Source organism: Myotis yumanensis, unplaced genomic scaffold (assembly GCF_028538775.1).
Source record: "Myotis yumanensis isolate MYYU_CA2020_CCGP unplaced genomic scaffold, mMyoYum1.0.hap1 SCAF_1, whole genome shotgun sequence".
NCBI classification, from domain to species: domain Eukaryota; kingdom Metazoa; phylum Chordata; class Mammalia; order Chiroptera; family Vespertilionidae; genus Myotis; species Myotis yumanensis.
In genome coordinates, this window is record NW_027223752.1 from 115,065,119 (window position 1) to 115,178,355 (window position 113,237).

The window sequence follows — 113,237 nt, forward strand, 5'->3', positions numbered from 1 at the left end:
GGGGTTATTTAGGTCTCCCTCTCTGCTTACCCAGCCTGTCCAAGCCCTTCTGGCTCTGGCTGGGGTTAGGTCACTTTGGCTGTGCCTCTCATTTCCTTGGACCTGTCCCTGTCTGGCTCCTGTAGGCTCTGCAGTAACAGGATTCAGCTTCCTCCATACTTGAGACCCAGTCACTGCCCTACCCTACCTTGGCAAAAATGGCTAACAGCAATGCGGTACAATAGTGCTCATTTATCAAGTACCCTCTCTGTGCCAGCCATTGAGCTAAGCACTCACATATGCCATCTCAGTTGATCCTGAGAAGTAGATATTCTTTCCATTTACAGATAAGTGCTTCCTGTTAATGGGACGTGACTGTGCTGGGAAACTGGCCTTTCCAGAGCTTGGGTGGGATTGTATCAGCGCAGTCCCATCGATGCACCCACCTGGGGCCTTGTGCCTGGCAGTCCTGGTAGCCACTCAAAGGGTGAAGGGTCTGCTCACCACTCATCCATCCTGGAAATACAGCTGGAATTTTGGAGGGGAATCAGGCTTCTAAGTCAGACCCACTGAGGTTATGATCTCTTCCACAGACACTCTAATCTCTTGGAGCCTCAGTTGTGTCCTGTTTTACAGTTTCCTCAATTTATATGAATGGATATTGACCATTTTTATATCAGTGATGTCAGGACACTCAGCTGGACAGGTGAATAGGTGACTAACAGAATCAGGATCCTAATAACGAGGCAATCCTAACAAGAGGGACAGGAACAAGAACAGTCTAGGGTCCTGTGATGGGGACTAGAAAACCAATTGCTCTCATGGAGGATGGGGTCTCATTTCTTCTCCTGGGCTCAGATTCAAACTCAATCTTTTGCACCGTGTTCCAGAAAGCTACTACTGGATGGGCGTTGGCCCAAGGATGACCCTGGGCTAAAATCAACAGGATTTAACAGCCTGGTATCTCAGCTCAATAAGGCAATGCCTTTGTAATCAGGAGGGATGAGGTCAGTCTTTCCAGCCTTCTTACTGCCCAGTCTCCTCTAGCTGTGGCATTCTGGTCCAACACTATGTCTTTGAAGGAGGTGGACACAAATTGGGCTGCTTAGCACCTAGGAGGGTCTCAGTGGAAGTTTTTGTTAAATGACTGACTGATATCTTAGGAATCAAGCAGGATTAGAGAGACCTAGCAAAGCCCCATGAAGGACATAGTTGGAACGGGGATTATTTACCCTGAAAAAGTAGATTTAGAAGGATATGGCTTCTGTGTTAAAATCCCCAAAGGGCTCTATTCCAGGAAGACAGATTAGACATGGTCTGTGTGGCCTTGGAGGGCAGATTTAGGACCACTGCGAGAAGGAGGTATCTTCCTCTGGGGGAGAAGGCTTTGTGTCAGAGCTAAACAAGATGGGCCAGGCTGCCGTGGGGATAAGCTCATTGTCAATGGAGGTATGAAAGCAGTGGCTGCATGACCACCATAAAGGCTGTTGTAAGGCACTCCCAGTTTGGACTGGATGATAGCTGAGAATTCTAATCTCAAGAATTGGGTTTCTTAGATCACTGTATTTATGAAAGAAAGTGAACTGTTTGTGGGAGATCACATGTCTGCATGCATTTCTTTTCCTCGCTCAGGTGGCCCCAGCAGGCCCAAGTATCACATCAGAGCTGGGAGTGTTTTTGGGATACCTTCTGTGTTGCAGGGATAGTTTAAAAAGCATATTTATTTCAACCTACAAACCAGAAGAAGTGCAGAAGATAGAATGAGAAAGCTTTGTCTATCTCTGGTTTAGATAAGAGATAGCCCGGAGGAAGAACTGCTATTTTAGCTCCTCTTTCTCTGTTTGTAAACAAAGAAATGGAGGCCTGGGCTAGGGCAGGGCCTTGCTTAACTTGGGTCAGTGGCCAAGCTGGGACTTTGTTTTTGGCCTCCCAGCCATATCTAAGTGTCAGGAGACTTTGTTTTCCTAGATAGTTTCCACATGGTTCCCACGAGATCCTGTTCTGCCTCAGGTCTTGGGCACTGAGAAGGGAGGCTCAGAGATGGATTGTGGGGTGGAGGGAGGAGTTTTGTCTCCAGAAAGACTTGGGAATATACACAAGGTATGTCTGTCTACACTCTGCTAAATTGCCGCTCTGTATGGGGTGGCCACCAGATGGCGCGCCTGCCACAAGCTCAATGCCATGTGGGCTGGCACTGAGTAGCAACTGACCTGTAGACAGGGCATGTGCCCTCTCAGGGTTCCCAGCCTCACCTGACCTGCTTCACTATTTTCAGGATCTCCCTGGTCTCTGCCCCCTGCAGTGAGTGGGGTGGGGGGCAGTAAGAGTTGCTGTTGATAGTAGTAGCCAGAAGGCGTAGGTGGGCACCAAGCTCTGAGGCCTCATAGCAGGGATGGATCTAGCAGGAAGGGGTCTGTGGGCCTGAGTTCCTTATATCTCCATTTTTAACCTCCCACATGCCTCTTGTTAGGGGTGGGTTACTCCTTTGAAACCAAGTGTAGCCATGGAATTAGGGATGAGGAGGGGGTCAGAGGAAGCTTGGAGAATGGAGGAATACTCTGAATAGGGCTCTGGAAGGCTTTGCTTGGAAGGCTGAGGAAGGCTCCCAGGGCCTCTGCTGCTTCAGGCTTGTGAACCTCAGGGCTGTGTGTGTCCATTTCTCTGATTCCCCGAGGAGCCTTCTTGGATTTGACTGTGCCTTAGCTGCCCTTCAGGGAAGACCCTGTCAAGGTATTTTTTTTCCTAGAGAGGAACCCCCACATCATTTCTTATCTTGGCTTCCTTTCTGCGATCCCTCATATTTGGAGTCATGGGGAAGAGGAGGACAGGAATGGCCTCTTCCTCAGACCTGTCAGCATCCACATCTGTTGCTTCCTTTGCTGATCCATTTCCCATCACTGTCTGGGAGTGTGGGTTGTGGCCCTGTTCTTGTTTAAGGTTCCTGTCACCACCTGTTCCATTCTTATTTTATTTCCCTATGCTGCCTCAGGCAGGGAGGCCACACACAAACACTGGTCCTGTGCTCTCCCCACCCCATAGAGGGGTACCTGCTCTCCTCTATGTCCATAGTCTAGCTGCCCTCTCTTTCTGTGGGCCTGGTTCTCACCTCCCCTGGCTGTCTGTAGTGAAGTAGGAGTGGGCTGCCATCTGGCCCTGGCCCTTTGCCCCTAGATTGGCTGGCTCAGGGATGCCTGCTGGTGGTAAAGCAGGTGCTGAGCTGGCCATGCAGGAGCCCAGCCAGAGGCCCACCCTGGGACATGAGGTGGGATGATCTTTAGCACTACCCACTCACCCCCACCCCAGCCTAGAAAAAAAAAAATCCCTGGCATCTGCCCCTGTTTCCATCTGCTGCCTTGTTGCTTGGAGGGCTGAACCTAGACCCTAGCCTACCCTCCTGCCTAGCACCTAGTAATCTGGGACCTTGTCTGGGTTTTTCCAAGGGTCATTCAGATCCAGAATCCAGCCTAATACGAGGCAGCAGCAAAAGGGTGCATTGCTTTAAGAGCTTTATGATGTAGAAGAGTGTCGGCCCCAGAGATTGCCTGAGCATTAATCTCAGCCCTTCTCTAACTGTGACCTTGGGGACATCACATTCTCTCTCTTTTCCTTGGTTTACTTGCTTGCAAAAGGAGGCAAATACTGGCACCCATCTCATAAGACTGTGAAGATGAAATAAGTTAAAATGAGACTAAGAAACGTGCACAGAATATAGTAACCTCAGTGTTAGCTATTGCCACTGGAGTCAGAAAACCCAGGTTCCCATCTTGGCTCCACTAGCTGACCTTGAGCAGGTCCCTCTCCCTCTCTGTGCCTCAGTTTCCTTCTCTAGCATGGAATTATGCTCTCTCACTGAGGGGAGAATATAGGATTGCAGGGAGAATGTAGGTGGAAATGGGTTGTGTGTTGTGAGTTGCTGTGCACATGAGTAGTGTTATCATTAATTCTGAATTTGCTTACCTTTACAGAGAGGGCAGACACTGTGGACCATACAGCTCAGCAGATGAGGCCCTGGGCTGGAAACAAAAGTCAGTCTTGAAGGCTAGCCTGGGCCAGGACATGCTGCTGGCTTCTGGGCCTGGGGAGGGGCTCTTGAACCATCCTCTCTATGGGGCAGTGTGAAGCCCACCCAGTCTACCAGGAACCTAGTCCTGCACTATCTGTGGAGGCATCTTGATTTACCCTTTTGGCCTGTTGGGTTATCTTGGGGCTCTTAAGGAAGATGGAGGTGATAGCTGAAAACAAAATTTGGAATGTTAAAGCAAAACTTGCTGGTAACAGTACTTTCCTGGCTGGAGATCAGATCAGAGAGCTGGAGCTGAGGCTGGGATGAGGGTATCTTGCTCCCTGTCTTAGCCGGTGTCTGCAGTGTGTGAATCAAGTCCAGGTAGGTGTGTGGGTCCTGGAAGCTCACATGCATCTCTGCTATCTCCTCACATCTCTTAAGCAATGGATAAGTGGGTTTCCCATCCATGGCTCCTTCAGGCACAAGCCAAGGTAAAGGGTCTGGTCCTCTTTGGGCAGAATTGATGGGAGAGTTCCTTGGCTGCTCAGGTGACTGCAGAGGGACTGGGCCTAGATCCTGCAGGGGATCACCAGGTAGCCTTCAGTAGCTCAACCCTATGTAGCTGGTGAGCAGAGAAACCCTATAGCTTGTCTGACTCTGCCTCCTCACAGTGAGTCCTAAGCATGCAGGATGTTCCCTCTCTTTCTGCTTGGGTAAGGGGCCGTGTTGATTATATCCCCCTGCACACACATGGAAATGAGTTTGGATTTTCTGAGCACACACCAGCTGGCTGGGGGGAGGCAGCCCAGAAGGCTGCTGGCTAGGGAAAGGGGAGAAGAGAGAAGGGAGGAGAGGGAGCCAGGCCAAGATTAAAATTCCACCTTCTCACAGCAGAGCAATGATGGGGTGCTGAGTGCGCCCCACAGCTCATCAATACCCCCCTCCCCCCACCACTTACCTACCTTTGGTGCTTATAGGCTCAGAGGGAGCCATGTCCACTCAGGCCAGCCTATCCTATGAGAACTATAGTCTTCAGGGTGCAAAACACTGAGCTGGCCATTAGCGAGGTTGCCTGGTAGTAGACTTGTCTGTACCCTCAGAGAGTTCCTCCCCCTCTTCTAGGCCAACCCTTTCATGCGGGGGGTGGGGGGGGGGGGGTGGATCTGAGGCCCTAAGAGGGAACCAGGACTACCTCGGATCACAGAAGACAACAAGTCTGTCTTGTTCCGGTCCACTCAGGTTCTCCTGTGAAACTGCCTGGGAGGGAATGACTAAGGTTCCACTGGCGGTGGGCACTGCGCCCCACTTGGGTAGCCCAGAGGCGAGAAAGGCTCCGAGGGGCGGGGGAGGGGTGGGGTGGGGTCAGGCGTTTGACTCCGCCTCTTCGTGCTGGTATCGGTCTGTGCTCGGGTGCTGGCTCAGTCTCCGCAGCTCTCTGCTGTCGCTCCCGGTCCACGAGATGACACCGCCTCCGCCCAGATGCACCTCCCTCGGCGTCCCGCGCTACCGCATTTCTGGCCCACAGGCTCGGTCCGGACTCCCGCTGCAGTTGCTACTGCTGCTGCTCTGGACGGCCGCCGACACCCAAGGCCACCCGAAGAGCGGACCCCGCATCTCCGCTGTCTGGAAAGGTAGGTGGCACGCGGGGGGGCGGAGCGCGGGATCCGATGCCTCCCGGGTGGGTGCAGAGTGTGCGGCACCGGAGGGGGTGCGTGCGCGAGGCTCTGTGGGTCCCGGGTGCTACTCGGGGAGAGTATGGGTCTGGATGAGGGTGAGTGTGCGCGCTGGCACACTGGAGCCGCTGGAACACTGAGGGGAAGCGGGTGGTGGGGCCGGAACCCAGGCTAAGTCGCTCTAAGTCCGCCCGCAGCTGGGAGCCGCAGCGCCGGGGCACCAGGGAAGGGAGCCGGCACCTCTCTCCGCCCAGAGGCGCTCTCTGTCCTCCAGCACAGGGCCTCTGTGCAAGACTCTCTCGGGCTGGGACCTCCACCCAAGTCCTTCCTGAGCTGCGGACTCCGCTGTTGCAAGGAGCCCTGGCTGGGCCAGAGACGGGGGCGCGGACTCCTTGCTGCCGCTGCTCCGCTCTGGCTGTGGGAACAAAGACCCTGCTGCCTTCCCTCGCCCCGGGCCCAGGACCCAGACCGGTAAAGGGGTGGGCACCCTGTGGTGTGCTGGGACTTGGTGTGGTGCTGCGGAGGCTTGGGGCACCTGGGCGCTACCTCTGCAATGCCGGCACTGGCCCCGGCCCCGGCCGATCCCCCCACCCTACCGGTCCGCACGTGGCAGTTGTTACCAGGAATAGGTGCCAGCGTTGTGGGCACAGCATTGGGTGGGGTGCGGCTGTTGGGACCCCACGCAGCGGGTCTGGGGTGTAGCTTTTAGGATGCGGTGGATATGCGAGTCTGAAGAACAGGGGTCTCCCTCAGGGGTGTCTTAGTTAAACAATGGGTCCGAAAGCCGGTTAGGTGGGGTCTGAGGCTTTATGCCATGAGGGATTGAGCTCCCCTCCCCTGCATTGCACGCTAATGCTTCCCACTCCCAGGACAACTGGGTTCTGCCCCCAAATTTGGTGGTGCTGTGGCCCCCTGTGGTGGAGGTGGACTCAGGGTGGGGGTTGGAGAAGCTGCCTGGTCTGGCCCTGACAGGGCCCTTTGATGACTGAGGCGGTTTGCAGGGATTGCCAGAGCCTGAACATTATCTGGGGCAGGTATTCTTAGCAGAGAGAAAGAAAATCCCCCACACACAACCAATGGCATGAACTGCAGCTGCAGCAGAGAGAATGTGACTCGCCCAAGGTCACTGGACAAAGTGCAGACAGGGCTCGGATCTGGCACAGGTCCAGTGCCAGCACTGGGTTAGGGAGGGGAGAAGGATTTAGGCAACTTCTTGGCCACAAAGGAGGGACTCTGGGGGCCAGCTCTGTAACCCAGCCCCAGATATTCTGTTGGGAGTGCAGCAGAGTAGGTGGACCTCTGGCGTCTACTCATGATAGACACCTCCAGCCCAGGCTTCCTCTGCCTTCCCAACATCTTGGCCTTGAGTCAAACCTCTTGGCTGTCCTGGACAGCCCCGAATTTGGGCCCTCTCAAGGGGATAAATGGCCCTGTCTAAGTGTTCTAGCATCTCCCCCTGTGCCCACCCCCTTGCATTCGGCTCTGCTTGCCTCCACTCCCCCAGACTTCTGAAGATCCTTCCCCCCACATATTTAATGCACACCCATTTCTTAGTACTTAATGTGTACCTCCCCATCGCAGGCACTTAGTCTTTCCACCCTGAGGCTATTTGAAGCTGCTTTCAGTTCTTTTGCCCACTTTTCAAAGCTCCCAACCCAGCTCCACCTCTCTTTTCCCTCCATGCAGTTCACTATAATAGCCACTCTGGCTGTGCCCTCTGCTTGGTAATACACTAATATCCCCCACTGGGGTCTGCCCACCCCTCACTTGTCTCCTTCTAGGGCAGCCTGTAGTCTCCTCCATCAGTGCCAGGCACCCCACTGGCCAGACAGACCCTGCCATTTGCCTGTCCCTCAGGACCACCAGCTGGTGATGGTATGCCTGGCTGACAGCTGCTTTCCATTTCCTGTGGGGTGACACATGGACAAAAGTGGGCTTGGGCAGGGCAACCCCAGAAGTGGGGTGAGAGGAGGATCCCCTTGGCCTTGCTGTAGTATAAGCCTAGGTTCCTGTCTACCAGTGGGTGGTTGTGGGTGGGTGGTAGCCTCCAGTAACAACCAGATCTAGGATAATGGTGATTCTGGAGCCACTTCTCTATGAGGCATAGGTTGGCGTTAAGTTTTAAGCCAAGACAGGTGTGGGACTAGGTATGGAGCTCCGGCTCTTCTTCGTAATTTATTTTTTGCTCCATGGACCCCTACACCCTAGGGCAGTGGTCGGCAAACTGCGGCTCGCGAGCCACATGCGGCTCTTTGGCCCCTTGAGTGTGGCTCTTCCACAAAATACCGACTTCTGCGCATGGGACACGAAGTTTCAATCGCAGTGTATGTGCGTGCCCACACGTGGTATTTTGTGGAAGAGCCACACTCAAGGGGCCAAAGAGCCGCATGTGGCTCGAGAGCCGCAGTTTGCCGACCACTGCCCTAGGGAAAGATTAGATTAGGGAGTTCTGGGAGGGTCCTAGCTTGCACTTGTCAGAGGTTGAGAACTCTCCAACATATTGAGTCCGGGCCCAGCAGTTCTGGGCAGAGAGGGATGTGCTAGCACTAACCTGCTGGGTGCCCTTGAGCTCCACACTGTGTCTGACTCTCAGAGCTCACCAGAGCAGGAAGGGCTCTGAGATTGTCCCCTGAGGGCTGTCACTGACACATGGGCCAGTCAGAGATATGACTGTTTGGGCCTGCCCTTCCTGCAAGCAGGGGCTGGAGAGGAGTGGGTCATAGGTGAAGGCAGGAGATTGGCATGCCCGTGGAAGCTATGCACCCCTCTCTCATTTCATCCCCAGTTAGAGGAGATGGAGAAGCTCAGGAAGGTCCTGACCCCCAAGGTCAGAGATGAGCCAACCTGCCCCCAAGGAGAAACAGAGCTACTTGCCCAGCCGGTTCTGCCTCTGCCTTGTCCAATTAAACAACAGGATGTTATTGTTGACTTGAGGCTGCTTGGGGGAGCCATTATGGAGCTACTCCCCAGGGCAGGGGATGAGGTCACAGCTGGGGCTCCCTAAGCATCAGCATTTTCAGTGGAAATCCTTGCCCCCTTGGGGACTTAGATGTGCTCCTCACCTTCAGGGTGAGCCCCCTGCAGAACAGAGAGGGGGCAATTCCCAGGAGGAGATGGGGGATGGTCCTAGGCTGGGAGAGAGATGCTCTGTGATGCCTCTAAGAGCTTCCTGCCAAGCTCTGTGACCTCTCTGTCCTGAATAGTGAAGGTTCTGAGAGCAGGCTGGATGGAGTGAGTGCAGGCACAGGCTCAAGATGACCGTGGTGTCAGGGAAAGAGATCCCAGCTCTGGCCTGATTTTATGTGTGACTCTAGGCAAAGGTTTGCTTTTTTCTGAGCCTCAGTTTCCTCAAATGTCCAAAGTGAATGGAGGGAGGAGTTATACTTATCAGAGCACTAATCTCCTGCGATCCCTACCTTTCTGGGATGAGCAGAGTCTGTGGTGGCCCATTCAGATCTTAGCTGTGAGGAGAAATTGAAACCTGGGAAATCAGGGGAAATCCTTGAGTTTCGTGTTCTTTTCTTTTTCTCTCATGAGCTGAGGATCAGCTGGAGGAAGTGGCGTATTGGTTTGTGGCCTGAAAGGTAGACAGTATTTCAGCATTTTTGACATTTGACATTTGCTGGGGCCAACCTGTGATGGTCCTGGGGCTGTGCTTGGGGATCGATCCAGGGATGAGAAACTAGACAAGTCTAGACTTCTCAGTGTAGGTGGAGAAATAGGAAGTCAACTTGCAGTTACAATGAAATGTGGCAGAGGGCAGCTGTGGGGGTTGAGGAGGTACATAATCCAGTATCCCCAATTAGGGAAGGCTTCCTGAAAGAGGTGGTATGCCATGATGGCAGGAGGAGCAGGAGACAGCTGGGGGATGGGAGGGACAGGAGGAAGCACCTGGCATGACAAGATTTCTGACCCTAAAACTTACAACTAGGACCAGGGGGAGGAGGAGGCAATGAGTGGGAGACATTGAGTCGGCCTTGGCCTCCGGGTTTTGGGAAGGTTTCTTGCAGGAGGTCACATGTGAGCTCAGTCACCTGACTTCCATACTGGCCCTGTGTGGGGAGGAAGGACCATGGCTGTCAGGAAAGTCCTCCCAGGAGTCACAGCTTGCTGATGGGAAGCTGGGGCTGCGTCCTGGGAGACCAATGCTTCCCCCCACCCCCAGCCCTCCTGATTGTGGGGGACAGTTGAGGCCTGAGGCCCACCCCTCGGCAGAGACTTTTCATGGAAGGGAGGGAGCTCCCCCAGCACCAGCCAGGCCCTGTGGGGGGAGGAGGGGCAGACAGATGCCCTTCCTCTGACCTTCCAGGAACCTTCACCTTCTTAAGGAGGTTGGGGGAGGAGGGTGTAGGTCACTCCCCGGGGTGGGAGACAGGGAGAGCTGGACACTCTTCTATGAGGAAGGCCAGGCTCAGCCCAGGGAATAGGGTCCCGTTGCCTGCAGGGGGTAGTGGTGGGAGTGGGTGGCCCTTATGAAAGCTGGGGCCCCATCTGATATCCTGTCCTCCTCCCCCAGCTCCATGTCACTCATTTCAGCCACTATAGGGCCTGTGTCACAGGAGACTGACCACACTTCCCCTGCTTTAGTTGGCAGTTCTGGGGCTAGATACTTCCTCTTCTCTTGGTTTCCTTTTTTGGCAAGGCCTGGCTGCCCCGGAAACCTCCTCTCTCTCAGGGCAGGGGAGGAAGGGGTCCTCCTACAGCATGGAGGACTCATTGGTTCCGGCAAAATGGGCTTCCACCTTCTCTAGCCAGCCTAAGCCACGAGAGACCTGGAGATCCATCCCCTCCCTGCCCCCTATGGTATGAGGGAGGGGAGTGGTTCTCCCCCTCCAAGACCTTTATTCCCCAGCCTTGGCCTAGGACCCACTGTGTCTCCAGGACTATGCCCTGGCCTCTGTGAGGCCCCTCCATCCCTCTGCGTCATTGTGTTGAGAGCTTCTCCTGGGACACACAGAGACAGAGCTGCCACTTCCCCAGTCCTACATGGTAGCCTGGCCCCACTCCCACCTTATCTTCCACACTTCTTCCCTCCCCACTCCCCAGTTCCCCACCTTTTCTTGCCTCAGGGCTGTTGCCCTGCACCCCATTCACCCTCTTTTTCCTTTCTGCCAGTGCTATCTCACTTCCTCCAAGGAGCCTTCTTGGATAACTTCAGCCCACACAACCTGACTGGACAGAGTTTAGGATGTCAGAAATAAAATCAGATCAGCTGAGCTAACCACAAGTTCCACAGATGGGAAAATTGAGGACAATGACGACAGGGACTTGCCCAAGGTCACCCAGTGAGACTGGCATAGCTGGGACCAGGGCTGTGTCTTCTGCTTCTGGCCTCAGTTCTTGGCTTCCCTCCATTTGCCTGTCTGCCTTCATGCTCTGTCCCAGGCTTAGGGTTCCATGAGCCCCTTTCCTCCTTGGCTGGCTCAGCTTGAGCCCAGCTCTTACTGCCCCAGCACTGTCTGCTGACATGAGCCCCACTGTCATGACCTTCCTCCATTGGGATCTTAGATTTGGGCCGGCTCAATGCACCTCTTCTGCTTTTTTTTCCTCAGGGCAGCTGGGCCTCGGAGGGTCTCTGCCAGGGCAGGTTGAACTGTGTCATGACTTGGGCTAATCTGGGTTTAACCTTCACAGCATCCTGGGATTAGGCTGATCTTGAGTATCTCCTGCACACCCTGCTTCCAATTAGGGGTTCGGGCTCTGTGCCAGCAGCCCCAAGCAGTCCTTATCGTGGAGGGCAGCTAACCCCTGCCCCATGCCTAGGTCTGTGTTCTGCCCATCTGAGGAGGAGGAGAAGCCCTGGGCAGCATCCAGGTGCCCAGAGAGCAAGGCCTGCTGCCAATGACTAGGGAGGGCACCTGGAGAGATCAGGAAGGACCAGTAGATACAGCCAAGGACTGTGACAGCAAGAAAGGTCACTGTGGAGTGTTACAACTGGGGAAGACTTCCTGGGGAAGGGGGAAGAACCAAGTGAGGGCCAGGGACAGGGTGTGGGGTGGGGGCAGAGAGCTGCTCATGTTGTTTGTCTTCTGGGCCTGAAGGAGAAAGGAAGGTCACCATGATAAGGTCAGCACCCTGTCAGTGGCCTGGGAACCTATTTTAAGATGTCTCCTCATCTGACATGGGGTTTAACCTACCCCAGTCCTGGCTCTCCCTACTATCTCATCTGCCCCCACTTGCCCAGCCCTAGCCTTGGCTTGGCCTGGGAATGACAGGGACTTGCCCAAGGCTACTCAGTGAGACAGGCATGTCTGGGACCATGCCTACCCCTGGCCTCAGCTCTTGGCCTCCCTCTACTTGTCTGTCTGGCCTTGCCTACAGGACTCCACACCAGACAGTGTGATCTGAAAGAAGATGATGTGCCAGCATAAGGTCAGAGGGAAGACTGAGCAGTGAGGACTGGAGCAGTCTGAACACTTCCTGGAGCCACGGGGGTTGAGACTAGATCTTCAAGGACAGATAAGACCACGTGCACAGAGAAAGGGGAGGACAGATAAGACCATGTGCACAGAGAAAGGGGAGGGAGAGGACAGTCAGAGGAGGGAAGAGAACCCGAAAAGGTGTGGCGATGAGAAGGAGCCATGGCAGAAGTGGGTAGGCCTTGTCTGCCAGCTAGAAGTATTGGGCCCTGCTGGGATGGGCAGTGGGGAGACATGGTGGGTTCTTGAACTGAGGAGCCAGGGGTAGAGGTGAGTATTTTTATAATTTATTTTAAAAATATTTTCAATTACAGTTGTCATTCAATATTATATTAATTTCAGGTGTACAGCATAGTGATTAGACATTTATATTTCTTATTAAGTGATCACCTTAGTCTAGTACCCACCTGGCACCATACATAGTTATTACAATATATTGACTATATTCCCTATGTTGTACTTCATAGCCCTTGACTGTTTTGTAACTACCAATTCGTCCTTAATCCTTCACCTTTTTCACCCAGACCCCCAAACCTCTTCCCCTTGGTAATCATCAGTTTGTTCTCTATACCTATGAATTTGTTTCTGTTTTGTTTGTTCATTTATTTATTTTTCTTTAGTTTATACATATAAGTGAAATAATATATTTGTCTTCCTCTGTCTGACTTATTTCACCTAGCATAATACTCTCTAGATCCATCCATGTTGTGGCAAATGTTAAGATTTCATTCTTTTTTATGGCCGAGTAATAGTCCAATGTGTATATGTACCACATCCTCTTTATTTAATGGTCCACTGATGGGCACTTAGGGTGCTTCCATATTTTGGCTAATGTAAATAATGCTGCAGTGAACATAGAGGTGCATGTATCTTTTTGAAATAGTGATTTGTGTTTCTTCGGATAAATACCCACAGGTGGAATTGCTGGGTCATATGGTAGTTATATTTTTAAGTTTTTGAGGAACCTCCATACTGTTTTTCATGGTGGCTGCACCAATCTGCATTCCAACCAACAGTGCATGAGGGTTTCCTTTTCTCTATACCCCAGAGGGGAGTGTTTTTGGCCAGTGCTGGCTGGTGGGAACCTTGCTGGGCATGTGTTAAAGAAGGGTTTGTGAGTATACCCTGCACTTTGCTGTGGTCTTCCCAAGACCACAGAATATGTTCTATTTCTGGGCAGAGATCTCAGAAAACTTATCTTCTCAGTTAGTCATGCTGGTCATCACTCAGTGCTGTGCTGCACCCCTAGATCCACCCACACCACCGCATCAGGCCTGTATACCCATGCTCACTTAAACACACTCTCCTTAGGGCATCGTGATGGAGGTCAGGGCTTCATTGGCCAAGAGGCATCTGAGCAGGTTGTACCCTCTCTGGGCCTTAGTCTCCTCATCTGTATGGAAGGGGCTGGCCTGGAAGCTTCGAAAAGCCCATCTATGAAGCACAGAGTCATAAGCACAGATTCCAGAGTCAGTCTGCCTGAGTGTCAACCTTCTCTCCACCTTAATAGCTGTGTGATCCTGGGCAAGTTACTCAACTTTTTTGTGTCTCGGTGCCCTCATCTGTAAAATGGGGATAATAAGAGAACCCACCTCGTAAGAGTTCAGTGATTATTTTTTTTTTTTAATTAAATCGTTATTGTTCAGATTATTACATTTGTTCCTCTTTTTTCCCCCCATAACTCCCCTCCTTCCAGCTCCCACCCCACCCTCCACCCTCACTCCCCACCCACTGTCCTCATCCATAGGTGCATGATTTTTGTCCAGTCACTTCCCGCATCTCCCACACCCCTTTTTCCCCCAAGAATAGTCAGTCTATTCCCTTTCTATGTCCCTGATTCTATTATAATCACCAGTTCATTCTGTACATCAGGTTATTTATTCACTTGATTCTTAGATTCATTTGTTGATAGATGCATGTTTGTTGTTCATAATTTGTATCTTTACCTTTTTCTTCTTCTTCCTCTTCTTAAAGGATACCTTTCAGCATTTCATATAATACTGGTTTGGCAGTGATGAACTCCTTTAGCTTTTCCTTATCTGTGAAGCTCTTTATCTGACCTTCAATTCTGAATGATAGCTTTGCTGGATAAAGTAATCTTGGTTGTAGGTTCTTGGTATTCAGCACTTTGAATATTTCTTGCCATTCCCTTCTGGCCTGCAAAGTTTCTGTTGAGAAATCAGCTGACAGTCGTATGGGTATTCCCTTGTAGGTAATTGAGCCTCTTTCTCTTGCTGCTTTTAAGATTTTCTCTTTGTCTTTTGCTCTTGGCATTTTAATGATGATGTGTCTTGGTGTGGTCCTCTTTGGATTCCTTTTGTTTGGGGTTCTCTGCGCTTCTTGGACCTGTAAGTCCATTTCTTTCACCAGGTGGGGGAAGTTTTCTGCCATTATTTCTTGAAATAGGTTTTCAATATCTTGCTGTCTCTCATCTTCTGGCACTCCAATGACTCTGATATTAGACCGCTTAAAGCTGTCCCAGAGGCTCCTTACACTATCTTCACACTTTCGGATTCTTTTTTCATTTTGCTTTTCCAATTGGGTGTTTTTTGTCGAATCTTTGGTTTGATTATTGTACTCCTCTGGTCTGCTATTGGGTATAATATTCTTTATTTCAGTCCATGTATGCTTACTTTCTAATTTCTTTATCGTAGCATCGAGGGTCTCATTAGTTTTCGTGAGGCTCTGCACAAATTTATGGCAAGCCCTCAAAATTGCGATTCTTAGCTCCATATCCTCCATTTCTGTCATGTTTTTTTGTCTCCGCATCTTTTATGCTTTCTTGGTGCACCCCCTTGTGGTCTCTGTGCGCAGTCTTGTTCTAGCCAAGCCTTAATTGTTGTAGTTAACACTAGAGGGATTTGACCCCCAGGCCGACTGGCTATAGGAATCAGCTGTATGGAAAACGTCTGCCTTCTGGGGAGGCGCTAATCCAGCCTTTGCCTGAGGCGATCGGCAAATGGCTGTGCCAGAGTTTGGGCGGGGCGGGATCAACAGGGCGGGCGGAGGGAGCAGTTATGGCCACGCTCAGTCCCGTTCCCAGAGGCTCTGCTTCTCAGAACCCCGGCAGCCGCTGCAAACCTCGGAGAGAAAGCTGCCCTCAGGTTCCAACTGATGCCAGATAATCCCGCTTCTCCCGTTTGAGTCTGGGTCCCTAGAGACTCGCCCGGATCTGGAGCCCAGAGTCTGAGACTCACTCCCGACAGAAAACGACAACCGCGCCCTCAGCCACCAGCCGGCTTTGCGCGCGCACCTCGGTACCTTTGTATTTTCCACACTGCGCCGCCTCTGAGCCTCGATTTGCTGTTCTCTTTCCTTCTAGTTGTAGAGTCTCTCTTCAGCCAGCCTTCCTGTGGTTCTGGGTGATGTCCGTTCAGTCTTTTAGTTGTATTTTTGAAATGGTTGTTTGCGGCAGCGGTCTCCGGTGTTTACCTACGCCGCCATCTTCGAGTTCAGTGATTATTAAATGAATTAATATACCCCCAAATCACGCAGAATAGTGCCTGGCACATGGTGAATGCTATGGAGTGGTTAGGTGGTAGGTAGGGGTATCACTGTCATCATTGTCATCCTCTTCCTCCTTTGGCATCTCCCCTTTGGTTTCTGATGAAATAAAGCTCTGGCAGCCCAGCCCCCACCAGCTCTCCCTAACTGCTGCCCTTCTATTGCTTCCCCCACGCACCCATTGCTGGCCCAGGCTATGCTCACCTGGGAACCTTCTTTTTCTCAACAGTCTTCCCATCCTGCTTCCCTGCCTCCACTAACCATCTTTTGCCCTCTCTGCCACCTTTGCCCTGGCTCTGGGCCCAAGGGCAGGCCCTGCAGCTCTACTCATTGTTTCCTTTGAAGGAGCCACCAGCTGACCTTGGCCTCACTTTGGGGCTTTTAGAACCTGCTGGGCTGAAGAATAGGTGAAGGTAAATGGGACATAGTGTTCATCCTGGGCTTCCTGCCTTCCCTGGGTGTGTTGCTTCCTCTCTGCTCCAGTTGGGTCTCAGTGCCAACCTTCTCTCCCTGAGCCCCTGAATCTGGCTCAGCTTAGCTTCCCCACAGCTTGCTTTTCAACTGCCCCATTCCCTCCAAAGCTTTGCCCCCGCTGGTCTCCTCACCAGCCAAGCCTCCTGTCCTTTGAGCACAGTGGCTCAGAGCTGGCTTGGAAGGGCCTTCGTTTTCCTGTCTATAAGATGGGCATGCACCCCTTGTCCTGCCTTTTCTGCAGGGTGGTTGGGGAATTTGGTGGGGTAGTCAGTGGAGGCAGATGAGGATGTGGCTTCTTTCTTCTGCTGCCTCTACCTCCAGAAAGTTGTCTCTCACTTTGCCAAAAGTGACCCATGAATCTAACCCTGATTTCTTTGTGATTTTTCCAAGATTGATGGTGGGTCATAAAACCTAGACCTTAGCAAGTACTAGCTGTTCCAATCCACAGAGGAGGAAACTGAAGTCAGGAAGGCCCAGCCCCTGGTCATGGTCATACCCAGCCAGCCGCCTGGCTGCCAAAGGGAGAACATTACTTCTTGCTGATAAAGACGAGGCAGACCTCTCACTTCCCATGACTAAGAACCATATCAAGAGCCTGCTACCTGTCTAGTGCATGGCTCTGACCCTGCCAGGCAGCTGGCTGGAACCTTGTCCTGCCAAATGTCAAATGTCACCAGCACCCCAGTAACAACCACAGCTCCTCCTTAGCATGAGCCAGTGCCACCCTGGAAACTGGGCTTCTGGGTATGAAGAGTAGCTTCTCACACCCTCATCCCGGGCCATATCAGGAGAGACAAAATCAATGCAACATTTGTCCCTTTGACTCCATTCATCCCAGTAGAAAGGTTTCCCTCCACTGCTCTGACACAGTGCTGCATTCCACCTTTAGTCACTTCTTAGAGTTTAAGGCTTTGGTTGCTAAAAGTCCCTGGAGATCAGGACCCCATCTGGAAGGTAGGTGTGTGGGTGATTCCTGTCAGTCATCAGGTTAGTGCCTTCTCAACTAATAGGGAGGGGGACGGTGGAGAGCAGGAGATGACTCAGGGAAGGGGAGAGAAGATGATTTACAGCTTTTTTGCAAATCCAGAGGCTCTCAAGAAAGCCCAGGATGTGGTTCCAGAGGGCTAAGCTGGGTGCTGGGTACCAGAAACCCTGGGCTGTGACTTTGCCCTGCCCCTGTCTCCTTTGCTGTGTGCCTTGGGCCATTGACACAGCCTCTCTGGTCTCTATGCCCCCTCAGCTCAATGTTGTTCAGATCTCCTCCCTTCCACCTTGACCCATAGGGTGTGGGTTCCAAAGGGTGGAGAGGCTGCCGGCTAATTCCTGGGCTCCACGTGGGCCTTTCCTCTTCTCTCTGCCAGCTGTGTGGTAGGCAAGTGTGTGAGGTGGGTGGGGGTGGGGCGTAGCTCCTGTCACCTGTGGCTGGAGTCCCAACTGGAGGCTGGCCTGGCTTCTGCTGGGTGTCTGAATTCCTACCATTCTCAGAGCCAACCTCAATACCCACTTTCAAAGGACTCCTTGAGGTTAGCATTCAAGACCTGTTGGGTCAGTGGGTCAGGTTGAAAGGCTGTCCCTCCCCAGACCAGACTGTGGGGCCTGTCCCTTGTTGCTCCCTTCAGGGACAACAGTATCCCCTCCCCATTCCAGCTCTTACTTTGCCCTCCCCTTGGGCTATCCTCTTTCACAAGCAAAGAGGAAATGGGGACAGCACCCAGAGAGTATGAGAGAAGGAATGGTGTTCCACCCGGCAGGCCTGCTTTACAGAAGTCCAGACTTACCCTGGCTAACTGGCTGCTGGGACAGTGGTGGGAAGGTGGCGAGTATGAGAGGAATCAGCTCTGACTGGTTTCAACAGGATCAGGCTTTAGGGACAACTCGACTTGTGGGGGCTATGGCTGAGGGAGATTGCCTCCCACACCCAGCCATCTTCTTGACCTTTGTTTCAGTTTGGGCTGGGCCTGGGCCTTGCCAGTCCTGACACTGTGAGGAGGGTGGGGACTCAGTGAGGGCCATGGTGCCCTGGCAGCCTGAGTGTGCTCTTCCTTGATCCAGAAGGAGTAAGGGTTGGAATCACATGGGGTAGGAGGAGGGGGTCTTGTACCAGGCTGCCTCTGGGGCTATGCCTACCCTGTGTTCCCCTAGCCCCCTCCCCTGCCTGAACTCCTGGTTATTCTGGGAGCTTTTAGCTACCACTTAGTCAGCCACTAATGCATCAGGCTGGAGAGTGAGGGGGGAGACACGGTGGTGCCAGACGGTGCTCCTTTTAGATATCCAGGATGGAAAGCAGAGGGGGCTGGGCAGGCAAGGAAGCCCGGAGGTGGGGTGCTAGAGGAGGGATGGCTTTCGGGACACTGGCCCTGCTCTAGGAAGGAGGGGAAGCACCAGAGACTGCTGGGCAGTGGGTTGGTGTATCTTTGGGGGGCTGCAGCACCTCCTCTCCCCATCACACAGGTCCTTAGCCCGCCTTCCTGATCTTCTCTGGTTAGTTCTCTGCACTCACCATCCAGTCAGCTTCCCTGCTTTGCTCAGCCTGTTTCCCCTGCGAAGTTAATTCTCTTTCTGCCTGTTCCTGATCCATCTAGCTTGAATCTGCCTTTTCCATCTCTTCGATTTCATAAGGAAGCAAAAAGACGTGTTTAAGGATGTGACAATTGTTCCCTTGGCTGGGCCTTTTTAGGGGCAGTCCCAGCCTTGCTTTGCATGGGCAGAGCCTTGAAGGCTGACCCTTCCCTGGCCCATGTTGGTGCCATGGGGCTACGGATCCTGGCCCCAAAGGCCTGGTGCTGCCTTCACTTCCAGGCAGCCCTCCTGCCCCTGAGCCCCCAGCCCCTGCTCCTGCCAACCTGAACAAAGCTTCCTTTCATGTATTCATCGAGCTCAGACACTTCCCAGGCACAATCAGGCCCTTTGAGGGCTTTGGGCTGTGCAGGAGCAGGGGTGGGGCTGGGGTGGAGAATGGGCCAAGTCCAGGTCCTGGTGCCGGACTGGTGCCATCCCCTCCAACATATCACCAGGCGCAGAGCAGTGAGGGGTGAGAGCCTGGGGTTCAGTGGAGGCAATGCTTCTGGGCTCCTGTTTGATCTTCTGCAAAATGGGGCCAGTAGTCCCTGCCTCCCCTGCAGCCCAGGGGCTGCAGCCAGGGTTTGAGAGGAATAGGGCTCAGGCTTGCAAATCTGTCCTGGCCCTGATGCTGCAGTCCCCTCACAGGGAGCTGCAGCAGCTCTCACCCGCCCTCTGTGTCCTCAGAAATTCTTTGTGCGCAGCCCTGGGGGCTGCACCTAGACAGTTTTGCTTGAGCATTGTGGAGGCTTGCTTTGATGTGGCTGACTCCCCTGCAACTGAATTCCAGGGTAGGGCCAGTTTCCCTTCAGACCTTGCTCTTCAGGACCAGGCTACTGCCTCTCCCATCAGACTAGACTTCCCTGGGCAGGACTTCAGACGCCCAGACAAGGGCTCCTTCAGGGACCCCTCTGGTGCTTCTTTCCAGAGGTGAGAGCTGTGCCTTGGTTGTGGCCTTGTTGCTGGTGCAGGCTGAGGTGACTGGTAGAGATGGCCAGCATGGCCCAAGGGTTGGGGCTCCTCCCCTTTAGCCTTGGGGTGGGGGTTTCAGAGCTTCTGCCCCAGTCCAACATCTCTAGATGCAGACACACAGCTTTTCCTGGCCCCTGGCTGACTGGGGATGTGGGAGGGGAGCTGCGGCTGCTGACTGTCTGGATCCCAGGCTGGGCTCTGGGCTCTGGGCTGTGGGGTGGTGGCTGCTGCTCAGACTGCAGGTGCAAGGGGAGCTGTGGAAGCTGAGTCAGGAAGGCCTTGTATCTTCCGGCTGCTGACCCCAGCACTCTAATTTTATCCCAGCTGGAAAGGAGGCCCTGCACAGCTGGGACTGATGGGGAGTGGGCCTCACGGTGCAGGGAGGCTGCTTGGGCTGTTTGTGGAGCGCCCAGGGAAAGCCAGGTGAACCAGAGGCAGTGAGTTCAGCACTTCTCTGTGGCCCACAGTGCTGCATCTTCCTAAATGCTCCTGAGAACCAATACTCAGTTATGGACAAGGCAGTCTGTCCTGCCGCCTAGTGTATCCTTGGGTTGGCGTGTCCCCAAGGAGCCCTCAGTTTCCACTTCTGCAGTGAGCCAGGCTACAGCTGAGGTGGAGAGTGTGTTACCCCACCTCCAGAGTGACTTGGCCACACAGGGATGTATCTTAAGGAAAGGGAGTGAAGGTGTGTTGCGCTCCTTGCCCTGTTGAATGCAGAATCAGTAGGAATGTCTCAGATGGCAGCAAGAAGGATTTGGGGTAGACTCCGGAAAGGGGAGTTCTTTTCTCTCTGGGCTGGAGTGTGTCTTCCTTGGTATCACTGCTAAGCTGGCTAGCCCGGAGTTTGCTGTAGCTGAATAAACAGTGGTCAGGCCAAGTTCCTGCATGAGGCCTCAGGATGGTCGGAGGTGGGAAGATGTGAGCTGTCCCATCCCTGGAATTTAGTTCTGCAACCAGGACGAGCTCAGCAATGTCACTGGAGATGAGACATCTCCCCAGAGGCAGTATCTGCAGAGAGTTTCCTTTTTGGGCAAAATTGCCCAGATCAGCCCTCCTGTTTAAAGGCCCAGGCTGTGCTCTGTGAAGGACGTCCTATCCCAGAGTTGCTGGGGAGGGAGGGTGGAACTTTACTCCTGGGGTGAGCTGGCACCTCCATGAAACCAGGCCATAGTGGGCCAGGCCAGAGTCTAGCTGTGGGCAGGAGCTTGGTTCTCGTTAAGGGACTGCTACTGACTTTACAACCTTGTGCTATACCCGCTCTGGGCCTCTGTTTTTCCATTTGTGAAATGGGAGGGAATGGACATTTAGATTCCTTTCCATCTCTGATCTGAGCTGACCTACTCACCGAAGGCCTGGGATGGGCCAGGAGGAGTTGGAGAAGGCTTCTTGAAGGAGGGGATAGGGTGCTGAACAAAGTGATTCCAGGGAACCTGGACTCTAAGTGGGGTGCTTAGAACCCTGCTACCTGTAGGGGGTGGAGAAGGCTGCTTGCTGTGTTGTGGGTTGCAGAGAGCCTCAAACAGCACCGCCGGAGGTCCTGGTCCCTCTTGCCTAAGTCCAGCCTCTTGGAAATAGCCAAGTGTGTGGGAGGATGGGGAGTGGGGGAGGAAGCCTGCTCACCTAGGGGTCCTTACTCTGAGGTCACATATTATAGGGTAGGGGCCATGGCTTTGGGGTGAGGACAGCTGTTTGCTAGACCCTACCAGGGTACCCCTCACTTCTTCCACTTGTGGCTCCGAGTCCTGGTTGCTGCCCAGACCCAAGCACTAGTTGCCAGGCAGGTGCTGGTGTGCCTGAGAGGGAGGATAGGATCTCCCTGCCCATGGCCCAGCCTCAAGTTTTTGCCAATTGCCTCCTCCTCAGGCCGCGCAGGGAAGGACCGGGTGGATTTTGGCTCGGCAGAGCCACACACCGTGCTTTTCCATGAGCCAGGCAGCGATTCTGTGTGGGTGGGTGGACGTGGCAAGGTCTACCTCTTCAACTTCCCCGAGGGCAAGAACGCCTCTGTGCACACGGTGAGCCTGGGGCCCTTACTGCCCCTTACCCCCATTTCTCCCCTTATTTCCCTTCTGGCCTTGGTGAGGGGCCTCAGGGAATTAGGGGATGGGAGCTGGCATCTCCTCCTAAACTGGTCTACCTCCCGCTTTATCCCATAAACGGTCCCTGGGGGAGGCTCCCTAAAGGTAGTCCAGATGGGCGTGGGTGTTGGTCAGTGTGGAGAAAAGCCTGGAGCTTACCCACCTGGCCAGGTGGGCTGCACTGATGGGGGAGGCCTGGGCTGGAAGCTGAGCTCCAGAACCCCATCGCCCCGGCCTCTGAGATCTCTGGCCTAGTGCTCTGGGCTTGGCTCTGGGTATCAGGCCAAGCAGCCTGTGTGACCTTGGTGAATCACTCACCTTCTCAGAGCCCTGGTTGCTCACCTATGCTGTAAAATGAGCTTGTCCTGAGGGCACATGGACAGTGCTTGCAGGGCATCTGACCCCTGGCAGGTGGACTAATGCTTCCTCTCCTCTCCCCCAGGTGAACATTGGCTCCACCAAGGGATCCTGCCTGGGCAAGCAGGTGAGTGGAGGAGAGGGAGTGTAGAGGGGAGGCTGGCGCCTTGGAAAAGGGATGGGAGTCCCTGGGAGTCTGAGGAAGGAGGCATGGCCCTGCCTTGGGAGCCCCAGTCTGGGAGGAAAGAGGCAGCCCTGCCTGAGGGTTCCCAGTCTGAGTGGGAGACATAGTCCTTCTCCAAGGTCCCTGTGTTCTTCCTCTGCTCTGAGGGGAGTTGGGATCAGCTGCATCCCCTCTAGGCTCTCCTTGGAGACTGCCTCCATGCTCAGCCTTCTGATTCTGTCTTCCCCAAGACTAAGGGTTCTGGTTCGAGTCCTGCCAGGGCCTTTGACCAACCTCTCTTCTTCCCCTTCTGGGCAGGACTGTGAGAACTACATAACACTCCTGGAGAGACAGGGCGAGGGGTTGCTGGCCTGCGGCACCAATGCCCGGCACCCCAGCTGCTGGAGCCTGGTGAGAAGGCCCCTTCCCATATGCCTCGTCAGCTTACCCTTGCATGGGTGGGCTTCTGCCTCCCAAGGTGGGAAGAAGGTGGGAGACTCAGAGGCTGGCTCACCTTGTATAGAATGCTTGGGAGGAGGGGAAGCTGGAACCCATGGGAAGCAGTAGTCATGGGATTATGGGGCTGTCTAACCCCCTTTGCCTCCCCAGGTGAATGGCACTGTGGAGTCACTTGGTGAGAGGAGAGGTTATGCCCCCTTCAGCCCGGATGAGAACTCCCTGGTTCTGTTTGACGGTAGGGCTGCTGCCCTTGTCTGGGGGAGGGTGATCAAATCAGTGCCCAGGCCCAGGGAAGGGACTTCTAGGAGCTGTCTGCCCTTACCCATGCCTCTTCCACCATGCCCAGGGGATGAGGTATACTCTACAATACGGAAGCAGGAATACAACGGGAAGATCCCTCGGTTCCGCCGCATCCAGGGCGAGATTGAGCTGTACACCAGTGACACCGTCATGCAGAGTGAGTTAGGCTTCAGCTGGCTGGGGTGGACCAGGGTGTGAATGCCCACGGTGGCTCATGAGGTCCTCATGTCCCTTGGGAGGGCTCCCCAAGGGCGACTGGGGCCACAGGCCAGTTAGGAAAGTGGGAGTTCGGGACAGGTCTGAGCAGCCAGAGCTGAGGACGTTGGCCTGGCAGGGAGCAGGGGAACAGCAGAGGCAAAGGTACAGAGACAGATGGGCCCTACACACTGTGGTAACAAAACAGAGGAAGCCCCAGACCCAGAGTGGGGTCCTTGGGAGCCATAGTGTATCCCTCTGCTGAGCTCATGTGGGGGCAACTCTCCTTTCCTCCTCATTAGGGCTCTGCCAATTAGGCAGAAGTGACATAAAGGCCCAGGGACCTTCCTAGTCCCCAGGCATGAAGTCATTGCTCCTGGGCTGATGACATCTTTGTAGGGGGAGAGCAAAACAGATGTGGGATGGGGTGCTGAGTCTCAGACCCCTTGGGGTGTTGGGCCTGATGTTCTGAGTTTTATTCCAGGTCTGATTTGCTCCAGGTTTGTTTGTGCAGAGTTGGGAGGGTGTGGTGCAGGGTTGGAATGGGTCTCCCGAGCAGGCTCCCCCGACACCAATTGCAGGCCCCTTCCCATATGCCTCGTCAGCTTACCCTTGCATGGGTGGGCTTCTGCCTCCCAAGGTGGGAAGAAGGTGGGAGACTCAGAGGCTGGCTCACCTTGTATAGAATGCTTGGGAGGAGGGGAAGCTGGAACCCATGGGAAGCAGTAGTCATGGGATTATGGGGCTGTCTAACCCCCTTTGCCAGCCTGGGAGCCATAGTGTATCCCTCTGCTGTTCCCCTGTAGATCCACAGTTCATTAAGGCCACCATCGTGCACCAAGACCAGGCCTATGATGACAAAATCTACTACTTCTTCCGGGAGGACAACCCTGACAAGAATCCTGAGGCTCCTCTCAATGTGTCCCGCGTGGCCCAGCTGTGCAGGGTGAGTGGGTGGCTGAAGGGGCAAGAGTGTGTGTCTCTGCGTGAATAGGTGTGAGTGTGTGAGTTCCTGTTTGTCTGAAGGAGTGTGTGAAATATATGGGTAAGTCTGTGTGTGGGATGTATATGCACAAGAGTGTGCATCTGTGAGTGGGTAAAGATGGTTGAGCTCATGTGCATGTGTGGCAGTGTGAAGTGTATAGTCATCTAAGATGTGTATGAGTGTGAGTGGGAGTATGAAAATGTGTTCACATATGTGTTTCACCAGTGTGAAGGTGCTGGGATATTTGAGTGTGTCACCTGTGTGCATGTGTGAGAATGGACAAATGTGTGTCTGAGTCTATCTGCTCTGTAGGGACAGACCTAGCACCCTCACCCTGCAGGTCCCCACTGCTGGCCCTGTGCCCTCAGTCAGCCAGGCCTTCTAGCTGGAACCTGGCTCAGGAACCTGGCCTGAGTCATGGGGCACCTCTGCCTGGTCCCCTTTCAGAGCCTACCTTCCTCCTCTGAAGTCTGGGTGCTGACATTCCTGGCAGCAGGTGCCCAGGGGGTACTGAGGGGCCTCCTTTTCCCTCCACCCTTTCAGGGGGACCAGGGTGGTGAGAGTTCACTGTCGGTCTCCAAGTGGAATACCTTCCTGAAGGCCATGCTGGTGTGTAGCGACCCCGTCACCAACAAGAACTTCAACAGGCTACAGGATGTCTTCCTACTCCCTGACCCTAATGGCCAGTGGAGGGACACTAGGGTCTATGGCGTTTTCTCCAACCCCTGGTGAGTGACCCTTGTCCTGGGGCTGAGCCTGGCATTAGTTATGTGTCTAGTAGGGATTGGAGGGCTTGGGCCCTGCTGAGGGGATGGCTGATGATGAGCAGGGACTCCAGGCTCAAGGGGCAGGGTTGTTGCCGGGCCTGGGGTGGGACACAGTGCTTGGGGAGATTTTTGTGCTGGTATGTTTTTGAGTTTGTACAGCTAGTGTACATGCATGTACTGTATACACGTTCATGGCAGTGCCTGTGTGTCTACCAGCTGTGTGCTCAGAGTGGGTAGTGGGCCCTGGAAAAAGGCTGCTGAGGCCTCACAGGGTGCTATCACACCCATTCAGACACTGCCTGCATCTGATAATTCACATCTCTTAATCACGCTCATTGATTGAAAATAAGGCAGGCAAAAGTGTTGGGTGTGGGGGGAGGTGGGACAGGGTAGGGAAGCCAACACCCTGCTCTGTGGCTCCCATGTGGGTGTATCCAGCCAGGCTAGGGAGGGCATGGGGTCTGGCCTTGGGCATCAGCATCCTGCAGCTGTGCCCAGAGAGGCGGGAGAATTACCCAACAGGATGCACGTGGGGATCCTTCTGCCCTGGGGCTGGCCTCTGAACCCTGCGATCCTATCAGGTTGTGGTTTTAGATTGTAGCAGAAAGAAATTAGGTTGAATTTCTCTTACTCCCTTCTGCCTTCAATGGTGACTGATGACTCTTAGGCACTGGTCTTGGCCCCTAGGATAGTCCCTGTCTTCATGGAGCTTGTAGGCTGGGGAGCTTGGTTAGAATGCTCTAGTTGTGCCCTGTATGGTGTTGAGCTGGCCTGGGTGAATGGAGGTGGGTGAGTACTGGGCCCCTCACTGAGTGGTCTCTGTGTCCCCCCAGGAACTACTCAGCTGTCTGTGTATATTCCCTTGGTGACATTGACAAGGTCTTCCGTACTTCCTCACTCAAGGGCTACCACACAGGCCTTCCCACACCTCGGCCTGGCAAGGTGAGCACTGACATCTGCCATGACCCAGGCCCCTACCCCACTTCCCAGCCACCCACTGACCTGGGCCTACTCTTCTTGTCCAGTGCCTCCCAGGCCGGAAGCCGATACCCACGGAGACCTTCCAGGTGGCCGACAGTCACCCTGAGGTGGCACAGAGGGTGGAGCCCATGGGACCTCTGAAGACACCACTGTTTCACTCTAAGTACCACTACCAGAAAGTAGTTGTCCACCGCATGCACGCCAGCCATGGGGAGACCTTCCACGTGCTTTACCTAACTACAGGTGAGGGACTACCCCGTGACCCCTAGTCTGCCTTGTGAAAATGGATATGAAAGGTATAAATAATAATGTAATTAACATGTGGTTGGATCTTTATACCTGGAAGGAAGAATTGAATGACTAAGAGCTGTCAGGAGTTAGTATGTGTGGCTGTGGAAGAATCAGGCAGGGGGGTGGGGGCAGAGACGAAGAGGGGAAGGCATCCTAGGGTGGGAGAAGAGCAGGTTCCAGGATTCCAAGGAAGAAAGGTGGCCAGTCTGAGCAAAGCCAGGTGCAGGTTTGGTCCTGATATCTGATTCATGAAGCTGGGAGGAAGAGATGTGGAAAGCCAGGAGGAAGGATCTGGTCACTGGGTATCCTGTGGCCCCCTGCTAGACAGAATGAGGAAATTGAACCCCTTTCCCTGTCTTTGGGATTATGCAGGTGAGAGGAAACATTTGATGTGGGATGCACAGTATTTAGTGAGACATGAGGAAGGGCTTCCAGGTAGCAGAGCCTTTGCAGTCTTGCAGAGGCACCTCCTCTTCCCAGGGAGAGCAGGGTCTGGCTGACTCCTGAAGCTGGGAGATGCCCCTGCATCCCAAGAAGCCATTGGCCATGGAAGAGCCAGCCCTGAGCAGGTTTATGGCAGCTTCCTGGTCCCAGTTGTGGGCAAAGTGGACTCCTGGGAGTGAACATGGAGATCAGTGTAGGCTACAGCATTTCTTTGAGACCTGGTGTGCAGTGATGCCATCAAAAAGGGCAGTGTTTCCCCCAGGGCTCAGGCCCCATCCCTCCTTCTGTGTGATTTCTGCTGTTGCTTCATGTTGGGATCTTCTCAGGGCTACAGTGGCCATATCAGTTCCCATGGAGCAGGGTCTAGTTTCTGGGTCCTGAGATCATACCTCTTTGCTCCTCCATTCATCTTGGCTGCACCAATGGGCTCTTGTCCTTGCTCTGCTCCAGCAGTGGCTGGCCTAGCTGTTGTGGTCAGACAGGGGACAACAGGCACTGGGGTGCAGCAGAGGAGAGGTCACACAATGGGGGACTGGAAGCAGGAGCCAAGGACAGAAGGGTGGGGCCTGGGCCAAAGGAACCGTGGACTCCTTTCCTGCAGACCTGGGAGGTGAGCACACTTGAATGATGAGGGTAGTTGTCTTGGTTCTCCCTGAGGACCATTGGAGAGATGCCATTTGGAACCTGCAGCAGGAATAATTGGAGCCAGATAAGAAATAGAGCTTTCTGGGCCCTCTGCAGGGAACGAAAGGCTCTCACAGCTGGGAGAAGCTATGGGAGGCTCTCACTGGGCTGCTGTGGAAGGAGGTAAAGGGCTGTGAGTGGGTTGGGAGCTTGTCAGGCCAAAGAAGCATTGGGCCACATCCCAGAGCCTGCAAGAGGCATCACAGAACTAAAAGACATGTCCTAGGCAAGCAACCATCTTATCATCTGACTGTTGTTTTGGAACAAGCAATGCCTTGGGGAATTGAGAGGGAGAGAGGCTATTCTAGAAACTGGGACAGCAGGTGATGTGGGATTGGGAGGACCCAGGGGTCAGGATGCCCATTAGACCCCCAACAGGTGTGAATGGATAAAGCATTGGCCTTGGAGGCAGGCAGCCATTATGTGACCTTGGAAATCCCTGACCAGAATCTAAGGTTCTTTTCAGATTTTATAAAAATTTAAAAATTCCCTAAGACTAAATGCAACGTGGAGTCCTGGATTGGATCCTGGAACAAAGGACACTAGTGGAAAAACAAAACAAAAACGTGAAATCCCAATAAAGTCTGTAGTTGAGTTAATAATACTATACTGCTCAGTTGTGATGAATGTGCCATCTATATATATAAAAGCCCAGCGACTGGAACGGCGAAACAACCAGAGGCTATGACGCTCACTGCAGCAGCCAACAAGCCTGGTTCAGGCCCCGATCGGGCCCCAACACCCTGATCGGGGGGCAGGGCCGGCCAGCCAACTGCCCGTGGCTCCTCTCCTCTCCCTCCCCTCCCACCGGCCTGTCCCATTGGGCCCCCATCAGGGTGGGCCAGCGAGACTCCACCCGTGCATGAATTTGTACTAATAAAAGGGTAATATGCTAATTAGACTGGATGTCTTCTGGATGTCCTTCCAAACAAAAGCCATGGTGGCAGGAGCTGAAGCAGAGGCAGTTAGGGGTGACCAGGCCAGCAGTGGAGGGCAGTTAGGGGTGACCAGGCTGGCAGAGGAGCAGTTAGGGGCATCAGGCTGGCAGGCAGAGGCAGTTAGGGGTGATCAGGCAGGCAGGCAGGCAGGCGAGCGGTTAGGAGCCAGCGGTCCTGGATTGGAGAGGGTGCAGGCCAGGCTGAGGGACACCCCCTGCCTCCCCCAACCACCACCACCACCGTGCACAAATTTTGTGCACTGGGCCTCTAGTAGTTATATAAGATGGTAGCATTAGGGGAAATTTGGTGAATGGTATACAGCAAATCTCTGTGCTATCTTTGTATTTTTTTATGTAAATCTGAAATTACTCCAAAATAAAAGGTGTATTTAAAGAAAACATATCCTTAAGTTGTCCGGGAGGCAGGGCAGTTATGGAAGAAGCTGAGGGGTGAGATTCTGACATCTTGTGTTGCAGTCACCAGCTATGTGATCTTAAACAAGTTGCTTAGACTTGCTGAGCCTCATTGCCTTATCTGGGAAGTGGGGAAGATAATACTCACAAGCAGGGATGTGGAGGAAAGAAGTAATGAAGGGTCAGCATAGTAATTGGGTGTGCAGGACTGCTGGTTCTGTTAGTCATGCTCCAGCTTGCCCAGGGCCTCACGGAGCTCTGGGCCAGCCTTGGAAACTTCCTGGGCTGCCCTCTGACTCCCACGTCCCTCATACTCACCTTACCTAGTCTTGTGACCCTTGCCTGAGCCATGACTTCCCAGCCCTCCCCACCCATGTCTTTCCTGGTTGGTCCTACGTAGAGGGAGGCTGCTTGTCTCTGAGGTGGGATGCCCATCTGCTGACCCTCTGCCCACCACCCACAGACAGGGGCACCATCCACAAGGTGGTGAAGTCAGAGGAGTGGGAACACAGCCTCGTCTTCAACATCATGGAGATCCAGCCCTTCCGTCGTGCAGCAGCCATCCAGGCCATGTCACTGGACCCTGACCGGGTGAGCCTCCACACCCCCAGCCCTGCCCTGTGAGGCTACCCAGTGATGGCCAGCTGAGGACAGAGCTCTTTTGCATGCAATTCACATGTCCTTTTCAGAGCTTCTGGGCCATAGGGCAGCTAGCTGGGCATGGCCTGGGAGTTTAAAACTCAGTGTTGGAGATGGGGGCCCTGGTCTGACCTAGTCTCTCATTCCAGCGGAAACTGTATGTAAGCTCCCAATGGGAGGTGAGCCAGGTGCCCCTGGACCTGTGTGACATCTATGGTGGGGGTTGCCATGGCTGCCTCATGGCCCGAGACCCATACTGTGGCTGGGACCAGGGCCACTGTGTCTCCATCTTTAGCTCCCAAAGGTATGTTGGCTGGGAACCCTTCTCCCTGGGAGAAGGTGGACACAGGGGTGGGGGTGATGTAAATAGGCTACAAGAGGAGTCAGTGCTAGATACTGAGCCATTCTAGCCAGACCCTCCTCTTGGTAGGCACTGTGGCGGATACTGGGTGCGGGATGAGGACGGGGAAGGGCCAGGTGTCTGGCCTCCTGTCTGTCTAGCCTCTCTCTTCCCAACTCCAGGTCAGTGCTGCAGTCTATTAATCCAGATGAGCCACACAAAGAGTGCCCCAGCCCAAAGCCAGGTACCTGATTTAGCCCTGCCCAGGGCCCCAGTCCAATGAGGGTGGTACAGCCTTGCTTCGCTTGCTCTCTCTGAGGGAAACCTGGTCTATTCCTGGGGGCCCCAGATAGTCCTGTGGAGGGAGCCCCCTTAGTGTGGGGGTGGTGTAAGAAGGGTGGGGTGAGGGAGGCAGGGGAGAATAAGGAGACTGGGTGCTTAGATTATTGTGTTCATTTAGAAGCCTTGGCCTTAGAGGCCTGGGGGAGGACACAGCCTGCCCTGGGAGCTCTCAGCCTCTTCTCACAGCTGCCTACCCATCCCTCCCAGATGAGGCCCCACCTCAGAAGGTTTCCTTAGCCCGGAACTCTCGCTACTACCTGAGCTGCCCCATGGAGTCCCTCCATGCCACCTACTGGTGGCGCCATGGAGAGAAGGTGGAGCAGAGATGCGAGCCCGGCCACCAGAGTCCCAACTGCATCCTGTTCATCGAGAACCTCACGGATGGTCACTATGGCCACTACTACTGCGAGGCCCAGGAGGGCTCCTACGTCCGAAAGGCCCAGCACTGGCAGCTGCTGTCTGAGGACGAGGCCAAGGCCCAGCACCTGCTGGGCTGTGCCCATGCCCTTTTGGCCTCCCTCTGGCTGGGGGTCCTGCCAACACTCATTCTTGGCCTACTGGTTCATTAGGGCCTCCTGGGGCTGGGCATGCTGTGGGCATCTGCAGTTCCAGGGCACTAGAAAAGTCTCACACCCAGAGCCACCCGGCTGGGTGCTCCTTGCCCCACCACTGGTTCCAGGGGGATTGCATAGCTTGCCAGGGGACACCAGGCCTGGAGATGGCCAGCCACAGGCAGCTGCTGAGCCCAGGTGGGGCAGGGTGGTGGGGGCTGGAGAATGAAGGCACTGACTATGAAGCTGGGGCATTGATGGCCCAAGACTTTATCTTCTGGAGACTATTTTTCAAAAGTTCTTCCTCAAACTTGCCCAAATTCAGTGATGCTCCTGGCCCACGAGCCCGTGGGCCAGAGAAGGGTTGGGAAAAGGGAGCTGGGATCCCGTTTCTGGACCTTCAAGCTCTCTATTGCCCCCTCATCCTCTCTCCTGCCACTGCAGGGGCTGGCTGGTGTTCCTGCAGGCCCAGGCTGCCCTCTGTGGCCCTCACCAGCCCTGGATCCCACTAAGGCAGCCTCCTTGCATGTTTATTGAAGGATGTTTGCTTTCCGGACAGGAGGACGGAAAGGGCTCTATTTTTATGTTAGGCTTATTTCATGTACTGCTACTTCCGACTGCATCTGTATGAAAATACCAAAACTACATGCTGGGGGTGGGTGGGGAAGGGAGGGGCTAGAAAGGGATAGGTTGGGGGGAGGGTCCCAGCCTGAGGCTCTTGGGCATGGGATAAGAGTCCAGGGATATGGTGGCATGGGTTCAAAGAGATGGCATGAGCTGGCTCTGCCCTGGAAGCCCAGGCTGAGGGGTACATTGTCCAAGTACCCCTGTTGGTTATGGGAGGGGGTGGGTTGAGGGAGACGGGAAAATGAAGGAGAAAACTGAGCCCTAGGTTCACACATTCATATAGGAGTCAGGTCCTCAGGGGGAGGTTCCAGGACTCTGCCCTTGGCATTGGGGGCTGGGGGGCGGGGCCCCCTCCCCTCAGTCCCCTTGTGCAGGGGCTGTGCTTCCATGCTCCTAGCCTCCCACCTTCAGCTCAGGACATGCTATAACTAAGGCTAAACTGTGAATTCCAGTGGGGACAGCCTGGGCCAAGCTCTCCAGGTGGGTAGCTCTGCCCAACTCTGTCCCTGGATTTCAGCAGAGAGCTGGGCCTTCTCTGGTGTATCTGGCCAGCCCCCGGCAGGGCCTGGGGCTGGCGACCTTCCAGCTTTGGTCCCTGCATCTCTTTTCAATGCACTTTAATGATGTAACATATTACTAATAAACGAGCTATTTATTTACCTGTGCCTGCTCCTTCCCTTCAAAGCCATTCAGGGGGGTGAGGGTGAGGGCTCTTGTTTGTAACTCCATCTCCTGCCTGTGTGAGCATCACCCACCCCCCACTCCCCCCTCACCCCCCCCCCCCCCCCCCCCCCCGGCCCCAGCCCTCTCCGTAGAGCCTTGGAGGGGAGGACACCCTCAGCAGGGCTCCTAGCTAGTGAGAGGCAGGAGCAGGATCTGAACCCAATGCTCCTGAGCAGTGCACTGCCTGCCAAGCCATTGACCCTGGAGCCCAGACAACTCCTGCAGTCCTCCTCTCCTCACCTTTTCCCCTTCCCAGCCTCCATCTCCCATACTTGCCAGGGAGGCCTGGCCATGCTAGAAACAGCCTCAGGCCTCCCTGCCTTCTAGGTTCCCATTCTAGGGAGTAAGCTAGTTAAATAAGAGCCCATGGGATAAACCTGTGATGATAGAAGGAAGCTAGAGGGCAGCTGTAGGGTGTGTCTAAGTGGAGTGAGGTACTCCAGGCTCAGCCCACCAGGCAGGGGAGGTGTTGGTCTGCATGCAGAGGGGACAGAAGGGATAGTGGGTTTGTGAGCTAGCCTGGAGCTTGACCTTTCAACCCCAAAGCAGTGACAGGGCTGGGGTGGGATTTGAAACATAGATGCTCTTGAATTCTCTCAAAGGTAAAGCAAATAGGTTTTAGAACCCAGAAGGTTGTGTGAAAAATGGCCCCTGAAGCTGGGTGAGAGGTGGGGAAGCTGTCCAGGGGTATGAGTGGGTGGGTCCAGGGATGAAGGGTAGGGTTAGTGGGGGATTTGGAGAGAAACCTGGATGTCCTCCAGGCGCCTCCCTCCATTTTTACCTCCCCTCCTCTTCGTTCCCTTCTCACCTACCCCTTGTGGCAGGGCCCGTGCCTTTTGGGGTTTGCTGGGAGGTTTTCCTGAGCAGTAACTGTTGGAGGCGGGTATGGAACTTGAGACAGCTCTCTCTGAGTCTGAGCCCAGCTTCTGGGCGGCTCTGGCAGACCCCACAGGGCTGGAATCGCCCCCACCTACCGCACTGCCCTGTGATCTGGGCCAGCCCCACACTGAAGATTCTGCCTGGTTCTTTCCTCTCCCACACCTAAGATGGCAGTAGGTGCTGGAGCCAGGAGTCCAGGAGTTTGAGGGACCAGGATGAGCACTGGGCTGGGGGCAGAGACTCTGGGCTGCCGTCACCTTTCATGATCCCAGGCAGACCTTGCCTTTCCTAAGCCTCGTTCTCTTATGTAAGAGGTAAGGGCAGGACTAGGGCTTCTGGAGGCCCCTTCTGACACACTGTTCTGGGTTATAAGACTAATTTACTTTGTCTTGGAAGGAGTTCGGAGTCTCTATCTTGGCCCCATCTCTGTTTTCCCAGCTCATAGCCACGCAACAGCAGCACAGGGGCTTCCTGGGCTCTCCCCACCCCCAAGCGAGTCCCTCTAAAGCAGTGGTTCTCAACCTTGGCTGCACATTAGAATCACCTGGGAATCTTTTTAAAATCCTGATTTCTGGGCCTCATCCTCCGGAAATTCTGTTTCTTTGTTATGGGGTGGGGCCACAACATTAGTAACAAAGAAACAGAATTTCCGGAGGATGAGGCCCAGAAATCAGGATTTTAAAAAGATTCCAAGGTGATTCTAATGTGCAGCCAAGGTTGAGAACCACTGCTCTAAAGGGAAAGGATAGGAGTGGGTTTTAGGAGTGGTTGGTAAAGAAAGTGTGGGCTCAAGCCCTGGCCCACCTGGATTGCTGAGTGACCTTCTGTGAGGTCTCTGCTTTCTCTGGACCTCAACAGGCCTCCTCTTTCCTGCAGGGACGCTCTTGGTTCCCCTTGAGCCTACAGCAGGAAACTTGAGGGACAGAACACACTCTTGTATCGAGGCACCAGGAAGGGCCAGGCTGGCGGCTAGTCAGGAAGCCGTGTGCAGGAAGGCATGAAATGAGTCCTTGTAAATCCATGTGAATGAGCCAGCGAAATGGCCAAGCACAAACCTCCCTCCCTCTGGCTTTCCCATGACACACAAGCAGCCCAGTGGACCTGGGGCAGAGTGGGTGCCGGGCCATTAAGCTGCGATTGGGGGCATGGAGATCCACGCAATATGGCACCAACATTGGCTCTTGGGGGGCCAGGCTAGGGCCAGGACACAGGCCCAGCCTTCTGCACTCTGTCTTGTGCATCCTCTGCACACACACCCAACCAGGGGAGAAGTGGGGGTGCAAAAGGGAGCAAGCCTGAAAAATCAAAGCTCGGCTTTCCTGAGCAAGCCAGAGGGAATGGGAAACTACTTTGTCTCACTCACTTCATAAATCTCAAGGGCCACTGAGGTTTACCTCGAGTAGGTCCATGCTTGCCAACATATTTCTCTTGGGGGAAGGCCACTGCCTTCTCTTCCTGCCGTTGAAACCCGTCAACATCCCCTTCCATGTGCAGATCTGATGTCCTGACCCAGTGCTCATAGCCCTGTGCACCCCCTGTCTTCTCCGTCCGGTCTCCCCTCAGTCCTCCACCTGCCTATGCTGGAAGCACTCTGTGCCGTTGCTCCTACGCGGCTTTCCCCTGGGATGCCAGGAGTAGGATGATCCCAGACCAAGGGTGGGCAAACTTTTTGACTCGAGGGCCACAAAGGGTTCTTAAACTGGACCGGAGGGCCGGAACAAAAGCATGGATGGAGTGTTTGTGTGAACTAATATAAATTCAAAGTAAACATCATTACATAAAAGGGTACGGTCTTTTTTTTTTTTAGTTTTATTCATTTCAAACGGGCCGGATCGGGCCCACGGGTCGTAGTTTGCCCACGGCTGTCCCAGACAGAGGTTCCAGAATGACCTTGAATTCTTCAGAGGGGTCCTGGACACACACACCCCCACCCCCCATGCCTCTCCTGCTCAGTCCTGAGTTGGGGTTAGGAAATGGAGCCTGTGGCCGGTGCATCTAGAATCAGGCCCTGGGGTACAGCCCTTTCCCTCAAGCCCCTCAGAGCCTGGTAGGGGACGCAGATATATATGTGGAGCTGGATGGTGGTCATCTGTGTGATGATCCTATGTGGTACCCAACCCGTGGGCAGATCAGGGAAAGGTGGGTGTTAGAGGCTGAGTCCCCCAGGTGGAGAAGTCACTAAAGAATAGAAGAGGGAACAGCCTTTGCCGAGGCCTGGGAGTGTGCAAGGGCTTGGAGCGTTACGGGCTTGGCTGGAGTAATATGAGCTCCAAGAAGGCAGAGAGACCCTTCTCAGTTTTGGTCACAGCTGCAACTCTATCATTGAGAACAGTGCCCGTATAACCCACCCCTCCATTCTTTTAATATTGTTTCTGTAAAAAATGTTTTTGTAAAAGGTGAGTTGTTAGCTAATATGTAACCCATAGATAAGTAGCATATTTGTGTAAGAGTTCAAAGGAAGCTGAGTCCAGTATCTGGACGTTCTGGCTCTAGGAGACTTGTTGATGATCAATCATAAAAACTAGACCAATTTTGAGATAATCATCAGAATGGACTGTGCTGAATTACACATAAAAAATTTTCAACTCCCTTCTCCCCTGATTTTTTTGTTCTGCTTTCCCTATCCCTCCCAATAAAAAACCCCACCTGCACTGAGATGTGAAGATGGTCTTTTTTGTCGTTGTTAATCCTCACCCAGGGATATTTTTCCTTTTTTTTAAATGTTTTTTTCTTTTTTTTTTTTTTAAAGAGAGAGTTGAAGAGAGAGGGTGGGAGGGAGGGAGGAAGAGAGAGAGAGAGAGAGAGACATCAATTGGTTGCCTCCCACATGCTCCCTGACCCAGTATGTGCCTTTGACCAGAAATCAAACCACAGACCCTTTGGTGTATGGGCGGATGCTCTAACCATTGATCACACCTGCCAGGGCTGAAGATCTTTAGGACAGGAGTCCACCATCTTCTCAGGCTGCCGGCATTTGAATAAACTATCTTTCCTTATATCAGCACCTGTGTCTCAAGTATTGGCTTTTAAAACAGCAGGTAGTCGAACCTGAGTTTGGTATCATCTGGAATACATTCTTATTGAATGAATGAATAAGATGAAAGAGGGAAGCATATCTGGAAGTGAGACTGAATAAGTTTGTTTGTTCCAGCTCCTGGGAACTAAGGCCCTAGATCAACCGTGGGCAAACTATGGCCCGCGGGCCGGATCCGCCCGTTTGAAATGAATAAAACTAAAAAAAAAAAAAAGACCATACCCTTTTATGTAATGATGTTTACTTTGAATTTATATTAGTTCACACAAACACTCCATCCATGCTTTTGTTCCGGCCCTCCGGTCCAGTTTAAGAACCCATTGTGGCCCTAGAGTCAAAAAGTTTGCCCACCCCTGGCCTAGATCTTTATCCTGCCGGTTATAGGGAACCATTAAAGAGTTTTGAGCCCTAACCGGTTTGGCTCAGTGGATAGAGCATCAGTTTTCGGACTCAAGGGTCCCAGGTTCGATTCTGGTCAAGGCCATGTACCTTCGTTTCGGGCACATCCCCAGTAGGGAGTGTGCAGGAGGCAGCTGATCAATGTTTCTACTATCTCTCTCCCGGGGGGGGGGGGGAGGGGGAGGACTGGGGGCGGTGATGATGACAATGCTAATATGGATGACGGGGGCCTGAGATCCAATTTTTCTCACACCTCATCCCTGCCTGCCTCATTGCAAGCTCAGCCCCTCCCCCATTCCCAGGCCTTTCCGGCTGCCTACACAGTCCAATTTTAGCCTCATTGTCTGGAAAAGCAAATGGAGAATCTGGGTTGGGCCATTCCAGTAAGGGTTCTGGCCAGGAGGTCTGCAGATGTGGGTTGGTGAAATGGGGCTGGAACCGCTAACTTAGGCTCAGGAAACACTTTTATGTTGGTATTGGTTTAACATTGGGAAAAAAGGCCTTGGGGAAAAAACAAAAACAAAACAAAACCCACATTCCCAGAGTGAAGGAAGGAACATGGGACCACACCCAGGAGGCACTTGCCCTCTTAGTGTGGTGGTGACTTTCTGGAGGATGGTGCCCATGCCAGAACTGATTCAAGACCCAGAAGTCAGACTGGCAGTTTTTTTTCACATTGGGCAAAAGGAATGTGCTCAGAAGGGCTCTGGGGACTTTCCTGATACCCAGGAGAGGGTTCCTGGAGGAAGAAAACACATGCTTGGGGTCAGCCCTGTAATACAGGGGCAAACACAGGGCCTGCAACTTTATCCAGCTCCAAGACATGTCCATGCTCATAGCAGACATCACTAATCAATCGTCTTTTCCTCTGAAACTGCATTCTCCAAGGGCTACTGATTGAGATTTGAAGACGTAATATGAAAAAAAGAGTTTATCTTATTAATAAATGGTTATAGTGATTACACAGACATTAAAATGTTTTTGATATAGTGGGTTAAGTAAACTATTGTAATTGTTAATCTTATTTGTTTCTTTTCATTTCTATTTCATGTGGCTGCTAGAACATTTAAAAGTATCTGTGTGATTCACATATCTTTCCATTGGCCAGCACTGCTGTAGAAATATGTCCCACCAGGGCAGAAAATTTTGTCCTTTTTTGTTCACAGCTAAATCTCCAGCATCTAAATAGTGTCTGGAACATAGAAGGTGCTCAGTAATTATTTGTGTAATGAATGACTGAATCCTCATAAACACTGCTTTTCAGGGATCCCCCAGATGGACTGTATTTGCTACTCTGAGCCTATGTAGTAGTTCCAGCATCATGCAAAAATCCCCTGTGTGCTTTCTGATTTTAGAGCTGATATCACCCTCTGGGGACTCTCCTGATGCCCAGAGAGGGTAGCTGGAGATGGACTCTGGTGAATACACTGCTCCCCAGAGGGTCCTCTGAAAGGGGACTTTCTGTTCCTTCTCATGAGGAAGCAGGCAGCGTGGAAATGATATGGAAATCACCTCTCATGTGCATTTGCATGCCTGGGGGTTGCTGAGGATGTTCCTGTTCACATCCTGACCCTAACCCTTGATCCTAGAGACAAAACAAGAAGCTCTGGAGACCTTAAGCTCCTGGGGAAAGCAAGGCCACCTTAAGTCTTTCCCCAGTGAGCAAGGGCTGTAGCCCACAGCATCCTTGTCTCACCCATCCAGCAGGAGCCTACAAATACTCTGCTGTTCCAGCCTCCCCCACAGCTGCCTTCCCTGAGCTGGGCCCTGTGCCTGCCAGCTCCTACAAAGCCCAGACTGTCTGCATAGTCCTGTCTCAGCCACCAACCCCGACTCCTCACCCTCTGTCCCATCCTGGCCCCTGGGGACCCTGAACTCAGTGCTCCCACTGTAAGGCCTGCTGAGGGTCTGCCTATTGCCCTGCCCTCCTAAGTAGACTGGGCTCTGATCCCCCGGACCTCCAAATCCCAGGCTCTGTCCACTCTCCTGTTCTTGAGGGGATATTAGCCAGATGCAGAGGTGGGTGAGGGAGTTCCAGGCAGTGGAACTCAGGCCATTAAGCCAGGGCAAGCAAAATAGGGAAACTGAGACAGATAGCTGAACTAACCAGCTGAGCAATTTACAGCAGATACAGAAGTCCACCTCCCTAGAGATAACATCTAGGCCTCAGTTGTATTTCAGCTCCAGGCCCAGGATAGCACAAAACCAGGTGAGTGAAGCCAGGACCAGCTACAATGACTAATGACTCCCTGCCCTGGAATTGACCCATCAGTGGAGACCATGACTCTCAAAGGAGCCACCTGGGAAGCTATTGAGATTCTCCCCTGGGACCTCCCCTAAGATCTCAACCCTTAAAAGCTTTTAGGCTCTGGCTGGTGTGGCTCAGTTGTACACCAAAAGGTGGCAGGTTCGATTCCTGGTCAGGGCACATACCCAGGTTGTGGGTTCAATCCCCAGTCGGGGCTTGTGTGGAAGGCAATTGATCGATGTTTCTCTCTCATATCAGTGTTTCTCTCTCTCTAAAAATCAATAAAATTAAAAAGAAAAAAGAAAAAGGCTTTTAGGATGGAAGACCCAGCGTGTGGAGCACTCTTGCTTCATTCTCTTCCCCCTCCTCTTCCCCCACTTCTCCCGCCACAGGCCTACATCTCCAAAATTCTAAGGGTCCCCACGAGATTTGCAACCAGAGCAGCAAGCTTGTCCCAGGCCAAACCCCAGAACCTATCCCCAAGGCCCCCTTTTCTCTGACTTCCTAGTGAGCTAAGAGGGGCAGCCCAGCCTAGGCTCTCCTGTTACTTCTTCTATGCTAAGCCCTTCCTTGTTTTATTGTTCCCAGCTTTAATAAATGTACCCTCATAGTCACCTGGACTTGTGTTGTGAAATCTTTCCTACACGAAGTCAAGAATCTACATACTACCGGCCGGCCCTAGACACACCCGCTCAGAGCTAGGTCCCTTGTCTGGGAACAGAACCAGCATATGCAAAACAAAGTGGACAGACCATGGCAGTTGGCGAGTCCTTTGGAAGGGCTTGTTGAACAGGATGGAGTGGTGGGACCAGGCACAGGCTGGAAGGCAATAGGGCAGGTCTGATGGCACATGCATGGGTCCTCTAGGCATCTTTGTTGTGCTTCATGGGAAGGGAACTGCCATTCTCAGATCTGAACCTCCCTCTCCCCTCCCCTCCAAGGTAGAGCTATTGCTGTTCTGTCCATACTGCCTATAGAACCAATGGGAACTCTCAGTGCCAGGGCTCCTCAGTTTGGGCCTTCCACACCTCTGATTTGTGGGCAGCCCTGGTGCCTTCCAGATCTGAGCTTTGGGACTTCCTGTCTGCTCATCAGGGCTGCAGGTAGGCAAGCAGGGCTACTCACTGGACCCTTAGAAAGAAGGTCCTCAAGGCAACATGAAGCATCTGGCAGAGCTGGGGCCAGAACCTCCAAATCCTGATACCCAGCTGGGACCCAGCTCCTCAGCCTGAGGTTGGGCCATCACTGTTGGAGGCACATCCTGGTCTGAGTGAAGAATGGAATTTGGGGACCCACTCTATGGAGAACTTCCTGGTGGCAAGAATGAATGTACAGGTGACACCGCTAACCCATGACAGTTTCCCCACTCTGAACTGATCAGGGTCGCAGCTGCAGGAAGTGAGGGCATCGGAAATCATACTTTCCTCTTCTGGGGGGTGACTTTGGAGGAAACACTGAGTTCATGGGGTGGTTGTTTCCACAGCTGGTGCTGGAGATTCTATTACCAAAGCCCCTTCTAGCCCCAGCATCTCCTGGTAGGCCGGCCATAGTCCTTGGTGGCAGAGTGCCAGTGTGAGCATTATTGTCCCCATTGTCCCCAGTAGACAGATGGGGGATGAGGCCAGAGGAAGGGAGCTTCTTGCCCAGAGCGACCTGGCCCATCAGAATCTGGCCTAGAACCCAGGACTCTTGCCTCTTCCCGCCCCCACACAGCACCTCCCCCAAGGAAGTAGCTGTGAACTAGATGCTTCTTGGCCGAGGTGTAGGTGTTGGGGAGGTTTTCTCACCCACTAGACCCCTCATTTCTCAGCACATAGGAGCCCTCCTCAGAGTGCACATTGGCCACTGTGGAGAGTTAGACAATCTTAGGACATTTGGTTCTGGCTCTGGGGCCTGTCAGAGGAGGCTCCCCTCCCCCAGCCACCTCAAAGCTCAGAGACACCTGGAGCTCCTCTGTACCCTGGGTAGCATCCCTGGGACCCTAGAGCCATTTCTCAGCACGAGGAAACTATAGCCCTTGGAGGAAGCCCAGACTGGCTGTGTGAGTGGGGAGGCTCGGGTTGTGACTTCCTGGACCTGATACAGCCCTTTCTGCTGCCTGATCACCTCCTCTGCGCCCACCTCAATCATGGATAGAAACACAGGTGTAGTAGGAGGAGGGCTTGTACCAGGGAAGATGGAATTGTGGGGTTCTCTATCTCTACCTATGCTTTTCTGTATCTCAGTCTTATTTCTTCTCTGTTGGCCCTCCTGATTCTTTCTGTGACTTGTTCTCTTGTGTTCACTCACATGGAACTATGGTAGGCAATTAGATAGACATGAGCAAAGCCAGGACGATGGACCAGGTGGAAAGCCCCAGGTGCCTAGCAAAGGACAATTGTAGGGTGAGACCTCACCCCCGGGGTGACCTTTCCTTCCCTAGCAGATCACCACTGGTTATGGGGTTTGTACCCCCTGGCCTTTCCTCCCTAGAGACAACATCTAGACCTCAGTTGTATTTTAGCTCCAGGCCCAGAAAATCAGCAAAACCAGACAAGTGACCCCATGGCTGACCTCAGGACCAGCTGCATTGGATAATGACCCCCTGCCCTGACCACCACCAGCCAATCAGTGGAGACAGACCCTGAAAGGACACCTGGAAAGCTGCTGAATACTCTATTGAGATTTTCCCCTGGGACCCCCCTAAACTCTCCACCCTTAAAACCCTTAGGACAGAGGACCCAGACCCTAACCCTCCCAGGAGAACACCTGTGCCTTTCCTCTCCTCCTTCCCCCCCACCCCCCCACTTCCCTCAGGCCTGCATCACCTTTACCTTCTTCACTCCTAAGCTCTAGGGCCCTTCCTTTATCTCTATAACTTGTGTCCTAAGCCCATTTTGGCTACAAATTACTTTTACCTCTTTGATTTTCCAAATAAATGTTCTTTTATAGCTTGAGTCTTGGCTTTGAATTCTTTCCTAGCCAGAACTCAAGTACTGAGGCTGCTGACCCAGGTCCAGTCTGACCCCACCTAACACCTGGTGCTGTTCCCACCACCCACAACAGAACAAGCATGTATACACATAACACACAGGCACAGAGGACCACACACATGACCTGCTCACACATACACACATGCAGGCATGCACATCTGTGCACTCCCCGCAGAGTTTTCACTCCCAGGTCCCTCCAGAGAAGGGAGGCTATGAAACTTTCTGTGTCCACAGGCTCAAGGCAAACCCACAGCTGATGTCCAGGCTGTCCCTGCCTCCCTGGCACTGGCAACTGGGAACTTGAAGACCTAAGCTGAAACCGCCTCTGGTATCTGAGGAATCTAGTGGGGTCACTGGGCCAATAGGAACTGCAGAGAGAGAAGGGGAGAGAGAGAGAGAGAGAGAGAGAGAGAGATTGCTCTTCAGGTGAGCGCAGAGAGTGGAACATGAAGATGTGATGTGGATTTAATGATGAACTAGCCCAGGTCTCCAGCCCCTGCCCCATTTGATGCACCTTCCCTGTGGTCCTGCTGAGATGCCCTATGACCCGCCTGGGAGCTGGGGACAGGGGTGACTAGACCGTGGGAAGTTCTAGGGGAGGTGGCTGTAGGGAGGAAGCGAGACTGTATTCCTAGGGGAGGTCATGGTCATAGTGGCAAGGCCTTTGTTCCTTTCCTTTCAGGACAATGGGCCGGATGAGGCCCTGCCAAGTACTTAAATTTCCTGGGCGTGTCGGAGCTTTCCTGGAATGCCCAACTTTCCTGGTCTCCCCAGGTCAAAATCATATAACACATATAACAGGGGTGCAGGGAAAGAGGTTGTGCAGGCAGGAAGCCCTAGCATCTGGGCTGAAGCCTGCCTCCATCCACCACCCTCAACGCATGGGCCTGTCTCTGTCCAGACCAGCCTACTTCTGAGCACCTACCTCTTAAGTGCAGGTTCTGAGTGTAGTAGGCTTGCAAGGGGCAGGAGGAGTCATGGCTGAGCACTTGGGAAAGGGCACCTCCCACTGCTGGGGCAGAATTCAAAGCCCCTCCAGGGACTGAGGCTAACCCAGCAGGAGCCCAGAGGTCTTTCTGAAAGGTGTCACTATCTCCACCCTCTTTGTCAGAGACTCACATTGGCTTCAATGGGCAAGACCATAAAGACAGTATCACAAATAGTGATAGAGGTGACTGTACAGCATATATCCTGTGAGTGTCAGGACTGTTCTAAAAGTTTCACATGAATTATTTTAGTTAATTTTCTCACCATCCCTATGAGGTTGATACCATTATTGTTTCCATTTTATACTTAAAGGAATAGAGGTGCAGAGAGTGTAATCAGTTTACCAACATTTTGCAGCAAAAAGATTCTTCTAATCTTTGTCATCAAGAAACTGGGGTTTGAGACCACTTTATTTGATCACATTCACTCATCTTACAGGTGTTTAAGCTCCTCTTCTTTGCTGGCTCTCGGTTGACACAGGGGATATACGGGGAGAGGTAAGCAGACAGCGGGATCACTCTGATGCACGGACCTCTGAGAAATGTCATGGAAGCACCAGTCCCAAGAGGCTCAGATAGGAGAGGGCCACTTGCCAACCTGTCTGTCCTCTTAGTGATCAGAAGCAGGCTGGGTGGTGGCCCAGCCCCTCTGCTCTGACTGGGGTGTGTCGCCAGGGGTGGAGCGGGGCGGGGGGTGGGGGGGTGGGGTGGGGGGGTAGGAGGGTGGGGAGGGGACAGCCTTCTCCTTTCACTGGCTCCCACCAGAATCATTCAGGGAGCAACTGCTTTGGGGGCCCGAGGGAGCCCACCTCCTGCTCCATCACTATGAAGTGAGCATCCAAGGACAGGGATCCCAACAGGAAATGAATCAAGCTGACTCAGTGGAAACCTCTTCCCACTACTGTCTCCAAGCCAGATACCGCAGTCAGACCAAAGGATGAACTTCCCAATTGTTTGCGCCCAGGCTGTGTCACACTCATCCTGTCCTGTGAGGCACATTGCTGATGGAGACACCGAGGGCGGGGCAGGCCCTGTGCCAGAGTCGAGACCAGAGCCACACCTTGGTTTTACTTGTGGGAGCACCTGCCCTGAAGCTGAGGGTACAGAGAGGGTTTCATCCCATAACAAGGCCCAAGGTTTCCTTGGGGCCCTTCCCCTCCCACTACTCCTCACAGGCTGCTCTGGAGGCAGGACTGGGTGGGAGGTGGGACCTCCCCAGGACAAAGAATGGCTCCTGTGGGATGGTGTTTTCAGAGACAGAAATAGACAAGCAAACCAACCAGACAGACAAGTCTGGCCTTCTAGCTCTTCCCTAGAGGGAGGTAGTTTGCCTTTCTTTATTTTATTTTATTGAGATTTTTAAAAATCACCCTTTTAAAATGTACAATCCAGCCCTGGCCAGTATGGTTAAGTGGTTAGAATGTTGGCCCATGAACCGAAGGGTCTTGGGTTCAATTTCTGGTTAAGGGCATGTACCTGGGTTGCAGGTTTGATCCCCAGCCCAGTCAGGGTGCCTATGGGAGGCAACCAATTAATGTATCTTTCTCACATTGAGGACATGTGTGTGTGTGTGTGTGTGTGTGTGTGTGTGTGTGTCTCCCTCCCTTCCTCCCTCTCTCCCTCTGTTCCATTCTCTCTAATAATCAATGGAAAAATATATCCTTGGGTGAGGATTAACAAAACAAAACAAAACCTAAAATGTACAATCCATAAAACTGTCCTTATTTGCAGATGACATGATATTATACATACAAAACCCTAGAGACTCCGTCAAAAAACTATTAGACTTAATACATGAATTTGGCAAAGTAGCAGGATACAAAATTAATGCCAAGAAATCTGAGGCATTTCTATACACCAATAGTGAACTTTCAGAAAGAGAGATTATAAAAACCATCCCATTTACCATCGCACCAAAAAAATTAAGCTACCTAGGAATAAGCTTAACTAAAGAGGTAAAAGACCTCTACTCAGAAAACTACAGGACGTTGAAAAAAGAGACAGAGGAAGACATAAACAGATGGAAGAACATACCGTGTTCATGGATTGGTAGAATCAACATCATTAAAATGTCCATACTACCCAAAGCAATCTATAAATTCAACGCACTTCCCATTAAAATACCAACGGCATACTTCACAGATCTAGAACGAACTCTCCAAAAATTCATCTGGAATAAAAAAAGACCCCGAATAGCTGCAGCAATCCTGAGAAAGAACAAAGTAGGTGGGATCTCAATACCAGATATCAAACTGTATTACAAAGCCACTGTTCTCAAAACTGCCTGGTACTGGCACAAGAACAGACATATAGATCAATGGAATAGAATAGAGAGCCCAGAAATCGGCCTGAACCAATATGCTCAATTAATATTTTTTTTTAAAAAATATTTTATTGATTTTTTACAGAGAGGAAGGGAGAGGGATAGAGAGTTAGAAACATCGATGAGAGAGAAACATCGATCAGCTGCCTCCTGCACATCTCCCACTGGGGATGTGCCCGCAACCCAGGTACATGCCCTTGACCGGAATCGAACCTGGGACCTTTCAGTCCGCAGGCCGATGCTCTATCCACTGAGCCAAACCGGTTTCGGCAATATTTGACAAAGGAGGCAAGAACATACAATGGAGCCAAGATAGTCTCTTCAATAAATGGTGTTGGGAAAATTGGACAGATATATGCAAGAAAATGAAACTAGACCACCAACTTACACCATACACAAAAATAAACTCAAAATGGATAAAGGACTTAAATGTACGACAGGAAACCATAAAAATTCTAGAAGAATCCAAAGGCAACAAAATCTCAGACATATGCCGAAGCAATTTCTTCACTGATACAGCTCCTAGGGCAGTTGAAACTAAAGAGAAAATGAACAAATGGGACTACATCAAAATAAAAAGCTTCTGCACAGCAAAAGAAACCATCAACAAAACAACAAGAAAACCCACTGCGTGGGAAAACATATTTGCCAACGTCATGTCTGATAAGGGCCTTATCTCCAAAATTTATAGGGAACTCATACAACTTAACAAAAAGAAGATAAACAATCCAATCAAAAAATGGGCAAAGGATCTAAATAGACACCTTTCAAAAGAGGACATTCAGAAAGCCAAGAGACATATGAAAACATGCTCAAAGTCACTAATCATCCGAGAGATGCAAATCAAAACAACAATGAGGTACCATCTCACACCTGTCAGACTGGCTATCATCAACAAATCAACAAACGACAAGTGCTGGAGAGGATGTGGAGAAAAAGGAACCTTCCTGCACTGCTGGTGGGAATGCAGACTGGTGCAGCCACTATGGAAGACAGTATGGAATTTCCTCAAAAAACTAAAAATGGAACTCCCATTTGACCCTGTGATCCCACTTCTAGGAATATATCCCAAGAAACCAGAAACACCAATCAGAAAGGATATATGCACCCATATGTTCATAGCAGCACAATTCACCATAGCTAAGATTTGGAAACAGCCTAAGTGCCCATCAGTAGATGAATGGATTCGAAAACTGTGGTACATCTACACGATGGAATACTATGCTGCTGTAAAAAAGAAGGAACTCTTACAATTTGCAACGGCATGGATGGAGCTGGAGAGCATTATGCTAAGTGAAATAAGCCAGTCAATGAAGGAAAAATACCACATGATCTCACTCATTCATGGATAATAGAGACCATTATAAACTTTTGAACTATAATAGATACAGAGGCAGAGCTGCCTCACACAGATTGTCAAACTGCAGCGGGAAGGCAGGGGAGGGTTGGGGGGCAGGAGGGAGGGGGGTAAGAGATCAACTGAAGGACTTGTATGCATGCATATGAGCATAACCAATGGACATAAGACACCGGGGGGTAGGGGAAGCCGGGGTATTGTCAAGAGCGGGGAAAAAAAAGGACACATATGTAATACCCTTTGTAATGCTTTAAGCAACAACAACAAAAAAATAAAATAAAATGTACAATCCAGTGGTTTCCAGTTTATTCACATTCACCACTATCTACTTACAGAGCAATTCATCACCCAAAATAAACTTTATACTTGTTGTCCATTCCTCCCTCTTCCCTCTGCCCCCACTAATTTACTCTGTCTCTGGATTTGACCATTCTAGACATTTAATATGAGTGGAATCATACACTCTGTGGTCTTTGTGTCTGGTTTTCTTTCACCTACCATAATGTTTTCAAGGTTCATCCATGTTGTAGCGTCATGTATCAGTACTTCCCGTCTTTTTATTGCTGAATAATATTCTATTGTGTGGATATTGTTAGGTTAGGTGGCTCAGGAGGCGGCGCAAGAAATAGAGTCCAGTGAATCAGAAAAGAAAGGAAAGGAAAGTTTATTCTGCGTCCCCGGGAGACCCACGTACCCCCAAGGACAGGGCACATGGATTCACGCCAATAGGGAGGGGGGCGCTTTTTTTATACTGCGGTTGGGTGAGGGGCGGGGACATGAGCTGAGGTATTCAGTTGAGGAAGCTTCAGCTGCAGGGGGGTCAGTAAGGAGACGGTGGTTGAGCAAGAAGGGTCAAAAGGGCTCAAGAAGGTGGGGCTCCTTGGTGTAGCCTGGACTTCTGGTCAAGGCCATGGGCAGAAGGTCCGGTCCAGGAGCTGCGAATTTCTAGAGTTTAGTTAGATGGTCCAATAGGTTGGAATTGAGTGGCTATGATAAGAGTTTGAGCCAGTGACAGAGAAATCCAGCAGGATGTAGAGAAGGGATTGATGTTAGAGAGTAGATGGAAAGTTGTGTTGATGAGTGTGGGCATAGGAGTAGGTCCAGGGTTTGTAAATAGAGAGTGACACTAGAGGATTTCCCATCCCAGACAGTAGAATTGATGACTCCCTCATCATTCCGTATCTGTTTCCCCTGAAAATATGAAAAACCTGAGCAAAATTGGAGGGTCGCTTGCCTGGTAAGAGCCTGTGAGGAATGATGAGTCATCTGGTCCTGGATGGTGTTGGAGAATCTTCTTTGGGGATGGTGTGAGGCACTCTGTGAGCCTGAGAGAGGTAGGTATTGCAGTGAAAGTGGGAGGAAATGTTAGAATGCGCTGTTATCCAAGGGAAAATGGAAGGAGCAGTGGAAGCCAGGGACCTGGAGACTGGAGAAAAGGCGGGGAGGGAGGGAGCAGGTCGCGCAGCCTGTTCCCAGGCCTCTAGCCGCTTGGATTTTAAAACTGCTGCATTTTTCCTTTGGGAAGGGTGGAGGGGGATGGGGCGAGATCAGAGCAGTTTTCAGTTCAGAGGAGGGGACAGTGTGGAGGAGATAAAGAGATAAGGCATTCACGGCGGAGACTGAGAGACTGAGCTAGGGGGAGACTGAGCTAGGCGACTATGGTCTGGGACAACTGGGCCCCATGACAGGACGCATGGCAGTGGGGAATCGGTGTCCGTGTAAAGGGAGGGGGCCAGGAGTGGAAGGAGCAGGGAAGCTGGAGTGGGGAGGCTGAAGGGCAGAGTGGCCGCTAGGATGGTGAGGATATCTCGTCCTAACAGGGGCACGGCATGACTAAGAATGAGTGGGTTATAGGGCTATGATGGAGGCAAGGAAGGGGTCCGGTGGCCAGAAGGCAGGTGGATTTGCCGTCAATACCCAAGTCCGAGATCTTGGAAGGATAAAGGGGCCCTAAAAAGGAGGGCAGGACAGGGAAGGCAGCCCCCGTGTCGACCGGGAAGGTGACCCACTACCTTCATTGTGATCCGAGGCTCGGCAAAGGGTGATGGAGTCGTTGAGGCTGGGCTTCTTCAGTCTTCAGCCAGTTCCAACATGGCCAGTGGGGGTCATGACCTAGAAGGGTGGCCCTTCTACGCTGAGGCGCAGAAGGCCCACCACTTTTCCAGGGGCAGTCACTCTTCCAGTGACCATTTTGACCGCACGCTGCTTTGCCCAGTGGCCTTCATCTCCGCATTTGAAGCATTCTCCGGTGGCGGTGGCGGCGTTCCTTTCGTTGCACCCCCACCGCTCACAGACCCTTTGGGGCCATGGCGGCTGCCATCGGTCTCAGGGCCACACCAAGGCTTGTGTCTGCAGGTCTACCTTCTGTGGAAGGCAGGCTTGCCATTCTGACTGTGCCTGCTCCTCACGGGCATTAAGAACTTTCAAGGCCATTTTTTCACTTGATCTCGGACCTGGGTTTGAGGACTAAGAAAGACCTTAAAGGTCGGGTTTAGAGAGTGGGGGCATAGATTCAGACTATGCCCTCAGTCCCCACTGCTTCCCTCAGGGGTAGAATGGGCGCAGAAATGGAAGAGGCTGTTCTGGAGCTAACATTCTCAGGATTTGGGCTCTAGGGGAGAAGAAAGCTGCTGGTTAAAAGGGTCTGAAGAGAGCCCAGCTGCAACCTCTTGCAAAGGGAACTGGCCGGCCACCTGTGAATTAAAGTGCTGGCAGTCATGGGGGAGGAGATTCGGCAGAGCGCACAGTGGAAGGCGGGCAGTTAGAACTTACAGAGTGCACTGCGTGGGGTACAGGTTACTAAGGCAGGCCTGTAAGGGGAGGGGAGAGCGCAGGAGAAGTGGCCTGGGTGGGCGTGGGCACAACCTCCCAGGGGCGGGGCAGAGGGGAGGAAGGACAGAAGGAAGGTAGAGCCTACTGACGCGTGTGTACCGACTGGGAGCACCACCTCCTGAGCCACCTAACCTAACAGATATCAGTCACCGTTCATAGACCATGGGGTTGTTTACACCGTTTGGCTATTATGAATGATGCTGTATGAACATTGGTGTCTGTGTTTTTATGTGGACATATATTTTTTTTTATTCTTTTGGGTCTATCTACCTAGGAGTGAAACTGTGGAATAATATGGTAATTTTATGTTTAACTCGTGGGGAACTGCTTTCTACCTCCTCACCAACACTTGATTTCTGTGCCTTTATTCTTTTAACACACATTTTGTAGAGAACCTACTTGGTGTGAAGCCTGTGCTTGCGGTAGGGGATGCAGAGGGACTGAGATTCAGGCTGCTCTGGCAGGGTCAGGGGACATAGACAGGAAACAGTGGCTGCTGGTTATGAGTGAAGTGAAGGATGGGGAATGGGCGCCTTATCCATGAGGGATGTAGGGCAGACTTCAAAGGAGGCAATGTTTATGCTGTGGTTGCTTGTCCCTGCCATTGCTCCCTTCCCAGCACCCATGGCCCTGGGAGGGCTGGTGGCCAAGGTGCCAAGTATTGCCATCTGAAAAGTCCCATCCTTTCCTGAAAGCCACCCATTAGAGCCTGTTTCTTTGTGTTGAAAAGATCATATGCCAGCAACACAAACCAGATGAGGAAACTGAGGCTCAGAGGGGATGATGTGCCAAAGGTCACTTGAGAAGACCAGAGCTCTGATCTCCAGAACCCAGCCTGGGGTCCTTTGAGCTCTGATAGGATGAACCACAAGGTGGATGGAATGAGGCTGGCGGTAGGGAAGGGGAGGCAGCAGGAGGCTTAAAGGAAGCGGGAGGGGAGGCCCAGATAGGAGGAAGCCAAGCTTCAAAGACTTTCCCAGGCTTGCAGGAAGGGGTTCTGGGCAGGGTGTGTGGGGAGGAGGGGTAAGCAATAGAGGCTCCTGGGGCCTGTTCTGACCTATTTCCCTTCTGTCCAGTTTCAGTTCTGCCTCACTTGCCCCCTGAGGCCCCAGGGTTGGGGTGGGTTTGATGTATGGGGGATGGCTCTTAGTCAATCCCATCTTGGTCCCTAGAGGGTGGGAATGGAGGGATGATCCCAACACTAGTCATCAAGCCACCTCCCTCAGCCTGCCTTGTCTCTGACAGGTCTGAGGGAAGAGGCTGGAGGCCTGGCTGGGTTCCATCCTCACTGGGTAGGAGTGAGCTAGGGCTGGGCCTGGCTGGTTGACAATGTCAATGGCCTCTCCTATTTTGGAGATTGAAGCACCCAGTGGGTGGTGACTGGCCCCAAAAGTAGACTTGGGAAATGTTTGTTCAATTAACTAATCATCATCATCATAATAATATATATATATATTAATTGATTTCAGAGAGGAAGGGAGAGAGAGAGAGAGATAGGAACATCAATGATGAGAGAGAATCATCAATCGGCTGCCTCCTGCACCCCCCACACTGGGGATCAAGCCCGCAACCAGGGCATGTGCCCTGACCAGGAATTGAACTATGACCTCCTGGTTCATAGGTTGATGCTCAACCTTTGAGCCATGCCAGTGGGCAATGAATAAATACTTCATAGGACTAAGTTGAAATTCTCTCACTCACTTACTCTTAGTGACTCACAGGTCCTCAGGGTACGTCCCTGGCCACATCAGTTGCGGTGGGTATGTGGGGGAGGGGGAGGACGCAGCCCCTGCCCTCCTGGACAGCAGAAGAGGTCCTGATCTTCCTATGACCAGTGTGCTCAGTGGCAATGGCTCTGATGGGGTTGCAGATAGGAGGGACCAGCCTCACCTGGTGCTCAGGTGGGTGGGCTGGCAGCCCCAGGCCCTGTCTGAGCCTAGAGGAAGACTTTCTATTCCACCATGGAGTGTGAGCTCAGAGATCATGCACCAGATTTACCAAATTGGTGCCAATTCAAGGTCTTGGACCACCTTTGGGTTTGGCAGGGGTCTTTGTGGCCCTGTGAGGGAGGTGCCTGTGGCTGCTTTCATGTCTTTGGTTCACTTGAGTCTCTCCAGGGTTGGGGTACTTCCTTCAGGGGCTCTGGCTACTGACAGAGAGAGCTCAGACCTTCCTCCTCTGGGGCTCAGCTCACTCAGGCTGACGTTATCTTTTGATCTTGTTCCTTGGTAGCCTCCAGGCCTGTCCCAGCAGCTGCTGTGAAGAAATGTGAGTAAAACTGGAGTTGTGGGGGGAAGTCCAGATGATGATGTCCTTGAAGTGCCTCTTGCCACTCTGGCCTCCTGAAGGCCTCACTTCCCCATCATGTGGGGCTTTGAGGGCACTTTTTAGATCTTTAGCAAAGGGCCTCTGAGGGACTGGCTTTTCCTTGGGGCTGCCCTGGTGTGTGGCACTGTCGGGTGGGGGATTTTGGTAACTCCAGGGGCTCAGTGTGGCTGAAACTCCTGGGGATGGCTTAGCTGCCCAAGTATAAGCCTCCATGCTGTGCCAGCCAAGCCTGTACCACTGTGAGGACAGACATCAGGACATCATTCATGCCTTTGGGCCAAATCCAGGGAGAAGGCATTAAAACCAACTAGGTACTGTTAGTACAGGAAGTGATTCTTGCATTCTGTTTTTGTGTAAAAGCAGGACTTAGCTGGGCAAAGAAAGAGCTGAGGGAAACTACATGGTCAGAGGCACAGAGGTAGGGAGTGTTTCCATAAGACTGGAGAGGAGTGGATATAGGGGGATAGGAGGGCAGGGCAGCTCAGAGGGGACCCCGAGGGCTCAGGCAAGGAGCAGCAACCTTCCCTGAAGCCAGCAGTGGGGTGAAGAGCTGGGAGGCCTCCCACATGAAGCTGGCATGGACAGCCCCACCCTGTGGCTGATGGCAGCCAACTCAGCTCTGCCTCTGTGCGGGCCAGGGGCTGGTGGCCCACATGAGCAGTAGTATGGCCTGGGCTGGCTCCACAAGGCTGCCCTCAGTCCCTCCATGGCTCAGGCCCTACTTCTGAGGGAGGGAGGTTGCTACAGAGGGGAGGGCATGAGTTTGGAGTTACCCAGCCCTGGGTCCAAATCTGGACTCTGCTGGGATACACACCAGGTCGGTAAGGCTGTGGGAAAGAGGCGCCTCACACCTTGCTATCCCACTTCTGGAGTCTGTCCCACAGCAGCACCTGCAGGCATACGCAGTGGGCAGAAGTACGTTTACAGTTATTTGTATTGAAGAAGGCACGTGAGTTATGATTAATACAATAGCTTTGCTAACTCAGAAGAATGTCACTCACAACTGTAACCCTACTTGTACCCTGTATGCACAAGATGATTCACAAGATTGGAAATGCCCTCTATACTTATCCACATGGAACTGGTTTAGACTGTGGTATATTCACATGATGGAATACTACACAGCAGTAAAAAATATAGATGCTTTCTATGTATGAATGTCCAAAAAGCCCTGGGATTTTTGTCAAGTTAAAAAGCAAGTGTGAGCCCTAGCTGGTTTGGCTCAGTGGATAAAGTCTTGGCCTGTGGACTGAAGTGTCCCTGGTTCGATTCCGGCCAAAGGGCACATGCCTGGGTTGCGGGCTCAATCCCCAGTAGAAGACGAGCAGCCAATCAATGATTCTCTCTCATCACTGATGTTTCTCTCTCTCTCCCTTCCTCTCTGAAATCAATAAAAATATATTATAAAATAAAATAATAAAATCCTTTCTGCTTTCTGTGAGATGCCTTTCACTTAAAAAAAAAAAAAAAAAAAAGCAAGTGTGAGTTTGTGAAGAGCAGAGAGCAGCTCATTCCAAGGCCAGGTTGGAAGCTCGGGAGACTGGGGAGTTCAGTGATTGGAAAGAAGGAACGCGCCAGGGTAGTGAGATGGAGACCAGCTTTGGGGGGCCCCTGGCTCAGAGAAGAAACTGAAAACTACCAGGAGCCAAGCAACAGTGTTCAGCAGGTGCTGATTGGCTTTATGTGGCCCAAGATCTGGCATCAGTAAAGCAATATCCACATGTGAACTGTGCTCTGTGTGCACTGTCTCACTAAACTTCTCAACAGCTCCAAACCCCACGAGGGAGGTGCTTTCCTTATCCTGCTGGGCAGAGGCTGGAGGTGGGGTGAGCAGCTCTGAGAGGGCTCCAGACGCCTGCGAAGACATGAAAAAGGGTTTGATGTTAAGAGGCAGCAACGGAAGGTCGAGGAGGTTGGGACATGTGAGACAGGATGAGTGTCATGTTCTCTGGGGCTTTTCTGGAAGAAGGCTGAGGTGACTTCCTTACTCCACTCTGGCTCCTGAGTCCTGAGTCCTGAGAAGAGGAGACTATGGGAGGGGAATGTGGTCAGAGCTAAAGGAGGGACAAAGGCAGAAGTGTCAACATCTCTTACACATAACCTGACGATTGTTTCCACTGTGGTGAGAAGACCATACAGGAAACCCATTTAAGCAGGGGAATCTTTTGAAATACTTTTCTGAAGTGAGGGTGTGAATCCCTTTCCCAGCCTGGCCCTACCTTCAGGCCTAAACCTGGCTGCTCTCAGAGGACCCCCAAACAGAAGGGCTTTCGAATGGGGCAACTGTGCAGACACAGAGGCGGGAGGAGAGTGGCAGGGCCAGAGGCAGTCTGGGTAAAGACAAGGAGGCAGGGAAGCCATATGGCATCTGGGAGAGAGGCTGAGGCTTAACTGCAGAGACCAGCTGGCCAAGTAGGGGCAGGTGGGTGCTGCTCGGCAGGCGTGGGTGCTGAGAGTCTTTGCTGAGTGTGACCTGACCAGCGATGCTTACAGGTGCTCAGCACCCTCTCCAGGTCTTGGGCGGAAGGTCTCAGGAGAGAATGGATGTCTGGAGGCGGGGCTGGGGCCCACCGGAATTTAACAGACAGGTGCTGGGTTTGCTAGCTCCTGTCTGGTCACCTGTTCCTTTCTGGGCCTACCTGGACCTCACCTATTGAATCATCAGAGCTAGACACTTGCCTGGGGGTAGATCTTCCCCTCTGGCTTATCATTTCTCAGGAATCCACCTATTTCCTCTTTTCTGAAAATCGGAACTGACTTTACCTTCAAAAAGAGGAATTAATCTTTGTTGACAGCTCTCCCCACACTCGCCCCTCCCCCCGACACACGCACTAACACATGGTGTGTGAGCAGGTACCAGGCCTGAGCTGGTGCCCACCTGGTGTTATCCTCATAAAGCCTCACAGAGAGGACACTGTTGTCCCAGGTGGGGAAGCTGAGGTCAGGCATAGGAGGTGCAGTGACACCCAAGGCTGCACTATGTGGGGAGTCTAGCGAGGCCGCTGGTGTGAGTTGAGTATGGAGAGGCCTGGCCATAGCATTATCTGTCCCCTGCACATGGCTGGCCTGGCACCCCATGTGGCCGGGTAAATTCCTACTCTCCCCTCCATCTGGAGTGCTCATTTCAGGGATGCCTGGGGCTTCTCATGGATGAGAGTTCCTCCATCTCTGGTGACAGGCACTCAGGGCCTGAGAGAGGCTAGAAGGGGGGACTTGGTCCACGACCTGCTTCCCAATAAACTGAGCAGGCTGGCGGCCAGAGCATGGGGTCCACGCATAGTGGCTGGACCTGGCTCCCCAGTGGTGACCCACAGATCCTGCTCTCTGCTTCTACCCAGCTCCCTACAAATGCCCCACACTTCTCTCTGACTGCTCAAGTGCAAAGAGCACAGGTCCTGGGCACAGAGATGGGGCTTCAAAGCCACCTGTGTGACCTTGGGCAAGTCCTGTGAACCTACAAAGCAGGCCTCCCCCGAGGGTTACTGAGGGCTGTGGAGCCGGTTAGAGCCTGGCTAATTGGAGGTGTGCAGTAAGGACTTTCTTCCCCTCAGGCGCCCAGCCTCCTGGGACCACCCTGATTGTCAGCCCCTTGGTGCCTAGACAACCAGCTCTGAAAAGAATTGGGGACTAGAGCTTTAGGACTGCCGCTGGTTGCTGGGAGTTTCGGCATTTACATTCCTTCCAGGGCCTCACAGGAGGCCACGAGCTTCAGAGCAAGAATGAGGAAGCACTTGTGATGGCGGGCGTCGGGCCCTGCCATCAGGTACCTGCACTCCAGGCATTTGTGGGGCTCAGGGCAGAAGTACAAATGGACGCCCACATAACAAATGTGTAGATATTTAAAGGCTATAAATCAAGCAAGTAAAAGGCTAAATAGAATATGTTCTAGCCCGGCTGGGGTGACTCAGTGGTTCAGCATCAACCTATGAACCTAGTTCAATTCCCAGTCAGGGCATATGCCTGGGTTTCGGGCTCGATCCTAGGTGTCCAGGAGGCAACAGATAGATGATTATATCTCATCATTGATGTTTCTATCTCTCTCTCCCTTCCTCTCTCTGAAATCAATAAAAATATATTTAAAAAAATAGAATATGTTCTAGCTTCCCACGTTGACAAGTCTACTTTCACAACCTGGAAGGCCAGGTTGCATTTAGAACCCTTGGTCTCCTGGATTCGGTGCTGCAATGTGGCAGCACAGGGAGAGCCATCTCCAGCCCCTCCTCCAGGTCCAACCTTGGGAAGCACATGTGGCCACCTCAGGCCATTTGTCCATGGTCCATTCACATAGCTGGAGCAGCTGCCCTTGGTCACACCGTAGCCTGGCGGTATGCACACCAGCCACAGGCCCAGGGGAATTGGGCTCTGGACCTTGTGGGCAGGGAATTCTGGGGTCCTGCATTTGCGTAGGCATGCACCCTCCCTCCCCGCCGTGAGAGGGCGGCTGAAGCCAGAGGAGGGCCAGAGTGGGTTCCTTTACAGTGGGGGGTCCAGAGCAAGGACACTTCTTGCCTGGGTCTAAGTTCTATGCCCTGGGGGTACTGCCAGGATCTGGTTCCAGAGTGAATGCCACCCCCTGCCCCCTGCTTACACCCCAGCCCTTGAGCCCCACTGGACCATGGTGACTCAGGCCACATTCCTTGCTGAGCTCACAGTCTAGGGAGCTGCCCCTCCATCCCCTGGACAGCAGGGCTTCTCTCCAGCACCAGTCATCCCCTTCCTAACCAGGATGACTCACTTTTATCATGGAGGAGGGGGGAGGGGTTTCCACCACCATCTGCTCCCCACCTCTCTGGAACCCTGATATTGCCCTGCCTAGTCTGGCTCTGTGGACTGCTCAGTGCTGGGTGCTGCAGCCAGTGGGCAGCTCTCCCTAGCTTCTGCCAGGAAAGTGGAGCACCATCTCCACTTTAGCCAATGTTTCTTGCTCACTCAGCTGAAAAGCTACAGCTTTCTAACCCTCAGGCTCCCAACCCTCACTGGGAGCTAGCTGCTTCTTCCCTGATGCTGTGTGACAGTCCTAAGTCAGGGCTCCTGCACCTGTCTTGCTACTGGGTGCCTCTCTCAAGGGGGCACATCTGCCACAAGGCTATTGGTGCCTACACACCCTCTCCCACTGGTGCTGGTGGCTCTTTCTCGGCTCCCTTGCTACCACCCTAGAGAGTGTGGGGTGGAGAGGGCTGGGGAGGGAGAGGTAGTGAGCAGACTCTGCTGTCAGGGTCGAGAGGAAATTCAGAGACCTTTTCCATTGAGAGAGAAAGGCCAGGGCTCTCAGGGCGGGGGGGGGGGGGGGGGGGGGGTGTTGACAGGGTTTTCCCAGAAGGCTGAAGCGTGCCCCAAACTTCAGCCATGAAGGGCTTGTACCACTATTTGATCAGGAACACACTGGACTGAACACCCAGGGAAAGTCTATTTTGTGCATTCTTCCAGTGTAGCCACTGTCCTGTGGCCAACACAGCTCCCATGGGGTGGGGGCTCCCTGTTGGTGGGTACCAGATCTGGAATCTGGTGAGGAGGTGCCACCCTCATCCTGCCAGGTAAAGGAGGGAGAGCACCTGTCACCCTCTGGGCAGTGGAGCCACCCTGGATGGTCTCTTCTCCTCCTTTTTCATCGGATATCCCTCGTCTCCCTCCTGGCAAGCTGCCCCCTTCCCAGCTGGCCTGACAGGGACCAGTAGCCCAACCTGTCAGTCAGTGAAGAGACTTCAGGATGGGGGGAAGTGCCCAGGACAGTTAACACAGTAAGGGCGGGGGCGGGGGGTGGGGGGGCGGCATTCAGGCCAAACCTGTGGTGGACCATGTGCCCAGATTCTTCCCCTGTGGGCCAGCCTACCTGGATGAGATGGGACACAGGCCAGGGCACTCTGATCTGAGTGGGAACCACTGAGCCCCTCCTTTCCTCCACACCTTTACACCTGTGGCGTCCCAGTTTCCATGCCATCCTCCTGCCTCACTGCCCTTGAGGTCCCCCAGCCCCTTTCTGAGAAAACCTCCCCACTGCAGAGCTCCCAGCTGAGGTTCAGACGAGAACCCAGCACAGGCCTTTGTTCTGTGAGCTGAGACTCCAGGGAACTGGTCCAGGTACCCTCCTCAGCAGGTGCTGGGTCCCGGGGCTCAGCGCAGGCGAGGGAGGGGTTCATGGTGCTTACCAGGTTCAGGGGTGAGTCTCAGTGTGTCACACACTGGCTCACCTCATTTCCCTGACAGAATAGCCCAGCTGCATCCGGATGGGAAGCACGTCCCTCCTCTGGGAAGGGCTCGGGAAGCAATCCAGGATCTGACCTTATGTTTGTGTCTATCCAGCCCTGTTGGTGCCACAGTATATCCCAGAAGCTTGTGGGGGGGAGGGGGGCGGGCAGGGAGGGGTTAGGGAGGAGGGTAGGGAGCAGGAGATGGGGCTGCAGGATTAGGGACTGGACACAACCCAGGCCCCTCCTGGGAAGAAGTTGTCCTCCATTCTAACTGGGGTTCCAAGTTGAGGGATGGCTCAAACTAGGCCGCCATGCCTCCTTGCCCTGAACTATCCTGGCACATCCTAGAGACCTTCAAGGAAAACCACCAGCAGATACCAGGCCTCAGGGCTGCCTGAGGCTCAGGAGCTGCCAGGGGAAGGGAGGGACCAGAAGCTGACTTTAGCTGGGTGGGTGGGGTAGGGGACCCCCTGAGGAGAGCAGACTACCTGAGTGAAAGGCTCTAAGCCAGGCCCTGGGGACGGAAGCCTCTGGGACACTGCATTCCTCTGGAGCATCACTGAGTCCCGCTGGTGGGCTGGGCTGGAGGACTAGTCACTTCCTTTTTCTGGACCACACCTTTTGAATGAGATCACCTCCTACTTCACTACTGGACTACCTGGCTATCGCAGGATCAAATAAGGTAATGAAGAGGCTAAAAAGCATAAAGGTGGTATTATTAGCAGGAGTCATATTTGACTTGCTAATTAGCTTCCTAAAAATAGCCACATTTATTATAGCGCAGGGAGAACCGTAAACGAGCCAGCGCCTGGATTCTTGATGTGGTGCTGTGGCAGCCTTGCTGTGTGAATTTGGGTTGGACCCTGACCCTCCCTGGGCATCTGGTTCCAGATGGAGACTGGACAGTCTCTGAAGGCCATAGGCCTGAGTCTAAAACAGTAGCCAGATGCAAACTCGGGGAGGAGGTCTCCTCCCTTCTGGGGCTGGGTTCTGGAGGACTGGCTTCCTTTGAGTCACTAGGTCAGAGCAATTGGTGACACTGAGGCTGGCTATCCCTGGCACCTGTTAGGGAATCTAAAGGGTTCCTGAGTCTGGCCTTGATCTTGGAGTCTGGGTGTAGGCTGCCCACTTTCCATTACAGAGCCCAACCATTGGCGGGGGCTGCAGACAAGAGGGCTCACAGAGAGGAGAGGGGCCTGGGAAGGCAGGGTTAGGGGTAGGAGGAGAGGGGCTGCAGACTCAGTGGGACATCTAGCTGGCTGGATTGCTTCCTGAGCCCTTCCCAGAGGAGGGAGGTGCTTCCCATCCGGATGCAGCTGGGCTATTCTGTCAGGGAAATGAGGTGAGCCAGTGTGTGACACACTGAGACTCACCCCTGAACCTGGTAAGCACCATGAACCCCTCCCTCGCCTGCGCTGAGCCCCGGGACCCAGCACCTGCTGAGGAGGGTACCTGGACCAGTTCCCTGGAGTCTCAGCTCACAGAACAAAGGCCTGTGCTGGGTTCTCGTCTGAACCTCAGCTGGGAGCTCTGCAGTGGGGAGGTTTTCTCAGAAAGGGGCTGGGGGTCCTCAAGAGCAGTGGGACATCCAGCTGGCTGGGAAATCCATTCACTCAGTGCATGTTTATTGAGCATCTACTATGTGCCAGGTACTGTGCCACATGTTGCAGAGATAATATAAGACTAATTAGTTGCAGTTTCAATCTAGTGGGGGAGGCAGGCACTCATTACTAAGCACTCAACTAAACCTCACAAAATACATGCAACTCTGACAAGGGCTACGAAGAGGCATGTATGGTGCCAGGAGCATGTGTAATGGGGAATCTGACTTAGTTGAAAGGTCAGGGAAGGCTTTCTGGAGGAGGTGACATGGGTTGAAACCTAAAGGATGACTAGGCACTCTCTAAGCCATGCAAGAAGTGGGAGGGGAATTCTGAGCAGAGGGTGCAGAGGAGCAAAGATGTTGGTGAGCAGGTGCATTCAAGGGGCTGAAGAAGAGCTGGGGTGGCTGGAGTGGAGATGGGGGCGCCAGAAGGCCTGCTTTTACCTTTAGTGTGATGAAAGCCCCAGAGGGGGGCAGATTTCAATTTGAAGAAGTCTTACTGTGGTCCAGGCCAGAGGTGGTGGTGGCTATGGGACAGGGTGGGTATTCAGGCGGTAAGATCGAGAGCACTAGGACATGGCCAGACTCAGATGTCAGCATAAGACAGCAAGAGGATGTCACATTGACTCATCAAAATGCTGACTTACAAGTACACCTGGGAGGACAAAGGCTGTGGGATGGGTGTTCCTCCCTCCCATGCTTCCCTGTGTGATTTCTTAAAAAAAACAAAACAAAACATTTTTATTGATTTCAGAGAGGAAGGCGAGAGATAGAAACATCAATAATGAAAGAGAATCATTGATCAGCTGCCTCCTACATGCCTCCACTGGGGATTGAGCCTACAATCCGGACATATGCCCTTGACCGGAATTGAACTCCAGACCCTTCAGTCCGAAGGCTGACGCTCTATCCACCAGGCCAAACTGGCCAGGGCCCCTGTCCGATTTCATTGCTGAGAGGAAATGTCCCCTTTGTCAGTACCTGTGAATCACCAGCCCCTCTGGCAGTGTAAGCTGCATCCTGCCGGGATGCTGCACCCTATGTGTTTCCATCTCCATTTAACTTGCCCCTGTGTCCAGGGAGCCTGATGGGACTCCCCAGCCCCTTGCCCCTTGGTGTCTGCTCTCTAGGGGTGGAGTTTGTGAGAACTGAAAGGCTAACGGGGACAAGTGGCCCTTACAGGGGGCAGTCCTACAGACAGTGCCTGGACTTTATTATACGCTGACATCAATGGGAAACTGAGGAGGGTGATGAAAGGGTCGTCCCTACCACACCGGGGCCGTTTCGACCTGACCAGGGTCGTCCCTACCTCACGGGGGCCGTTTCAACCTGACCGGGGTTGTCCCTACCACACCGGGGCCGTTTCGACCTGACCAGGGTCGTCCCTACCTCACGGGGGCCGTTTCAACCTCACCGGGGTCGTCCCTACCTCACGGGGGCCGTTTCAACCTCACCGGGGTTGTCCCTACCACACCGGAGTTGTTTCAACCTGACTGGGGTTGTCCCTACCACACCGAAGGCCCCGATCTTGCATTGCTTCCTGCCCTGGAACTTCTGCCCCTAGAAGCTGGACCTCTGAGACATTGAAGGGAGACTCAGGAAATAGTGAGCTCCCAGTCAGAGCAGGGATTCTTGCTGCAATCAGAGTCTAAAAGACTGGTTATAGGAAACTAACCAGTGGGAAGGGTTGTAGGGCTGCTGGGAGTGACATGAAGTCCCCTCACCTGGGGAGGCCAACAAATGCCCTGTACCGGGATTTCTCCTGGGCCCTGGGATAGCTCATCCCCACCCTCCCCACTCACCTAGGGGAGGTCTGAGACAGCAGCAGAGACACCCAGCCCCTTTCCCACGCAGCTTGACCATCCTCCTCACCTCCTAGGGTAGGATTTTGGTAAAAGAACAGTCCTGGAATCCACCAGGGACACTCAGTGTGGAGACCTCACAAAGTTCCTCCTTAGGTCTACTCTAGCCTCTCTTCAAGACAACTTTCTGTGCAGGTCTGTGGCCTGGGCTGCATGCGCTTTTCCAGGAAGTAGAGGTTGGGTGGAGCTGAGTTCATTTCCAAAATGTTCTTTAAGCTGGTGGGCATGTAAGGGGGGGGGGGGCGGTAAGAGTTTATGAAGACCCCTCACCCGGGGAGGCCAATTGCCCTGTGCTCAATTCCTCCAGTGCTCAGGTGATGGAGTCCTGATGTTCAGCCCTGTGTGCTCCCCGCTCTCCCCCGCTCCCCCCCTACACACACTGGAAATCACTTCTGCCTTTCCCCCAGACCTTGGGTATTCCCACCCTCACACCTCCCTGAGACCTTGGGTACGACCTAGGGCAGTGGTTCTCAACCTTGGCTGCACATTAGAATCACCTGGGAATCTTTTTAAAATCCTGATTTCTGGGCCTCATCCTCCGGAAATTCTGTTTCTGTGTTATGGAGTGGGGCCACAACATTAGTAACAAAGATACAGAATTTCCGGAGGATGAGGGCCAGAAATCAGGATTTTAAAAAGATTCCAAGGTGATTCTAATGTGCAGCCAAGGTTGAGAACCACTGACCTAGGGAGTCTTACTGGTGAGAGCTCTCACTCCTGGGACAGCAGTGCCCCATGTGGCCATCCAGAGAAGCTCGGGGGAATAGAAGTCTCATCCTGTGCCCAATGTCAGTCAGTTGTGAGCCACTCCCCCCCGCCCCCCTCCCAGGGGCTGGGTCCTTGTTTCTCCCCAAGGCCAGGTTGGGGGCACCCTGGGACACAGCCTCTGCCTGGCCCTCCTCCCCATCAGGCCCCTGTCTGGTTCAGGACATAATGAGAGTGGAGTTCAAGCTGCTGTGGGAGAGGGGTTGGATCTCTGGGCTGCTGTCTCAGACCTCCCTTAGGCGGTCCCAGCTTGGCCTCTGGCAGACTGAGTGATCTTGGGCAAATTTCTGTTCTTGCCCGGGCCTCAGTTTCCCCATCTGTACAATAAATAGGGTGACTCAGGGAGACTTCCTCCAGACCTCAGGTTTTTTTTTTTCCACTTTTACTTTTATTAATATTTACTTTATGCTGAATTTACTCCAGGGCTATAAATTTTTCTTTCTTCAGTTTCTTCTGGGATATCTTTTTCTTCTGTGCAACCTCCTGCTCTGGTTTAGGAACAGTCTGCTCCTTTGTAGTGAGGATCAGGTCAATGTGGCAGGGGAAGCTCATGTATGGGTTCATCTGCCCATGAGCTCCATGAGTTCTGGGAGCTTTGTTCACGAGATGTGCTCAATGACCGGAGAATGGATATCTAAACCCTGAAGTTCAGCATCAGTCTCTGCATTTTTAAGCTTATGCAGCAGAAATTCAGCACTCTATTTGGGCCACTCACCCTGTGTCCAGCCCCAAGTTTGGCCTGGGCACACCTGCCAACTGCACCACTCTAACAACGAAATGGCACACATTGCTTCTGTAAAGTGACATCGTTCAGATACTTGGTGGCTTTTCAAAATGCATACGCTTGATGGCCTGGGCAGTCCTATGAGTGTTCTTAAAGTGAACACAAAGATTTGAATCTCTCTCTCGCTCTCTTTTTTTGTTTGTTTGTTTGATAATACTCACCCAAGGATATTCCAACCACTGAGCTGCACTGGCCAGGGCTTGCACCTCTTGATTTGCATGATTTTTGTGAGGGTTTCTGGGTTATGTGAATATCGAACAATTTTCAGAGGTCACCTCTGGCTGCTTTTGGAAAGAAAAGACCTCAGCTTTAAAGCCCTCTCTCAACCTACCTCTCATCCTCTCCCTGTTCTGACCCTGCCCAACCTCTCTCCCCTCTGTGTCTGGCAGGCCCCACTCTGGGAGCCCTCACTAAAGGCACACCCATGCCCCGCCCCCACCTCTCTGTGAGCCCTCTCCTGCCCACAGGCCCTCAACACTTGGCCTCTATTCTGTCCTGGGCCTGGCTGGCCCTGCTGGTTCTGAGCAGACTCCTGATGGGCACCTAATGGGACCATAACATTCAGTTTGCCCACAGTAAAATGAATAATGACACCCAACTCCCAGAGCTGTTATGAGGATTAAACAAGCTAATAATATGTTTGTGAAAGAGCTTGTAGGCGGTGGGCCTGTGTCAGAAGAAGGGCAGTAATTCCGGAAGGCTGCCGTGACTGGTCCCTGAGGCCACTCTTCCCCAGACCACTGCATGCAGGGCCATGCCAGCACGAGTGGCACTCACTGGCTGGGTTGAAATTCAGGTCAGACCCTTGTTGTCCAGTCCTGGCCCCCTGCAGTGAGAGAGGACTGTAGTCTGGTGAGAGGACAGCTCCATTACCTACTGGTACAAAAGTACACATGATGGTTGGTGGGGGCTGAAGCCATACCTCCAGCACCCGGGGGAGGGCGGGCAGGGCAGGCTCTCAGCTTCTGCAGAAGGTAAGACATGCCCTAGGCACCATTTAAGATATAAAATTCATCAGAGCAAGGTCATGAGCCTTAGTTGAACACTGAAGGTCTCAGGGACCTAGCCCCCGTGCCTCTTTCTGCCTCATTTTATCCCCTTGCCCACATCTACTATTGGCCATTCTGAATTTCTCAGTAACCATACTGTTCACACACATCCCTAGGAGTGGGAAGACCAGCTAGGGAGCACTGCAGGGGTCTAGGTGACAGAGGATGGTGGCCTGAGTGGGGCAGGGCTGACGGCCTTGGGAAAGAGAGATGGGGTTTAAATACACTTGGGAGAAGGACAAGGAGGTGGTGGAGTTTGAGGCTTTAAAGACTGGATGAAGAGGGGCAGGGCTGAGGAAGCTGGCGGCTGGGTTTGGGTATAGTGAGAGTGCAGGCCTGAGGCTACTAGGAGGCATGGGCCGGGCTCAGGGGTGGAGCCACCTGGGAGTTAGGAGCCCGTGCTGTGGGACTGGATGCAGGCACCCGGAGCATGTGTACAGGGAGAAGTCCCAGGGAGCTGCAAATCAGGGGCCTCTCACACTGGCAGGGTTGAGGAACAAGACAAGGGTCAGGAGGCCGGATAGCTGCCCAGGAGAGGAGCAGTGAGTATCAGGCCCAGTGTGTTCCCAGGACACAGGAAACAGCAACTCTAGGGGATGAGAGGGAACCTGGGGGTAGGAATTGCAGAGGGAGGTTTCTCGTGGTTTGAGGAAGAGCCTTCTCAGAAAGGGAGCCCCCAAAGATGACAGGCTTCTTCTTGAGGTCCTGAGCTCCCTGCCCTAGGAAATGTGTGAGGCAAAGCTGGATGGCTCCCTGAAGAGTAAGGGTCATTGCTGAGGGGATTTCTGCAGTGGGTGGTGATAGGTATGAGGCCAGAGAATCTGCATATAGTAAGGGTTCTGGGGTGGTGGTGGTGGCGGTATTGCGTCCTAAACAGTAAACAGCCCCCTTCCTTGGCTGCAAAGCTCTGACTTGCACTGACTGGCCCAGCACGCCTGCCGCCTGCCGCCTGCCGCCTGCCGCCTGCCGCCTGCTGCCTGCCGTGTGAATGGCAGCCTCCTGCCTCTCCAGAGACAGCCTCTTCTTGGGGCACTTCCCCTGCCTCCCTTCTCCCTGCACCACTCCAGGCAGGTCTCTGAACCAGGTCTCCTGCCTGGCTGGCACCGAGGGAGCAACAGAGGGAGGTCCAGCAGCAGCCACCAGCCTGCCCTGCCTGCCCCCATGACATTCTGGTTGGCCTGGGGGCTACAGTTGACAGGCTAGCTCTGGGGAGGGGCTCCTGAGATGTTTCCTTAGACACATGATTGGAATTGCACACACAGCTTGGTAATTAGGAGGCAGCACTTTATTCTGTAAATGACTGTAATTACAGTTACTTTCTGCTGCCAAACCTGGAGTTTGGGGGATCACCTGGGATCTGGGTGAAAGGGGGAAGGGAGAGAGGTAAAGACTTGGTTTCGGAGGGCCAGCTTTATATAGTCACGAGGCCCCTCCCTAGATGCCTGATTGCTCTAGAGCAGGGGTGGGCAAACTTTTTGACTCGAGGGCCACAATGGGTTCTTAAACTGGACCGGAGGGCCGGAACAAAAGCATGGATGGAGTGTTTGTGCGAACTAATATAAATTCAAAGTAAACATCATACATAAAAGGGTACGGTCTTTTTTTTTTTAGTTTTATTCATTTCAAACGGGCCGGATCCAGCCCGCGGGCTGTAGTTTGCCCACGGCTGCTCTAGAACATCAACAGGCTTGGAGACCCACTTTGACAAGGGAGAAACCTTGAGAAGGACAGAGTGCCTCAAGTGACAGAGGTGTCTACAGCAGAACCTGCACTGGAACCCAAGCTTCCCTCAGCCAGACTGAATCTTTCATTTTTTATTTGGTCCATGCTAAGTGCTTTCTCCTCTCCTGGTCTTTCCTCAGTCTTCCCATCAGCCTGGCACATTCCCCACCTATTATCTGGGACACTCTTATCCTTCCCTTGGTCTGTGTGTGACACCACCTCCTCCAAGAAGCCTTCCCTGACTCTCAGGTTCTCCATCCCTCTGTCCCCCACCAATGACCTCACAATGAATAGGCCTGTCTTCCTTAGAGAGTGTAATCTTGAGGTCATGGACCACATTCAGTTACCACTGGGGAGCTGGAGTTGGCTTGTACTGGCATGTGAGAGCTGATGATTACATTTGCAGGAATTTTGTGAACTGGTTGTTAAACGCAGTCATTGTTAACAATTAAATTACATAAATTTACAATCAAATACTTTTTGTTAATGGGCAATGGACACTAAAAAACATCACTTCCTAATTATTTTGTTATCTATGTTCCTAAGGTTATTTATGTCTATCAGATCTGGTGGTAAAGATGTACTATATAATGGTGTGAACCAACTCAGCCATATATATACATATACATATATATATGTATATATATGTATATGTATATATATGTGTGTATATATATATATATATATATAATAATTGATTTCAGAGAGGAAGGGAGAGAGCTAGAAACATCAATGATGAGAGAGAATCATTGATTGGCTGCTTCCTGCCAAATCCTACTGTGGGGGATTGAGCCCGCAACCTGGGCATGTGCCCTTGGCCGGAATCGAACCTGGGACCCTTTAGTTCCCAGGCCAATGCTCTATTCACTGAGCCAAACCACCTAGAGCCCAACTCACTCTTAAGAGACATTGCATTGGTGGCGTGATCCTTGCCATGGTAGAAATACTGACACCACAGAAGTGGGCAAGTGCCTCAGATCAGAGCCCTTCACTGCATCCCAGAGTTGGTTGTTAAACATTTTTCAGTTCACTGCTGAATTCACTGCTGACCTTGACCCTTACAGCCGAGTCTGGCACACAGCAGTGCTCAGCAAAGGGCTGCTGGAGAGAAAGAACACAGGCATTGCCTTGGGAAGTGGGGTTACCTGCTTCCAACATCGGCCACCAGTACTGGCTCCAGCCCTGCCCACTCCTCCCAGCTCTCTGGGGGCACAGATAAGGCCGCTGCTGGGGCCTACATTTGTGGGCACTGGGGTAGAGGGGAGCCACCTTTCCCAGGACAGGCCTGAGGGGCGCCAGAGAGTCAGCAGGTGTGGGCGGCCTTGGCAGGGCACACAGAGACCTGGGCTGGAGGAGGTCCTGTTGCTTCCTCCCCCATGGCATCGTGCCACCTTTCTGCACCCTGGCCACAGCAGGAGGAGCCGCGGAAAGGTTGTCTAGCTGGGCTGGCTTCAGAAAGGGTGCCTAAAGTCCCCCTCCCTTAGAACTTTGGGTAAGAATTGGTCCTCTCAAGATCTTTCTTAAAAGTTGCACCCCCCCTCTTTGGGTAACAGACCTTTTAAAATCCGGGAAGGTCAGGGATAAGAAAAGAGAGGGAGACTGAGCACTTTCTACCCAATGGCTCATTTAGCAGTCGCACACACAAAGCCACTTACTCTACCCACTCACTCTACAGAGGGGCACACTGATGAACTTATGTTCAACCAGCCCAGGGTGTTCCTGCAGCTCTTTTACAATGGTTCTCAATGAAGGGAACATTTGGCAATATCTGGAGACATTTTTATTGCCTGGCATCTAGTGGGTAAAGGCCATGAATGTTTTAAAACATCTATAATGCACAATATAGGCCCCCACAAAAAAGGACTGTCCAGGCTAAAACAATCAAGCCTGAAACCCAGGCATGTGCCCTTGACCAGAATCGAACCTGGGACCCTTCAGTCCACAGGCCAACACTCTATCCACTGAGCCAAACCGGCTAGGGCAACCTTGACACTACTGGGCGAGGGAGAGCGAGGGTTGCAGCCTACTTCACAATCTGAGCCCAAGAGGCCGAAGCAGTTGGAAGGGTACAGCATGGTGGTGGGTACCCAAGGGCATTGGAGGGCTGGGTCCAGTTGCAGGTGCTGATGGGGTGGGCTGGTGCCACCTCCCCCTGGCCACATCTCTTCGAGGCATGTGGGGTATATGTTCAGGGAAGCTCACTCAATAAATGAGAACTATTACGGGTATTTTTTTTTATTAGGTTCCTCACACCCTCTAGGCAGGTGGGAATTCACCAAGGTTCTTCTTGCATCGCCACTTCTTTGCTGCCCTCTAGTGGTCCCTGGCTGCACTGTCCTGAGGGAACGGTTAACTTGATGTGTCGAGTTATTTATTTATTTAAATCCTCACCCGAGGATATTTTTCATTGATTTTCAGAGAGAGTGGAAAAGAGAGGGAAAGACAGAGAGAAATATCAATGTGAGAGAAACGCATCAACTGGTTGCCTCCTGCACTCGCCCCGACCAGGGCCTGGGACAGGGAAGAGCCTGCAACGGAAGTACGTGCCCTTGACTGGAATCAAACCTGGGACCCTTCAGTCCACAGGCTGAAGTTCTATCCACTGAGCCAAACTGGCTAGATTTCAAAGGAAGTTTGCCCTGTAAGGAACCCTTATGGTTGATTCTTGGATAGAGTCAAACAACTAATTTATTTCCCTTCTTCCCAAAAAGAACTCACCTGTGGATTGGCATTTGCATGTTGGTTTTCTTTCTTTTTCTAAAAATCCTCACCTGAGGATATGTTTCATTAATTTTTTTTTTTAGTTTTAGAGAGAGGAAGGGAAAGAGAGAGAGGGATAGGAACATGAATGATGAGAAAGAATCATTGATTGACTGCTTCCTGCATGGTCCCTACTGGGGATTGAGACCACAACCCAGGCATGTGCCCTGACTGGGAATTGAACTGTGACCTCCTAGTTCATGGGTTGATGCTCAACTACTGAGCCACAATGGCTGGGATGTTTTATTGATTTTTTTTAGAGAGAGAAAGGGAGAGAGAAAGAAACATTGATGTAAGAGAAACACATTGATTGGTTGCCTCCCATATAGGCCCCGGCTGGAAATCGAACCCCTAACCTTGTTCCTGACTGGATTCAAACCTACCACCTTTTGGTGCATGGGATGACATTCCAACCAACTGAGCCACCAGCCTGGGCTGCAAGTTAGTTTTCTTTTCTTTTCTTTTTTTAAAATATATTTTTATTGATTTCAGAGAGGAAGGGAGAGGTAGAGAAAGATAGAAACCTCAATGATGAGAGAGAATCATTGATCAGCTGCCTCCTGCATGGCCCCTACTGGGGATTGAGCCTGCAACCCAGGCATGTGCCCTTGACTGGAATCAAACCTGGAACCCCTAAGTCCATAGGCCGCATGTCGGTTTTCTTGAAGCAGCACCCTGTTATAGAGGAAAGGCAAAGGGGCAAGTTTTCTTTTTGACATTCATGGTAATTGACCAGTTTAAATTTTACCTGTAACCCTAACACATTTCTACAAACCTCTTTACCACCACTGTTTAAGCCAAAGGTTGCTCACTCACATCTCCAGCGTGGGAATAACATGTTAGTTGTCTCAAATTCTGTCTCTCTCTCTCCCTCCTTGTCCTACAGTTTGTTGTGAAAACTGGGTAACAGCAGTGACCATTTGTTTTGCTCCCAGTTATCTCTGGTACCCATCACAGTGCCTGGCACATGGCAGGTGCTAGTACATTTCTGGGGAATGAATACTGCACTCATGGCATACAGGTAGCCATGTGGCCCCCTAACCCCCCTCCCCTGCTCTCAGACACTATGAAAAGCTGGGGTCTTTGTGCTGAGCACTGGTTGTACAAAGGTAAGTGTGATGTAACATTGGACTCTGGAAGAGATTTTACAAGAAGGAAAGATGAAGGTAGAGGGTGTGAGAATAAAAAGTAATCTTTTCTGTCAAAGAAGATTTAGGCACCCGCCATTTTGAAAGTGCAAAGACCAACCCTTCCCTTTTTCCTTTAAATTAGCCAATTGCGCAAGAATGTGAGCCTAAACTTTGACCGATCAAGAGTGAGGGACAGCCCTAGCCAGTTTGCTCAGTGGATAGAGCATCGGCCTCGGACTGAAGGGTCCCAGGTTCAATTCCGGTCAATGGCACATGCTCGTGTTGCGGGCCTGATACCCAGTAGGGGGCGTGCAGGAGGCAGCCAATCAATGATTCTCTTATTGATGTTTGTATCTCTCTCTCCCTCTCCCTTCCTCTCTGAAATCAATAAAATATATCTATTTTTAAAAAGTGAGAGACAGACAGCATGCGCCAGGGATAAAAACCCCAGCGGGCAGTTCGTGTGTGTGTGTGCTCCCAGACCCTATGTTGGCTGCATACCCTTCTGCAGGAGTAAAGATATTTGCCTTGCTGTCTGGCTCCCGAGTATCCTTTGTGTTCTGCCAGGATCCCTGTTTGGGGGGCTTGCCTTCTTTCTAACAAGGGGACAGGTTTTTGGTGAGAGGAGGTGTGGGGGCCCTGACCAGAGTTGTCAGAGGTTCAAGGCCTACTCACCATATGCATGCGTGCAGGCAGGACACAGCAGTATTACTGTTAAAAGCCCCTTTGCCCTAGGCATGCTTGAGGGCAATGACTCAGCAGTAGCACTATACGTACTGCGCAAGCGCACCCTTATATAACCTGCTTATATTAACGTAGCACAGCACTAATTGGCACGAGGCCTCTTTTGTTTGAGCGTGTAAATAAGTGCCACTGACCAGCCAGTTTGGGCTGCTTTGATTGTAATAGAGCATGTCCCACCTACTGCTGTCACCCCTGTGTTCTTCCAACTTCCTGCAATCAGAGGGGTCAAGTCCCTCCTGAGGAACTTACCCCCAAGAGGGGCTGGCAGACTGGGGAAGGAGTGGACCCTCACCTGGCTCCTCTGGTGGGAGGTCAATGGTTCCTCAGGGTGGGGCAGGCAGAGTCCTGGATTGAGGACTGGGAAATGAGGGGGCCTGGTGCTCCCTCTCCTGCAGCACCCTGTCCCTACAGACCGCAGGCCTGATGCTTATCCCAGCCGCCGGGATCAGCTCCCTAGCTCAGGCCGGGAAGCCAAGTAACGTATCTACACTGCGCCCACTCAGTGCCTCTTCACCCGGGCTCTTTCCCATCTTTAGGGCTCTCAGCCCCGCCCCCGGTCCCGCCCCCTCAGCCCCAGCCAATCCAAGAACTCCAGCAACCCTCACGTCCAATGCGGAGCCACTAGGCCCAGGCCCCGCCCCGCCGCCTTCACTAGCAGTCCCCGAGTGAGGGCACCTTCTGACCGCGCCCGCCCCACCCCTGCAGGTCCTGGAGGGGACAGACCCGGCGCCGGGGGGCCAGCGTGCACCCCGGCAGTGCCCGTTCCCAGGGTCGCCCTTTCTGGAAGCGGCACCCTCACTTGCGTCCTCCCCACGGGCAGAGCCTGGGTCCCCTGAGTGGCGCGGGCTCTGGCCTCAGCCCTGTCCTGGCTCCCCTTCGCACCCTCGCAGGGCTCCAGGCTCCTCATCTGATACATGGAGGTTTGCGGCTGCCGGGGTCCGCTCTGGGGCCACTAGCCTTACTGCTGGGACAGACTTTGTAGGCTAATAAGGCCATCCTGGGCCGGGCCGGGCTGGCAGTCCCGTCTCCTCCCCGTGCTCCTGGGTAGGGCCCAGGCTCAGCCCCTTCTCCCCGGCCGCTGCCTCCGGAGCCCGCCTTTCTCACGCCCAGCCCGACGCTGTTGCCGGGAGTTCGGCTCCACCTAGTGGCACGGGCGCTGGCGGAGGCTCTGGAGCGAACCAGGCGGCTGGATGCGGTGAATACCTGGATGCCTCAGAGAGGTCCAGCAAGAGCAGAGTGGCGTTTCTCTGCTTCTGGTTCCGAGGGAGGCTGGGGCGGGAGAGAGCGAGAGCACTGTTACCAAGCACAGATGTCTCCCCGGGCTCCTCTGCCTTCCAGAGGGCTGGGGTACCCGAAAGCCCTGCCAGTGCTCGCCACCCCCACGCCCGGGCTGGCCCTGCACCCGCTGCTGCTGCTCTCCCAGGCCTCGGGGAGATCCTGTTTCCTTTCCTCTAAGGACTGTCACACAAACCTGCTCTCTTCCTGCCTTTCTCCTGCCCTCACTCCAGTTTCTTCTCAGCCACTCGCTCTCCCCACCCGCTTTCTTCTCTCCTTTTTGCCCCACCCTCTGCCTGACTGTCGCCTGTCTGTGTGGCTGTGTCAACATTTCTGTTATGCCCAGATTTCAGGATCCCCAAGAAACCACATTAGGGAGCCAGCCATGTCCGATGCAAAAGCATAAGAGTCTTTATTCGAGCTAGCTTGGCTCCCCCACCTTGCCGACACAGCAGCAGGAAGCAGAGAGAGATAACTCTGTGTGGAGACGGGTTATATAGGGGGAGTTGGAGTAAGGGGAGGAGAAAGGACTGTGCTCTGCCGATTGGCCAGGCACAATTTGGTGTCTTGTTCCTGGGTGTGGCTAGCAGAGGCTTAGACTTCGGGGAAGAAGCTCCTTGCCAAGCATGTGGCCAAAGTAAGATGGAGCACTTACCCTGGGGCAAGATGGAGGGCGTAGCCCTTACCCTGGGGCAAGGTGGAGGGCGTAGCCCTTACCCTGGGGCAAGGTGGAGGGCCTAGCCCTCGCCCTTTCATTCCCCCCCTTTGTCTTGGAACTTCCGGCTCAATCATGAGACGGACTGCATTTCTATTCCACCGTTGCTAGAGGCCCGAACTGGGCACACAGAACTATTAACTGAACTATAGGGCCAGGAAGCCAAGCCATCCAGCTGCCATTAGGCCTGCCTGCAGTATCTGCTGAGTTAGGTGAATCCTGATGGCAGCTGGATGGCTTGGCTTCCTGGCCCTATAGGGCACATTAAGATTCAATCATGAGATTCCAGCAAAGGTGGTCGGTTACCATTCTTGTTGTGTTTATGCAAACATCAGGCTAAATTGAATACAGTAGATAAATTAATCTTGATTTGGTTTTTTGATAGCCATGGAGGAATTTTAAGAAGAAAAATCCTATTTCAATAGAAGTTGTTAAAGCTAAAATGGTTTCTTTCCCTTCCACCGGACCATTTGTTAAGCATATAGGGATAGTTCAGTTGATAGTTCTGTGTGCCCAGTTCGGGCCTCTAGCAACCGTTGACCCCCAACTGACCCGGTTCGGGAGACTTTTGTAAATTTTTGAAAAAGTTATTACTTTGTGCATAATTTCCCCACCTCTGACTAAGAGCTACTTAAGCCTTAAGCAGAATTCCTTTGGTTAATTAGCATATCTATAGCAGGAACTAACAGCCTTAAGGCCATCAGAAAAAGGAGCCTTTCATTCTATTACACACTATCTTCCTCCTCTGGAGCTAGACTGTCTCCACAGTCCAGTCAAGGTGATGTTTTTCCTCAGTATGTTTTTATGTGTGAATGTGTATTTGTGTGTGTGTATGTGTGTACAGGGGTGTATATTTTGTGAGGAGGATAGGGAAGACCTATTGGCTGTTAATGTAAAAAAACATTCAAACCTGTGAAGAATTTTTGTGGGTTTATTTAAGCCCAATTGTCGACAATTGCCAGGAAGCAGAATCTCAAAGTATTGGGATAATGCTCCAGAGAATGGTGGTTTTTCACCTATTTTTATAAATTATCATCAAAGGAGGAGACGTAAGTGGGTTATATGAAATCCATTGGTGATAGATTAGGGAGGTAGGAGAAAGCAAATCGGGGAAACTGGGATTGGATAAAAAGTAAAATGATAGACACATGCTTCTTTTACATAGGTGGGTATAGGGTAGTTAACAGTCAACAATTAACACAATAACAATCACAATGAGTAAATTTGTGGTTTCCACCCAGGTGCCATTTGTTGTGCCCTGAGGGGTCCAGAAAAGGGGAAGTTACAAGCTACCCTGACATTTCACAGGTATGTTATCTTAGAGGCCAGAAAACAGTAGGCTCAGTAAAGATCCAAATTGATCTTTTTCATGGGAGATCCTGGCCTAGGACATGACTACCCACTATAAACTGCTCTTTAACGAAAAGGTTTTAATTTCGGACCATCCTTTGTGGTTACTTTAGATCTATGAATTTGCAAGGCCGGCACGCAGGCCTTCCCTAAGTTAGCCAGGTTAGCATGGGGCCCCTTTTGTCCACAGGCCCAGGTTACTTATGTGCTGCCCACTGGAGGAGTCCATGGCTTAGAGCCTCCACAGGGGCCCAACTTGAAAATTTGACAACTGGAAAAAAAAATTACAGGCTCTAAAATAAAAACACTGCAAAATTGAAATCAATAGATTGTTACTCAAATGTCCAATTATAACATATTAACTTCATTAATTGTTAAATTTACTATTCATAAAAATTTCATTACATTTAAAAAAGTGTATGGGCTAGGTTTTTCTCATTTTACAAGAATTCCAGATTTAATTCAATTAGCCAAATGGTTTTGAGTTAGACAGACATGAGCAGAAGAAGGATGATGGGCCAGGTACAGAAGGTCACCAGAATGGAAATCCTAGGCACCTAGCAATGGACAAAACTGGGAAAACAGCCCTAGCCGGCTTGGCTCAGTGGATAGAGCGTCAGCCTGCGGACGGAAGGGTCCCAGGTTCGATTCCAGCCAAGGGCACATGCCTGGGTTGTGGGCTCGTTCCCCAGTGGTGTGCAGGAGGCAGCCAATCAATGATTCTCTCTCATCATTGATGTTTCTATCTCTCTCTCCTTCTCCCTTCCTCTTTGAAATCAATAAAGAAATATATTTTAAAAAAACAAAAAACAAAAAACTGGGAAAACAAGGACCTCAATCCCAGAGTAACCTTTTCTCCCCTAGCATATCACTGGTCAGATGGTTTAGATCCCCTGACCTTTCATATCACTGGTCATGCAGTCAGACACTCCCCTGACCTTTCCTCCTCTGGCATGTTGCTAGTCATGTGGTCTAACCCCTTGAAGGAGGAACAAGGGGCGGGGGGAGAGGAAGAGTGGCCTCATGGGACTCCCATGTGGGCCCTTGTGTGACCACTCCCTTTGCATTAACCCCTAGGGATAACATCTAGGCCTCAGTTATGTTTCAGTTCCAGGCCCAGAAAAGTAACAAAACCAGACAACAGACACCAAGGCTGACCTCAGGACCAGCTGCATTGACTAATGACGCCTTGCCCTGGCACTGACCAATCAGTGGAGACCACCACCCTGAATTGACACACCTGGAAAGCTGATAAATATTCTATTAAGATCCTCCCTTGGGACCTCCCCTAAAATCCCCACCCTTAAAAGCCCTTAAGATGGAGGACCCAGTGCACTCTTCCTTCTGGAGCAAACCTAGCCTTTTCTCTCCCTCTCCTCTTCTGTCCCCCTGGCCCTTATCTTTACCTTTCTCTCTCCCAAGTTCCAAGGGCCCTTTTGCCTCTAACTTATTTCCTAAGCCCATTTCTTCTATGGCTCACTGTGACTTTCTAAGTAAACTTTCTCTTGGCACTGAATTCTTTTATTTTTTAACTCTATTATTGAGAGTATTACAGACGTTCTCCCCAATTCCCCCCTTCCCCATTGTCTTCCTCCACCCAGATCATGCCCTGCCCCAGGCCTTCACCAACTTTTTTATTATCTGTGTCCATGGGTAATGCATGTATGCACATAAGTTCTTTGGTTAATCTTTCCTGACCCTTCCCCCTTCCCTCTGAGATTTGTCATTCTGTTCCAAGTTTCCATGCCTCTGGTTCTATTTTATTCATCAGTTTATTTTGTTCATTAGATTCCTTGTTTGTTTATTTTGATTTTTAGAGTCAATTGTTGATAGATATGTATTTATTGCCATTTTATAGTTCATATTTTCTTCTTCTTCTTCTTCTTCTTCTTCTTCTTCTTCTTCTTCTTCATCTTCTTCAAGACTCTTTAACATGTCATGTTATACTGGTTTGGTGGTGATGAACTCCTTTAGCTTTTTCTTGTCTGTGAAGCTCTTTATCTTTATCTGACCTTCAATTCTAAATGATAGCTTTGCTGGGTAGAGTAATCTTGGTTGTAGGTCCTTACTACTCATCACTTTGAATATTTCTTGCCACTCCCTTCTGGCCTGCAAAGTTTCTGTTGAGAAATCAGCTGACAGTCATATGGGTGCTCCCTTGTAGGTAATTAACTGCTTTTCTCTTGCTGCTTTTAAGATTCTTTCTTTGTCTTTAACTTTTGGCATTTTAATTATGATGTATTTTTCTGTGGGCCTCTTTGGGTTCCTCTTGTTTGGGACTATGTGCTTCCTGGACTTGTATGTCTATTTCTTTTACCAGGTAAGGGACATTTTTTATCATTATTTCTTCAAATAGGTTTTCAATTTCTTGCTTCCTCTCTTCTCCTCTGGCACCCCAGTAATGTGAAGGTTGGTATGCTTGAAGTTGTCCCAGAGGCTCCTTATACCGTCTTCATATTTTTGGATTCTTTTTTCTTTTTGCTGTTCTGATTAGGTGTTTTTTTGCTTTCTTGTATTCCAAATTCTTGACTTGATTCTCAGTGTCCTCTACTCTAATATTAAGCCCCTGTAAATTATTCTTTGTTTCAGTTAGTGTGATAATTTAAGAAACACTCAAGCCTGTGAAGAATTTTTGTGAGTGTAGTTGAGCCAGACTGTGGACAAATACTGGGAAGCAGAGTCTCAATGGATTGAGATAATGCTCTGGAGAGTAGTAGTTTTGCACCTTGTTTTATACATTACAATCAAAAGAGGAGACATAAGTGGGTTACATGAAATCTGTTGGTTATAGATTAGGGAGGCAGGAGAAAGCCAAGTGGGGAAACCTCTGGGATTGGAGAAAAAATAAAATGATAGCCCTAACTGGTTTGGCTCAGTGGATAGAGCGTCGGCCTGCGGAGTTTGATTCCGGTCAAGTGCATGTACCTTGGTTGCAGGCACATCCCCAGTAAGGGGTGTGCAGGAGGCAGCTGATTGATGTTTCTCTCTCATTGATGTTTCTAACTCTCTGTCCTTCTGCCTTCCTCTCTGTAAAAAAATCAATAAAATATATTAAAAAAATAAAATGATAGACACATTCTTCTTTTACTTAGGGATTTGTGATCTCTGCAGAGTAGTGCTGTGCTTTGAAGGATCTGGAAAAAAGGAAAATTACTGTGACATTCCAATGATATGGTGCTGTAGATGCTAAAAGACAATAGACCCACTCAGTTAAGGTAAAGATTGACCCTTGTCAGGGAAGATACCTGCCTAAGACATGACTACCCACCATAAACTGCTTTTTAGTTTAAAAAAATTTTTTTTAAAAAACCTTTATTGTTGAAATTATTACAGATGTCCCTCTTTTTTACCTCCATTGCCCCCCTAAAAAAGTTTTAATTTCAGACTGTCCTTTGTAGTTACTTTAGGTCTCTGAATTTACAAGGCCACCACATGGGCCTTCCCTGATCTAGTCAGGTTAGCATGTGGCCCCTTTTTGTCCACAGTGTAGCTTTCATTTCTGGCTGGTTCTTTTTTATGTTGTTGATGTTCTCACTAAGTTCCTTGAAGTTCTAAGTAAGTTCCTTGCACATTCTTATAACCATTGTTTTGAACTCTGCATCTGGTTGTTTTCTTGCTTCTTTTTCATCTAGTTCTTTTTCTGGAGATTTCTCCTGTTCTTTCATTTGGGACATGTTTTTTTGTCTCTGCGTTTTGGCTGTTTCCCTGTGTTTGATTCTATATATTAGGTAAATCTGGTATATCTCCTGGACTTTGTAGAGTGGCCTTCTATGGTAGGTGTCCTGAGGGGCCCAGTGGCTCAGCCTCCCTAATCACCTGAACTGGGCACTCCAGGTGCGCCACTGTGTGACCTGTGTGCACTGACCTATTGTAGTTGAGCCTTGATGTCGGTGTCACTAGGAGAATTGACCCCCAGCCAATAAGTCCAGAGGAGCCCCTGAACCCTAACTTGAGGGGTGTGGGGCCTATCTGTGTCCCACCCCCACCCCACTGGTTCTGTGATTCTGCTCCGTGTATGGGAATAGGTTGCAACTACAGCAGAAGAGCTGTTGTACAGGAGCTGACCCTATGGAACAGGACTTGCTTCAGTGGGGCTTTTGTGCTCACCAGGTCCACCCCTTGAGTGTGTCATTCCTGGAGTTGGTGCGGTTGTAATTCAGTGTGGTTGAAGCTGACTGCCAGGTGCATTGGCTCTGGGGTCTCCTAGGAGCTGCAAAATCAGCCTCTGTCTGTGCCTTGCCCAGGGCCAACCAACATGAGCTACAAAGCAATCTGCAGGTGGCTGCTACCTGTGTTGGGCTTAGAGGTGCCCAGGAGAGGTCAAGCTGTGAACCTTGGCAAGCTGCTGCTAGTGCAGGCCTGGGGCCACTTATTGAGAGGTACGTGGCATGCTGAAGCCAGCTCCTGTTTGTTTGAGAGATTTTAGAAAAGTCTGAAGCAGGAAGCAAGAGAGACCAGTTGTATAGAAAAGTCACTGGAAATGGCTTGGATGAGCCCTACTAGAGAGGGGAAGGTCCTCAGGGCATCACCAGGGCCAAGTTAAAAGTGTGAGCCAGGTTGATTGAGATTCAGATATAGTGCAGCCTATCAGCTCTGTGGTGGAGAGGGCTCAGCAAAGAAACACTGGCCTCTGCCAGCATTTTTGACTAGGAAAAAGCTGCCCCTCCAGCCCTTGCCCTGATTGCAGGCAAATTAGTTCCTCCCTTAATGTCCCAGGTTCCTTTCAAGCTGCTGCTCTAGCAATGGAGCTCAGAGGGAGTGAGTCTGAGTAAGTCTGTGCACCGGACTTTTAACTGCCTGGGATTTCTGCAGCTTCCGTGTCCCTCAGCCACAAGTTGTGGGGACTTCTCTTCCTGTAACCCTGGGCTGGGAGTCCTGGTGTGGGGCAGGGACCCCTCGCTCCTCAGGGAAACCTCCACAGCCAAGATATTCCTCTTGATTTTATACTGCCACATGGATGTGGGACTAGCTGGTTCTGTGATTCTGCTCTGTGTCTCCACCTCTCCTACCAATCTCTATGTGCTTCTTCTTTGATTCCGTGCTTGTAGGACTTCCATTCAGCTAGATTTTAGGTGGTTCTGAATAATGGTTGTTCTGTATTTTAGTTGTAAATTTTGATGTGGTTGTGGGAGGCAGTGAAACCTACATTTACCTATGCCGCCATCTTGTCAGGAAGCCTAAAATCTTTCTTAGCCTGAACTCAAGTACCATGGTTGCTGAACGAAGGTCTGGTCTGACTCCACCAGTCTACTACATGGTACCATTTTCGTCACCAAGTTTCAAGAGCAAAATTATAAATATCCATTCAAAAATTTTACAGCATATTTTAAATATTTTAGTATGTTTTCACTGATGTAAGGTGAAGAGATCCTAAAGCAGCCCTTTGTCTCAGGGTGAGGCAGGAGCCTGGAGACTGTGAGGTTGCGGGAGTGGGGTGGGGGTGGGACACAGATACGCCTCAGGGGATAGTGGGGACAGTGGTGATGATGGGGAGAAGAGGGGGGTGGTATCTCCTTCTCACACCCCAGCAGGGGGTGCTCTAGGCTACTCAATCACCCCTCAAGTTGGGTGCAGGGGCTCCTCTGGACTTGTAGGGTATGGAAGAAAAAAGGTTCTATGGAAAGAGTGAGCTGATCATAAATTCCTAACTGGGCAGGTCACAGTGGGTAGTCTCCCCCCAGGCATATAACTTCTTCTTCTTCTTTTTTTTAAACAGAGTTCTGGTTTCTTTATTAAATATTTTTATTGATTTTAGAGAGGAAGGGGGAAGGAGAGAGAGAGATAGAAACATCAATGATGAGAGAGAATCATTGATTGGCCACCTCCTGAATGCCCCCTACTGAGGATTGAGCCCGCAACCTGGGCATGTGTCCTTGACTGGAATCAAACCCTGTACCCTTCAGTCCTCAGGCTGATGTTCTATCTTCTGAGCCAAACCAGCTAGGGCTATAACTTCTTAAAAAAAATTATATATATATAATTGATTTCAGAGAGGAAGGGAGAGGGAGAGAGAGAATCATTGATCGGCTGCCTCCTGGGGATTGAGCACGCAACCTGGGCATATGCCCTTAACCAGAATCGAACCTAGGACTTTTCAGTCCTCAGGCCAGTGCTCTATCCACTGAATCAAACCAGTGAGGGCCATAACTTCTTTAGTAAAAGGTTTATCTTTGCCGTAAGCAAGCCCTGTCCATTGTTTCTGTGCATCTAATTTAATGTACAAAAACTTTATTTTTTCCAAACCTTTTAAAAATATATATATTCTTATTTATTTCAGAGAGGAAGGGAGAGAGAGATAGAAACATCAATGATGAGAGAGATCATTGATTGGCTGCCTCCCACAGGCCCCCTACTGGGGATCAAGCCCAAAACCGGGCATGTGCTCTGACCTGGAATGGAACCATGATCTCCTGGTTCATAGATTGATGCTTAACCACTGAGCCAGCTGGCTGGGATGTTTGTTTTGTTTTATTACATCAATTAACCCACCTATTATAGGCTAGCAATGTTCCAAATTGTGGAGTTCCTACTGGTCTTTCAATTCCTTATCTTCTGATAGCAAACTTTACTGTGATGGCTGAAGTGGTGTTTTAGGTCCAGGCACCAGCAGCTTCTGTTTTCATGCAGGAACCACAGTGCCAGATCCCCACAGCTCATCTCTTCATCTTGGAAGGGACCTTATCAGGTGCCTAACCACAAAGGGATCTCTACCCCTATTTCTGACACTTGCCTCAGTCTACAACAGACATCAAAGATTCCTCAAGGAGGAGGAGATGCTGACATCAGAGGTAGACTGCTATCTGAAGACGTCAACAAGGCCTGTGTACCAATGGATTGATGTTTTACTCAGAAACCAGTTGTTTGATTGTCTTTACCTGTTTGCTAATGACATTAGTTATTGTAATAGTTATATTTGTTCTTTGGGCTTTTCTATATAGTCCAACTGTTTATGGTGACTGAAGATGTATAACATAAGTCTTTTTTATGGCTTATTTAAATGTTATAATAGATACCAAATACAGAAAAATGAGACAAAAGGCGAGACTCAGGTCATGATAGTTCACAGATAAAAATGATCCAGAGTGTTTTGTTTTGCAATGAAGACCATAAGGCCTGGCTGCCTTCCATTTACCTGCTCTTCCCTTTTTGGGAAAATTTATCTTCAACTCACATCCCGTGGTTACGATATTGCCCCATCCCAGTGGTCCACCATTTCAAGAAGACAATGTTGATACTGAGACTTCCTAGGAATGAGCCTTTCTAAATCCTGTGAGACCACATATCTGACCAAAAGGTTGGTCATAAATCAACCTGAAGGATGCATTGACGACCAAATCAGGGAGCTGTGGATAAAGTGATCTGATCATAAATTCCTAAGTGGGCAGGTCATGGTGGGTGCTCTCCCCGCAGGCCCATAACTTCTTTAGTAAAAGGTTATCTTTGCCCTAAGCAAGCCCTGCCCATGTTTCTGCGCATCTACGTTAACACACCTTCGAAATGCCTCTTTTCAGACCCCTCCTTCTAATATGTAATCACCCTTTACACCCCTTCTTCTAAAGTGGACCATCCTCTAGACTAGAGAGTACAATCTTAACTATCCTGCAATCAAGTGATTTCCAACTGATGGGCCGCAGGAATCTTTAAAACATGCAGTACCTGACTGTTTAGTCAAGGGCACTGACCTCTTTTCCCTTAGATTGTCAAATAAAAAAATGACAACGGTTAATACAACGATAGCCATCTAGTGTAAATAAATCAGAATTATACCTATTTTTTTGTCAGATCTGAAAAAATATAGTATATTTTTTTGGTGTGCTGCAAAATTTTAGTGATTAGTTTATGAGTGTCATGAGATGAAAATTGCTGCTGTAATCCAATTCGCACTCACCTTCATATAGTCTTCCTTACGCTCCCTCCTTAATTTCAAATGCATAAAAGAAACTGCGAAACTATTGTTCTCTGGAGCATTTCAGATGTTGCTCCCTGGCATATGTCATCAGTTTGGCTCAAATAAACTCATAAAAATTCTGTTTCTTACATCAACAAGAGGTCATGGAATCTTATGGGATTAGAGAGAAACCCATAGAGTAGTTGAGTGAAGATAAGGGCCAGGACTTGTGTCCAGCCCAAGTGGAGTAAGTTCTCATAGGAGACTGTGATGGGGACGTGGGCCCGAGTGTGTAAATCCAGTGCTAGCATGCATGGAGCAGGAAAGTAGAGCCTGGGTTTCCCACAGGACTGATTCAATAGCCCCAGACTGCCTAGTTTGGGCTCCTTTTACATGAGAGAGAATAGGCTCTTATCTTGTGTAGGCTTGTGATTTGCATTTTCTGTTTATCCAAATCAGATCCCAGTCAGTATCACCTTCTCAGTCATAGATAACATTTTTCTTTTCCCTGTCCCAGCCCCTGACTCCTGGCTTCCGTCTCTGGCCCTTAAGCCCCAGGGTCCCCCCGATGCTGTGCTGTGGTGCTGCCCCGGGCCTGTCCACTGCAGAATGCTGCCATCCATGATTCCTCTATTCCGGTGGTTCTCAACCTTGGCCGCACATTAGAATCACCTGGGAATCCTTCCCAAATCCTGGTTTCTGGGCCTCATCCTCCTATAGACAACATTTTAGATGGATTTCAGTGTGCACGAATTCCACCCTGAGAACTGCAGGATGGTTACAGAATGCAGGAGATGGGGTGGGGGAGTGAGCACAGGCTCTGTCAGCACTGACCAACCCTCCTGAGAGGGCCACGAAGGGTTCAGCATGCCTGCTCACCAGTACAGCCTCACCCGTAAGAGAATTGAGAGTCCCTTCCAGAACAGAAGGGCTTGGTGAGGGTGAAACCCAATTTCCTATCACTTTTGAGAGTGTGAAAATTTCAGTTTGGGCACTGGTAGGACAGAGAGAAAGGGAGGGAAAATTGTAACATACATTTGTACATCATATATGATTTCATTACTTCCAGCAATAGTTTGATGAGGTGGATACTAAAGTTTCTGTGAGCAGATCAGAAAACTGAGCCCAGGGTCCCACAGCTGATAAGGAGTGGATATGAAACACAACCACGTATTCTTCAGTCTCTTAATATTGTTTACTATTTTCCCACTACACACAGGGGTTTAACTGTCTGAGTTGGAGGTTGAAAGCATAGGGAGGCATATCTGGAATGACATTTTGGAGTTTGGAGAGTGTAGGACCCAACAAGACCTGAGTGCACAGACTGGTCCTGTTGCTGAGACCCAACTAATGTGTCTCCGGGGTTTGGTTTTTATCTAAAAAGTCTAGTATACAGGCATTCTGTCTGGGAAGCAAAATGAGAAATGTCAGATGTGTGACTATCCTGGAGTTTCTTTTATTTTTTATTTATTTATTTATTTATTTTGCATATTACCCTTTTATTTTTTTTATTTTTTATTTTTTTAAATAATTTTTATTTCTTAAAGTATTACAAAGAGTATTACATATGTCTCCTTTTTTCCCCCCCTTGACATTCCCCCGGCCCCTACCCCCCGCCCCCCCCACACCCCCCCCACCCCATGTCTTGTGTCCATTGGTTAATCTTATATGCATGCATATAAGTCCTTCGGTTGATCTCTTAATCCCCCCCTAAACCCTCCCCAGGCTTCCCACTGTAGTTTGACAGTCTGTTCAATGTTGCTCTGCCTCTGTATCTACCCCTGTTCATCAGTCTATACTGGTCCCCATTATCTGTCCCAACCTCACTGGAGTAGTCTCAACCTCACCAGGGCCGTCTGAGCCTCACCAGGGCCGTTTCAACCTCACCAGGGCCATCCCGACCTCACCGGGGTCATTTCAACCTCACCGAGGCCATCCCAACCTCACCCGGGCAGTTTTAACCTCACCGGGGCCGTCCCGACCTCACCGGGGCTGTATCGTTCTCACCGGGGCCGTCTCAACCTCACTGGGGCCGTCCCGACCTCACCGAGGCCATCCCAGCCTTACCGGGGAAGTTTGGCCCTCTGTCCCCTGCCGGCGGCTCCCCACCAGACAAAATCTCCAGGCGTTCCTGGTGGCTGAACATCCAGCACTCCTGCTCGGATCATGCCCTCCACCAAGTGCACAGACTGCCTGTCTGCCATCCCCCAGTGCCCCACTCGAGATTGGAACTGGTGGGCATGTTTGTGCGCCTGCTGGTACAGCGGTTCCACAGCGCCGGCCCAGCCGGGCCCAGCCCCGGCCTGCCCCGATCCTGACTCCGCCCCCCGATTGCGTCCCTCCCGGATGCAAGGAGCTGAAATCTGCAGCCTGCTGGGTTGGGCTCTGTACTTGGTGCCTCTGCACATCCTACTCAGTCTCAATGCTCTTCTTTCTATGCGAGGAGTTGAAATCTGCAGTTTGTTGGGTTGGGCTCTGTACTTGGTGTCTCTGCACATCCTACTCAGTCTCAATGTTCTTTCTCTCCTTCCAGTTGTAGAGCTTCCACTGGGCCAACTTTCCCATGGTTCTGATAGCTGTTTGTCCGATAGTTGGCAGTTTCGCTGTTGTTGTGTGAGGTAGCACGCACAGGTCTCTTCCTTACGCCGCCATCCTGGTTCTCCTGGGTCTGCTTCTTGAGTGTGTCTCCCATGGCTGCGAGCAGTTGAAGTCTGCAATTTGTTGGGTTAGGCTGCAAAAGCGCAGGTGGGTCTTTTTGTGCACCTGGCACAGCTTGGATGGGGATGTAAATTGATTAGGGCTGGATCTCAGGGAGTCGCCTTGGCGGAGCAAATAGTACTGGCTGAGTCTCCAAGGCTCCTTGCCTCTCTGCCGGGGCTTTGTGTCCCCCAGTGCCGGCGAGCAGCTGTGTGACAGAGCCTCCCTCGCTTTCTGATGGCTGCAAGGCCGTGCTGCCTCTCCCCGTAGGGTCTGGTGCCTCATGATCCCGCCCGAACCAGCTCAGTGGATTTTCTGGAGTTTCTTTTAAACTGAGTCTCCTCATCAGATGGAGGGCACTCCTAGGCTGATTGTCACTTGGGTAAGAGCCCACTGGCCCCTCTGTGCAGAGCAGCCCAATGAGTGGGTGGGCAGTGCCCTGGACCCCCCTCCCGAAATGGGTAGGGTTGCCCTTGTAGTATGCTCTGGTGATTGCACCATGTGACTCTGTGCTGCCTTCTTCATCCCTACGAGGGGATCAGGAGACATTTGATTCCAAGCAGCAGAAATCCCAACACAGACTGGCAGAAACTATAAAGAGGACTCATTGGCTCATGTAACTGGAAAGTCTCAAAGAAGGCCCAGTTTAGGGCTGGTTTAATCCAGCATCTTTCCAGGGGCGTCAAGGGCCTTGTTTCTTCACATCTTTCTAAAAACTGGCTCCCCTTTCTAATTGCTAAATGGCTGCCAGAAATCTCTGGGGCTGCAGGCTTCATCAGTGCAGATTAAAATATATCCATGAATTTCTGGATACTTCCTTTAAAAAGTGGAACCTAATTCCCTTCTCCTGGAGTGTGGGAGGGACTTAGTGCGTAGCTTCCTAACAAACAAGCAAAAGCGAAAGTGGCAGTGAGTAACTTCAGAGTCTAGGGGCACAAAATAGAATGCAGTTTCTTGCTTGCCCCCATCCAGATCACGTGCTCTGGGGGAAGCCAGCTGTCGTGTTGTGAGGACACTCAAGCAGCCCAGGGAGATGCCCATGAGGTGGAAAACTGAGGTCTCCAACCAGTAGCCAGGGAGACCTGAGTCCCCTGACAACAGCAGCTGAAAGTAGGACTGATCTAATCCAGTGAGAGTGGAAGCTGATCCTCAGCTCTGGGCAAACCTCAGGTGACAGCAGCCCCTCACAAGAAAGCCGGAACTAGAGCCACCCACAATGCTATTTCTGGATTCCTGGCCCATAGAAGTTGCAAGGTAACATTTGTTGCTTTAAGCCACTAAGTTTTGGGGTAATTTGTTAAGCAGTAATAGACAACTAACATCTTCAGCCTCATCCAGAGAGAACAATGTGCTTCTAGAAGCTCTTTCAGAAAAGTGAAGAAGCTCCTTACTTGTCCCGGAGCCTTAGGCAAATCCTTCCTCATATCCCATCCTTCAGGTAGTGACTGGCCAGTGAGTGGGATGAGGCCAGTAACTCCTACCTGGCCTACTCTTGGTGGTCAGTGCCCTACACACATGGGCTGAGGAGGAGCTGTGGAGGCTGGACCGAAGCTGGGGTGCTGCCAAGAAAAGGACCACAGGTCTTCCAGGCCATACTAACCAGGGCTCTTTCCAGTGAGGAATGTGGAGCCACTTAAAGAAATTGGCTTTAAATCATGAATTTACAAATTTCACCTTGGTTCTGAGATTCTATGAAGAAAAACAAGTTGACTGCTTTTCTTTGTGGAAGCTCATTGCCTTGGTGCTGCCTGAGAAATGGCCTTCCCTGGCTGATGTCATTCCAGGCTCGAGGTCATCAGTGAGGCAAAACAGGCTCCCTCCATCTCTCTTTATCGGAAAGCCCATGCCTGGGAGGGGCAGTGGTCATTCTCCTAGGGAGAACAGCAACCACTCTTGATTAAATGCAAATAATTATTTTATTTTTTTGCTAAGAAAACAGCTGCTTTAAATTTGTATTGGAAGTGGTTCAACACTATTGGAATCCTGGGTCAAGTGGCTGTGTGTAGTGACAACTTTCACTGTCATGGGTGATCTAGTGGCTGATAAACACCACGGAAGAGGCGGGAGAATGTCAGCTCCTCCGTGCACATGATGTGTGCATGTGTGTGCGTGCGTGTGGGGTAGCAGCTTTATTGAGATACAATTCACATGCTACACAATTCACCCATTTAAAGTGTACAATTCAATGGTTTTCAGCATATTCACAGAGTTGTATAAATATCACTACAATTATTTTTTGAACATTTTCATATTCATCACCCACAAAAGAACCTCCATACCCTTTAGATATTATCCCTTCAACCCAAAGCTACTGCCACTCTACTTTCTGTCTATATCCTTTATTTGCCAGCAGGTAAGATTTTGGGAAGAAAAAAAAAAGGAGTCATATTGTCCAATGTAAAACATAAGGAATAGTGTAGATTGTTGTCAAGAGATATTCTACATGGCATGTGTGTGCTTTCTGACACACACACTTATCAAGAGGGCTGTAGTTCTGTTGAAACTATATTATGATGGATCCTGTTTTCTGGGAAGGTGGTGGGTTCAGGGAGGGCTGTGTGGGGAATGATCTCAGCTGGCCTGGGTCGGGGGTGTATGGTGGGAGGGGTTGTAGAAGCAGATCAGAGAACCAGTGTGTGGCCAGGGAGGAGTTGACATCCTGGGTTGGGTGGTGATATGATTTGTCATGATCTTGGAGTGAGTCCAGAGTAGTCTGACTGCAGACCTCAGCTCAAGGGACCTCGGGCTCCTGAGTCAGCCATACTGAACCATGACCCAGATCAGTGTCAGCTGGGAAGAGATGACGAAGATTGGGGTTGAAGGTAAAATTCCTTTGTTTCTTCAAGTTCTTCCAAGGCCTGGGGGATGAAGGTCTTCTCATCACCTTCACTTCCTCCTCTGGCTTTCCTCTCTGTCATCAGCCAGACTCCTACTCTGTGGAAGTCACGCAGGCCAGGCTACAGGGAGGAACCAGCCACACTTCTCCAAAAGGCCACTCTTCACTTGGACCTCTGTGGGTCTTTGGGGGTGTGTGTGTGGGGGTGGGGCCTGGTTCAGGCCTGCCTCTGCTCCTGCTTTGCTCTAGTGACTCAATGTAGGTCTCTGTTCCTTCCTTTCTTTAAAAAAATATTTTTATTGATTTCAGAGAGGAAGAGAGAGAGGGAGAGAGAGGTAGAAACTTCAATGATGAGAGAGAATCATTGATTGGCTGCCTCCTGCACTCCTCCTACTAGGGATCGAGCCCGAAACCCAGGCATATTCCTGATCAGGAATCGAACCATGACCTTCTGGTTCATGGGTTGATGCTCAACCACTGAGCCACACTAGCCAGGGTCTGCTCCTTTCTTTCTTTTTTTTAAAGTCTATATTGTTGAAAGTATTACATATTCTCCCCCCCCCCCCCCCGCCATTGACCTATTCTAGCCCACCCCTGCCTCCCGCCCCAGGCTCTGCTCCTTTCTTGACCTCAGTCTTCCATCTGTTTAATGGGAGACCAAAGAAATGATACCTAAGGGCCTTTCTAGGTCTCTCAGCCTGTGTAACCTAGTTCAGTCATCACTTTACAGTTTGCAGGGCATGCCATAGCATTGTCAACGCCCTCAGTTAGTGTTCTCGGGCCCACTTCTCAGCAGCATGGTGAGGGGTCAAGAGCCCAGCTCTGGGAGTAGGTCTACCTGGATTTGAATACCAACTGGTTAGTACTGTGACTTCGGGCAAATGCCCCACTTATCTACATCTTAGTTTCCTCATCTGTAAAACAAGGAAAGTATATGAACTTACTTCACAAGGTATGTGTGAAGATTAAGTAAAATAATGCATGTAAAGTGCCCTGCAACGTTCCATACAATGCAGACATGGAAATTTAGCGATCTTGCCAAGACACGGTGTGTTAAACAGTTGCTCCTTCTACCATACTGTGCCACCTCTCCTAGGTGCAGAAGTTGAGAAGCAGAATCTCCTTGATGTTCCCAAATCCAGATGCTTGGGAGTGGTCCCAGGCTCTCCTATCTGGCCTCTTACGACCACACCTTAGCCTGGGAGCACATCTCTCTACTACCACCGAGCCCTGGTCTGGTTTGCTCCCAACTGGCAACGTGTTCAAGGGGCTGTGGAGGATTCCTGAGCCTTGCACCAGGAGCCCAGAATGATATAGGGGTACAGGTGGCCTGTGGGGTGAGCTTCAGGCAGCTGGACAAGGCTGTCTCCTACTCACTGGGGGCTGTGTTCTTCACTCTTGGAGGGGTGCAATGAGGTGAGAGACACTGCCTAAGGAATCGTTTCCTGTCTTGCAGTCTGTTTCTCCCCTTCCGCGTCCCAATCCCTGTTCATCATTTCCTGACATGGTGTTACCCAGGAGGAACTTTCTCTGGAGCCGGTCTCCTTCCTGTCCCCACTGGCCTTGCCACCACTCCCTCAGTCTCCCTCCATCTGGGCTCTGCTTTGCCTCCTCTTGGCCCCTCCCCTTCCCTCTGCTGCTCTCTCTGCATAGATTCCCTTATTTTGCCCAAAAGAAGGAAAGTAAAAGGCACCCTGGCTCAACCTGTCTGCCCCACCCAGGTACTCCAGGCTCCTTCCCTGCATCACTCTACTCCTCCAAGGGAGGGTCCACACCTTGATTCAGAGTGTGAGGCCTATGTGGAGGGTTCAGAGGACAGTGTTCTCCAACTCCCAGTGGCCCTGTCAGGTAACTCATTTGAAAGAGGTGGATATTCACTCTCAGAGAAGATGGGAACATTTCTCAAGGTCACCAGCTAGTATAAGGCAGAGCCACAGCCGTACCCAATAGGGTGGATTCTGAGCTGTGACCAGTCTCCTTCAGGTTATTGCCTCCCACTCCTTTCTCACATGTTTTCTGGAACTGGTCCTTCATCTGTTGCCTTGGGAAGGCAGGAAACCAGCAGGCTGTGGAGGGTCATTCTTTTTTTTTTTTTTTTTTTAATATATTTTATTGATTTTTTACAGAGAGGAAGGGAGAGGAATAGAGAGTTAGAAACATTGATGAGAGAGAAACATCGATCAGCTGCCTCCTGCACACTCCCCACTGGGGATGTGCCCGCAACCAAGGTACATGCCCTTGACCGGAATCGAACCCGGGACCCTTGAGTCCACAGGCTGACTCTCTATCCACTCAACCAAACCGGCCAGGGCTGGAGGGTCATTCTTAACTTAGGCCAATCGTGCCCTGAGCTAACCCTCTGCAAAGCATCTCAGTATCCAGGACAAAAATGCACAGGAATGAAAAATGCCCACACTGACTGACCTGGACACATGCATTGGCCTCGGTCGTTTTGACAACCTCGCCTGCTCTTCCCTGAAACTCAGGCCTCTTGGCTCTCCCCTGGTTCTCTCCCGCCTTCTTCAAGTGCTTTTTCTCTGTCCCTGAGCAGGGTTCTCATCTCTCATTCCCACCGTGGGAGCCACCAAGGCTCAACCCTCAAACACCGCTACCTCCCTGTCTGTGGAGTCTGGAATCCTTCCAACCTCCCCTGATTCATGGCTTTCTTGCCACCTCCCCCCGCACTGTACCACTGAGGGCAAGGCCAGTGTGTCCCTAGGACCTCCCCGCTCTGCCATCACCTAGCCCAGTGCCTGGAACAGAGGTGTGGAATGCTGTAGGTGTGGGAATAAATATATGCACCTGTCCCATGGTTGTTACCTCAATTGGGCTGGCCCCACCTACCCATCCAAGTTAACCTCTGAATTTCAGAATTTTGAACTTGAAAGAATAAGGCACAGATAACCTCCCTCACAGAATGTGATGCAACTTTTCCAAGAGATACTTCAGGAACATTTAATAATAAATGAAAAATGCTTATGATAATCAAGGTAAGAAATACAGCAGCACACAAAATTGTGTGAACATGATGACCATAGCTGTGGTCTCAGAACACCTGGAGGGCTTCTGGATCAACATGATGAGGTTTGCTCTCCAGATTCATTGAACCAAGAAGGATCTGAGCCTGGGGACATCAGCCATAGTGAGACAAACGAGAGGCCCTGCACTGAAAATGTAGAAGAGTCTTCTTTAGGAAAATGATCAGCTTAACTGAAGTCACATAGCTATTGACATTGGTGATCTGTCAGAGTCTTACCTCATGGCCCTTCCCGAAAGCCACAGCTGGACAAACCCCACTGACATGCTCCAAACTGGCCAGGCTTTTGGGTCTCAACTCTTAAATTTGGAGTTCAGACAGGACTCCTAATGGACTGCCCAAAATCAGTAGATATTTGAGGAAACTTATAATATAAAAGACAGAGACCAAAACAAACAGAAAATAAGACTCAGAGGAAACAGGGATGGAGGAACCAAGATGGCGGTGTAGGTAAATGCCAGTGCTCACCGCCTCCCACACCACATCAAAATTACAACTAAAATACAGAACAACTGTCATTCAGAACCACCTGAAAGCTGGCTGAATGGAAGTCCTACAACTAGAGAAGTAAAGAAGAAAGCACATTGAGACTGGTAGGGGGGGCAGAGGCGCAGGCCGGGCTGGTCCAGCACCCACATGTGCAGCTTTTTTTTTTTTTTAAATCCTCACCGAAGGATATTTTTTCCATTGATTTTTAGAGAGAGTGGAAGGGAGAGGGAGAGACAGAGAAACACTGATGTGAGAGAGACACATCGATTGGTTGCCTCCCACATGCCCCAACCAGGGTCGGGAGCTTACAACCGAGGTACGATTCCCTTCACTGGAATCGAACCCAGGACCCTTTAGTCTGCTGGCCGACACTAAATCCACTGAGCTAAACTTGCTAGAGCCATGCCAGTTTTTTAATTGGGAGGGAGATCATTCCTGCAAAGGCCACCTATGAGGATCAAGGGGTCCCAGCCTCACAGCAGACCCCCCAGCCCAGGGTTCCAGAGCTGGGAAGAGAAGTTCCTGTAACTACAGGCTGTAAAAATTAGCAGGAATTGTGGCTGAGTGACACGGAGGCTGCTGGAGACTCAGTTGTTCCTTTTAAAGGGCCAGTGCACAAACGTATTTGGACTCGATACCTCTGAGCTTCAGCACAAGCAGCTCTGGGGGACCCAGACACAAAGGGGGAGGAACTGGACTGTCTGGTATTGGGTCACGAACCCAGGGGTGGCTTTCTCCCAGACAGGATTGCTCTCAAGGGTCATTGTTCCTGTGCTGGAACCTCCCCTGTAGCAGGGCTGATTGGCAGCCATAGCTGAGTCTCAATCAGCCTGGAGCACACTGTTTGCTCCACCCTGGGGATTCTCTGAGACCCCTACCCATCCAGTTTGCAGCCCTGCCCAAGCTGTTTGCAGCAGCTTTTCCATATGAATGGCTTGTCCTGGCTCAGGCTTCAGACTTTTCTAAAATCTCTCAAATAACCTGAAGCTTGTGACAGCTTGCCCCAAACCTATCAATAAAAGGCTCAAGATCTGTGCCCCAAACCTATCAAAAAAAGGCCCAAGACTCGGCACAATCACCAGCCTGCCTTGCTTTACAGCTGGGCCTTGTCTTCTGCATAGCAGCTCTCCCACTGTAGTTTCAGCTGGTCATCACAGCCAATTGGCCTGGAGGTCAACTCCTCCCAGAGATGCCAACAGCAATCAAGGCTCAAGTACAAGACTATGCCCACAGTTCACACAGGGGTGCACATACCATCTCAGGTGACTAGAGAGATTGAGCCACTGGTCCCTACAGGACACCTACTATACAAGGCCACGCTACCAATTTCAGGAGACATGGTAGCTTTACCTAATACATAGAAACAAACACAGGGAAGCAGCCAAAATGCAGAGACAAAGAAACATGTCACAAATGGAAGAAAGCAAACTACTGGATACAGAGTTCAAAGCCATGGTTGTAAGGTTACTCAAGGATCCTCATGAGAGCTTCAAGGGACTTAGTGAGACTTTCAAGGATTTTAGTGAGAATTTTAATGACATGAAAAAGAACCAGTCAGAAATTAAGCATATATTAACTGAAACAAAGAATAATTTATAGGGATTCAATAGTAGAGTAGAGGATTCTGAGAATCAAGCCAATGATTTGAAATATGAGGAAGCAAAAATCACCCAATCAGAACAGCAAAAAGAAAAAAGAATAAAAAAATATGAAGATAGTGTAAGGAACCTCTGGTACAATTTCAAGTGTACCAACATTCACATTATGTACGTGCCAGAAGGAGAGGAGAGAGAGGAGAGAAAGAGAGAGCAAGAAATTGAAAACCTATTTGAAGAAATAATGACAGAAAACTTCCCCTACCTGGTAAAAGAAATAGACTTACAAGTCCAGGAAGTGCAGAGAGTCCCAAACAAGAGGAACCCAATGAGGCCCACAGCAAGACACATCATAATTAAAATGCCAAGGGCAAAAGACGAAGAAAGAATCTTAAGAGCAGCAAGAGAAAAGCAATTAGTTACCTACAAGGGAATATCCATACGACTTTCAGCTGATTTCTCAACAGAAACTTTGCAGGCCAGAAGGGAGTGGCAAGAAATATTCAAAGTGATGAATAGCAAGGACCTACAACCAATATCACTCTACCCAGCAAAGCTATCATTTAGAATTGAGGGTCAGATAAAGACAAAGAAGAAAAAGCTAAAGGAGTTCATCACCACCAAACCAGTATTATATGAAGTGTTGAAGGGTATTATTTAGAAGAAGAGATAAAAAAAATGTGAATAATAAAATGGCAACAAATACCTATCTATCAACAATTAAATCTAAAAATCAAAATAAACATATAAGAAATCTAATGAATAAAATAAACTGGTGAATAAAACAGAATCAGAAGCATAGAAGTGTGGAACAGACTGACAAATCTCAAAGGGAAGAGGGGAGTAGGGCTGGAAGAGATTAACCAAAGATCTTACCTATGGACACAGACAGTAGGGTGGTAAAGGCATGGGGTGGGGCAGGAACCAGGTGGAGGGGGGCAATGGGTGGAAAAGGAGGACATCTGTAATACTCTCAACAATAAAGATTAAAAAAAAGAAGAAAGAGGAAACAGACAATACAGAGGGCAAAGAAAACTGGAAAAATAATCTCCAAACCAACAACAACTAGAAAACAACCCTATGATTTATATCTTCAGGGAATTTTGAGAAGCTATCATGTCTATATCCTGTCTATACCCAGATACAGGAAAAGTCCCAAGGAAATTAAAAAAAAAAAAGATAGTGGAAATGAAAACTGCAACAGAGGGACTGGAAGCTGAAAAGACAAATGTAATATGGGAAAGAAAAGAAAGAGTAAATGAAAGATAAATCCAGGAGGTTCACATATAAATAATAGGAGTTCCAGAAATAGAGAAAAGATAAACGGAAGGGAGAAATTATAAAGTAAATTATACAAGAAAATGTCCAGGAATTTCCAGAAATTTGAGGACATGAGTTTATAGGTTAAAAGGGCTTACCAAGTATTCAGCCCAAGGACTGATGTGGCAATTATGCATTGTGAAATTCGAAGCAGGCAAAATAAAGAGGAGATTCTAAGAGTGACTGGAGGGAATAAAAAGGAACAGTGCAAGGTTTCAGGGATCATAATGGTGTGGACTTCTCAACAGCAGCTCCAGGAAATGGAAGACAATGTAGCTACGCTTTCACACATTATTTTAAAAAATGGAAAATTATTTCCAACCTAGAATTCTATATACAGCTAACTGCTCAGTCAAGTGTGAAGGCAGAATAAAGACATTGTCAGGTAAACAAGGTCTCAAAATTTCACTTTTCATACACACTGTCTAAGGAAGGTACTGAAAACAGGAAAGACATGGGATCCAGGAAACAGGAATGAGAAAAAGGAAATTTCCAAGATGAGGGTGAAGGGAGGTCCATGGATGGCAGCTGTTCACTGGCTCAGAGACTAGCAGCATGGAATGGGGAAACTGAATGGGCAGAAGTTCCCAGAAATAGAGAGGAATAGGAACCTGATTGTTTTGAGGAGATGTTTTCATTCCCCTCTGGGAAGTGGCACCAAGAGTACGGAGGGTTGGAGCAGACAGTTGATATTTTTCACTATAAGCTTAGTAGTGCTTGATGGTCAATTTTATATGTCAATTTAGGTAGGCTATGGTCCTCAGTTATTCCAACACTTATCTGTGTTGCTGTGAAGGCACTTTTTAAATGTGATTAATGTGCATAATCAGTTGACTTTAAGTAAAGATTATCCTAGACAGTCTGGGTGGGCCTGATTCAATCAGCTGAAAGGCCTTAACTGCAGAACTGAGCTTTCCCCGAAGGAGAAGAAATTCCAGGTGTGGACTGCAGCTTCACCGTGTGCCTGAGAGTCCCAGCCTGCCCTTCCTGACCACCTGACCTATGGGTTTCAGACTTGCCCAGCCAGCCCCATGATTGTATAAGCCAATTCCTTGAAACAGCTCATACTAGGACTACTTCTCTGGTTGAACCTGGACTTATACAAATGCTATTTGGCTTAAAAAATTTTTTTTGACAGTACGTTTATTGAAGCTGGGGATGGTGAAACTAAGAAGGGCCTAGGATAGAAGAAACAACAGGAGAGAGACTAGGAGGACTGCTGTTAGCTCACTGGAGAGTCAGACAAAAGGGGGCCTGGGAGATAGGTTCAGGGGGTCAGCCCAGGACGAGCTGCTGCTGCTCATTGCTCCCCTTGTTGAAAGTCTCGTAGGGACTCTTAGAGTTCAGGAGATGCCTGTAGGGGAAGAAGAGGGGGAAGGGAAAGCCCAGGGCATGCTCCCAGAAGGGAGAGAACTCAAGTACTATTTGGATTTTTAAAACATCTATACAAAGTGTTTGGATAAAACTGTGATAGGCAGTTAGACAGACATGAGCAGGGCAAGGACCATGCCAGGTACAGAGGGTCACCAGGGTGGAAAGCCCTGGGTGCCTAGCAAAGGACAATTGTAGGGTGGCCCCTGGCCCCCAGGGTGACTTTTCTTCCCCTTGCATATCGCTGGTCACGTGTGGTTTGGACCATCTGGCCTTTCCTAGAGACAACATCTAGGTCTCAGTTGTATTTTAGCTCCGGACTCAGAAAAGCAGCAAAACCAGAGAAGTGACCCCATGGCTGACCTCAGGACCAGCTGCATTGGATAATGACCCCCTGCACTGGCACCGACTAATCAATCAGCGGAGACCTAGACCCTGAAAGGACACCTGGAAAGCTGTTTAGATCTTCCCCTGGGACCTCCCCTGAACTCTCCACCTTAAAACCCTTAGGATGGAGGACTCAGTGCCTTCTCCCTCTTGGGAGCACAACCCTTTCCCTTACCCCTCCCTGAGCGCCCCCTGTCAGGTGTTACTATTACCTTCCTCACTCCCAAGCTCCAAAGGCCCTTCCTTTACCTCTATAACTTGTTTCCTAAGCCCATTTCTTCTACAAATTACTTCTTCCACCTCTGTGATTTTATAAATAAACGAGAAGCCCAGCGTGCAAAATCACGAGAGACCCAGACCTGCTGCGCCAGCGGGGCCCAGACTCCCTTCCGCCCAGACTCCGGCTGAGCTGTGAGACCCATCAATGCACCTCCTGGTGACCTGTTGTTTGGTCGTGACAACATTACAGTGCTACAGCCACTGGCTTTTTATAATATAGGTGTTCTTTTATAGTTTGAGTCTTGGCTCTGAATTCTTTCTTAGCCAGAACTCAAGTACCAAGGTTGCTGAACTCAGGTCTGGTCTGACCCAAGGGTCTAACACCTTGGTGCCATTCCTGCCACCCACAACAAAACTATACATTGTACTAAAAAATAAAAAAAATTTCAACCAATCAGAAAAAAAAAAAGAAGAAAACAGAAAAGAATAGTCTGCTGGCATGGCTCAGTGGTTGAGCATCAACCTATGAACCAGGAAGTCATGGTTTGATTCCTGGTCAGGGCACATGCCTGGGTTTCGGCCTCCATCCCCAGTGGGGGGCGCGTCTGAGGCAGTAAATCAATGATTCTCATCATTAATGATTCTCATCATTAATGTTTCTATCTCTCCCTCTCCCTTCCTCTCTGAAACAAACAAACAAACAAACAAACAAAAACAAAAATCAAAACAAACAACCAGAAAAGAATAAATTAGAAAAGGACTGAAAGAAAATATATCAGAATATCTTTAACAGGGTTAATATTTATCTCAGGGTGGTGGGGCCACAGGTATGACAATGGCAGTTTCCATAATAAACCTTTTTGCCCCACTGTTTCCATCAAATAACCACCTTGTCATGAGATTTTTCTCTCTGGTTCCTGGAATGTACCTTTAATGAGTTAAAGCTTATGGGGTATAATTTAAAAAGACTGATATAAAATAATCCAACTTAGCTGCATTAATTTAGATGCAAACAATATTTGAAGTGTAAGAGTGTGATGGACTTTTAGCAATATAATTAGCTGTTTACTGTACACAACAATATAAATGGAGCCATGGAACCAGAGCTGCCATCCCAGTGGAACTGCCTTGTACATCTTATATATCAAACCTTGGAATGTAAAAAACAGGGCAAAATAACCTTTGTACTGGGCCTAGGATGACATTATGTCCCAAAGAACTGTTTGCAAAGATAAGAGAGCAGTTGACCACTGGACTGATGACTACTGGACTGAAAATTAACAACATTGTTTAGAATTAACATCACTATGTTATCTGCACCAATACAAATGCCTTCTTTCTGTTGATGTAATTGTGCCCCTCCCTTTCTCAAATGTACTCATTGCCTGTTTCCTAATCAGAACACTGTTTGGCCTTAGCTATTCTTATTGATCTCAAATGCTTGTTGCCTCTTACTCTGAAAGGTCTTTTATTTTTAGATTAACATTACTTTTGTATCATTCAGAGTTCTTAGTTATCAAGAACAGAATTAATTTCAGCTAATATTTTCAGGGAAAGGATTTATCAAGGAATATTATGCATGTTCCACAAAATCTCTAGGAGGGTAAGACATTCAGGCTTATGGAGCATAATGTAAAAATAGATTATTTTAAAGTTATGTATGTCAGGCCCAGGCTGGTGTGGCTCAGTTGGTTGGTGTGTGGTCCTGTACACTAAAAGATCGTGAGTTTGATTCCCAGTCAGGGCACATATCTGGGTTGTTGGTTCAGTTCCTGGTTGGGGCACACACAAGAGGCAAACAATCAGTTTCTCTCTCTCTCTCTCTCTCTCTCTCTCTCTCTCTCTCTCGTCTTTCCCTTTCTCTCTCTCTCTAAAAAAAAAAAAAAAAAAAAATCAGCCCAGCCGGCGTGGCTCACTGGTTGAGTGTCAGCCTATGAACCAGGAGATCACGGTTCGATTCCAGGTCAGGACATATGCCCCGGTTTCGGACTCGATCGCCAGTATGGGATGTGCAGGAGGCAGCCGATCAATGATTCTCATCATTGATGTTTGTATCCCTCTCTCCCTCTCCGTTCTGTTATGGGTTGGCTCAACGAGATAGACCACCGACTCAGAATTTAAATTTAAACGCCTTTTATTAAGCTGGCCAGCTGACCACAGCACCTATCTCCCCCTCTGGGAGATTCGGAGCATGTGGCCCCGACCAAGTGTGCAGCAAGATCTTTTATTGCCAACTACACAGTGTTAGAAAAAAAAAAGAAAAAACCAACTACAAAGTGGTTCATCAGCCGTTCCTGGTACTGTCAGGGTAAAAAGTTTACATAAAATTTATGAGCAGGGTCATACCTGGCTGGGTTCAATCATAACACATTGCTTTTTCAGCGAGATAATTAGCAATTTTTCTCTCCCATGGTCCCTGCCCTTGACACAATCGGTAACTTTTTCCAGGCCGCAGTCCCTCCCCCCAACACATTCAGTAAGTTTCTCATGTTTCATTTCCTCCCCCAGCACAGTTCCTCTCTGAAATCAATAAAAATATGTTTTAAAAAATCATGTGTCAGGAATATTGCCCAAATTACAGCCAGGGCTGCTTTGGTGGCCACTTACTGTCTCCCACAGGCCTGACATGCTGCAGCCGGCCCAGGCTAGAGGTCTCTTGCCACCACATGTTCCAGGCAGGGTTTCACATGGGGCCTGCTTCCTCATCTCAACCAAAATGTCACTAGAGCAGGGGTGGGCAAACTTTTTGACTTGAGGGCCACAATGGGTTCTTAAACTGGACCGGAGGGCCGGAACAAAAGCATGGATGGAGTGTTTGTGTGAACTAATATAAATTCAAAGTAAACATCATTACATAAAAGGGTACGGTCTTTTTATTTTTAGTTTTATTCATTTCAAACGGGCCGGATCCGGCCCGCGGGCCGTAGTTTGCCCACGGCTGCACTAGAGGGTATCTGATTGGGGGAGCCCAAGTTATCTGCCTGATTTCCAGTTGCAAGGGGTTCTGGGTAGTGAGTTTGAAAAGTATTTGTTAGAAAAAGATGATTTTTCTTTCTTGCATTTTTACTGCAGTAACTTGTATTTCATAAAATGCAAATATCACGTTTATATTCAGGTGAATTTTTACATATGCAAACATACAGACCAAGAGAAAACATTTCTAGCACCCAGAAAGTTCTCTCATGTCCTCTCCCAGGCAACCCCTCACGAGAGAACCACTTCTAACACCATAAATTCATTTGCTGATTCTTGAACTTTGTCATAATGGAATCCAACATGTCAACATGGAAACATCCAAACCTATAGAGAATTTTATAAATATTTATTTGAGCCAAACAGAGGATATACCTGGAAGCAAGATCTCCACAGACTGAGAAAAATGCTTCTCAGAATGACAGTTTACAGCTTCTTTTATGCATTTGGAATTAAGGAGGGAATGTAAGGAAGATTACATGGAGGTGGGAGAAAGCAAGGTGGAATTGGATTATTTCTCTTAATAGAGGCATTTCAAAGGTGTGCTCACCTAGATGCACAGAAACAAAGAACAGTGCTTGTTTAAGGCAAAGCTGGAACTTTTTAAAGAAGTTATAGGCTTTGGGTGAGATTAGCCACCATGACCTGCCCAGTTAAGAACTTAAGGTCAGATCACCCTGTGAGGTTGCTTCCATAGAGCCCCCTTTTTTCATTCACAACCAGTATTTACTCTTTTGTGTCTGGCTTCTTTCACCCAGCATTCAAGACTCAGGAGATTGTAATTTGTCTTTTTCCTCAGTGTTCTGCAATGAACAAATAAGACTAATTTAATTTACTTTTATAGTTAGTAGTTAATACCTTTAAAAATAATAATAGCAATACCTGTCAATTATAACGTTTTCAGAAAACAGTATTTTTTTCTTTTTGCAAGCAGAGAAAGTAGAACTTTAAAAATCAGGGAACTAGCTATAATAACAAAAGTGTAATATGTAAATTGACTGAATGACTGAACAGCAGATCAACTGTCTGGACAACCTTCCAGACGACCTTCTGCGAAGCCAGGGCTGCAGCTGCTGTGGCTGAGGGATCAAGGCAGTCGGCAGGCGCTGGGGCTGTGAAGGCCTGCTCTTGCACAAATTTTGTGCATCAGGCCTCTAGTAGAAAAATAATTTAAATAAAGCAAAATCAAGGAACTATACAAAAACAGTTTATAATTATATATATATATAACAGGGGTCACAATAAGATGTATGCTGCAAGGTGCCTCCAACCTCCTCTCAGGCCCCTATTATTGTTCCCATGCCCCAGCTGTTGGCAGGTCCTGATGGATGTCTTCCAGTAGCTGGGTCCCACTGCAGGGGTCAGCAGGAGGCCCCAGCAGAGGAAAAGCACAAACCTGTACCATTTCCAGGGCCTGCTGTGGCTGGCACTGAGGATAGAGACAGAGGGTCTTCTTGTGCTTCAGGGAGCCTCTTTGGCTGCAGAAATTCCAGACTAAGCCTTGGTACCCCACTCTGGGAGGGGCTGTGTGCTGGCGGGAGCCAACCAGAGGAGGAGGAAGGCAGTCCACTGCTTTGTCAGCTTCTTCCTTAACCTTGAGCTGGCGGATATAAGCTGGGCCCCAGGGCCAGAGTCTCTTGTCAGGCCTTGCTGCAGTAGGAGTAGGAGCAGTGGCAGTTTGGGGACAGCATGCTGGTCAGGGGGCTTCCTCTGCGCTCAGTCCTGGTCAAAGGCTGCCAGCCCCTTCTGAGTGCCCCACAGGAGGGACCAGGGAATCCCAGGATGCCCACTGGAGAGGGAGCCCGAATCTCCACTCGCATGCCTCGCCCTTTCAGTGAGATCCCCTCCCCTGGTGACAATGGCTGGCTAAACCTATACCATTTCTGGAGGGAGAAGGGCTCACAGAATTTACACTATCACCAAGTCCAGAATTTCCAGAAGTATGGCCCCATCTACAGGTAAGCCTGGTAGAGGGAGGGGCTGGTGGGACAGGCAGGGAGAGGGGCCTGGGCAGCCTTGCTGTGCTCCCCCTCCCCAAATTGCTTGCCCATTGCAGGCTCCTGTCTACCTTCTGACTTTGTTTCTTCCATGCCTGGTGATGGTGGCAGGAGAATGGATAAGGCTCCTAGACAGTGGGTTCAATTCCCAGACTCAACCTTTGAAACTTTGTGGGGTGGGTGGGGGGATGGTAAGAGAACAAGCCTCGGTTAACTGGTTAACTGCCCTCTACATCCATTATCCCCAGGGCCCTGTAGAAGGTAAGTTTTCCATACCCACTGTCAGAGGGACTAAAGCTCAGAGAGGTTAGGGTTTTTAGTCACCCAGCTGGATCCCTGTCCTGTTGGGCTGCTGGGCTCACCCCTCAGCCCTGTGCATCTCTGGAGCAGCTGATTTTGTCCCTTCCACTTGGCCTGGCTAGGCCCCCCTTCCCCAAGCATCTGTCTTGCTTCCTACCTGGAGGAAGGGACTTTGGTCTTTTGGCCTCAGCACTGCCACTCCCAGGGGGTGAGGGTGAGGGGGAGCAGGTATCTGAGGGCTGCCGCTGGGGGCAGGCCTTGCTTGTTCTGGTTTAGCAGTTTCTAAGGTGGGTCGTCTTTAGGCCAAGCCTGGGTTCTTTTCTGAGAGCATAGTTGAGGAGGATGGGAGGTGGTGGAGGTGATTGTTGGGAAGGGGGGAACATCAGGAGGGACAACGCCTTTTACTTTGAGTGATAGGGGAAGAGCATCCTAGGGCATGTTGCTGGCTGGCTGGGTGGGGGTGGGAGGGCAGGCTTGTGTGTGTAGGGGTCCAGCTGCCCACTCAACTGGGCCACTTCCTCCCTCTCCCACAATCCATTTTGAAGTCTACAGTGCCTTTCTCACAGCAGGTTGGAGGCCGGGAGGCCCTAGGCTGAGTGTCAGGTTTGGGAGAAAGTTGTTCCTGAGTCTGTCTCTCTCTCTCCTAGGCCCGTCAGTGCCTCTCCCCCAACCTCCCTTCAGAGTGATCCCTCGCTATCCCCTGCTTCCTGTGCCCCAGTAGAACTCTTTACCGAGCCCCTTTCTGTTTTCTGAGTCTCTTTTACCTGAGCCTTGAAGCATGTCCTTTAAATTGGCGTTATAATCCCCATTTCACTGTTGGGAAAACTGAGGCCCAGGGAGAGAGTCTTGCCAAAGTCACAGAGCTCACCAGGGCAAAGCCAGTGCTGGAGCTGCCGCTGCCTGATTCCAGGGCAGTGCCACCTTGCTATTCACACATAAAGCCTGGCACAGTGAACTTCTGAATAAATGTGAGGAATTTAAAATACTGCTTTGGTAGATTTTTTCTTTTTGTTATTTTTTAAATTGAATTTATTGGGGTGACATTGCTTAATAAATTATGTAGGTTTCAGGGGTACAATTGTTTTGTGTGTTCACCACCCCAAGTCAAGTCTCCTTCCATCACCAGTTATTCCCCCTTTCCCCTCTTCTACCTCCCCCCACATAGGTTTTTTCTTAATACAAAGGCTGTTCTAGTTTATATTTATAGAACAATTTGGAAAATATAAACAGGCACAAATGAAAAATTGAAATCAGATACAATCTCAATTTTGATAATATGTACGTACCATTAGAAATGTAAATGTTATATACGCTGTTTGGTGTTGTCCCACAGAAATACATCAAAGACTTCGCTCCTCTTTTCTCTTTTCCATATAGTTTAGAAAGACAGCATTGTAGCCCATAGTATGAATAAGTCACACTTTTTTAGCCAGTTCTTCAAAGTGGACCCTGGGATTTTTGCTATTACACAGATGCCGTGATGAACCTCCTCATCCGTTAGGCATCACTGTCCCCTGTGAGGTCATTGCCTTGGGCTAGATTCCCAGAAGCAGAATTGATAATAATACTAGCAGTTCAAGGACTTTGCTGAGCCAGGGTGGGGCTATGGAGCTAGTGGTGTGAGGACAAACGGTAGTTGGAAAAACACTGAGGGGATTTTCTGGGAGACTTGGGAAGGCAGGTCCAGGGTTTATAGGTCAGCGGTTAAAGCTGAATTCTCTCCCTCTCCCCTCTCCTCCCGACCCTGTCCTCCTCCCACTATTTTCATTACTGCAGGGAGGAAGTGGGGGAGGGAGGAAGAGGGGCAGAGAGGAGGTGGGAAGGGAGGGAGAGAGAACTTAGCTTGTACCTGTACTAGTATGTATTTCTAATATTTTGCCTTAAATATGTCTTGAATTAACTTTATTATGCAAAAGGCAGATACGCTGCCCCCCCCCCCCCCCACACACAAAAGGCAGACGCACACATACCACACACACAAAAGACAGATGTAAGTGACAAGTGTAATTTTCTGCGGTTTTGAGAGAAGTTAACTTTAAAAGCAGGCAGGCAGGGCAGGGGTTCAGTGGGACACAAAGGCAGGTGGGACATAGGCGGGGGCAGACATGCAGTTTGAGCCGCCTAATCACAGGAACCAACCAATGCAGGAATAACGCAATGTTTCTGGACTCAAAGCAGGAGGCATGGGAAACTAGGGAGAGCCTGCAGCAACAGAGAAAGTTCAGATCTGTTGCTGGGCAAGAACAATGAGGGAATCAATCCCGCGGTAACACAGGTGGACATAGAGCATTTCAGATCTTGCTTCCCTGCAATTGTCCTCAAATCTTCTAAAATTCCCCACAGGTTTAGACATTTCTTATGTCAACAATCTGTACCTGGGTCAGTGTTTATTTTTATTTTATTTTTTAAATCCTCACCTGAGGATATTTTCCTATTGGTTTTAGAGAGAGTGGAAGAGAGAGGGAAAGATAGAGAGAAATATCGATGTGAGAGAAACACATCGATTGGTTGCCTCCTGCACTCACCCTGACAGGGCCCAGGCCAGGGAGGAGTCTGCAACCAAGGTACGTGCCCTTGGCAGGAATCTAACCCGGGACCCTTCGGTTTGCAGGCTGACGCTCTATTCACTGAGCCAAACCAGCTAGGGATGTTCGTGTTCTGTGTTTTTAAAAAAATTTTATTTATATTGATTGTAGAGAGAGAGGAAGGGGGAGAGAGAGAGAGAGAGAGAGAGAGAGAGAAACATCAATTTGTTGTTCACTTATTTATGCATTCATTGGTTGATTCTTGTATGTGCCCTGATGGGGAATCAAATCTGTAACCTTGCGTGTTAGGATGATGCTCTAACCAACTGAGCTACCTGGCCAGGGCCAGTGTTTTAATAGAGACAAAGTGCGCTGCCAAGCCTATGATCGACTAGCCCATGTATGACCTATCTAGTAGGCTACATGGAGTCATTCCAGTACAGGGTCACTCCAGTGGTGACATGAGGGTTCCGTGTTTCTGAGCTATGCAGCGGGTGAGAGAGTGATGAGGGTCTGAACACTCAGGAAGAATAAGCATGGAATGAACTTGAAATGAGGACTTGATGGTCCATGGAAGGTGGGTGGGGGCGAGACTGGTCCTGGAGGACATGCTGTGGCATGACAGCAGCCACTGGATAATATGAGGAGCATAAAACTGTCACTTAGAGAATGCCTAACAGGAGTCATAGTCATAGACTTCATCTTATTCTTTAGCAGCCCTGTGAGAAAGGTACAGTATTCATCTCCATTTTATAAAAGAGGAAACTGAGACTCAGAGGGGGGTGAGAGACAGAAGAACCCTATGGAAATGGGATCCACTTCCAGGGCCCTCTGCTCTGCACTCTCAGCCATGATGTGGTTGCAGATGAGCCAAGCTCCTGCCTGATTGCACAGGGTCTTCCAGGCTCTCCTCGAATCCTTACGCCATAGCCCTTCTCCTTCCCTCCAGGGAGAAGCTTGGCAACATGGAGTCCGTGTTCATCATTGACCCTGAAGATGTGGCCCTTCTCTTTAAGTTTGAGGGTTCCACCCCAGAACGGTATTGCATCCCGCCCTGGGTTGCCTATCACCAGCATTACCAGAGACCCATCGGGGTCCTGTTCAAGTGAGTCTGGGGACAGAAGCTGGGGAGAGGGGCCGGGGCCATGCTTGCTCTGTGCTGTCTGGCTGGGAACTCTAGGCACATCCCTGTCATCTTCCTGCCTCCATAAAGCAGATGGTAGTGATACTGAACTGCTGTGCCAGCCATGGAAACGGTCAGGCTGAAGATCTGAATGAGTAATTAAAGACCTTGCAAAGTTCTCATTTATTAGTTCATTCATTAAGTCCCATCTTACTGAGAACCTACTAAGTGCCAGACTTTGTGCCAGGCTCTGGGCGTTCAGTGACATGTAAGGCAGGGCTCTGCCACTGTGAGTCCCTCACAGTCTAAGAGGGCAGAGAAACAGGACAAACCAGTGTATTTAGTGTAGTGGGCACAATTTTCCACCAAATTCCTCATCACAGATTTAAAATGTGACCATATCAAACGTTGGTGAGGATATGGAGCAACTAGAACTCTCCCAGATTGCTGGTGGGATGAAAACTGGTGCCAGCACTTAGAAGATGATTGGCCATGACCTGCAATTGAATACACACAACCCTGTGATGCAGCAGTCCTGCTCTCTGGGATATGCTCTAAAGAACATCCCTGAGGGGACGGTAGCAGAATGTTGGCAACAATGTCATTCATAAGCACAAAACCCAGGAAACCACCTGAATGCCCAACAGGAGTATAAATTAGTGAGTGGTGGCATATGTCACTCATATGAACAAACTCAGTGACCCCCCACAGTACAGATGATACTGAGACAGATAAAATTTTGTTAAAAAAACAAATCCCCCAAGGCATGACAAGAAAGCATGTTTTAGAATTATATGTAGATCAGGTAAAACTATACACAAAAGCAAGCGAGTCAGGTTAGTGGTCCTCTTAGTTGGGGAGGACCAGGTGGACACATATCAATTACTGTGATGTTCCTTGTTTTCTGATTGGGTGGAGAGTTTATAAACCGTTCTTATAAACAAACAAAGCCTCCAAACTAGAAAGAGGGCTTTGGGTGGATCTATTTTCAAGATGGGCCATAAGCTAAAGCTTATCACTAACCCTATTCTGGGCATGTGACAGTCCCTACCAACGTGAATATGCTAGGGTGCAGCGGAGAGGTTGATCAATTATGTCTGTGCGGCGGTCAGAGAGGATGACATACAGGGGCCCTTAAACGGCAGGAGGTGAGCAACAGCCAGGGGGAAGGAGAAGTGATGGGAAAGGCATACCTGTAGCTGAGACAAAGACGAGGCAAAAACTAGGGCACTGAAAGAGACATAAAGGCTCCAAGATGCCCAGTTCCTGGCTCGCAGCAGCAGCAGCAGCAGCAGCAGCAGCAGTGGGGCGGGGGACCAGGTTTTGTTTTCCTTCATTCACTCTCTTCCTGTCTCTTCCTTAAGGCCCAACAGAAACAGGGAGCTGAGGGTGTTGGGAGGAGTGAAGGCTGGCGGACATGAGTGCTGGACTCTGAGCTGTGGCTTGGCCTCCTGGGAGAGCCCAGTTAGCCCCCTCTGTGTGCGCCAAGCCTGGGGTTTGTGGCCATGAGGGCCCAAAGGGCCTGTGTTTCCACAGGAAGTCAGGAGCCTGGAAGAAAGACCGACTGGCCCTGAACCAGGAGGTGATGACTCCAGATGCCATGAAAAACTTCATCCCCCTGCTGGACACGGTGTCCCAGGACTTCATCAGCATCCTGCACAGGCGCATCAAGCAGCAGGGCTCTGGAAAGTTCTCAGGGGACATCAGTGATGACCTGTTTCGTTTTGCTTTTGAGTGTAAGGGGGTGGGAGAACCCAGTGTCCCACCTTGAGACCCAGCCAGCATAGACCCTGAAGAAGCGGTGGAATTGGTTTTTGGGATGGGCTACTGAAAACATTCCCTGCCATTAGTTACCCAGGGGGTGCTGAACACTCTTATCCAGCATTCATACAATGGGGGAAAGGGTCTTCAAAATGTAGGTCCCCATTGTCACTATCCCCTAAAAGACAGAGTATGGCTCAGCCCTGCATTCTGCAAATCTCTCTCTCTCGGGTCATAGACCTTTGAGGTCTGGGAGGGGAAGGGAGGACTGGGTGGTTAATCTGAATTGGGTATTCAAGAAGGTATAGCAGTTATTCAGATGGGGTAAGGAGGTTGGGCAGTCTGGCCAGAGGGAACAGCACATACAAAGGCCCTGTGGCATGATGGGGGTCACGTGACCACTGCAGGAGATCTGGGATGCCCAGACTTTGGTATAAAATCCGCATTCAAATTCCTGACCCCACAGGTGGGAAAAACTTGGGGTTGTTGTGACTTCTTAAGTCTAGCTAGAGTGGGTCCTGGATGGCCAATTACTAGGGCTTTATGTCTTCTAGTCTTCCATCTGGCCTGTTTCAGGAGGTATTTCGCCAATTTGGTCAATTACAGCTAAGGAGTCTCTCTTCCTAGAGAAAAGCTGAGAGGCTGCTTGGGGTGCTGGTGGAAGGGGGGGGCGGTGGAACTCTTTCATCCCAGCATGGGCCCACCCCCAGCTCTGCTGGAGACTGCTTCCCACCCAAGTGACCTCTTTTCAGGGTCTTCTGCTTGCTCCCCTGAGTGGTTGTCAGAAGGGCAGTTTCTCTCAGCCCTGAAATTTCAGCCCCATAAGCCTTAGGTTTCTGTTTCTTTACTGAAGGAGACTGAGGTCGGGTCAGGAGATCCTATGCGTTGGCAGGAGCGGGTTGGTGGGGGTTCCTGGGAGCGGGGGCTCCTCAGCTTGTGCCTATCCCTGCAGCCATCACCAACGTCATATTTGGGGAACGTTTGGGGATGTTGGAGGAGATTGTGGACCCCGAGGCTCAGCGGTTCATTGATGCTGTTTACCAGATGTTCCAAACCAGTGTCCCCATGCTCATGCTTCCTCCAGGCCTGTTTCGCCTGTTCAGGACCAAGACATGGCGTGACCATGTGGCTGCATGGGACGTGATTTTCAGTAAAGGTGAGGATTCCTCTGGCTATACCCTGCACAACTCAGTCTGGGAGCCAGGAGAGCCTGGTCTACCTCAGGGGGTGGGGAACCCAGGCTCGGGTGGACACACACACACACACACACACACAGCTGGAAGCCCCAAGTCTAGGCCTGCTTCTTTGCCCCAGTTACGTCAATGGGCACTGACTTGCCATGTGGGCAGGGTGGGTATCAGGGAGGTCCTATAAGCCCTGGGATTGGTGAGTTGAAGGCCAGCTGTTGGAAATGATCAGACTTTTATGGAGAAAGAAGATCTAAGATGTCCATCATGTTCTTCTAAGGAGCCTATGATCCCCAACATGGGTTAAGGCCAGAGTTTTAGACCCGGCTACCCTTGGGGACAGACTGGAATTTGGGTGAGAGAGATTAATAAAGTAGGTGGAGAAGGCTGATTGGAGTATGGTGATGATGTGAGACCTGGAGTCAAATCCCTCCTCTGTTCCTGACACCCATCTAACACTGGGCAAGTCACTACCCTCTGTGGTCTTCTGTTTCCTTACCTGTAAAATGGTGATAATATCACTCCATAGGACTATGGTTAAGAATTAAACAAAGAAACAGATAGGAAGGGCTTAGCAGATAGCCTGTGCTGAGTAAAATGCAGCCAGAAAGTGCAGCCCTCCAGAATCTCCAAGCCCTTGGCCCATCCCTCTCACCAAGGGTCCATCCCTTCCCTCCTGCCTGTAGAGAGCCTCACTCTTTTTTCCCCTCCTGCCCATCCGCAGCTGAAAAATACACCCAGAACTTCTACTTGGACTTGAGACAGAAAAGAGACTTCAATAATTACCCGGGTGTCCTCTACAGCCTCCTGGGAAATAACAAGCTGCTCTTCGAGGACGTCAAGGCCAACATTACAGAGATGTTGGCAGGGGGTGTGGACACGGTGAGGTCCCTGTCCCTTCCTGTGTCCCTCCTCCACCAGTTTGCATCATTCAAACCCCTGCCCATGTGGGGTGGATCTCCTTCTCTTGACTCTATTTCCTAAATAATCACCTCCTAGGAGGCTGAGGTCAAGTCATCCCTTGAGGCTGATCCAACATTTTTTTTTAACCTATGAGAAGGGGTAACTAGGCATAGGTGGTGAGCCCTTCAGTCACAGGTGGGGGACACAGCTCACTGGATTCAGAAAGGCAGGCAGGACCTCAGAAAAGCTGGGAGCCAGTGGAATTAGCCCTGGGCTTTGCCTTCTAGGGTCCTTTTGTTGTCTTCCATTCTCCCTCACATGTTAGTTTGTTAGGGCTGCCACACAAAGTACCACAGGCATGTAGTTTTCTCACAGTTCTAGAACTAGAAGTCCAAGATCAAGATGTCAGCAGGGTTGGTTTCTTCTGAGGCCCCTCTTCTCCCTTATGTCTTCACACAGTCACCCCTCCGTGTGTGTCAGTGTCCTGATCTCTTCTTCTTATAAGGACACCAGTCCTATTAGATTAGGGTCCACCCCAGTGATCTCATTTGACTTTATTACCTCTTTAAACACTTTGCCTCCAAATACAGTCACATTGTAAGGTATTGGGGGTTAGGACTTCAACAAATGAATGTGGGGGAACACAATTCAGCCCATGACAAGGATGACCACCATACCATAGTCATAAGGCTGGGTGAGTAGGCCTGGATCAGGTACTGACAATGCTGAGAAGAGGCCCTGCAGGATGGGGAGAGGGCCCCTTAGAGGAGCTAAAATTCAACTTGAGTCTTGAAGGCTGTTGCCAGGAGGAGGGAGGGAAAAATAACATTTCGTGAAGAAATATGTGTCAAGTCCCCTGGGTGAATAACTATTTCCTAGGTATCTTAGTTACATCGTGCTCTAATGGAAGACTTTCAGTCCCTGTGACAGGCTGCAGATGGAGCCTTTGAGTTTGTTTTATTTAAAAATATATATATATTTATTGATTTCAGAGAGGAAGGGAGAGGGAGAAATAGAAACATCAATGATGAGAGAGAATCATTGATGGGCTGCTTCCTGCAGGCCTCCTACTGGGGATCGAGCCCACAACCTAGGCATGTTCCCTTGACTGGAATCGAACTTGGGACTCTTCAGTCCACAGGCTGACGCTTTATCCACTGAGCCAAACTGGCCAGGGCTGAGTGTATTTTAAATAAGCGGTTCTCAACCTGTGGGTCGCGACCCCTTTGGGGGGTCGAACGACCCTTTCACAGGGGTCGCCTAAGACCATCGGAAAACACATATATAATTACATATTGTTTTTGTGATTAATCACTATGCTTTAATTATGTTCAATTTGTAACAATGAAATTGGGGGTCACCACAACATGAGGAACTGTATTAAAAGGTCTCGGCATTAGGAAGGTTGAGAACCACTGTTTTAAATCTAGTTCTAGTCAGTTATGTAGAAGGGATCTCCAAAAAGTGCGTACCTGCACCAAAGCAGCTATTATTGTTAGGCAATGTTTATTGAGCATGCAGTATATGGCAGGTAGGGCCTAAGCTTGTCACATGTATTAATTCATTTAGTGCTCACAAACTAAATTATGAGGTATATCACTATTATCCCCCTTTTCAGATGAGGAAACTGGGGCACAGAGCAGTTAACTTAGTTGACTATCTTAACAAGCAAGTATTTCCTGATTAGCCACCCTGTCTGGCTTTGGAAATAGTGAGACAAATACACAGATTTGATTTGAGCCGTAAAGGAGTACAGGCTGGCTTCCATGGCTGGGAAGGGAATTCTAGGAAGAGGAAACAGCTGGAGGGAGATTTCTGGGCTTAGGAGCTGCGTGTAGCTCAGTGGAGCTGGAGTATTAGGTGCATGTTGGAGAGAGGTGGTGGTGAGGCTGGGAGCAGCAGGCAGGTGTTGGGGGCCCTGTATTTGATCTGGGGATCTGGGCTTGATCTGGGGAGTCAGACAAGGATTTCCAACTGGGAAATGACTGGATGGCATGCTTTCATGATTGCTTCTGCTGGGAGGAAGGAGAATGTTCCGACTTTTTGGACAAAAATATGATTCTTGGTAAGATATGTGCAACAACCCATGCCCTAAACTTAGGAGGGAGGGCTGCACCAGCCTGGGGTCCCACACAAAGGTATGTGGGCCTGTGGGGCTTGATGAGGGCCACTCATACCTCCAGGGACCGACTAACGGTCATGACTCTGACTAATAATTAGATTAGCAGGTTCATCTCAGTATAGACCATATGCTAATTGCAACACAGGAACCAGGGTGGTGGTTCTGGCTTCATGATCTGAACCTTCTTTCCCACGTCACTACTATAGGTAAATGCTAAAGTTTGTGGAAGTTCTACTGGGGAGACAGCTGCTTGTTTAACAGGCATTTCAAAAGGAATGGCAGTTAGTCAAGGGAGAACTGTTACAGAGGGGGCTTTGGCCTGGAAGGGCTCCGGAGTCCTTTGGAAGAAGGCATTGGTTGTGTGGGTGCCCTCTACTGGCTGGGGAGCTGGTAGGCTCTAGTGACACGAGGGATGAGGGTAGGGACAAGTGTTACCCCAAACATTCCTGCCTGGGCTGGAGAAAGCCTCTGGGACATTTGCCTTTTGAATTGGATTTTGCTTTTGTAGATGATGGTCTCTGGATACTGGGACAAGGGTGGGAAGATGTTCTTGGAAATGAAAATTTAGCACGGGTCTAGGTGCCTCAGGAGTGACAGGCCCTCCTGGTCTTTTGCACCCCGACACTCCCTCCCAGACGTCCATGACACTGCAGTGGCACTTGTACGAGATGGCACGCAGCCTGAGAGTGCAGGAGATGCTGCGGGAGGAGGTTCTGGCTGCCCGGCGCCAGGCCGGGGAAGATATGAGCAGGATGCTGCAGTTGGTCCCGCTTCTAAAAGCTAGCATCAAAGAGACACTGAGGCAAGCCCACACCCACCCATGCCTGCCTCCACCCCAATCCCGGGCGGGGTCAGCATGGTGCCCGGGGACTGGTGGAGATTGGTAGCAGGAAGTGAGAAGTCTGGGGAGACAGCTGGGAATGGGGAGGAGGGAATAGAGTCCTGGTCTTGCCTCCTGATTCCCCAGGGGTGCTGCCACTGGGCCTGAGATGCATGCTGGGTGTGGGCTTTGTCCTGTCCTCGGGGCATTAGCTTCTGAATGCCTTCCTCTGCAGACTCCACCCCATCTCCGTGACTCTGCAGAGATACCTCCCAAACGACTTGGTTCTTCAAGATTACATGATTCCTGCCAAGGTAGGTACAGCAGGGCTGCAGGACCTGCCAGTCAGACAGGAGGTTGGGGGCTTCTGCCTGTGTTGCTGGAGCTGGCTGGTGGGTCCTTGGCAGCAGCAAAGTGTTAAGGGCAAAGGTGATAGGCATAGTGGGTGATCCCTGGAATGTTGCTGGAGCCCAGAGTTAGGAGGGCAACCCCATGGGTCACCTGAGTGTCAGGGGGCCCTCTGGTGCTGAGGAAAGGGCAGGACAATCCCTTGGGCCATCCCTGGCCTATCGGCTTCAGTCATGCTCCTTTGATGGGTGAAGCTCAGGGAGAAGTGGTGTCTTGTTCAAGGTCACCCAGTGGGCAGTCTCTTCTGGACAGCTGGGCAGCTGGGCTGGGGAGTGGGAGTGGGGAAGCTGGGTTATGCTCCCGGCTGTGAGGAGGTGAGGCCTACTTAGGCATCTGCTCATCTTGTCTCCAGACATTGGTGCAGGTGGCCGTCTATGCCATGGGTCAAGACCCCACCTTCTTCCTCAATCCGGGCAAATTTGACCCCACCCGATGGCTGGGTAAAAACAAGGACCTCATCCACTTCCGGAACCTGGGCTTTGGCTGGGGTATTCGGCAGTGTGTGGGTCGTCGGATCGCCGAGCTTGAGATGACCCTCTTCCTTATCCATGTGAGTCTAGCCTGGGGACCTCTGGGCACCCTGGGCTGGCTTTTGCCTTAATGAAAGCACCAACCCTCCTACTCCCATCTCTGTTCAGAGCCCTCCCCCACAATTCCCTGCTGCCTCCTCTTTTGGGCTAATAGTCTTGTCACCCATTGGTGCCCCTGGCCATCTGTCCCCCCATGGTGGTGATGGGATGGGGGTGGGGTGGGATAAGGTCTTTTAGAAACTAAAGCGAAAGCCTAAATCAAGGGGACAGCACAAGTGGTATGTTCTCAGGTTAAGTAGGAGTTGGTGTGGACCCCTTGGAGCTCCCCAAATCACACTCAACAGGCACTGCCTACAGGTGAATGAGTCTGGCCCAGGGGAGATGGACCCTCCCCACCTGTCCACTAAGCCCATCACCCTCTTTCTCAGATTCTGGAGAATTTCAGAGTTGAAATCCAGCATCTCAATGACGTGGGCACAACATTCAACCTCATCCTGATGCCCAACCAGCCCATCTTCTTCACCTTCCGGCCCTTCACCCAGGACCCACCCAAGGCTTGACTGAGAGAGTGGTGTGAAAGGAAGGCCCAAAGGGTGGGGCGGGGGCCCATGGAAGTGTCTGCATCCTCAGCTCCTGGTTCCCCACCCCTGTTCCTTTCTACCTCAACTCAGTGGAGGCACTTCTCTTTTACCCACCTCTTCCCCTCTCCCCCCACTCCATGAAGGCAATAAAGGGCTGAACTATGTGAAGTGTTTTCATTTCCATTTGGCCACTAAGGTATCACTCCTGTGGAGATGCTTTCTGATGGATCAACAGTTGGATCTGAGCACAAATGGGCAGCCACACTTGAAGCCATTTCTGCTGGGATCCACCTACCTACAGGTCAGGAGCCAGCAGGATCAAGCCTCCTGCTGCCTGGGGCTGAGAGCAGATGGAGGGCTATTGCTACTGTGCCCAGGCCAGCAGGCAGAGGGACAGAGGACCTGACGGAGCTCTACTGAGAGAACAGGGCATTCTGAGAGGTGTAGGCCAATCTTGGCTTCTGGGGCAGGCTCACCTATCAGAGGTGAGCACTGATTGAGCTGAGTACTGATGGCTCGTGCAGTGCTCTGCTTGGCTGAATTTTGGGTAGGAGTTCCAGGTGGGTCATGAAGACTTCCTGCCAAGGTCCAGCCAGAGTCTTGGGCATGACCAGGGCTGAGGCCTGTGAGTGAGGGGCTGGTATGAGGTGACTGACCCTGGGGACGGAAGGCCAGTATGCTTCCTCTGCCCCACCTGACCCTTCTCTGGGCTTCCCCAGGCCTCAAATTCCTGCTCTAGGGGGACATGCCCACTTTTCTAAGCTCTGGGCAGTAGGCATGGAGACTGCAGCAGAATCTTTGGTCCATTATTTGAACTGGTCCCAATTTTGGGCTCCCTCACCCCTTCTGAGTTCCATAACTTCTGACCTGAACCAGGTGCCCAATCCTTCCTGGTCCTTGACTACCCAAGTCTAAGTCCTGCTAGTAGACAGGGGAGCTAGTCCTGCTTGGGATAGCAGCCCAGTTAGCTTGAAGCCTTTTGCCAGGATCTGTAGGTTCTGTG

The 113,237-nt window shown here is 50.6% G+C and overlaps 2 protein-coding genes across 4 annotated transcripts; both read left to right on the top strand.

Moving 5' to 3' along the window:
- Positions 1–5,406: 5,406 nt before the first annotated feature.
- Positions 5,407–79,811, top strand: SEMA7A (semaphorin 7A (JohnMiltonHagen blood group)). 3 transcript variants are annotated; one of them, XM_070430442.1, is made up of 15 exons: positions 5,407–5,613; positions 21,447–21,598; positions 22,104–22,145; positions 22,500–22,592; positions 22,791–22,875; positions 22,987–23,097; positions 23,942–24,081; positions 24,664–24,848; positions 25,721–25,829; positions 25,913–26,111; positions 29,102–29,229; positions 29,427–29,581; positions 29,800–29,861; positions 51,123–51,158; positions 79,793–79,811. In XM_070430442.1, coding segments are annotated over exons 1-15 (1,671 nt in total). In that variant the 5' UTR covers positions 5,407–5,441; the 3' UTR covers positions 79,795–79,811. The 3 variants fall into 3 exon arrangements, with proteins under 3 accessions (XP_070286543.1, XP_070286552.1, XP_070286534.1); XM_070430451.1 differs by lacking the exons at positions 51,123–51,158; positions 79,793–79,811 and adding an exon at positions 38,354–39,046; XM_070430433.1 differs by lacking the exons at positions 51,123–51,158; positions 79,793–79,811 and adding an exon at positions 30,167–31,161 and having other exon boundaries at positions 5,408–5,613.
- A 19,828-nt stretch (positions 79,812–99,639) lies between these two features.
- Positions 99,640–112,388, top strand: CYP11A1 (cytochrome P450 family 11 subfamily A member 1). The gene is made up of 9 exons (XM_070430467.1): positions 99,640–99,935; positions 103,749–103,904; positions 105,459–105,658; positions 106,636–106,839; positions 107,595–107,752; positions 110,531–110,697; positions 110,951–111,029; positions 111,476–111,673; positions 112,082–112,388. Exons 1-9 carry the CDS (start codon positions 99,667–99,669, stop codon positions 112,211–112,213), a joined length of 1,563 nt encoding a protein of 520 aa, XP_070286568.1. The 5' UTR covers positions 99,640–99,666; the 3' UTR covers positions 112,214–112,388.
- Positions 112,389–113,237: the final 849 nt, after the last annotated feature.

Excerpts from the sequence above, each read along its gene's own strand:
- SEMA7A (XM_070430433.1), top strand. The coding sequence starts at position 5,442 with ATGACACCGCCTCCGCCCAGATGCACCTCCCTCGGCGTCCCGCGCTAC. Across the intron at positions 25,830-25,912 it reads CCACACCTCGGCCTGGCAAG|TGCCTCCCAGGCCGGAAGCC; the intron begins GTGAGCACTGAC and ends CTTCTTGTCCAG. Across the intron at positions 29,230-29,426 it reads TGTCACTGGACCCTGACCGG|CGGAAACTGTATGTAAGCTC; the intron begins GTGAGCCTCCAC and ends CTCTCATTCCAG.
- CYP11A1 (XM_070430467.1), top strand. The coding sequence starts at position 99,667 with ATGCTGGTCAGGGGGCTTCCTCTGCGCTCAGTCCTGGTCAAAGGCTGC. Across the intron at positions 99,936-103,748 it reads AAGTATGGCCCCATCTACAG|GGAGAAGCTTGGCAACATGG; the intron begins GTAAGCCTGGTA and ends CCTTCCCTCCAG. Across the intron at positions 111,674-112,081 it reads TGACCCTCTTCCTTATCCAT|ATTCTGGAGAATTTCAGAGT; the intron begins GTGAGTCTAGCC and ends CCTCTTTCTCAG.